Source organism: Panulirus ornatus, chromosome 4 (assembly GCF_036320965.1).
Source record: "Panulirus ornatus isolate Po-2019 chromosome 4, ASM3632096v1, whole genome shotgun sequence".
NCBI lineage: Eukaryota > Metazoa > Arthropoda > Malacostraca > Decapoda > Palinuridae > Panulirus > Panulirus ornatus.
The window spans coordinates 90,081,663-90,225,841 of record NC_092227.1 but is presented as its reverse complement, the minus strand read 5'-3'; the positions used below and the strand labels follow the sequence as shown (position 1 = coordinate 90,225,841).

Here is a 144,179-nt window from a genome sequence, read left to right as displayed (position 1 = left end):
ATCCAGCTCATACTGTCCAGCCACCTTGAATGGAAAATCACTCCCACTGAACAAAACACCAACCACTCTCAGCATCACATATGACACACATGATGTTCACCCTCCACATCAATACCATCAATACAAAAGCAACACACATACTAAATGCCCTCAGAACACTAACTGGCATTAATATGGAGAAAAAAAGAATCCCTTAACATCCTCTACAAATTATTCATCTGCTCCACTCTAACATACTAACCGTCTCTCTCTTCTTCTTGACTTAGTTACATCTACTCCAGCCTGAACCTTCAAGAAGGATTAGCACTCCTCACTTGGCTCCTTCTATTGCTACTTCTAGAAAATGAAATACAAAAGGGGTAGGGTTTCAAAACCCCTTCTCCAGCCTATCTTAGTTACCTTCTACAACATGCATGGAATACATGCAATACATGGGTTTTATCAAATATTTGTTCAATATTGAAAGATCTAAAACATTTCTGACAGAAAGAGAAAGTAACACACGAAAAAGTCTAAGATCACCAACGTACTATGGTAGCTGATGTCCATCTTGTAATTGCTTATTTGTACTGTACAAGGAGGGAGTTTACAATCATGGGGACCCATCTCTTGAACATTCTCTATCACACAATTTCTTGACCTTGTGTAAGCTGTCTGTATCAACTTAGGCCTAAGTCAATCTTTTTTTTAATTCTCCACCATTCTTATATCATAAAAGTATTCCTTTACATCTTTATTAAACTACTACTACTTCAATTTCATATCACATCCTCTGGTTCCTCTATCTCTACATCTCTCAAAGAACTTTTTACTGTCAACAATATCAATCTCTTTTAAAAACTTACACAAGGTTTCAGGTCACACCTTATATCTTCTCTTCTTAGGTGGGTAAATCTAAAGCCTCCAGCCATTCTCTGTAGTAGAGCTCTCTTAATTCTGGTACCATCTCTGTTGCCCTCCTCAAGATGTTCTCTGTGAACTCTGTGGTTCTTTGTGTGTTGTGACTAAGCCGAAAAGTATATTCCAGTTCTGGCCTTTTGTAGGATATGAATAGCTTGCTAAATATCTCCTTAATGTATACTTAAAAGTGATTCATACATTTTCAGCAGACAGTTAACTCTAACTATTCTCCTAATGTGATACCCTGAGGTTCATTTCCTGTTAGCTAATAATCATACTGGGGCCATCTTTCACTTTGCCTCATCCTTACTACTTCACATTTGCCTGGACTGAATGTCATCAATCACATAGATCAACTTTGGAGTGTTTAGGTCCTTGTAAGATGATGAAATCCTCCTGGCTTTTCACTTTCTTCATGACCTTTGCATAACCTACAAACAGGAAGGATTCTATACCTGACAAGTCATTAATATAGATCAAGAAGAGCAATGGTTCCAGGACAGAACCCTGTGGCATCCACTGGCAGCCTCAACCCAACTGGAAAAGGCTCCTCTAACTTGCATCTTTTGTTCCCTTCCACTAAGATAATCTATCCAACAATGGAGGTTCCCTTATTCCTTCCAGGTGATCCAGCTTTATAATCAGCCTCCCATACAGTACAGAGTCAAATACTTTTTTGGCAGTCCAAATACTGACAGTCCACTCAGCCTTCTCTTTTGTTCACAACTGACCTCACTCTCTCAATGAACTCTAAGAGGTCAGTGACACATGACCTCCTTTCTGTAAAACAATGCTGTCTCTCACTCAGGAAATTTCTCCTCCATAGAAAGTCATCCACTAGCTATCTAATAATATTTTCCAGAACCTTACATACCACACACACTAGAAACACCAGTTTGTAGTTCAAAGCCTGTTCCCATTCTCCTTTTTTACATATTGGTAAGAAATTTGCCCTTTTCCATTCCCTTGGCACTTTGCCTCTCTCCAGTGACATCTTGATCTGTAATTCATGTGGCTTATTTAGCATATCTGCACATATCTTTAGGACATAAGGTGAATTTCATCAGGACCATGACCCTTGTATGGGTCAAGACCTTTTAGTGCTCTGTTAACATTTTTTCTAGATTTTTTTTTTTTTTTTTTTTTTTTGCTGTCTCCCGCGTTTGCAAGGTAGCGCAAGGAAACAGACGAAAGAAATGGCCCAACCCACCCCCATACACATGTATATACATACGTCCACACACGCAAATATACATACCTACACAGCTTTCCATGGTTTACCCAAGACGCTTCACATGTCTTGATTCAATCCACTGACAGTACGTCAACCCCGGTATACCACATCGCTCCAATTCACTCTATTCCTTGCCTTCCTTTCACCCTCCTGCATGTTCAGGCCCCGATCACACAAAATCTTTTTCACTCCATCTTTCCACCTCCAATTTGGTCTCCCTCTTCTCCTCGTTCCCTCCACCTCCGACACATATATTCTCTTGGTCAATCTTTCCTCACTCATTCTCTCCATGTGCCCGAACCATTTCAAAACACCCTCTTCTGCTCTCTCAACCACGCTCTTTTTATTTCCACACATCTCTCTTACCCTTACGTTACTTACTCGATCAAACCACCTCACACCACATATTGTCCTCAAACATCTCATTTCCAGCACATCCATCCTCCTGCGCACAACTCTATCCATAGCCCACGTCTCGCAACCATACAACATTGTTGGAACCACTATTCCTTCAAACATACCCATTTTTGCTTTCCGAGATAATGTTCTCGACTTCCACACATTCTTCAAGGCTCCCAGAATTTTCGCCCCCTCCCCCACCCTATGATCCACTTCCGCTTCCATGGTTCCATCCGCTGCCAGATCCACTCCCAGATATCTAAAACACTTCACTTCCTCCAGTTTTTCTCCATTCAAACTCACCTCCCAGTTGACTTGACCCTCAACCCTACTGTACCTAATAACCTTGCTCTTATTCACATTTACTCTTAAGTTTCTTCTTTCACACACTTTACCAAACTCAGTCACCAGCTTCAGCAGTTTCTCACATGAATCAGCCACCAGCGCTGTATCATCAGCGAACAACAACAGACTCACTTCCCAAGCTCTCTCATCCCCAACAGACTTCATACTTGCCCCTCTTTCCAAAACTCTTGCATTCACCTCCCTAACAACCCCATCCATAAACAAATTAAACAACCATGGAGACATCACACACCCCTGCCGCAAACCTACATTCACTGAGAACCAATCACTTTCCTCTCTTCCTACACGTACACATGCCTTACATCCTCGATAAAAACTTTTCACTGCTTCTAGCAACTTGCCTCCCACACCATATATTCTTAATACCTTCCACAAAGCATCTCTATCAACTCTATCATATGCCTTCTCTAGATCCATAAATGCTACATACAAATCCATTTGCTTTTCTAAGTATTTCTCACATACATTCTTCAAAGCAAACACCTGATCCACACATCCTCAACCACTTCTGAAACCACACTGCTCTTCCCCAATCTGATGCTCTGTACATGCCTTCACCCTCTCAATCAATATCCTCCCATATAATTTACCAGGAATACTCAACAAACTTATACCTCTGTAATTTGAGCACTCACTCTCATCCCCTTTGCCTTTGTACAATGGCACTATGCACGCATCCCGCCAATCCTCAGGCACCTCACCATGAGTCATACATACATTAAATAACCTTACCAACCAGTCAACAATACAGTCACCCCCTTTTTTAATAAATTCCACTGCAATACCATCCAAACCTGCTGCCTTGCCGGCTTTCATCTTCCGCAAAGCTTTTACTACCTCTTCTCTGTTTACCAAATCATCTTCCCTAACCCTCTCACTTTGCACACCACCTCGACCAAAACACCCTATATCTGCCACTCTATCATCAAACACATTCAACAAACCTTCAAAATACTCACTCCATCTCCTTCTCACATCACCACTACTTGTTATCACCTCCCCATTTGCGCCCTTCACAGAAGTTCCCATTTGCTCCCTTGTCTTACGCACTTTATTTACCTCCTTCCAGAACATCTTTTTATTCTCCCTAAAATTTAATGATACTCTCTCACCCCACTATGAATGCACTCTTCAACTTGCTATTCAGTTTTACATATATCCTTACAGCATCCTCTAGATTTTTACCCTCAGAATCCCTTAACCTTAATAGTGGCTCCTTAACTGGCAACTAACTCCTAATAAATATATGGGATAGCTTTGGATTTTCAGCTGCCTTGTCCACATTATTCTTTGCTAAGTTTCCTTCTTCCTCCTTTCTTATCCTTGTATACTCATTCTATGCTCTATCATACCTTGCAAATGCTGGCTGGGTGGAGTATCATCTGTCTTCATTAAAGCACACCTCAAAACTCCTTTGCCTTTTGACATTTTTCAGTAAACCATTCCTTCTTATTTCTTACCATTCCCTCTGTATCTGAGGCTTAAGGTACCCATGCCTCTACTCTTTCATTGTAAATTTCACAGAACCTCTAACATCAAAGCCCCGACTTCTGGCTACTGAATTCCATTTTCCGACCTACAACATCATAGAAATTATTGCAATTAGTTTATTTTCCACAATCATATTTCTACTTTCTTTCCTGTCTCACCTTTCTTCATCTTTATACATCCTCTTTTATCACACATTCAAACTTGAGTACTACAGGATCACTTCTTCCAACTCATACCAGTGCAATACTTCTAAAGATACAGAAAGTACATAAAAAATTATGAAAACCTCTTGGGATATTCACAAATAAAAGACAGCAATATCCATCTGTTTCCTTTAAAGGCACTGCAGGTTGGTGTCATGCAAAAGTCAGCAAGTCCACACAATGCCAGCAAGCAAATGCTTCCACCTACTGAATGAGAAAGGACAGTAGCTTGCCACCACCTCACCTAAGGACCTGGGTGAGCAATTCCTAAGAACATGTATCTGTTAGGCTCTAAAGTTTACAATTGTCATAGATGGGTGAATCTTCATGGATAAATCTCATTTACAAGGGTGAAAAATATTTAAATATTCTAAAATCTCTCTCTCTCTCTCCCCTCTCTCTCTCTCTCTCTCTCTCTCTCTCTCTCTCTCTCTCTCTCTCTCTCTATATATATATATATATATATATATATATATTTTATTTTATTTTTACTTTATTATACTTTGTCGCTGTCTCCCGCGTTTGCGAGGTAGCGCAAGGAAACAGACGAAAGAAATGGCCCAACCCCCCCCATACACATGTATATACATACGTCCACACACGCAAATATACATACCTACACAGCTTTCCATGGTTTACCCCAGACGCTTCACATGCCTTGATTCAATCCACTGACAGCACGTCAACCCCGGTATACCACATCGCTCCAATTCACTCTATTCCTTGCCCTCCTTTCACCCTCCTGCATGCTCAGGCCCCGATCACACAAAATCTTTTTCACTCCATCTTTCCACCTCCAATTTGGTCTCCCTCTTCTCCTTGTTCCCTCCACCTCCGACACATATATCCTCTTGGTCAATCTTTCCTCACTCATCCTCTCCATGTGCCCAAACCACTTCAAAACACCCTCTTCTGCTCTCTCAACCACGCTCTTTTTATTTCCACACATCTCTCTTACCCTTACGTTACTCACTCGATCAAACCACCTCACACCACACATTGTCCTCAAACATCTCATTTCCAGCACATCCATCCTCCTGCACACAACTCTATCCATAGCCCACGCCTCGCAACCATACAACATTGTTGGAACCACTATTCCTTCAAACATACCCATTTTTGCTTTCCGAGATAATGTTCTCGACTTCCACACATTCTTCAAGGCCCCCAGGATTTTCGCCCCCTCCCCCACCCTATGATCCACTTCCGCTTCCATGGTTCCATCCGCTGCCAGATCCACTCCCAGATATCTAAAACACTTCACTTCCTCCAGTTTTTCTCCATTCAAACTCACCTCCCAATTGACTTGACCCTCAACCCTACTGTACCTAATAACCTTGCTCTTATTCACATTTACTCTTAACTTTCTTCTTCCACACACTTTTCCAAACTCAGTCACCAGCTTCTGCAGTTTCTCACATGAATCAGCCACCAGCGCTGTATCATCAGCGAACAACAACATATATACATATATATATACATATATTTATATTGGGAGCGGGGGGCTGGAAATCCTCCCCTCTCGTTTTTCTTTTTTTTTTTTTTTAATTTTCCAAAAGAAGGAACAGAGAATTGGGCCGGGTGAGGGTATTCCCTCAAGGCCCAGTCCTCTGTTCTTAACGCTACCTCGCTAATGCGGGAAATGGCGAATAGTTTGAAAGAAAAAGAAAAAGATATATATATTATATGGGGATAAGAGTGAGTGCTCAAATTACAGAGGTATAAGTTTGTTGAGTATTCCTGGTAAATTATATGGGAGGGTATTGATTGAGAGGGTGAAGGCATGTACAGAGCATCAGATTGGGGAAGAGCAGTGTGGTTTCAGAAGTGGTAGAGGATGTGTGGATCAGGTGTTTGCTTTGAAGAATGTATGTGAAAAATACTTAGAAAGCAAATGGATTTGTATGTAGCATTTGTGGATCTGGAGAAGGCATATGATAGAGTTGATAGAGATGCTCTGTGGAAGGTATTAAGAATATATGGTGTGGGAGGCAAGGTGTTAGAAGCAGTGAAAAGTTTTTATTGAGGATGTAAGGCATGTGTACGTGTAGGAAGAGAGGAAAGTGATTGGTTCTCAGTGAATGTAGGTTTGCGGCAGGTGTGTGTGGTGTCTCCATGGTTGTTTAATTTGTTTATGGATGGGGTTGTTAGGGAGGTGAATGCAAGAGTTTTGGAAAGAGGGACAAGTATGAAGTCTGTTGGGGATGAGAGAGCTTGGGAAGTGAGTCAGTTGTTGTTCGCTGATGATACAGCGCTGGTGGCTGATTCATGTGAGAAACTGCAGAAGCTGGTGACTGAGTTTGGTAAAGTGTGTGAAAGAAGAAAGTTAAGAGTAAATGTGAATAAGAGCAAGGTTATTAGGTACAGTAGGGTTGAGGGTCAAGTCAATTGGGAGGTGAGTTTGAATGGAGAAAAACTGGAGGAAGTGAAGTGTTTTAGATATCTGGGAGTGGATCTGGCAGTGGATGGAACCATGGAAGCGGAAGTGGATCATAGGATGGGGGAGGGGGCGAAAATTCTGGGAGCCTTGAAGAATGTGTGGAAGTCGAGAACATTATCTCGGAAAGCAAAAATGGGTGTGTTTGAAGGAATAGTGGTTCCAACCATGTTGTATGGTTGCGAGGCGTGGGCTATGGATAGAGTTGTGCGCAGGAGGATGGATGTGCTGGAAATGACATGTTTGAGGACAATGTGTGGTGTGAGGTGGTTTGATCGAGTAAGTAACGTAAGGGTAAGAGAGATGTGTGGAAATAAAAAGAGCGTGGTTGAGAGAGCAGAAGAGGGTGTTTTGAAATGGTTTGGGCACATGGAGAGAATGAGTGAGGAAAGATTGACCAAGAGGATATATGTGTCGGAGGTGGAGGGAACGAGGAGAAGAGGGAGACCAAATTGGAGGTGGAAAGATGGAGTGAAAAAGATTTTGTGTGATCGGGGCCTGAACATGCAGGAGGGTGAAAGGAGGGCAAGGAATAGAGTGAATTGGAGCGATGTGATATACCTGGGTTGACGTCCTGTCAGTGGATTGAATCAAGGCATGTGAAGCGTCTTGGGTAAACCATGGAAAGCTGTGTAGGTATGTATATTTGCGTGTGTGGACGTATGTATATACATGTGTATGGGGGTGGGTTGGGCCATTTCTTTCATCTGTTTCCTTGCGCTACCTCGCAAACGCGGGAGACAGCGACAAAGCAAAAAAAAAAAAAAAAAAAAATTATATGGGAGGGTATTGATTGAGAGGGTGAAGGCATGTACAGAGCATTAGATTGGGAAAGAGCAGTGTGGTTTCAGAAGTGGTAGAGGATGTGTGGATCAGGTGTTTGCTTTGATGAATGTATGTGAGAAATACTTAGAAAAGCAAATGGATTTGTATGTATCATTTATGGATCTGGAGAAGGCATATGATAAGAGTTGATAGAGATGCTCTGTGGAACGTATTAAGAATATATGGTGTGGGAGGCAAGTTCTTAGAAGCAGTGAAAAGTTTTTATCGAGGATGTAAGGCATGTGTACGTGTAGGAAGAGAGGAAAGTGATTGGTTCTCAGTGAATGTAGGTTTGCGGCAGGGGTGTGTGATGTCTCCATAGTTGTTTAATTTGTTTATGGATGGGGTTGTTAGGGAGGTGAATGCAAGAGTTTTGGAAAGAGGGGCAAGTATGAAGTCTGTTGCGGATGAGAGAGCTTGGGAAGTGAGTCAGTTGTTGTTCGCTGATGATACAGCGCTGGTGGCTGATTCATGAGAGAAACTGCAGAAGCTGGTGACTGAGTTTGGTAAAGTGTGTGAAAGAAGAAAGTTAAGAGTAAATGTGAAAAAGAGCAAGGTTATTAGGTACAGTAGGGTTGAGGGTCAAGTCAATTGGGAGGTAAGTTTGAATGGAGAAAAACTGGAGGAAGTAAAGTGTTTTAGATATCTGGGAGTGGATCTGGCAGCGGATGGAACCATGGAAGCGGAAGTGAATCATAGGGTGGGGGAGGGGGCGAAAATCCTACGAGCATTGAAGAATGTGTGGAAGTCGAGAACATTATCTCGGAAAGCAAAAATGGGTATGTTTGAAGGAATAGTGGTTCCAACAATGTTGTATGGTTGCGAGGCGTGGGCTATGGATAGAGTTGTGCGCAGGAGGGTGGATGTGCTGGAAATGAGATGTTTGAGGGCAATATGTTTGTGAGGTGGTTTGATCAAGTAAGTAATGTAAGGGTAAGACAGATGTGTGGAAATAAAAAGAGCGTGGTTGAGAGAGCAGAAGAGGGTGTTTTGAAATGGTTTGGGCACATGGAGAGAATGAGTGAGGAAAGATTGACCAAGAGGATATATGTGTCGGAGGTGGAGGGAACGAGGAGAAGTGGGAGACCAAATTGGAGGTGGAAAGATGGAGTGAAAAAGATTTTGAGTGATCGGGGTCTGAACATGAAGGACGGTGAAAGGCGGGCAAGGAATAGAGTGAATTGGATCGATGTGGTATACCGGGGTTGACGTGCTGTCAGTGGATTGAATCAGGGCATGTGAAGCGTCTGGGGTAAACCAGGGAAAGCTGTGTGGGGCCTGGATGTGGAAAGGGAGCTGTGGTTTCGGGCATTATTGCATGACAGCTGGAGACTGAGTGTGAACGAATGGGGCCTTTGTTATCTTTTCCTACCGCTACCTCGCACACATGAGGGGGGAGGGGGATGGTATTCCATGTGTGGCGAGGTGGCGATGGGAATGAATAAAGGCAGACAGTGTGAATTGTGTGCATGGGTATATATGTATGTGTCTGTGTGTGTATATATATGTGTACATTGAGATGTATAGGTATGTATATTTGCGTGTGTGGATGTGTGTGTATATACATGTGCATGGGGGTGGGTTGGGCCATTTCTTTCGTCTGTTTCCTTGCGCTACCTCGCAAACGCAGGAGACAGCGACAAAGCAAAATAATAATAATAATAATAATATATATGTTTATATGTATATGTTTGAGGACATGTGGTGTGAGGTGGTTTGATCGTGTAAGTAATGTAAGGGTAAGAGAGATGTGTGGAAATAAAAAGAGTGTGGTTGAGAGAGCAGAAGAGGGTGTTTTGAAATGGTTTGGGCACATGGAGAGAATGAGTGAGGAAAGATTGACCAAGAGGATATATGTGTCAGAGGTGGAGGGAACGAAGAGAAGTGGGAGACCAAATTGGAGGTGGAAAGATGGAGTGAAAAAGATTTTGAGTGATCAGGGCCTGAACATGCAGGAGGATGAAAGGCGGGCAAGGAATAGAGTGAATTGGATCGATGTGGTATACCAGGGTTGACGTGCTGTCAATGGATTGAATCAGGGCATGTGAAGCGTCTGGGGTAAACCATGGAAAGTTGTGTGGGGGCCTGGATGTGGAAAGGGAGATGTGGTTTCGGGCATTATTGCACGACAGCTAGAGACTGAGTGTGAACGAATGGGGCCTTTGTTGTGTTTTCCTAGCGCTACCTCGCACACATGAGGGGGGAGGGGGATGGTATTCCATGTGTGGCGAGGTGGCGATGGGAATGAATAAAGGCAGACAGTGTGAATTGTGTGCATGGGTATATATGTATGTGTCTGTGTGCGTATATATATGTGTACATTGAGATGTATAGGTATGTATATTTGCGTGTGTGGACGTGTATGTATATACATGTGTATGGGGGTGGGTTGGGCCATTTCTTTTGTCTGTTTCCTTGCGCTACCTCACAAACGCGGGAGACAGCGACAAAGCAAAATAATAAAAATAAATAAAAATATATATATATATATATATATATATATATATATATATATATATATATCTTTCTTTCTTTCTTTCAAACTATTCGCCATTTCCCACATTAGCGAGGTAGCGTTAAGAACAGAGGACTGGGCCTTTGAGGGAATACCCTCACCTGGCACAATTCTCTGTTCCTTCTTTTGGAAAAAAAAAAAAAAAAAAAAAAAAAAAAAAAAACGAGAGGGGAGGATTTCCAGCCCCCCGCTCCCATATATATATATATATATATATATATATATATATATATATATATTTTTTTTTTTCTTTTTTTTCGTACTATTCGCCATTTCCCACGTCAGCGAGGTAGCGTTAAGAACACAGGAATGGGCCTTTGAGGGAACATCCTCACCTGGCCCCCTTCTCTGTTCCTTCTTTTGGAAAATTGAAAAAAACGAGAGGGGAGGATTTCCAGCCACCCGCTCCCTCCCCTTTTAGTCGCCTTCTACGACACGCAGGGAATACGTGGGAAGTATTCTTTCTCCCCTATCCCCAGGGATGGTTGCTTATTCAATGTGAAAAATTATGGAATGATTAGAGATCTGCTGAGAAATACCTGCACCAAATCATATTACTCACAACTCAGCTGTCGTGTCACTTGGATAACCATCCCAGGTTGTAGGTCTTGGAAGCTATCAGCTATCTCTACTCTTGTAAAGAAGCTGCATACAACAGTTGTGATAAACACTAACCAATTATATATTTCGTCATCAACTGGTTTTGTATGTGAATATATTGTATAGCTCACATTGAGACAAAGAAGCCCATTTAATGCCCAGTATCAATCACTATGCTGACATAGCTGTAAAAGCCTCATGTGTATACTGGAATTCAAAGGCTGTTATCACAGAATAAAGACCAAGTTGTGGATGGCAAGGGCAGAAGCTAGTTTTGGTGTGGCTCCACTGGTATGTGAAAGCCTGCCAGAAACTACAAAAATGTTATCCACAAGGAAGATACTGAAGAGAAACTAACTTGTTTTCAAAGATGTCCTTAATCGGCTATACATATATACATATATATAAAAGGGGCTTTTTACAGAGATTTGAAAAATATTGTACTTTTTCATATGACACATATTCAGTCATCTCATAATATCTTAAAATTAATACTATACTGTTTCCTTGCGCTACCTCGCAAACGCGGGAGACAGCGACGAGGTATAAAAAAAAAAAAAAAAAAAATTGTACACAAATTTTTACTCTACATTGCACAAGTTTTTAATAAGGTTACTGTATCATATACATCTGTTAATACTTACCTCAACTTTTAAACTCCCATCTTTCAAATACCTTAGAAATGCAAATTCAACAGCCACAACCTATACTGCAAAACACTGTATATCACTTCATTTACTACATATTTCAGTACATGATCCACAATGCTTTGTTATACAGAAATACTCGACTTTATTCTACTCACAGCACAAACACTAAATGTTTTGTATTTCCCACTGGCCTCCTGGTCTTGCACTGTAGCTACAACAGTGCAAACTCCACAGCCTCCTTCCCGGCACTGCACCTTGGTACCAGGAATTTTTACAGTCTCTCTCAGGAAATCAACCAGTGTTGTCCATGGTGGTACTTCTGGTGGCACTTGTGAAGGATGCAAGGAAAGATATAAAGAAAGCTTGTCATGAAAAAAATACTTGAGAATAAGCAACAGACTTCTTTATATAAGTGAAATTCTAGATAAATGTTCTATAAACTTGAGTCACAAATCTATTATCATTATCATAGTTCTGTTATGAGACTAAATATATGAATGTCTTTAGGAAGGCAATATTTTAATAGTGGCGAGGACAAAAACATGTTTGCAAAAAACTTATCAACCCCTATATATTCTCAGAGGTGATGTCATTCATACATTTTAGTACTTTCTCATCTCTCATTTGGTCTTGACTACCATCTGCAGATGTCTAAGGTATGGACTGGCAAGGTTCCTGAAGTATTCTAGGCATAGATGAAGTGTTGCAAGAAGCAAGCTTGACTTATCTCATTCCAAAAATGCTAAGTTGGGTTAAACTCTACGGAATTCCCACACCACTCCAGCAGTTGAATATTTTTCTCTGATAACCAATTTATCACCTTTCTAGCCTTATGGTAGGAGGCACTAAAATTCATAAAGTGATCACACACACAAACCTATTCAAAAAGAAGATGGTCCTCTATCACCTTAATGTACTGCTCCTCATTTGTTGTAGTGTCTTTAGGTACGAAGTTCAATCCTCCCCTACTTAATGCACAACCAAAACAACTCCAGATCATAACACTATCTGGACTATTTGGATGTTTCACTGTCTTCACACTGAAATGAGTGTCTTACTGGCTGGCATCCTCTCACATCCTCACCCTCCCCTGCCTTACTCCACTGTTGCTCACTCCAGCTCTTGTACTTGTACATACAAGTCATTAGCATTTCATTTCTTTCATAAGCAGAGGTTTGGTAGCTGGATTGTGAGAGGGAATGTGAAGCTCCTGTTGCAGATGATGATGAGTGGTTCTTTGAGACATTTCTTAAAAGTTTTGGATGCTTTTTCTTGAGCTTGGCAGCTGATGTGCATGGTTGCAGTAATACTTCTTGTCTTAGGAGGTTATCTGTAGATCCAGTAGTCTTCCTTATGTGACCAAAGATATGTTTTGGTGGCGGGTTGATGTCAGGGAGCCCACAAACACTGACAATTAGCCACTTGATCATGCATTCTGAGCACCCAATGACCTAGAAATCTCACCTATAACCACATTTTCTTGCTTCTAAGTGAGAATGCAGGCTTTCTTCTCCTTAAAAAGGTAAAAGCCAACTATCTTCAAGTACAAGTGGAAGCAATACAGCATCCAGAAGTGAAGTTCCTAAAATGAAGCAACAACCAGGATGAGTAAAGAAAGAACATCCTTCCCTAAGGATAGCCTGAGGCACAATGAGGTGGGTTGCTGGTACTCACACTGTTTGAAATACTAGTCTCAGTGACCAGATGAATGATGATTCCACCCTGAGAGCATCATATGCTTGTGCCCTCAATAAACCTTAGCCATGTACCGACTTTACAAATATATGGATAGCAGACAAGGGTTTTTGCAGATACTGTGCAAGACAGACACAAATGCCACTGATTTTTAATTAATCATTTATCATCATTTCAATGAGTCAATTATGTTATATATATATATATATATATGTGTCAGCATGTATCAGATAGTTGGATCACATAGAAAGTCTCCATGGGCTCACTCTGTAGATTTCCACTCTGGATGTTTAATCACTTGGAGCCGACCTCAGCAAAACCAAGGCTGGGCGCTGGTGGGGGCTGGCTAGCTGGCAATCAGCTCAGCTAAGCAACACAATTCACTTGTGTGTGTGTGTGTGTGTCTTAGGACCTGAACTCGGTGTGAACTAAATGTAAATATCTACTTTTCTTGTAAAATTGTAAAAGCCACTGGATCTTCATTAAGAAACCATAGATACAAATAAGGACTGTTCCAGCCTTAAACTGTGGCAATGTCATTAAGGATGTACTTGCTGATAACATAGTTACGAGTGGAAGAGATTGCCTCCCAGCCTTGTCCCACGAACTTGACTGTTTGTGATATCTGTTCTACTGACAATCTTCACACCTTATAATTCTTCAAGGAGTTGGATATTATTATGCCCGGCATTTCTGGCACTTCTGAAAGCCTATCTGACACATCGGCAGTTCTGGCACATTCATTCTGGGGACATTATGTACAGAATCAATTACCAGCTGTAAGAGCCACCTACCTCATCTCAGTGCATTGATGATACATTTTCTTGCATTGCCTTGTCAAGCCCTACTGTCCCTGGGTTGCTGTGACAGGATATCAAGACAGCACCACAAATGGACAATGCTCTCATAACTACAGGCAGTCCTGCAGACATCAGAGATATCTCTCATGGCAACCCTTAACCCCTTGATGACATCACCGTAGAGATGTTGTCATCACCCATCACCATCCATGATGTCACCTCAGATATCACCACAACCAGCCCTTCCCTTCTGACATCACCAAGGCACTCGCGGGCACACTCCTCTTCAATGCATAGCCATACTCTGCTCACAGACTCCACCCGCCAGCATACCCAGTCATTGGTCTACTGGCCAGCATGCTCTCCACACCTCCTCCAGCTCAGACCTCCTGCAATGCTCTGAAAGACTCTTCAATCTAGATAACAATTCTCACTAGTTTATCAAGATAGCTTACCCAATGCGGTAAACTCTTATAAAGGCACCTATGTGTTGGTGCACTACATTCAAGACTACATACTCTGTATATACATATATAGTAAGTACTGTATGTATCTTCACCTTCTCTTACAGTCCTTCTTATGATGACTATTCATTAAAGTTTGATGATATTCGATTTTAGTTTTCATGTATATTTACCAATTATTGCATGAATCTACATCTTATTCAATACATTACCTCATCTCTTTATGTACTTATAATGCTCATGTAATGACTCATTTCATATATAGAGTTATATATTAATATGTCAGTGTTTAGTATACCTCAGGTAACATCATTTATCGTCTTCATTTCTAATTTCAACATTCTTATGACCAGTTCATTACAAAATTTTCAGAAAGGATCATCACATATATGTTGGTTAGGTGAATGGTGTTAAGTATATCATAACTTTTGGTTATCATGTGCTTCTCTTAACTTTGATTTCAGTACATGTCTAACAAGGACTCATGTCATAGACGTAAAGGTCCCTACATAGGAATCTACCTAGTCTCTTAATGTATGTGGAAGAAGGCATCTATGCCTACTTCACACAACATTGCTTTGACAGATTCTGGTGATGATGTATGTCATACAGACAATCTACAGGCACCAACTAACACGATGTTTCACTCAAAATCACCTGTTCCCCCACCATCCTTCCACATCACGGGAAATCACGACAAACGATTCCTTCACAAAAAACAGTTTTGACAGTAAAACACACAAGGGAATCACAGGAGTTATTTGATAGTCAGCTTATGAACTTTGGCTGGTGGATTAGAAATGTGGAAAACATTGTAAAACAAAATGGGGAATCGGGAAAATGTCTGCTGCTAAATATATCATAGCTTTCAACAAGCCTATTTATGCTAAGGTAGTTTATGACTCAGATGACATTAAGAACTGTACATCTTGGAAAAGTTCAAAACATTGTTTAGATTAGGTTGCAAGGAATCATTTTCAGATAATTCACTACACATCCTTTTATGTGACCTTAATACATTTTTTTTTTTTTTTTTTTTTTTGCTTTGTCGCTGTCTCCCGCGTTTGCGAGTAGCGCAAGGAAACAGACTAAAGAAATGGCCCCACCCCCCCCCACATACACAAGTATATAACAAACGATCCACGACAAAGCAGGACCACCATTCAAACACCAAATATACATACCTACCCAGCTTTCCATGGTTTACCCAAGACGCTTCAAAAGTTTTGGGATTCAATCCCCCTGACAGCACGCCCAACCCCGGTATACCAAAATCGCCCCAATTTCCCACTCTATTCCTTGCCCCCTTTCACCCTCCTGCATGCTCGGGCCCCCCGATCACACAAAATCTTTTTCACCCCCATCTTTCCCACCCCCAAATTTTGGGGTTTTCCCTCTTCTCCTTTTTCCCCTCCACCTCCGCCCACATATATCCTTTTGGGTCAATCTTTCCCCCACTCTTTCTCCCATTTTCCCAAACCACTTCAAAACACCCTCTTCGCTCTCTCAACCACGCCTTTTTTAATTTCCACACATCTCTCTTACCCTTACGTTCCCCTAAAACTTCGATAAAAAAAAACCTCAACCACACATTGTCCCAAACATCTCTTTTCCCCACACATCCATCCCCCCTGCCACAACCCCACCCCATACCCCAAAACCGGGCCCGCAACCATCCCAACATTTTTGGGAACCACTTTTCCCTTAAACATACCCTTTTTTGGGCTTTCCGAGAAAATTTTTTCTCAAACTTCCACACATTTTTCAAGGCCCCCAGGTTTTGGGCCCCCTCCCCCACCCTATGATCCACTTCCGTTTTCCATGGTTCCATCCGCTGCCAGATCCACCCCAGATATCTAAAACACTTCACTTCCTCCATTTTTCTCCATTCAAACTCACCTCCCCAAATTTAAATTGACCCCAACCCTACTGTACCTAATAACTAATTAACCTTGCTCTTATTCACATTTACTCTTAACTTTCTTCTTCCACACACTTTTCCAAACTCCCGTCCCCCACTTCTGCAGTTTCTCACATGAATCCGCCACCCAGCCCCTGTATCAAACACGAACAACAACATAATACATATATATATACATTATATTTATATTGGGAAGCTGGGGGGCTGAAACCTCCCCTCTCGTTTTTTTTTTTTTTTTTTTTATTTTCCAAAAGAAGGAACAAGAATTGGGCCGGGGGGAGGGTATTCCCTCAAGGCCCAGTCCCTGTTCTTAACGCGTACCATCGCTAATGCGGGAAAAAGGCGAATAGTTTTGAAAGAAAAAGAAAAAAGGGTATATATATTTTAAGGGGATAAGAGTGAGTGCCAAATTACAGAGGTAAAAGTATTTGAGTATTCCTGGTAAATTATATGGAGGGTATTGATTGAGAGGGTGAAGGCCCTTACAGAGGGAAACAGATTGGGGAAGAGTAGTGTGGGGGTTTTAGAAGTGGTTAGAGGATGTTGGAACAGGTGTTTGCTTTGAAGAATGTATGTGAAAAAAACTTAAAAAGCCAAAAGGATTTTTTATGTAGCATTTGTGGATCTGGAGAAAGGCCCTATGTAAGAGTTTTAAAAGAGATGCTCTGTGGAAGGTATTAAGAAAATTTTGGTGTGGGAGGCAAGTTTTAGAAGCATGAAAAAATTTTTATTGAGGATTAAAAGGGATGTGTACGTGTAGGAAGAGAGGAAAATGATTGGTTCTCAGTGAATGTAGGTTTGCGGCAGGGGGTGTGAGGTTTTCCATGGTTGTTTAATTTGTTTTTTTGGATGGGGTTGTTAGGGAGGGGAATGCAAGAGTTTTTGGGAAAAGGGGGGAAATATGAAGTCCCGTTGGGGATGAGAGAGCTTGGAAGTGAGTCAGTTGTTGTTCGCTGATGATACAGCGCTGGGGGCTGATTCATGTGAGAAAACTGCAGAAGCTGGGACTGAGTTTGGTAAAAGGGGTGAAAGAAAAAAGTTAAGAGTAAATGTGAAAAAGAGCAAGGTTTTTTAGGTACAGTAAAGGGGTTTAGGGTCAAGTCAATTTGGGGGGTTAAATTTGAATGGAGAAAAACGGAGGAAGTGAAGTGTTTTAGATATCTGGGAGGGACTGGCAGGGATGGAACCAAAGGAAGCGGGAAATGGATCATAGGGTGGGGGAGGGGGCGAAAATTCTGGAGCCTGATGAATGTGTGGAAGTCGAGAACATTATCTCGGAAAGCAAAAATGGGTGTGTTTGAAGGAAAAGTGGTTCCCAACAAAGTTTTTATGGGGTTTCGAGGCTTGGGGTATGGATAGATTGTGCGCAGGAGGATGGGTGTGCTGGAAATGAAAAGTTTAGGACAATGTGTGGTGTGAGGTGGGTTTTATCAGTAAGTTTAAAGTAAGGGTAAGAGAGATGTGTGGAAATAAAAAAAAGCGTGGGTTTAGAGAGCAAAGAGGTGTTTTTTTAAATTTTGGGGGGGGGGGGGGGGGGGGCAGGGCGAATGGAGAGAATGAGTGAGGAAAGATTGGGCCAAGAGGGTATATGTGTCGGAGGTGGGGGGAACGGGAGAAGAGGGAGACCAAATTGGAGGTGGAAAGATGGGGTGAAAAAGATTTTGTGGATCGGGGGGCCCGAACATGCAGGAGGGTGAAAGGAGGGCAAGGAATAGAGTGAATTGGAGCGATGTATATACCTGGGGGGAAGGGCCTGTCATGGATTGAATCAAGGCATGTGAACGTCTTGGGTAAACCATGGAAAGCTGTGTAGGAAAGTAAATTTGCGTGTGTGGGCGTATGTATAAACATGTGTATGGGGTGGGTTTTTGGGGCCCTTTCCCCTTTTTCTGTTTTCCCTTTCGCTACCTTTGCAAACGCGGGAGACAGCGACAAAGCAAAAAAAAAAAAAAAAAAAATTATAGGGAGGGGATTGATTGAGAGGGTTTAAGGCATGTACAGAGCATTAGTTTTGGGGGAAAAAGCAGTGTGGTTTCAGAAGTGGTAAAAGGGTGGTGGGTCAGGTGTTTTTCTTTGAAGAATGAAAGTGAAAAATACTTAGAAAAGCAAATGGATTTGTAAAGATCTTTATGGATCTGGAGAAGGCATATTATAAAGTTGATAGAGAAGCTCCCGTGGGAAAAGTATTAAGAATATATGGTGTGGGAGGCAAGTTCTTAGAAGCATGAAAAGTTTTTATTGAGGGTGTAAAAGGGATGTTTACGTGTAGGAAAGAGGAAAGTTTATTGGTTTTCAATGAATGTAGGGTTTTCGGCAGGGGTGTGTGATGTCCCATTTGTTTAAATTTTTTTTATGGATGGGGTTGTTAGGGGGGTGAATGCAAGAGTTTTGGGAAAAAGGGGCAAGTATAAGTCTGTTGGGGTTTAGGAGCTTGGGAAGTGAGTCAGTTTGTTTTTTCGCTGAAAGATACAAACGCTGGTGGCTGAATTTATGGAGAAAAATGCAGAAGCTGGTGACTGAGTTTGGTAAAGTGTGTGAAAGAAAAAGTTAAGAGTAAATTTGAAAAAGAGCAAGGTTATTAGGTACAGTAGGGTTGAGGGTCAAGTCAAAATTTGGGGGGTAATTTGGGAAAGGAGAAAAACTGGAGGAATTTAAAATGTTTTTTTGATATCTGGGAGTGGATCTGGCAGCGGATGGAACCTTTGGGAAACGGAAGTGAATCATAGGGGGGGGGAGGGGGCGAAAATCCCCACAGCATTGAAGGGAAAGTGTGGAAGTCGGGAAAAATTATCTCGGAAAGCAAAAAAGGGTTTTTTTGAAGGAATAGTGGGTTTCCCAAAAATGTTGGGATGGGCGAGGCGTGGGCTAAAGGGGTAGAGTTTTGCGCAGGAGGGGGGATGTCTGGGAAAAGAGATGTTTGAGGCAATATGTTTGTGAGGTGGTTTTGATCAAATAAGTAATTTAAAAGGGGGGGAAAAGAGTGTGGAAAAAAAAAAAACGTGGTTGAGAGAGCAGAAGAGGTGTTTTGAAATGGTTTGGGCACATGGAGAGAATGAGTGAGGAAAGATTGACCCAAAAGGATAAATGTGTCGGAGGTTGGAGGGAACGAGGAGAAGGGGAGACCAAATTGGAGGGGGAAAGATGGAGTAAAAAAAATTTTGAGTGATTGGGGCCCGAACATGAAAAGGGGGGTGAAAAAAGGGGGCCAAAAGGGAAAAGAGTGAAATTGGGGGCGATGGGTATACCGGGGGTTGACGTCCCGTCAGTGGATTGAATCAGGGCATGTGAAGCGTCTGGGTAAACCCGGGAAAGCTTTTGTGGGCCTGGATGTGGGAAAAGGGGGCTGTGGTTTTGGGCATTATTGCATGACAGCTTGGGGACTGAGTGTGAACGGAAAAGGGGGCCCTTTTTTATCTTTTCCCACCGCTACCCTTTGCACACATGAGGGGGGAGGGGGATGGTATTCCATGGGGTGGCGAGGTGGCGATGGGGGAAAGAATAAAGGCAGAAAAGTGGAATTGTGTGCATGGGTATAATTTTGTATGTTCTGTGTGTGTATATATATGTGTTTCATTGAGATGTAAAAGGTATGTATATTTTCCCTGTGTGGATGTGTGTGTTATACATGTGGGATGGGGGTTTGGGGTTTGGGCCCTTTCTTTCGTCTGTTTCCTTGCGCTACCTCGCAAACGCAGGAGACAGCGACAAAGCAAAAAAAATAATAATAATAATAATATAAAATGTTTAAAAAGGGATATTTTTTGAGGACATGTGGGTTTAGGTGGTTTGATCGTGTAAGTAATGTAAGGGTAAGAGAGATGTGTGGAAATAAAAAGAGTGTGGTTGAGAGAGCAGAAGAGGGGTGTTTTGAAATGGTTTTTGGGGACAAGGAGGAAAGAGTGAGGAAAGATTGACCAAGAGGGTTTTGTGTCAGAGGTGGAGGGAACGAAGAGAAGTGGGAGACCAAAATTTGGAAATGGGAAAAATGGAGTGAAAAAGATTTTGAGGATCAGGGCCTGAACATCCCAGGGGGGTTAAAGGGGGCCCAAGGAATAAGTAAATTTGGATCGATGTGGAAATACCGGGGTTGACGTGCTGTCAATGGATTGAATCAGGGAAATGTGAAGCGTCGGGGGAAAACCCAAAGGAAAGTTGTGGGGGGGCCTGGATGGGAAAAGGGGAAATTGTGGTTTGGGGCAAAATTGCACGACAGCTAGAGACTGAGTGTGAACGAATGGGGCCTTTGTTGTTTTTTCCCCTAGCGTTTACCCCGCCCCAAAAAGAGGGGGGGGGGGGAATGGTATTCCATTTGTGGCGGGGTGGCGAGGGGAAAATGAAAAAGGCAGACAGGGGTGAATTGTGTGCATGGGTATATATGTATGTGTCTGTTGTGCGTATTAAAAGTTACATTGAGATTTATGGGGTATGTAAAATTTGCGTGTGTGGAGTGTTTTTATATACATGTGAGGGGGGTGGGTTCCCCCCTTTCCCTTTTGTCTTTTTTCCTTGCGCTACCTCACAAACGCGGGAGACAGCGACAAAGAAAAATAAAAAAAATAAATAAAAATATTATATATATATATAAATATAATATATATATATATATGATAGGCAAATATATAGAGTTGATAGATGATGCACTGTGGTAAGTGAAATAAGAATATATGTGCGGGAGGTGGCAATTGTTTAGAAGCAGTGAAAATTTTTTAAACGAGGATGAAAAGGCCCATGTGTACGGTAGGAAGAGGGGAAAAAAAAAAGTAAATTGGGTTTCCCTCAGTGAATGTGGGTTTTGCGGCAGGGGTGGTAAATTCTCCATGGTTGTTTAATTTGTTTATGGAGGGGGTTTTGTTAGGGAGGTAAATGAAAAGAGTTTTGGAAAGGGGGGAAAGTATAAGTCTGTTTGGGGGTGAAAGTTTGGGAAGTGGGGTCAGTTTTTGTTCGCTAAAGAAAACAGCCCTGGTGGCGGATTCAGTGAAAAACGAAAGAAGCTGGTGACGGGAGTTTGGTAAAGTGTGTAAAAGAAGAAATTTTAAGAGTAAATGTAAAAAGAGAAAGGGTTTTATTAGGTACAGTGGGGTTTGGGGTCAAGCCCAATTTGGGGAGGTAAGTTTGAAGGGGAAAAAACTGGAGGAAGTGAAGTGTTTTAGATATCTGGGATGGATCGGGCACGGATGGAACCATGGAAGCGGAAGTGGATCATAGGATGGGGGGGGGGGCGAAAATTTTTGGGGGCCTTGAAAAATGTGGGGGAAGTCGAGAAAAATTATCCCGGAAAGCAAAAAAGGGTTGTTTTAAGGGAAAAGTGGTTCCAACAATGTTGTAAAGGTTTTCGAGGGGTGGGGTATGGATAGAGTTGTGCGCAGGAGGATGGATGTGCTGGAAATAGATGTTTGAGGAAAATGTGTGGTGTGGGGGTGGTTTTTATCGAGTAAGTAAAAGTAAGGGTAAAAAGGGGGAAATTTTGGAAATAAAAAGAGCGTGGTTTTAGAGAGCAGAAGAGGGTGTTTTGGGAAAAAGGGTTTTGGGGACATGGAGAGAATTAGTGAGGAAAAAAATTTACCAAGAGGATATATGTGTCGGAGGGGAGGGAAAAGAGGAAAGAGGGAGACCAAATTGGAGGTGGAAAGATGGATTTAAAAAGGGTTTTGAGTGAACCGGGCCCGAACATGCAGGAGGGTGAAAGGAGGGCAAGGAAAAAGAGTGAAAATTTGGGGCGATGGGTAAAAACCGGGGTTTTACGGCTGTCAGTGGATTGAATCAGGGGAAAGTGAAGCGGGCTGGGGAAACCATGGAAACTGTGTAGGTAAAGTAAAATTTTCGTGTGTGGAGTGTGGTTTTTACAATGTAAAAGGGGGGGGGGGTTTGGGGCCTTTCTTTCGTCTTTGTTTCCTTGCGCTACCCTCGCAAAAAGCGGGAGACAGCGACAAAGTATAAAAAAAAAAAAAAAAAAAAAATCAATCACAATGCTGACATACGTAAAAGCCTCATGTGTAAAACTGGAATTCCCAAAAGGGGTTTATCACAGAATAAAGACCAAGTTTTGGGTGGCAAGGGCAAAGCTAGTTTTTTGGGGGTGGCTCCACTGGGATTAAAGCCTGCCAAAACTACAAAAATGTTATCCACAAGGAAGATACTGAAGAGAACTAACTAGTATTTTCAAAGTATGTCTAATTGGCAATATACCTATATCAATATATAAAAGGGTGCTTTTTACAGAGATTTTTTAAAAAAATTGTATTTTCATATGACACATATTTCTTTTATCTCAAATATCTTAAAATTAAAACTATACTTGTACACAAAATTTTTTCTTTTACATTGCACAAGTTTTTAATAAGGTTACTGTATCATATACAACCCTGTTAATACATACCGTCAAACTTTTTAAACTCCCATCTTTCAAATAACCCTTAGAAATGAGCAAAATCCACCAGCCACAACCTATACTGCAAAACACTTATATCACTTCATTTTACTACATTTTTTTCAGTAAAAGATCCACAATCCCTTTTTTTATACAGAAATACTCGACTTTATTCTACTCACACACAAACACTAAATGTTTTGTATTTTCCCACTGGCCTCCTGGTCTTGCCCTTTTACTACAACAGGGGCAAACTCCACAGCCTCCTTCCCGGCACTGCACCTTGGTACCGGGAAATTTTTTACAGTCCTTCAGGAAATAAACCCAGTTTTGTCCATGGTGGTACTTCTGGTGGCACTTGTTAAGGATGCAAGGAAGAAATAAGAGAAAGCTTGTCATAAAAAAAATACTTGAAAATAAGCAACAGACTTTTTTATATAAGTAAAATTTCTAGAAAAATTTCTAAAAACCCTTGAGTCACAAATCTATTATCATTATCATAGTTCTGTTATGAGACTAAATAAATAAAAGCCCTTTAGGAAGGCAAAAATTTTAATATGGCGAGGACAAAAACATTTTTGAAAAAAAATTTATCAACCCCTATATAATTCCTCAGAGTGATGTCATTCATACATATTTAGGTACTTTCACATCACTCATTTGGTCCATGCTAACCATCTGCAATGTCTAAGTATGGGACTGGCAAGGTTCCTGAAGTTTTCTAGGCATAGATGAATTTTTTGCAAAAACAAGCTTGACTTATCTCTTTCCCAAAAAAAATTGGCTAATTTTGGGTTAAACTCTCCCGGAATTCCCACACCACTACCAGCAGTTGAATTTTTTTCTCTGATAACCAATTTATCACCTTTCAAAGCCTTAATGGTAGGATGGCACCTAAAATTCATAAAGAGTCACACACAAAAAACCTATTCAAAATGAAGATGTCCTCTATCCCCTTTAAATGTATTTGCTCCTCATTTGTTGTATTTGTTTTTTAAAGGACGAAGTTAAAACCCTCCCCTATTTAAATTTCAAAAAAACCAAAACAACTCCAGATCATAACACGATCTGGACCTATATGGATGTTTCACTGTTTTCACACTGAAATGAGTGCTTACGGCTAAGGCATCCACTCCCAGACCGATCCTCAACCCTCTCCCCAGCCTTACTACTCCACTGTTTGCAACATCCAGCCCTTAGTAACTTGTACAGACAAGTCATTTAGCATTTCTTTTCTTTCAATAAGCAAGAGGTTTGGTAGCGGGGAAATTGTGAGAGGGAATGTGAAAGCTCCTGGTTTGCAGATGAAGATGAGTGTGTTCCTTTCAGAACTATTTCTTAAAAGTTTTGGATGCTTTTTCTTGAGCTTGGCAGCTGATGTGCATGGTTGCAGTAATACTTCTTGTCTTAGGAGGTTATCTGTAGATCCAGTAGTCCCATCCTTATGTGACCAAAGAATATGTTTTGGGTGGCGGGTTATGTCAGGGAGCCCACAAACACTGACAAAAGCCCCCTTATCATGCTTTCGGCACCCAATGACCAAAAAAATCTCACCTAAAAACCACATTTTCTTGTTTCCAAAAGGAGAATGCAGGTTTTCTTCTCCTTAAAAAGTAAAGCCAACTATCTTCAGAAGGAACAATAGTGGAAGCAATACAAAACCAGAAGTAAATTCCTAAAAAAGCAACAACCAGGATAGAAAAAGAAAGAACACCCTTTCCCCAAAAGGAAACCCCCTGAGGCACAATGAGGGGGGTTGTTTGGTACTCACACGGGTTTGAAAAACTAGCCCCTCATTTACCAATGAAAGATTCCACCCGAGGCATCAAATGCTTGTGCCCTCAATAAACCTTAGCAATGTACCCGCGACTTTACAAATATATGGATAGCATACAAGTTTTTTTGCCAGATACCTGTGCAAGACAGAACACAAAAATGCCACTGATTTTTAAAATTTTTCAAATTTTTCATCATTTCAATGGTCAATTATAGTTTAATATATAAAATATATGTTTTCATCATGTATCAGATAGATGGATCACAAATAGAAAGTACCTCCATGGGCTCACTACTCTGTAGATTTCCACTCTGGATGTTTAATCCATGGAGCCCGACCAACAGCAAAACCAGGCTGGGCGCTGGTGGGGGCTGAGAGCTAGCTGGCAATCAGGCTCAGATAAGCAACACAAAAAAATTTATTCACTTGTGTGTTGGTGTGAGTGTGTCTTTTGGACCTTAATCTCGAGTGAACTAAAAGTAAAAATCTACTTTTCCTTGTAAAATTGTAAAAGCCACTGGATCTTCATTAAAAACCAAAGATAAAAAATAAGGACTGTTCCAAACCTTAAACGTGGCAATGTCTTTTAAAGGGTGTATTGCTGATAACATAGTTACGAGTGGAAGAGATTGCCTCCCAGCCTTTTCCCACGAACTTGACTGTTTGTGATATCTTGGTTTTAAATGACAATTTTTCCAAAAAACCTTATAATTTTTCAAGGAGTTGGATATTATTAATGCCCTGCATTTCTGCCCTTCTGAAAGCCTTATCTGACACATCGGCAGTTCTAGGCACATTCATTCGTGGGACATTATGGTACAGAATCAATTACCCCGCTGTAAAGCCACCTACCCAACTCATTGCATTGAGAAGAGATACATTTTTCTTGCATTGCCTTGTCAAGCCCTACTGTCCCTGGGTTGCTGTGACAGATATCAAGACAGCACCACAAATGGACAAACTCTCACTACCTAACAGCAGTCCCTGCAGACATCAGAGATATCTCTCCTGGCAACCCTTAACCCCTTGATGACATCACCGTAGAGATGTTGTCATCATCCACCCCATCAACCATCCATGATGTCACCTCAGATATCAAAACCCCAACCAGCCCCCTTTCCCCTTTTGACATCAAACCCAAAGGGAAATCGCGGGCACACTCCTCTTCAATGCATAGCCAAACTCTGCTCACAGACTCCACCCGCCAGCATAACAAACCCAGTCATTGGTCTTCTGGCCCAGCCTGCTCCCACACCTCCCCCCCACTCAGACCCCTGCAATGCTCTTTTAAAGACTCTTCAATCTAGATAACAATTTCACTAGTTTTTTCAAGATTAGCTTTCCCAATGCGGTAAACTCTTATAAATCACACTATTGCTGTTGGTGCACTAACATATCAAGACGACATACCTGTATAATACATATATAGTAAGTACTGTATGTATTTCACCTACACTAACAGTCCTTCTTATGATGACTATATCATTAAAGCTGATGATATTCGTTTTTTATTTTTTCAGGGAAATATTTCCCAAATTATTGCATGAATCTACATCTTATTCAATACATTACCTCACCCTCTTTTGTATTTTAAAATTGCTCATGAAAATCCCTCATTTCATATATAGAGTTATATATTAAATGTCAGTTTTTTAGTATACCTTCAGGAACATCATTTATCGTTTTCATTTCTAATTTCAACTTTTAAAAAGACCATTTCCCCTTACAAAATTTTCAAAAGGGGTCATCACATAAAAGTTGGTTATGTGAATGTTTTAAAGTATATCATAACTTTTGGTTATCATGTGTTTTCTTTTAAAACTTTGTTTTCAGTACATGTCTAACAAGTGACTCTAAGCTCATAGACAATAAAGGTCCCTACAAAGTAATCTAACCTAGTCTCTTAAGGTATGGAGTGGAAGAAGGCATCTATGCCTACTTCACACAACTTTGCTTGACAGTTTCGGTTGATAAATGAAATGTCATACAGAAAATCTACAGGAAACCAAACTAACACATGTTTCATCAAAATCACCTGTTCCCCCACCACCCTTCCACATCACGGGAAATCAGGACAAACGATTCCTTCACAAAAAACATTTTTGACAGAGTAAAACACACAGGGGAATCACAGGAGTTATTTATAGTCAGTTTATGAATTTTGGGCGGTGGTTTTAAAAATTTGGAAAACTTTGTAAAAAAAAAAGGGGAAAATCGGGAAAATGCTGTTTGCTAAATATATCATAGCTTCAAACAAGCCTTTTTTATGCTAAGGTAAGTTTTATGACGCAGATGACTTTTAAGAACTGAACATCTTGGGACAAAGTTCCAAAACCTTGTTTTTAGATAGGTTTGCAAGTCATCATTTTCAGATAATTCACTACAAAAACCTTTTTAAAATGTGCCCTTTAAATTTACATTTTTTTTTTTTTTTTTTTTTTTTTTTTTTTTGCTTTGTCGCTGTCTCCCGCGTTTGCGATACGAAAGGGATACAGACGAAAAAAATTTGGCCCAACCCACCCCCATACAAAAGCCTTGATTCAATCCACTGACAGCACGTCAACCCCGGTATACCACATCGATCCAATTCACTCTTTTCCTTTCCCCTCCTTTAAACCCTCCTGCATGTTCAGGGCCCCGACCCAAAACAAAATTTTTTTCACTCCTTTTTTCCACCCCCAAATTTTTGGGTCTCCCTCTTCTCTACTTTTCCCTCCACCTCCGACACTTATATCCTTTTGGGCCCAATCTTTCCTCACTCATTCTCTCCATGTGCCAAACCATTTCAAAACACCCTCTTCTCTCTCTCAACCACGCTTTTTTTTTTTTCCCCCAAAAACATCTCTCTTACCCTTACTTTACTTACTCATAAAAACCACCTCAAAAACCACACATTGTCTTCAAAAAACTCATTTCCAGCACCCTCCATCCTCCTGCGCACAACTTTTATCCATAGTCCACGCGCTCGCAACCATACCCAAAATTGTTGGAAACCCCTATTCCTTCAAACATACCCATTTTTGCTTTCCAAAATAATGTTCTCAAATTCCACACATTTTTTCAAAGGGTCCCAGAATTTTCGCCCCCTTTCCCCCCCCCTAGATCCACTTCCGCTTCCATGGGTTCCATCCCTGCCAATCCACCCCCCAGATATCTAAAACACTCCACTTCCCCCATTTTTCTCCATTTAAACTTTTACCTCCCAATTGAATGACCCGTAGGGGGGGGGGGGGGGGGGGGGGGGGGGGGGGGGGGGGGGGGGGGGGGGGGGGGGGGGGGGGGGGGGGGGGGGGGGGGGGGGGGGGGGGGGGGGGGGGTGGGCCGGGTGGGGGCCACCCACACACCAAGGGGGGTCCCCCCCCCCCCCAAACAACAAAACCACACACAACACAAAAAACACAAAAACCCCAAACACACAATAAAAACAATAAATGTATACTAATAACCTTAGCTCTTATTCTAAATTTCTCCTTAACTTTCTTCTTTCAAACACTTTACCAAACTCAAATCACCAGCTTCTGCAGTTTTTTTCAAAATGAATTTACCACCAGCCCCTGTACCCTCACGAACAACAACGACTCACTTCCCAACTCTCTCATCCCCCAAAAGACCTTTATACTTGCCCCTCTTTCCAAAACTCTTGCATTCACCCCCTAACAACAAAATCCATAAACAAATTAAAAAAACCATGGAGCATCCCCACACCCCTGGGCCCCAAACCCACATTCCCCTGAGAACCCAAACACTTTCTCTCTTCCATCATCCTACACGTACACATGCCTTACATCCTCGATTTAAAAAATTTTTACTGCTTCTAACAACATGCCACCCACATCATCATTTCTTAATACCATTCCACAGAGCATCTCTATCAACTCTATCATATGTCTTCTCCAGATCCCTAAATGCTACATACAAATCCCTTTGCTTTTTCTAAGTATTTCTCACATACATTCTTCCCAAAACAAAACCCCCCTGATCCCCCACATCCTCTACCCCTTTTGAAAACCAAAACTGGGTCTTTTTTCCCCAATCTGATTGGGTCTGTACATGCCTTTACCCTCTCAATCAATACCCCCCCATAAAAATTTCCCGGGAAAAACTCAACAAAAACTTTAATACCTCGTAATTTGCACTATCACCATTCCCCCAATCCTCAAGGGACCTCACCATGAGTCCATACATACATTAAATAACCTTACCAACCAGTCAACAATACAGTCACCCCCTTTTTTAATAAATTCCCCTGCAATACCCCTCCAAAACCCGCTGCCTTGCCGGCTTTCATCTTCCCAAAGCTTTTACTACCTCTTTTCGTTTACCAACTCATTTTCCCTAACCTCGCACTTTGCACACCACCTCGACCAAAAAACCCAAAAATATCTGCCCCCTCTATCATAAAACAAAATTCAACAAACCTTCAAAATACTCACCCCAAATCCCCTTTTCTCACATCACCACTACTTGTTATCACCTCCCCTTTTGCGCCCTTCACTGAAGTTCCCATTTGCCCCTTGTCTTACCATTTTAAAATTTACCTCCTTCCAAACATCTTTTTATTCTCCCTAAAATTAATGATACCCCTCTCACCCAACTCTCATTATGCCCTTTTTTTCACCTCTTGCACCTTTCTCTTGACCTCCTGTCTCTTTCTTTTATACGTCTCCCACTAAATTGCATTTTTTCCCTGCAAAAATCGTCCAAATGCCTCTCTCTTCCTTTTCACTAATAATTCTCTTCCCTCCCACCCCCCACTACCCCTTTTTAATCAACCCCCCCTCCCCCCTCTTTTCATGCCCCAAGCATCTTTTGGGAAACCATCACTGATTCCCCCAAATAAACCAAATTTTTTCCCCCCCCCACTTTCCCTTACTTCCCTTGTTCTCACCTTTTTCCATTCTGTACTCAGTCTCTCCTGGTACTTCCCACACAAATTCCTTCCCAAGCTCACTTACTCTCACCACCCTCTTCACCCCAACATTCACTCTTCTTTTCTGAAAACCCAACAAATCTTCCCCCTTTCCTCCCCAAAAATTAAAGATCAGACATCCCTCCATTGCACCTCCACACATTAACATCCAAAAGTCTCTCTTTTGCGCACACCGTCCCAATTTTCAAAATTTCCCAAAAAACCCTCTGGCCATCCTCCACTTACTAAGTTTTTACTTATGTAAATCTCGCTTTTTTAAAACCCGGGATTCCCAATCATCAGTCCTTTTTCCCGCACATAAATTTTAAAAAAGCTCTTCACCATTTCCATTTACAACACTGAACACCCCAAAGTATACCAATTATTCCCTCAAAAAACCACATTACCACCTTTGCATTTAAATCACCCCAAAACTATAACCCGGGTGAAACTTTCAATTTCCCGATTAAACGGAAACACCTTTAAAAGGTAGAATGAAATTAATCAGACAGGGAAGTGAAAACTAACTGGAAATCAGCAAAGCATGACCCAGAAATACACACACAAACTCTCATAGATTTTTTGCACATCAAGTTCAACCCTTTAAAGGGGCTTCCTCCCAAAAAGTGAAGTGAAAGTTTTCTTAATTAGAAAAATCGACCCACATGGTCAGTAAAAAAAAGTATTAAATCATACTCAAAAGAAAAGCAGTTTATTCCAAAACCAAAAAATTGAGGACAGCATCGACTTCCCAAAAATGTGGTGAAATATTTTCTCACTGGTACATATTTCTAAAGAGAAAACCCACGAGTGCTCCTGACCCCACGTCTTGACTTGACCCTCAACCCTACTGTACCTAATAACCTTGCTCTTATTCACATTTACTCTTAACTTTCTTCTTCCACACACTTTTCCAAACTCAGTCACAGCTTCTGCAGTTTCTCACATGAATCAGCCACCAGCGCTGTATCATCAGCGAACAACAACATATATACATATATATATACATTATTTATTATTGGGAGCGGGGGGCTGGAAATCCTCCCTCTCGTTTTTTTTTTTTTTTTTTTTAATTTTCCAAAAGAAGGAACAGAGAATTGGGCCGGGTGAGGGTATTCCCTCAAGGCCCAGTCCCCTGTTCTTAACGCTACCTCGCTAATGCGGGAAATGGCGAATAGTTTGAAAGAAAAAGAAAAAGAGTATATATATATTATATGGGGATAAGAGTGAGTGCTCAAATTACAGAGGTATAAGTTTTGTTGAGTATTCCTGGTAAATTATATGGGAGGGTATTGATTGAGAGGGTGAAGGCATGTACAGAGCATCAGATTGGGGAAGAGTAGTGTGGTTTCAGAAGTGGTAGAGGATGTGTGGATCAGGTGTTTGCTTTGAAGAATGTATGTGAAAAATACTTAGAAAAGCAAATGGATTTGTATGTAGCATTTGTGGATCTGGAGAAGGCATATGATAGAGTTGATAGAGATGCTCTGTGGAAGGTATTAAGAATATATGGTGTGGGAGGCAAGTTGTTAGAAGCAGTGAAAAGTTTTTATTGAGGATGTAAGGCATGTGTACGTGTAGGAAGAGAGGAAAGTGATTGGTTCTCAGTGAATGTAGGTTTGCGGCAGGTGTGTGTGGTGTCTCCATGGTTGTTTAATTTGTTTATGGATGGGGTTGTTAGGGAGGTGAATGCAAGAGTTTTGGAAAGAGGGACAAGTATGAAGTCTGTTGGGGATGAGAGAGCTTGGGAAGTGAGTCAGTTGTTGTTCGCTGATGATACAGCGCTGGTGGCTGATTCATGTGAGAAACTGCAGAAGCTGGTGACTGAGTTTGGTAAAGTGTGTGAAAGAAGAAAGTTAAGAGTAAATGTGAATAAGAGCAAGGTTATTAGGTACAGTAGGGTTGAGGGTCAAGTCAATTGGGAGGTGAGTTTGAATGGAGAAAAACTGGAGGAAGTGAAGTGTTTTAGATATCTGGGAGTGGATCTGGCAGTGGATGGAACCATGGAAGCGGAAGTGGATCATAGGATGGGGGAGGGGGCGAAAATTCTGGGAGCCTTGAAGAATGTGTGGAAGTCGAGAACATTATCTCGGAAAGCAAAAATGGGTGTGTTTGAAGGAATAGTGGTTCCAACCATGTTGTATGGTTGCGAGGCGTGGGCTATGGATAGAGTTGTGCGCAGGAGGATGGATGTGCTGGAAATGACATGTTTGAGGACAATGTGTGGTGTGAGGTGGTTTGATCGAGTAAGTAACGTAAGGGTAAGAGAGATGTGTGGAAATAAAAAGAGCGTGGTTGAGAGAGCAGAAGAGGGTGTTTTGAAATGGTTTGGGCACATGGAGAGAATGAGTGAGGAAAGATTGACCAAGAGGATATATGTGTCGGAGGTGGAGGGAACGAGGAGAAGAGGGAGACCAAATTGGAGGTGGAAAGATGGAGTGAAAAAGATTTTGTGTGATCGGGGCCTGAACATGCAGGAGGGTGAAAGGAGGGCAAGGAATAGAGTGAATTGGAGCGATGTGATATACCTGGGTTGACGTCCTGTCAGTGGATTGAATCAAGGCATGTGAAGCGTCTTGGGTAAACCATGGAAAGCTGTGTAGGTATGTATATTTGCGTGTGTGGACGTATGTATATACATGTGTATGGGGGTGGGTTGGGCCATTTCTTTCATCTGTTTCCTTGCGCTACCTCGCAAACGCGGGAGACAGCGACAAAGCAAAAAAAAAAAAAAAAAAAAAATTATATGGGAGGGTATTGATTGAGAGGGTGAAGGCATGTACAGAGCATTAGATTGGGAAAGAGCAGTGTGGTTTCAGAAGTGGTAGAGGATGTGTGGATCAGGTGTTTGCTTTGATGAATGTATGTGAGAAATACTTAGAAAAGCAAATGGATTTGTATGTATCATTTATGGATCTGGAGAAGGCATATGATAAGAGTTGATAGAGATGCTCTGTGGAACGTATTAAGAATATATGGTGTGGGAGGCAAGTTCTTAGAAGCAGTGAAAAGTTTTTATCGAGGATGTAAGGCATGTGTACGTGTAGGAAGAGAGGAAAGTGATTGGTTCTCAGTGAATGTAGGTTTGCGGCAGGGGTGTGTGATGTCTCCATAATTGTTTAATTTGTTTATGGATGGGGTTGTTAGGGAGGTGAATGCAAGAGTTTTGGAAAGAGGGGCAAGTATGAAGTCTGTTGCGGATGAGAGAGCTTGGGAAGTGAGTCAGTTGTTGTTCGCTGATGATACAGCGCTGGTGGCTGATTCATGAGAGAAACTGCAGAAGCTGGTGACTGAGTTTGGTAAAGTGTGTGAAAGAAGAAAGTTAAGAGTAAATGTGAAAAAGAGCAAGGTTATTAGGTACAGTAGGGTTGAGGGTCAAGTCAATTGGGAGGTAAGTTTGAATGGAGAAAAACTGGAGGAAGTAAAGTGTTTTAGATATCTGGGAGTGGATCTGGCAGCGGATGGAACCATGGAAGCGGAAGTGAATCATAGGGTGGGGGAGGGGGCGAAAATCCTACGAGCATTGAAGAATGTGTGGAAGTCGAGAACATTATCTCGGAAAGCAAAAATGGGTATGTTTGAAGGAATAGTGGTTCCAACAATGTTGTATGGTTGCGAGGCGTGGGCTATGGATAGAGTTGTGCGCAGGAGGGTGGATGTGCTGGAAATGAGATGTTTGAGGGCAATATGTTTGTGAGGTGGTTTGATCAAGTAAGTAATGTAAGGGTAAGACAGATGTGTGGAAATAAAAAGAGCGTGGTTGAGAGAGCAGAAGAGGGTGTTTTGAAATGGTTTGGGCACATGGAGAGAATGAGTGAGGACAGATTGACCAAGAGGATATATGTGTCGGAGGTGGAGGGAACGAGGAGAAGTGGGAGACCAAATTGGAGGTGGAAAGATGGAGTGAAAAAGATTTTGAGTGATTGGGGTCTGAACATGAAGGACGGTGAAAGGCGGGCAAGGAATAGAGTGAATTGGATCGATGTGGTATACCGGGGTTGACGTGCTGTCAGTGGATTGAATCAGGGCATGTGAAGCGTCTGGGGTAAACCAGGGAAAGCTGTGTGGGGCCTGGATGTGGAAAGGGAGCTGTGGTTTCGGGCATTATTGCATGACAGCTGGAGACTGAGTGTGAACGAATGGGGCCTTTGTTATCTTTTCCTACCGCTACCTCGCACACATGAGGGGGGAGGGGGATGGTATTCCATGTGTGGCGAGGTGGCGATGGGAATGAATAAAGGCAGACAGTGTGAATTGTGTGCATGGGTATATATGTATGTGTCTGTGTGTGTATATATATGTGTACATTGAGATGTATAGGTATGTATATTTGCGTGTGTGGATGTGTGTGTATATACATGTGCATGGGGGTGGGTTGGGCCATTTCTTTCGTCTGTTTCCTTGCGCTACCTCGCAAACGCAGGAGACAGCGACAAAGCAAAATAATAATAATAATAATAATATATATGTTTATATGTATATGTTTGAGGACATGTGGTGTGAGGTGGTTTGATCGTGTAAGTAATGTAAGGGTAAGAGAGATGTGTGGAAATAAAAAGAGTGTGGTTGAGAGAGCAGAAGAGGGTGTTTTGAAATGGTTTGGGCACATGGAGAGAATGAGTGAGGAAAGATTGACCAAGAGGATATATGTGTCAGAGGTGGAGGGAACGAAGAGAAGTGGGAGACCAAATTGGAGGTGGAAAGATGGAGTGAAAAAGATTTTGAGTGATCAGGGCCTGAACATGCAGGAGGATGAAAGGCGGGCAAGGAATAGAGTGAATTGGATCGATGTGGTATACCAGGGTTGACGTGCTGTCAATGGATTGAATCAGGGCATGTGAAGCGTCTGGGGTAAACCATGGAAAGTTGTGTGGGGGCCTGGATGTGGAAAGGGAGATGTGGTTTCGGGCATTATTGCACGACAGCTAGAGACTGAGTGTGAACGAATGGGGCCTTTGTTGTGTTTTCCTAGCGCTACCTCGCACACATGAGGGGGGAGGGGGATGGTATTCCATGTGTGGCGAGGTGGCGATGGGAATGAATAAAGGCAGACAGTGTGAATTGTGTGCATGGGTATATATGTATGTGTCTGTGTGCGTATATATATGTGTACATTGAGATGTATAGGTATGTATATTTGCGTGTGTGGACGTGTATGTATATACATGTGTATGGGGGTGGGTTGGGCCATTTCTTTTGTCTGTTTCCTTGCGCTACCTCACAAACGCGGGAGACAGCGACAAAGCAAAATAATAAAAATAAATAAAAATATATATATATATATATATATATATATATATATATATATATATGATAGGCATATGATAGAGTTGATAGAGATGCTCTGTGGAAGGTATTAAGAATATATGGTGCGGGAGGCAAGTTGTTAGAAGCAGTGAAAAGTTTTTATCGAGGATGTAAGGCATGTGTACGTGTAGGAAGAGAGGAAAGTGATTGGTTCTCAGTGAATGTAGGTTTGCGGCAGGGGTGTGTGATGTCTCCATGGTTGTTTAATTTGTTTATGGATGGGGTTGTTAGGGAGGTAAATGCAAGAGTTTTGGAAAGAGGGGCAAGTATGAAGTCTGTTGGGGATGAGAGAGCTTGGGAAGTGAGTCAGTTGTTGTTCGCTGATGATACAGCGCTGGTGGCGGATTCATGTGAGAAACTGCAGAAGCTGGTGACGGAGTTTGGTAAAGTGTGTGGAAGAAGAAAGTTAAGAGTAAATGTCAATAAGAGCAAGGTTATTAGGTACAGTAGGGTTGAGGGTCAAGTCAATTGGGAGGTGAGTTTGAATGGTGAGAGGCTGGAGGAAGTGAAGTGTTTTAGATATCTGGGAGTGGATCTGTCAGCGGATGGAACCATGGAAGCGGAAGTGGATCATAGGATGGGGGAGGGGGCGAAAATTTTGGGAGCCTTGAAAAATGTGTGGAAGTCGAGAACATTATCCCGGAAAGCAAAAATGGGTATGTTTGAAGGAATAGTGGTTCCAACAATGTTGTATGGTTGCGAGGCGTGGGCTATGGATAGAGTTGTGCGCAGGAGGATGGATGTGCTGGAAATGAGATGTTTGAGGACAATGTGTGGTGTGAGGTGGTTTGATCGAGTAAGTAACGTAAGGGTAAGAGGGATGTGTGGAAATAAAAAGAGCGTGGTTGAGAGAGCAGAAGAGGGTGTTTTGAAGTGGTTTGGGCACATGGAGAGAATGAGTGAGGAAAGATTGACCAAGAGGATATATGTGTCGGAGGTGGAGGGAACGAGGAGAAGAGGGAGACCAAATTGGAGGTGGAAAGATGGAGTGAAAAGGATTTTGTGTGATCGGGGCCTGAACATGCAGGAGGGTGAAAGGAGGGCAAGGAATAGAGTGAATTGGAGCGATGTGGTATACAGGGGTTGACGTGCTGTCAGTGGATTGAATCAAGGCATGTGAAGCGTCTGGGGTACACCATGGAAAGCTGTGTAGGTATGTATATTGCGTGTGTGGACGTGTGTATGTACATGTGTATGGGGGGGGTTGGGCCATTTCTTTCGTCTGTTTCCTTGCGCTACCTCGCAAACGCGGGAGACAGCGACAAAGTATAAAAAAAAAAAAAAAAAAAAATCAATCACTATGCTGACATAGCTGTAAAAGCCTCATGTGTATACTGGAATTCAAAGGCTGTTATCACAGAATAAAGACCAAGTTGTGGATGGCAAGGGCAGAAGCTAGTTTTGGTGTGGCTCCACTGGTATGTGAAAGCCTGCCAGAAACTACAAAAATGTTATCCACAAGGAAGATACTGAAGAGAAACTAACTTGTTTTCAAAGATGTCCTTAATTGGCTATACATATATACATATATATAAAAGGGGCTTTTTACAGAGATTTGAAAAATATTGTACTTTTTCATATGACACATATTCAGTCATCTCATAATATCTTAAAATTAATACTATACTGTTTCCTTGCGCTACCTCGCAAACGCGGGAGACAGCGACGAGGTATAAAAAAAAAAAAAAAAAAAAATTGTACACAAATTTTTACTCTACATTGCACAAGTTTTTAATAAGGTTACTGTATCATATACATCTGTTAATACTTACCTCAACTTTTAAACTCCCATCTTTCAAATACCTTAGAAATGCAAATTCAACAGCCACAACCTATACTGCAAAACACTGTATATCACTTCATTTACTACATATTTCAGTACATGATCCACAATGCTTTGTTATACAGAAATACTCGACTTTATTCTACTCACAGCACAAACACTAAATGTTTTGTATTTCCCACTGGCCTCCTGGTCTTGCACTGTAGCTACAACAGTGCAAACTCCACAGCCTCCTTCCCGGCACTGCACCTTGGTACCAGGAATTTTTACAGTCTCTCTCAGGAAATCAACCAGTGTTGTCCATGGTGGTACTTCTGGTGGCACTTGTGAAGGATGCAAGGAAAGATATAAAGAAAGCTTGTCATGAAAAAAATACTTGAGAATAAGCAACAGACTTCTTTATATAAGTGAAATTCTAGATAAATGTTCTATAAACTTGAGTCACAAATCTATTATCATTATCATAGTTCTGTTATGAGACTAAATATATGAATGTCCTTAGGAAGGCAATATTTTAATAGTGGCGAGGACAAAAACATGTTTGCAAAAAACTTATCAACCCCTATATATTCTCAGAGGTGATGTCATTCATACATTTTAGTACTTTCTCATCTCTCATTTGGTCTTGACTACCATCTGCAGATGTCTAAGGTATGGACTGGCAAGGTTCCTGAAGTATTCTAGGCATAGATGAAGTGTTGCAAGAAGCAAGCTTGACTTATCTCATTCCAAAAATGCTAAGTTGGGTTAAACTCTACGGAATTCCCACACCACTCCAGCAGTTGAATATTTTTCTCTGATAACCAATTTATCACCTTTCTAGCCTTATGGTAGGAGGCACTAAAATTCATAAAGTGATCACACACACAAACCTATTCAAAAAGAAGATGGTCCTCTATCACCTTAATGTACTGCTCCTCATTTGTTGTAGTGTCTTTAGGTACGAAGTTCAATCCTCCCCTACTTAATGCACAACCAAAACAACTCCAGATCATAACACTATCTGGACTATTTGGATGTTTCACTGTCTTCACACTGAAATGAGTGTCTTACTGGCTGGCATCCTCTCACATCCTCACCCTCCCCTGCCTTACTCCACTGTTGCTCACTCCAGCTCTTGTACTTGTACATACAAGTCATTAGCATTTCATTTCTTTCATAAGCAGAGGTTTGGTAGCTGGATTGTGAGAGGGAATGTGAAGCTCCTGTTGCAGATGATGATGAGTGGTTCTTTGAGACATTTCTTAAAAGTTTTGGATGCTTTTTCTTGAGCTTGGCAGCTGATGTGCATGGTTGCAGTAATACTTCTTGTCTTAGGAGGTTATCTGTAGATCCAGTAGTCTTCCTTATGTGACCAAAGATATGTTTTGGTGGCGGGTTGATGTCAGGGAGCCCACAAACACTGACAATTAGCCACCTGATCATGCATTCTGAGCACCCAATGACCTAGAAATCTCACCTATAACCACATTTTCTTGCTTCTAAGTGAGAATGCAGGCTTTCTTCTCCTTAAAAAGGTAAAAGCCAACTATCTTCAAGTACAAGTGGAAGCAATACAGCATCCAGAAGTGAAGTTCCTAAAATGAAGCAACAACCAGGATGAGTAAAGAAAGAACATCCTTCCCTAAGGATAGCCTGAGGCACAATGAGGTGGGTTGCTGGTACTCACACTGTTTGAAATACTAGTCTCAGTGACCAGATGAATGATTCCACCCTGAGAGCATCATATGCTTGTGCCCTCAATAAACCTTAGCAATGTACCGACTTTACAAATATATGGATAGCAGACAAGGGTTTTTGCAGATACTGTGCAAGACAGACACAAATGCCACTGATTTTTAATTAATCATTTATCATCATTTCAATGAGTCAATTATGTTATATATATATATATATGTGTCAGCATGTATCAGATAGTTGGATCACATAGAAAGTCTCCATGGGCTCACTCTGTAGATTTCCACTCTGGATGTTTAATCACTTGGAGCCGACCTCAGCAAAACCAGGGCTGGGCGCTGGTGGGGGCTGGCTAGCTGGCAATCAGCTCAGCTAAGCAACACAATTCACTTGTGTGTGTGTGTGTGTGTCTTAGGACCTGAACTCGGTGTGAACTAAATGTAAATATCTACTTTTCTTGTAAAATTGTAAAAGCCACTGGATCTTCATTAAGAAACCATAGATACAAATAAGGACTGTTCCAGCCTTAAACTGTGGCAATGTCATTAAGGATGTACTTGCTGATAACATAGTTACGAGTGGAAGAGATTGCCTCCCAGCCTTGTCCCACGAACTTGACTGTTTGTGATATCTGTTCTACTGACAATCTTCACACCTTATAATTCTTCAAGGAGTTGGATATTATTATGCCCGGCATTTCTGGCACTTCTGAAAGCCTATCTGACACATCGGCAGTTCTGGCACATTCATTCTGGGGACATTATGTACAGAATCAATTACCAGCTGTAAGAGCCACCTACCTCATCTCAGTGCATTGATGATACATTTTCTTGCATTGCCTTGTCAAGCCCTACTGTCCCTGGGTTGCTGTGACAGGATATCAAGACAGCACCACAAATGGACAATGCTCTCATAACTACAGGCAGTCCTGCAGACATCAGAGATATCTCTCATGGCAACCCTTAACCCCTTGATGACATCACCGTAGAGATGTTGTCATCACCCATCACCATCCATGATGTCACCTCAGATATCACCACAACCAGCCCTTCCCTTCTGACATCACCAAGGCACTCGCGGGCACACTCCTCTTCAATGCATAGCCATACTCTGCTCACAGACTCCACCCGCCAGCATACCCAGTCATTGGTCTACTGGCCAGCATGCTCTCCACACCTCCTCCAGCTCAGACCTCCTGCAATGCTCTGAAAGACTCTTCAATCTAGATAACAATTCTCACTAGTTTATCAAGATAGCTTACCCAATGCGGTAAACTCTTATAAAGGCACCTATGTGTTGGTGCACTACATTCAAGACTACATACTCTGTATATACATATATAGTAAGTACTGTATGTATCTTCACCTTCTCTTACAGTCCTTCTTATGATGACTATTCATTAAAGTTTGATGATATTCGATTTTAGTTTTCATGTATATTTACCAATTATTGCATGAATCTACATCTTATTCAATACATTACCTCATCTCTTTGTGTACTTATAATGCTCATGTAATGACTCATTTCATATATAGAGTTATATATTAATATGTCAGTGTTTAGTATACCTCAGGTAACATCATTTATCGTCTTCATTTCTAATTTCAACATTCTTATGACCAGTTCATTACAAAATTTTCAGAAAGGATCATCACATATATGTTGGTTAGGTGAATGGTGTTAAGTATATCATAACTTTTGGTTATCATGTGCTTCTCTTAACTTTGATTTCAGTACATGTCTAACAAGGACTCATGTCATAGACGTAAAGGTCCCTACATAGGAATCTACCTAGTCTCTTAATGTATGTGGAAGAAGGCATCTATGCCTACTTCACACAACATTGCTTTGACAGATTCTGGTGATGATGTATGTCATACAGACAATCTACAGGCACCAACTAACACGATGTTTCACTCAAAATCACCTGTTCCCCCACCATCCTTCCACATCACGGGAAATCACGACAAACGATTCCTTCACAAAAAACAGTTTTGACAGTAAAACACACAAGGGAATCACAGGAGTTATTTGATAGTCAGCTTATGAACTTTGGCTGGTGGATTAGAAATGTGGAAAACATTGTAAAACAAAATGGGGAATCGGGAAAATGTCTGCTGCTAAATATATCATAGCTTTCAACAAGCCTATTTATGCTAAGGTAGTTTATGACTCAGATGACATTAAGAACTGTACATCTTGGGAAAAGTTCAAAACATTGTTTAGATTAGGTTGCAAGGAATCATTTTCAGATAATTCACTACACATCCTTTTATGTGACCTTAATACATTTTTTTTTTTTTTTTTTTTTTTTTTTTGCTTTGTCGCTGTCTCCCGCGTTTGCGAGGTAGCGCAAGGATACAGACGAAAGAAATGGCCCAACCCACCCCCATACACATGCCTTGATTCAATCCACTGACAGCACGTCAACCCCGGTATACCACATCGATCCAATTCACTCTATTCTTTGCCCTCCTTTCACCCTCCTGCATGTTCAGGCCCCGATCACACAAAATCTTTTTCACTCCATCTTTCCACCTCCAATTTGGTCTCCCTCTTCTCCTCGTTCCCTCCACCTCCGACACATATATCCTCTTGGTCAATCTTTCCTCACTCATTCTCTCCATGTGACCAAACCATTTCAAAACACCCTCTTCTGCTCTCTCAACCACGCTCTTTTTATTTCCACACATCTCTCTTACCCTTACGTTACTTACTCGATCAAACCACCTCACACCACACATTGTCTTCAAACATCTCATTTCCAGCACATCCATCCTCCTGCGCACAACTCTATCCATAGTCCACGCCTCGCAACCATACAACATTGTTGGAACCACTATTCCTTCAAACATACCCATTTTTGCTTTCCGAGATAATGTTCTCAACTTCCACACATTCTTCAAGGCTCCCAGAATTTTCGCCCCCTCCCCCACCCTATGATCCACTTCCACTTCCATGGTTCCATCCACTGCCAGATCCACTCCCAGATATCTAAAACACTCCACTTCCTCCAGTTTTTCTCCATTCAAACTCACCTCCCAATTGAATTGACCCTCAACCCTACTGTACCTAATAACCTTGCTCTTATTCACATTTACTCTTAACTTTCTTCTTTCACACACTTTACCAAACTCAGTCACCAGCTTCTGCAGTTTCTCACATGAATCAGCCACCAGCGCTGTATCATCAGCGAACAACAACTGACTCACTTCCCAAGCTCTCTCATCCCCAACAGACTTCATACTTGCCCCTCTTTCCAAAACTCTTGCATTCACCTCCCTAACAACAACATCCATAAACAAATTAAACAACCATGGAGACATCACACACCCCTGCCGCAAACCTACATTCACTGAGAACCAATCACTTTCCTCTCTTCCTACACGTACACATGCCTTACATCCTCGATAAAAACTTTTCACTGCTTCTAACAACTTGCCTCCCACATCATATATTCTTAATACCTTCCACAGAGCATCTCTATCAACTCTATCATATGTCTTCTCCAGATCCATAAATGCTACATACAAATCCATTTGCTTTTCTAAGTATTTCTCACATACATTCTTCAAAGCAAACACCTGATCCACACATCCTCTACCACTTCTGAAACCACACTGCTCTTCCCCAATCTGATGCTCTGTACATGCCTTCACCCTCTCAATCAATACCCTCCCATATAATTTGCCAGGAATACTCAACAAACTTATACCTCTGTAATTTGAGCACTCACTCTTATCCCCTTTGCCTTTGTACAATGGCACTATGCACGCATTCCGCCAATCTTCAGGCACCTCACCATGAGTCATACATACATTAAATAACCTTACCAACCAGTCAACAATACAGTCACCCCCTTTTTTAATAAATTCCACTGCAATACCATCCAAACCTGCTGCCTTGCCGGCTTTCATCTTCCGCAAAGCTTTTACTACCTCTTCTCTGTTTACCAACTCATTTTCCCTAACCCTCGCACTTTGCACACCACCTCGACCAAAACACCCTATATCTGCCACTCTATCATCAAACACATTCAACAAACCTTCAAAATACTCACTCCATCTCCTTCTCACATCACCACTACTTGTTATCACCTCCCCATTTGCGCCCTTCACTGAAGTTACCATTTGCTCCCTTGTCTTACGCACTTTATTTACCTCCTTCCAGAACATCTTTTTATTCTCCCTAAAATTTAATGATACTCTCTCACCCCAACTCTCATTTGCCCTTTTTTTCACCTCTTGCACCTTTCTCTTGACCTCCTGTCTCTTTCTTTTATACGTCTCCCACTCAATTGCATTTTTTCCCTGCAAAAATCGTCCAAATGCCTCTCTCTTCTCTTTCACTAATACTCTTACTTCTTCATCCCACCACTCACTACCCTTTCTAATCAACCCACCTCCCACTCTTCTCATGCCACAAGCATCTTTTGCGCAATCCATCACTGATTCCCTAAATACATCCCATTCCTCCCCCACTACCCTTACTTCCATTGTTCTCACCTTTTTCCATTCTGTACTCAGTCTCTCCTGGTACTTCCTCACACAAGTCTCCTTCCCAAGCTCACTTACTCTCACCACCCTCTTCACCCCAACATTCACTCTTCTTTTCTGAAAACCCATACAAATCTTCACCTTAGCCTCCACAAGATAATGATCAGACATCCCTCCAGTTGCACCTCTCAGCACATTAACATCCAAAAGTCTCTCTTTCGCGCACCTGTCAATTAACACGTAATCCAATAACGCTCTCTGGCCATCTCTCCTACTTACATAAGTATACTTATGTATATCTCGCTTTTTAAACCAGGTATTCCCAATCATCAGTCCTTTTTCAGCACATAAATCTACAAGCTCTTCACCATTTCCATTTACAACACTGAACACCCCATGTATACCAATTATTCCCTCAACTGCCACATTACTCACCTTTGCATTCAAATCACCCAACACTATAACCCGGATGATACTTTCATTCCTGATTATCGGAGCACCTTAAATGGTAGAATGAAATTAATCAGACAGGTAAGTGAAAACTAGACTGGAAATCAGCAATGCATGACCCAGAAATACACACACAAACTCTCATGAGATTGTTGCACATCAAGTTCATCCTTAAGGAGCTTCCTCCAAATGTGAAGTGAAAGTTACTTAATGAGAACATCGACCCATCATGGTCAGTAACAAAAGTATTAAATCATACTCAAAAGAAAAGCAGTTATTCCAAAACCAAAACATTGAGGACAGCATCGACTTCCCAAAGTGTGGTGAAATATTCTCTCAGCTGGTACACTATTTCTAAAGAGAAACCTACGAGTGCTCCTGACCCCACGTCTTGTGGTCAAAGAAAGCAAATCAGTGATGACAAACACTCAGATACAGTCACATGCTTCCTTTGTCACCAATCAGGACATAAGGAGAATGTATGTCCTTACATGATGGACATATTCTCACACCTTGGCCATCACAGATGTAGTCACCCACCCATAGCGGCATGACCTCAGTTTCCACAATTCAGCCAATCGAACCATAATTTCCATCAGTCAGACAACAGGCTGCCCTTCACCCATTTGCACCCAACACTTCACTATTGGGACAACAGAGACCATAAATGTATTCATATCATAGGAACGCCGAACACACTTCAGCAGGATATTGAGCCTTACCAAACGGATATCATCCAGCACAGGTTCATCATCGTATCATCGAAAATGACAATCTTCCTTTCATAAAGAACTTTTAAGACATATTTGTTCTTTGGCATCTTCTCATATTAAAGGTTTTGATTTAATGGATTTTTTCATAACAAGCCCATCACTATATTTCTAGACGGTGGCATGGAAGCAGATATCATTCACTATGATTTCATTCAACAACTAATATATACTCTACATGTTCAATGCTTGGACTTTTCCCCATCTCTTAAGAGTATCTTGGATAGAACTCTTAATGTAAGAGGCACTATCAAAATGAGCCTTCTCATAAGCAACTCAGTGGTTGCCATCCCCTTTACGTTGTTTGTCGTGTAATTTTCCTGCCAAGTTGCTACTAGGACGCCGCTCCATGGCACAATATAGGACCTATCCTATTTACCATGAAAATGTAGTCTATATTGATAATATGTTCCTCCCACTGCTGGAGTTGTCACTCAGTCAGAATCAATAATGCATCCACTCCCACACCATGCTTGACAGTCGATAATATGCATCCTTTCTACTTTTCCACTAATTGCCCAGCAAAATTGAAAACAATCATGGCTTTGCATGGAGACAAGTTAATGAAGGATCCTCTCACTTTCTCAAACATGAGTGCATGACATGATTTCAGGCATAGTCAGGGTAATTTCATACTTACAGTGGTTGTTAAGACTTCCTCACTAATTGTAAGAGGACTAACAATGGATGCCTCTATTCATGAGACCTCAGATGTAGAGGTCGCAATATTCACTGCCAATATGCGATCCACTCCTGTCCGTCTCTGCGGAGGTACTAAGCTTGTGGAATTCTCAGTTTTGAAGTCCGGAATTCAAGACAAGGGGTTGCACATGAGTTTAACATCCATCGAGTCTCAGATTCAACTAACCTTCTACCACCTACTCCTCTTACCTCAGGCTCAACAGTGCATGGTTTGAGTCAGCTCCCAAACATCACCCTTGACATGATTTCTAAGGTAGAATTAACCAAGGATGCTGACCAGTAAGCAGACTTACATAACCAGTAAAAATCTACAACTGCCTTATCAGGAGAACCACTTATTTGGATATTCACATTATCAATTTAAGAAGGGCACACTTCCCATTTATGTCCCAGCCTATTGTGTGCCACATGCACACAGACAAATAGCAAACAAGCTTGTTCAGGATATGTTGAAAGACAGTATCATTGAAGAATCACTGTCACCATGAAATTCACCACTTTTGCTCATTCTGAAGAAGGACGGAAATCTTTAGACCAGTCATAGATCTTAGGATACTCAACAAGGTCACACTGAAGGATCATTTACCATTACCAGTGGTACTGGAGCTTCTTCATAGCTTAGGAAAGAATAAGGTATTTTCTACTTTGGATTCATTAAGCAGGTTTTGGCAGATACCATTGTCAAAGGAACGCCACCATCTGACTGCATTCAGTGTGCCAGATGGACATCAGCAATTCATATGCAAGCTTTTCAGTCTTCATTCCTCACCGATCACCTTCTTGTGCTTAATGACTAACATTTTTCATCACATGCTAGGCAAAGAAGTGTTGGTTTATCTTGATGACGTAACTGTCATGTTTCCAGACATTCTTCTCATTTCAAGAGTCTTGAAAGAGTGTTTCTACAACTCAAAGATGCAAACTTGAAACTCACAGTCCAAATGCTCCTTTCTGTAAACAAAGATTGATTATTTTAGGGCACAAAGTTGATGAAAACAATATTCAACCCAATGCAGCTGAGGCAAAAACATTGTAGAATGGCCAATTCCTTCCACCACAGACCAAGTCAAATCCTTCCTTAGTTTAGCAGGATATTATCAAAGATCTATTGCTAATTTCGCGAAGATTGCACACTCACTCGCTTCACTTTTGAAATGAAGTTACATTCCAGTGGACTTGCAAGCAAAGCAATGTGTTCAATTTGCTCTAGCAACACTTGATCGAGGTGCACATCCTTCACTTCTCCAACTTTGAGAAACACTTCATTTTGCACAGATGCTTGTAAACAGGGTCTTGGTGCTGTACTTATGCAGAAGTCAAATAAGGGTAGACTCTTTCCCATAGCTGATGCAAGTCATCCATGTTCAAAGGAACCAAAATACTCAATAACTGAGTTAGAAGGCCTTGCAGCAATTTGGGCACTCAAACATTTTAAAGAATATATGTACAATATATGTATAGTTACCCTAACACAGATTAAAGACCATAGAGCATTGTTAAGCATTTTCAATGAAAAGATCCAACATGAAAGTTTCAAAGATGGTTCCTAACTATACAAGCCTTTGACCCAGATTTTTGTTTCGTTTCAGGCTCATCAAAAGTAGCTGCAGACACACTTTCCTGCAGACTGTAGAAGATAGCCCCTGTAGATTTTGATATGGAGAGAGGTCAAAGCAGTAGCAATGAGATGACCCAGTTTGGGGTACTGTCATAAAATTTCTAAAAGTAAGTCAGCCTTCCTTGGATGTTAAGACAGCTGTTCCAGTTAAAGAAGTGTACTCAGCAAAGGAAGTTTTATGTAGACCCTTGAGATTTGGAGAACCCACCTATGTAGTCAAACAAACAGCCATTCCACAGTATTAGTACAGTGGCTCAGGCTGCACACCAGGGCACAGATAGACGCTAAAAGCAGACTCACTTAAGGCGTTTTTGTACAAGAATGCAGAAAAACATGACTTCATATACTGAGGTGCCAAATATGTAATACACACAAGGGAAGTCCCACTACTTCTCAAACTGTGTTGAAATATCTTGTACCTTCATACCCCAGGGAAAGGGTTCATATGGACATATTAGGAGGTTTTCCTAGGTCCATGGCAGGTTACAGACATGATTTAGTAATTATTGATGCTTTCACAAAGTACTGTGAATTAGTTCCAGTTCAAGATAAAGAAGTAACCAGTGTCGCTAAGGTGTTCAAGAAACATGTTCTAGACAGACATAAAACACCAAAGGTTTTAGTCACATATAATGGAGGAAAACTCAATAACTCACTACTAGAAGATCTTTGTAAGTTGTATAACATAACCAAATGTAATATAATAGCACATCACCTGACCTCAAATGGTCTTGCAGAAAGGTTAAACTGTAAAATCCTACCATCTCTTTGCAATGACATTAATTTCGACCAAGATGAATTGGATGAATGTCTAGCAGATATCCATTGCTCATTAAACTCAGTATATCATAAGTCAATTGGAGAAGCACCCTTCCACACCTTGCACAGTTCTGATAAAAAGTTGCCATATGACATAATAGTGTTCCTTCCTTCATGTCTAGCAGTTTAGAATTCAGTTGTAGCAGAAAAATATAGTACAACTCAATTGATTCCTTAACAGATCAAGCAAAATCTACATAAAGCCACTACAACTTTCAAGCTTATGAGTTCACAAAACCATGAACGGTAGCTCCCGGACTCTTGGTAATTGTGCAAGATTTTAACTCCCTGAGTGAGGTTCCAAAGTCAGACCAAAAATTTTCTGGTCCTTATGGATAAGGTTTTAGCTCATTTAAAAGGACATAGGTTTAGGGTTTGACATCTAAATATGGGAGACATTCATGAGGAATATGAGGACCACTTGATTTTACAGCATTCTGAACACCTTTCTGATCCTACACCAGACAACACTCCTCAGCCCTCATCATCACACAGTGTCACCCAACAACCTTCTAACACCATTCAGTCTGTCCCCACACCTAATCTGACTACCCTCACATCACTACCACAGACACATCAGTTCTCATTAAGGCCTCGCCTTTAAGAAGTTGTTTGGTTTTATTATTTTACAGGTTCTTCCTTCTTATGTCTTCATGGTGTCTACAAAGTACTGATGACAAGACCGTATCAGGCATCCTTCTTACTGCTCCCCACAAGGTGCATCTTGTGCGAGACACAGTCTCAGTTAAGTTGGGCCTGGAAGGTTTACTCTACACGTATAATTTGGTGAAACTAATGGAGGCCGTACCTCGCTTACCGTCTACCCTACTCGATTCTTACAACAGTATAATGGTCAGAAACTCTCATGCTCCTCCTCCTTCAGCTTTGTTAAGACAGTGGACCTGGAAACTGAATAGTACCTGTGTGATTTTATGACATAACACAAGACGTTGAATCTCCAGTGAGTACAAATGCCAGGAAGAACAAGAAACAGCAGAAGAGAAGTACAAGAGGTGTGCATAATTTTGTAGAGCCCCTCCATTCATATTAGTTCAGTACTACTGCTCAGGAAGAACTTAATTTATTTAGGAATCAGGTTCAATCTTTGCAATTTCGACTTCTTAACAGGTATGTAAAGGCTGAGGCTAAGGTGTTAAAACAATATTCCCAGAATTTAAATGACATCATGTTAACAGTTAATAACTTGATACAGCAGGTTTCCCAGTATTTGAATGACATCAAGTTAACAGTTGACAACTTGATACAGCAGGTAGAGCTATTGTCACAATCTGTTAATACCTTATTTGTAACACTGACTTTTCACACATAAGTTGATAATTTATATGCTCAAATTACTTATGCTGGCTTATTAGAAGAAGATAATAACTGGTAAACCAAGTTGTCATGCCATCATTTTTTCCTTTTTTACAGAATCCACATATTATTCACCAATTGACGACAATTTGGTTGCACCCAAGCTCTCCCTCTCCAGCATGTTGCCAGTTACAACTCGCTACTAATGGTTGATGTGGTTCTCCAAGCAGGCTTTCTCTATGGACCATTCACTGACCTGGATATGTACAGCCTTGTAAACGTAACAACATTCCCTTTTGCCAAGAACTATCATTATTACTAATGACATGAATATTCTCTTTTTTTTTTTTTTTGCTTTGTCGCTGTCTCCCGCGTTTGTGAGGTAGCGCAAGGAAACAGACGAAAGAAATGGCCCAACCCACCCCCATACACATGTATATACATACGTCCACACACGCAAATATACATACCTACACAGCTTTCCATGGTTTACCCCAGACGCTTCACATGCCCTGATTCAATCCACTGACAGCACGTCAACCCCGGTATACCACATCGCTCCAATTCACTCTATTCCTTGCCCTCCTTTCACCCTCCTGCATGTTCAGGCCCCAATCACACAAAATCTTTTTCACTCCATCTTTCCACCTCCAATTTGGTCTCCCTCTTCTCCTCGTTCCCTCCACCTCCGACACATATATTCTCTTGGTCAATCTTTCCTCACTCATTCTCTCCATGTGCCCAAACCACTTCAAAACACCCTCTTCTGCTCTCTCAACCACGCTCTTTTTATTTCCACACATCTCTCTTACCCTTACGTTACTTACTCGATCAAACCACCTCACACCACACATTGTCCTCAAACATCTCATTTCCAGCACATCCATCCTCCTGCGCACCACTCTATCCATAGCCCACGCCTCGCAACCATACAACATTGTTGGAACCACTATTCCTTCAAACATACCCATTTTTGCTTTCTGAGATAATGTTCTTGACTTCCACACATTCTTCAAGGCTCCCAGAATTTTTGCCCCCTCCCCCACCCTATGATCCACTTCCGCTTCCATGGTTCCATCCGCTGCCAGATCCACTCCCAGATATCTAAAACACTTCACTTCCTCCAGTTTTTCTCCATTCAAACTCACCTCCCAATTGACTTGACCCTCAACCCTACTGTACCTAATAACCTTGCTCTTATTCACATTTACTCTTAACTTTCTTCTTTCACACACTTTACCAAACTCAGTCACCAGCTCCTGCAGTTTCTCACATGAATCAGCCACCAGCGCTGTATCATCAGCGAACAACAACTGACTCACTTCCCAATGCTCTGTCATCCCCAACAGACTTCATACTTGCCCCTCTTTCCAAAACTCTTGCATTCACCTCCCTAACAACCCCATCCATAAACAAATTAAACAACCATGGAGACATCACACACCCCTGCCGCAAACCTACATATATATATATATATACATATATATATACATATATATATATATATATATATATATATATATATATATATATATATATATATATATATATATATATATATATTATATTTATATTTATTATACTTTGTCGCTGTCTCCCGCGTTTGCGAGGTAGCGCAAGGAAACAGACGAAAGAAATGGCCCAACCCCCCCCATACACATGTATATACATACGTCCACACACGCAAATATACATACCTACACAGCTTTCCATGGTTTACCCCAGACGCTTCACATGCCCTGCTTCAATCCACTGACAGCACGTCAACCCCGGTATACCACATCGCTCCAATTCACTCTATTCCTTGCCCTCCTTTCACCCTCCTGCATGTTCAGGCCCCGATCACACAAAATCTTTTTCACTCCATCATTCCACCTCCAATTTGGTCTCCCTCTTCTCCTTGTTCCCTCCACCTCCGACACATATATCCTCTTGGTCAATCTTTCCTCACTCATCCTCTCCATGTGCCCAAACCACTTCAAAACACCCTCTTCTGCTCTCTCAACCACGCTCTTTTTATTTCCACACATCTCTCTTACCCTTACGTTACTCACTCGATCAAACCACCTCACACCACACATTGTCCTCAAACATCTCATTTCCAGCACATCCATCCTCCTGCGCACAACTCTATCCATAGCCCACGCCTCGCAACCATACAACATTGTTGGAACCACTATTCCTTCAAACATACCCATTTTTGCTTTCCGAGATAATGTTCTCGACTTCCACACATTCTTCAAGGCCCCCAGGATTTTCGCCCCCTCCCCCACCCTATGATCCACTTCCGCTTCCATGGTTCCATCCGCTGCCAGATCCACTCCCAGATATCTAAAACACTTCACTTCCTCCAGTTTTTCTCCATTCAAACTCACCTCCCAATTGAATTGACCCTCAACCCTACTGTACCTAATAACCTTGCTCTTATTCACATTTACTCTTAACTTTCTTCTTCCACACACTTTTCCAAACTCAGTCACCAGCTTCTGCAGTTTCTCACATGAATCAGCCACCAGCGCTGTATCATCAGCGAACAACAACTGACTCACTTCCCAAGCTCTCTCATCCCCAACAGACTTCATACTTGCCCCTCTTTCCAAAACTCTTGCATTTACCTCCCTAACAACCCCATCCATAAACAAATTAAACAACCATGGAGACATCACACACCCCTGCCGCAAACCTACATTCACTGAGAACCAATCACTTTCCTCTCTTCCTACACGTACACATGCCTTACATCCTCGATAAAAACTTTTCACTGCTTCTAACAACTTTCCTCCCACACCATATATTCTTAATACCTTCCACAGAGCATCTCTATCAACTCTATCATATGCCTTCTCCAGATCCATAAATGCTACATACAAATCCATTTGCTTTTCTAAGTATTTCTCACATACATTCTTCAAAGCAAACACCTGATCCACACATCCTCTACCACTTCTGAAACCACACTGCTCTTCCCCAATCTGATGCTCTGTACATACCTTCACCCTCTCAATCAATACCCTCCCATATAATTTACCAGGAATACTCAACAAACTTATACCTCTGTAATTTGAGCACTCACTCTTATCCCCTTTGCCTTTGTACAATGGCACTATGCACGCATTCCGCCAATCCTCAGGCACCTCACCATGAGTCATACATACATTAAATAACCTTACCAACCAGTCAACAATACAGTCACCCCCTTTTTTAATAAATTCCACTGCAATACCATCCAAACCCGCTGCCTTGCCGGCTTTCATCTTCCGCAAAGCTTTCACTACCTCTTCTCTGTTTACCAAATCATTTTCCCTAACCCTCTCACTTTGCACACCACCTCGACCAAAACACCCTATATCTGCCACTCTATCATCAGACACATTCAACAAACCTTCAAAATACTCACTCCATCTCCTTCTCACATCACCACTACTTGTTATCACCTCCCCACTTGCGCCCTTCACTGAAGTTCCCATTTGCTCCCTTGTCTTACGCACCTTATTTACCTCCTTCCAGAACATCTTTTTATTCTCCCTAAAATTTAATGATACTCTCTCACCCCAACTCTCATTTGCCCTTTTTTTCACCTCTTGCACCTTTCTCTTGACCTCCTGTCTCTTTCTTTTATACTTCTCCCACTCAATTGCATTTTTTCCCTGCAAAAATCGTCCAAATGCCTCTCTCTTCTCTTTCACTAATACTCTTACTTCTTCATCCCACCACTCACTACCCTTTCTAAACAGCCCACCTCCCACTCTTCTCATGCCACAAGCATCTTTTGCGCAATCCATCACTGGATTATGGATCTGGAGAAGGCATATGATAGAGTTGATAGAGATGCTCTGTGGAAGGTATTAAGAATATATGGTGTGGGAGGCAAGTTGTTAGAAGCAGTGAAAAGTTTTTATCGAGGATGTAAGGCATGTGTACATGTAGGAAGAGAGGAAAGTGATTTGTTCTCAGTGAATGTAGGTTTGCGGCAGGGGTGTGTGATGTCTCCATGGTTGTTTAATTTGTTTATGGATGGGGTTGTTAGGGAGGTAAATGCAAGAGTTTTGGAAAGAGGGGCAAGTATGAAGTCTGTTGGGGATGAGAGAGCTTGGGAAGTGAGTCAGTTGTTGTTCGCTGATGATACAGCGCTGGTGGCGGATTCATGTGAGAAACTGCAGAAGCTGGTGACTGAGTTTGGTAAAGTGTGTGGAAGAAGAAAGTTAAGAGTAAATGTGAATAAGAGCAAGGTTATTAGGTACAGTAGGGTTGAGGGTCAAGTCAATTGGGAGGTGAGTTTGAATGGAGAAAAACTGGAGGAAGTGAAGTGTTTTAGATATCTGGGAGTGGATCTGTCAGCGGATGGAACCATGGAAGCGGAAGTGGATCATAGGGTGGGGGAGGGGGCGAAAATTTTGGGAGCCTTGAAAAATGTGTGGAAGTCGAGAACATTATCCCGGAAAGCAAAAATGGGTATGTTTGAAGGAATAGTGGTTCCAACAATGTTGTATGGTTGCGAGGCGTGGGCTATGGATAGAGTTGTGAGCAGGAGGATGGATGTGCTGGAAATGAGATGCTTGAGGACAATGTGTGGTGTGAGGTGGTTTGATCGAGTAAGTAACGTAAGGGTAAGAGAGATGTGTGGAAATAAAAAGAGCGTGGTTGAGAGAGCAGAAGAGGGTGTTTTGAAATGGTTTGGGCACATGGAGAGAATGAGTGAGGAAAGATTGACCAAGAGGATATATGTGTCGGAGGTGGAGGGAACGAGGAGAAGAGGGAGACCAAATTGGAGGTGGAAAGATGGAGTGAAAAGGATTTTGTGTGATCGGGGCCTGAACATGCAGGAGGGTGAAAGGAGGGCAAGAAATAGAGCGAATTGGAGTGATATGGTACACAGGGGTTGACGTGCTGTCAGTGGATTGAACCAAGGCATGTGAAGCGTCCGGGGTAAACCATGGAAAGCTGTGTAGGTATGTATATTTGCGTGTGTGGACGTGTGTATGTACATGTGTATGGGGGGGGGTTGGGCCATTTCTTTCGTCTGTTTCCTTGCGCTACCTCGCAAACGCGGGAGACAGCGACAAAGTATAAAAAAAGAAAAAAAAAAAAAAAAATATATATATATATATATATATATATATATATATATATATATATATATATAATGGAAAAATATATATATATATATATATATATATATATATATATATATATATATATATATATATATATATATATATATTTTTTTTTTTTTTTTGCTTTGTCGCTGTCTCCCACGTTTGCGAGGTAGCGCAAGGAAACAGACGAAAGAAATGGCCCAACCCACCCCCATACACATGTATATACATACGTCCACACACGCAAATATACATACCTACACAGCTTTTCATGGTTTGCCCCAGACGCTTCACATGCCTTGATTCAATCCACTGACAGCACGTCAACCCCGGTATACCACATCGCTCCAATTCACTCTATTCCTTGCCCTCCTTTCACCCTCCTGCATGTTCAGGCCCCAATCACACAAAATCTTTTTCACTCCATCTTTCCACCTCCAATTTGGTCTCCCTCTTCTCCTCGTTCCCTCCACCTCCGACACATATATCCTCTTGGTCATTCTTTCCTCACTCATTCTCTCCATGTGCCCAAACCATTTCAAAACACCCTCTTCTGCTCTCTCAACCACACTCTTTTTATTTCCACACATCTCTCTTACCCTTACGTTACTTACTCGATCAAACCACCTCACACCACACATTGTCCTCAAACATCTCATTTCCAGCACATCCATCCTCCTGCGCACCACTCTATCCATAGCCCACGCCTCGCAACCATACAACATTGTTGGAACCACTATTCCTTCAAACATACCCATTTTTGCTTTTCGAGATAATGTTCTCGACTGCCTAAATGTGTGTGGATGTAACCAAGATGTGAAAAAAGGAGAGATAGGTAGTATGTTTGAGGAAAGGAACCTGGATGTTTTGGCTCTGAGTGAAACGAAGCTCAAGGGTAAAGGGGAAGAGTGGTTTGGGAATGTCTTGGGAGTAAAGTCAGGTGTTAGTGAGGGGACAAGAGCAAGGGAAGGAGTAGCAGTACTCCTGAAACAGGAGTTGTGGAAGTATGTGATAGAACGTAAGAAAGTAAATTCTCGATTAATATGGGTAAAACTGAAAGTTGATGGAGAGAGATGGGTGATTATTGGTGCATATGCACCTGGGCATGAGAAGAAAGATCATGAGAGGCAAGTGTTTTGGGAGCAGCTGAATGAGTGTGTTAGTGGTTTTGATGCACGAGACCGGGTTATAGTGTTGGGTGATTTGAATGCAAAGGTGAGTAATGTGGCAGTTGAGGGAATAATTGGTATACATGGGGTGTTCAGTGTTGTAAATGGAAATGGTGAAGAGCTTGTAGATTTATGTGCTAAAAAAGGACTGATGATTGGGAATACCTGGTTTAAAAAGCGAGATATACATAAGTATACATACGAGAGTTGGGGTGAGAGACTATCAGTAAATTTTAGAGAGAATAAAAAGATGTTCTGGAAGGAGGTAAATAGGGTGCGTAAGACAAGGGAGCAAATGGGAACTTCAGTGAAGGGCGTAAATGGGGAGGTGATAACAAGTAGCGGTGATGTGAGAAGGAGATGGAATGAGTATTTTGAAGGTTTGTTGAATGTGTCTGATGACAGAGTGGCAGATATAGGGTGTTTTGGTCGAGGTGGTGTGCAAAGTGAGAGGGTTAGGGAAAATGATTTGGTAAACAGAGAAGAGGTAGTAAAAGCTTTGCGGAAGATGAAAGCCGGCAAGGCAGCAGGTTTGGATGGTATTGCAGTGGAATTTATTAAAAAAGGGGGTGACTGTATTGTTGACTGGTTGGTAAGGTTATTTAATGTATGTATGACTCATGGTGAGGTGCCTGAGGATTGGCGGAATGAGTGCATAGTGCCATTGTACAAAGGCAAAGGGGATAAGAGTGAGTGCTCAAATTACAGAGGTATAAGTTTGTTGAGTATTCCTGGTAAATTATATGGGAGGGTATTGATTGAGAGGGTGAAGGCATGTACAGAGCATCAGATTGGGGAAGAGCAGTGCGGTTTCAGAAGTGGTAGAGGATGTGTGGATCAGGTGTTTGCTTTGAAGAATGTATGTGAGAAATACTTAGAAAAGCAAATAGATTTGTATGTAGCATTTATGGATCTGGAGAAGGCATATGATAGAGTTGATAGAGATGCTCTGTGGAAGGTATTAAGAATATATGGTGTGGGAGGCAAGTTGTTAGAAGCAGTGAAAAGTTTTTATCGAGGATGTAAGGCATGTGTACGTGTAGGAAGAGAGGAAAGTGATTGGTTCTCAGTGAATGTAGGTTTGCGGCAGGGGTGTGTGATGTCTCCATGGTTGTTTAATTTGTTTATGGATGGGGTTGTAAGGGAGGTAAATGCAAGAGTCCTGGAAAGAGGGGCAAGTATGAAGTCTGTTGGGGATGAGAGAGCTTGGGAAGTGAGTCAGTTGTTGTTCGCCACCTCACCTCACCACCTCACACCACACATTGTCCTCAAACATCTCATTTCCAACACATCCATCCTCCTGCGCACAACTCTATATATATATATATATATATATATATATATATATATATATATATATATATATATATATATATATATATATTTATTTATTTTTTTTTATTATACTTTGTCGCTGTCTCCCGCGTTTGCGAGGTAGCGCAAGGAAACAGACGAAAGAAATGGCCCAACCCCCCCCATACACATGTATATACATACGTCCACACACGCAAATATACATACCTACACAGCTTTCCATGGTTTACCCCAGACGCTTCACATGCCTTGATTTAATCCACTGACAGCACGTCAACCCCAGTATACCACATCGCTCCAATTCACTCTATTCCTTGCCCTCCTTTCACCCTCCTGCATATTCAGGCCCCAATCACACAAAATCTTTTTCACTCCCTCTTTCCACCTCCTATTTGGTCTCCCTCTTCTCCTCGTTCCCTCCACCTCCGACACATATATCCTCTTGGTCAATCTTTCCTCACTCATTCTCTCCATGTGCCCAAACCATTTCAAAACACCCTCTTCTGCTCTCTCAACCATGCTCTTTTTATTTCCACACATCTCTCTTACCCTTACGTTACTTACTCGATCAAACCACCCTCCTGCGCACAGCTATATCCATAGCCCACGCCTCGCAACCATACAAAGTTGTTGGAACCACTATTCCTTCAAACATACCCATTTTTGCTTTCCGAGATAATGTTCTCGACTTCCACACATTCTTCAAGGCTCCCAGGATTTTTGCTCCCTCCCCCACCCTATGATCCACTTCCGCTTTCATGGTTCCATCCACTGCCAGATCCACTCCCAGATATCTAGAACACTTTACTTCCTCCAGTTTTTCTCCATTCAAACTTACCTCCCAATTGACTTGACCCTCAACCCTACTGTACCTAATAACCTTGCTCTTATTCACATTTACTCTTAACTTTCTTTTTTCACACACTTAACCAAACTCAGTCACCAGCTTCTGCAGTTTCTCACATGAATCAGCCACCAGCGCTATATCATCAGCGAACAACAACTGACTCGTTTCCCAAGCTCTCTCATCCCCAACAGACTTCATACTTGCCCCTCTTTCCAAAACTCTTGCATTCACCTCCCTAACAACCCCATCCATAAACAAATTAAACAACCATGGAGACATCACACACCCCTACCGCAAACCTACATTCACTGAGAACCAATCACTTTCCTCTCTTCCTACACGTACACATGCCTTACATCCTCGATAAAAGCTTTTCACTGCTTCTAACAACTTGCCTCCCACACCATATATTCTTAATACCTTCCACAGAGCATCTCTATCAACTCTATCATATGCCTTCTCCAGATCCATAAATGCTACATACAAATCCATTTGCTTTTCTAAGTATTTCTCACATACATTCTTCAAAGCAAACACCTGATCCACACATCCTCTACCACTTCTGAAACCACACTGCTCTTCCCCAATCTGATGCTCTGTACATGCCTTCACCTTCTCAATCAATACCCTCCCATATAATTTGCCAGGAATACTCAAACTTATACCTCTGTAATTTGAGCACTCACTCTTATCCCCTTTGCCTTTGTACAATGGCACTATGCACGCATTCCGCCAATCCTCAGGCACCTCACCATGAGTCATACATACATTAAATAACCTTACCAACCAGTCAACAATACAGTCACCCCCTTTTTTAATAAATTCCACTGCAATACCATCTAAACCTGCTGCCTTGCCGGCTTCATCTTCCGCAAAGCTTTTACTACCTCTTCTCTGTTTACCAAATCATTTTCCCTAACCCTCGCACTTTGCACACCACCTCGACCAAAACACCCTATATCTGCCACTCTATCATCAAACACATTCAACAAACCTTCAAAATACTCACTCCATCTCCTTCTCACATCACCACTACTTGTTATCACCTCCCCATTTGCACCCTTCACTGAAGTTCCCATTTGCTCCCTTGTCTTACGCACTTTATTTACCTCCTTCCAGAACATCTTTTTATTCTCCCTAAAATTTAATGATACTCTCTCACCCCAACTCTCATTTGCCCTTTTTTTCACCTCTTGCACCTTTCTCTTGACCTCCTGTCTCTTTCTTTTATACGTCTCCCACTCAATTGCATTTTTTCCCTGCAAAAATCGTCCAAATGCCTCTCTCTTCTTTTTCACTAATACTCTTACTTCTTCATCCCACCACTCACTACCCTTTCTAATCAACCCACCTCCCACTCTTCTCATAACACAAGCATCTTTTGCGCAATTCATCACTGATTCCCTAAATACATCCCATTCCTCCCCCACTCCCCTTACTTCCATTTGTTCTCACCTTTTTCCATTCTGTACTCAGTCTCTCCTGGTACTTCCTCACACAAGTCTCCTTCCCAAGCTCACTTACTCTCACCACCTTCTTCACCCCAACATTCACTCTTCTTTTCTGAAAACCCATACAAATCTTCACCTTAGCCTCCACAAGATAATGATCAGACATCCCTCCAGTTGCACCTCTCAGCACATTAACATCCAAAAGTCTCTCTTTTGCGCGCCTGTCAATTAACACGTAATCCAATAACGCTCTCTGGCCATCTCTCCTACTTACATATGTTTTTTTTTTTTTTTATACTTTGTCGCTGTCTCCCGCGTTTGCGAGGTAGCGCAAGGAAACAGACGAAAGAAATGGCCCAACCCCCCCCCCCATACACATGTACATACACACGTCCACACACGCAAATATACATACCTACACAGCTTTCCATGGTTTACCCCAGACGCTTCACATGCCTTGCTTCAATCCACTGACAGCACGTCAACCCCTGTATACCACATGACTCCAATTCACTCTATTTCTTGCCCTCCTTTCACCCTCCTGCATGTTCAGGCCCCGATCACACAAAATCTTTTTCACACCATCTTTCCACCTCCAATTTGGTCTCCCTCTTCTCCTCGTTCCCTCCACCTCCGACACATATATCCTCTTGGTCAATCTTTCCTCACTCATTCTCTCCATGTGCCCAAACCATTTCAAAACACCCCTCTTCTGCTCTCTCAACCACGCTCTTTTTATTTCCACACATCTCTCTTACCCTTACGTTACTTACTCGATCAAACCACCTCACACCACACATTGTCCTCAAACATCTCATTTCCAGCACATCCATCCTCCTGCGCACAACTCTATCCATAGCCCACGCCTCGCAACCATACAACATTGTTGGAACCACTATTCCTTCAAACATACCCATTTTTGCTTTCCGAGATAATGTTCTCGACTTCCACACATTCCTCTAGGCTCCCAGAATTTTCGCCCCCTCCCCCACCCTGTGATCCACTTCCGCTTCCATGGTTCCATCCGCTGACAGATCCACTCCCAGATATCTAAAACACTTCACTTCCTCCAGTTTTTCTCCATTCAAACTCACCTCCCAATTGACTTGACCCTCAACCCTTCTGTACCTAATAACCTTGCTCTTATTCACATTTACTCTTAACTTTCTTCTTCCACACACTTTACCAAACTCCGTCACCAGCTTCTGCAGTTTCTCACATGAATCAGCCACCAGCGCTGTATCATCAGCGAACAACAACTGACTCACTTCCCAAGCTCTCTCATCCCCAACAGACTTCATACTTGCCCCTCTTTCCAAAACTCTTGCATTTACCTCCCTAACAACCCCATCCATAAACAAATTAAACAACCATGGAGACATCACACACCCCTGCCGCAAACCTACATTCACTGAGAACCAATCACTTTCCTCTCTTCCTACATGTACACATGCCTTACATCCTCGATAAAAACTTTTCACTGCTTCTAACAACTTTCCTCCCACACCATATATTCTTAATACCTTCCACAGAGCATCTCTATCAACTCTATCATATGCCTTCTCCAGATCCATAAATGCTACATACAAATCCATTTGCTTTTCTAAGTATTTCTCACATACATTCTTCAAAGCAAACACCTGATCCACACATCCTCTACCACTTCTGAAACCACACTGCTCTTCCCCAATCTGATGCTCTGTACATGCCTTCACCCTCTCAATCAATACCCTCCCATATAATTTACCAGGAATACTCAACAAACTTATACCTCTGTAATTTGAGCACTCACTCTTATCCCCTTTGCCTTTGATATATATTATCAATTAAATTTTTTCCCTGCAAAAATCGTCCAAATGCCTCTCTCTTCTCTTTCACTAATACTCTTACTTCTTCATCCCACCACTCACTACCCTTTCTAATCAACCCATCTCCCACTCTTCTCATGCCACAAGCATCTTTTGCGCAATCCATCACTGATTCCCTAAATACATCCCATTCCTCCCCCACTCCCCTTACTTCCATTGTTCTTACCTTTTTCCATTCTGTACTCAGTCTCTCCTGGTACTTCCTCACACAAGTCTCCTTCCCAAGCTCACTTACTCTCACCACCCTCTTCACCCCAACATTCACTCTTCTTTTTTGAAAAACTATACAAATCTTCACCTTTGCCTCCACAAGATAATGATCAGACATCCCTCCAGTTGCACCTCTCAGCACATTAACATCCAAAAGTCTCTCTTTCGCGCGCCTGTCAATTAACACGCAATCCAATAACGCTCTCTGGCCATCTCTCCTACTTACATACGTATACTTATGTATATCTCGCTTTTTAAACCAGGTATTCCCAATCACCAGTCCTTTTTCAGCACATAAATCTAAAAGCTCTTCACCATTCCCATTTACAACACTGAACACTACATGTATACCAATTATTCCCTCAACTGCCACATTACTCACCTTTGCATTCAAATCACCCATCACTATAACCCGGTCTCGTGCATCAAAACGACTAACACACTCATTCAGCTGCTCCTAAAACACTTGCCTCTCATGATCCTTCTTCTCATACCCAGGTGCATATGCACCAATAATCACCCATCTCTCTCCATCAACTTTCAGTTTTACCCATATTAATCGAGAATTTACTTTCTTACATTCTATCACATACTCCCACAACTCCTGTTTCAGGAGTACTTCTACTCCTTCCCTTGCTCTTGTCCTCTCACTAACCCCTGCAATTGAGTGGGAGATGTATAAAAGAAAGAGACAGGAGGTCAAGAGAAAGGTGCAAGAAGTGAAAAAAAGGGCAAATGAGAGTTGGGGTGAGAGAGTATCATTAAGTTTTAGGGAGAATAAAAAGATGTTCTGGAAGGAGGTAAATAAGTGAATAAGACAAGGGAGCAAATGGGAACTTCAGTGAAGGGCGCAAATGGGGAGGTGATAACAAGTAGTGGTGATGTGAGAAGGAGATGGAGTGAGTATTTTGAAGGTTTGTTGAATGTGTTTGATGACAGAGTGGCAGATATAGGGTGTTTTGGTCGAGGTGGTGTGCAAAGTGAGAGGGTTAAGGAAAATGATTTGGTAAACAGAGAAGAGGTAGTAAAAGCTTTGCGGAAGATGAAAGCCACCAAGGCAGCAGGTTTGGATGGTATTGCAGTGGAATTTATTAAAAAAGGGGGTGACTGTATTATTGACTGGTTGGTAAGGTTATTTAATGTATGTATGACTCATGGTGAGGTGCCTGAGGATTGGCGGAATGCATGCATAGTGCCATTGTACAAAGGCAAAGGGGATAAGAGTGAGTGCTCAAATTACAGAGGTATAAGTTTGTTGAGTATTCCTGGGAAATTATACGGGAGGGTATTGATTGAGAGGGTGAAGGCATGTACAGAGCATCAGATTGGGGAAGAGCAGTGTGGTTTCAGAAGTGGTAGAGGATGTGTGGATCAGGTGTTTGCTTTGAAGAATGTATGTGAGAAATACTTAGAAAAGCAAATGGATTTGTATGTAGCATTTATGGATCTAGAGAAGGCATATGATAGAGTTGATAGAGATGCTCTGTGGAAGGTATTAAGAATATATGGTGTGGGAGGCAAGTTGTTAGAAGCAGTGAAAAGTTTTTATCGAGGATGTAAGGCATGTGTACATGTAGGAAGAGAGGAAAGTGATTGGTTCTCAGTGAATGTAGGTTTGCGGCAGGGGTGTGTGATGTCTTCATGGTTGTTTAATTTGTTTATGGATGGTGTTGTTAGGGAGGTAAATGCAAGAGTTTTGGAAAGAGGGGCAAGCATGAAGTCTGTTGGGGATGAGAGAGCTTGGGAAGTGAGTCAGTTGTTGTTCGCTGATGATACAGCGCTGGTGGCTGATTCATGTGAGAAACTGCAGAAGCTGGTGACTGAGTTTGGTAAAGTGTGTGAAAGAAAAAAGTTAAGAGTAAATGTGAATAAGAGCAAGGTTATTAGGTACAGTAGGGTTGAGGGTCAAGTCATTTGGGAGGTAAGTTTGAATGGAGAAAAACTGGAGGAAGTAAAGTGTCTTAGATATCTGGGAGTGGATCTGGCAGCGGATGGAACCATGGAAGTGGAAGTGGATCATAGGGTGGGGGAGGGGGCGAAAATCCTGGGAGCCTTGAAGAATGTGTGGAAGTCGAGAACATTATCTCGGAAAGCAAAAATGGGTATGTTTGAAGGAATAGTGGTTCCAACAATGTTGTATGGTTGCAAGGCGTGGGCTATGGATAGAGTTGTGCGCAGGAGGGTGGATGTGCTAGAAATGAGATGTTTGAAGACAATGTGTGGTGTGAGGTGGTTTGATCGAGTAAGTAACGTAAGGGTAAGAGAGATGTGTGGAAATAAAAAGAGCGTAGTTGAGAGAGCAGAAGAGGGGTGTTTTGAAATGGTTTGGGCACATGGAGAGAATGAGTGAGGAAAGATTGACCAAGAGGATATATGTGTCGGAGGTGGAGGGAACGAGGAGAAGTGGGAGACCAAATTGGATGTGGAAAGATGGAGTGAAAAAGATTTTGTGTGATCGGGGCCTGAACATGCAGGAGGGTGAAAGGAGGGCAAGGAATAGAGTGAATTGGATCGATGTGCTATACCGAGGTTGGCGTGCTGTCAGTGGATTGAATCAGGGCATTTGAAGCGTCTGGGGTAAACCATGGAAAGCTGTGTAGGTATGTATATTTGCGTGTGTAGACGTGTATGTATAAACATGTGTATGGGGGTGGGTTGGGCCATTTCTTTCGTCTGTTTCCTTGCGCTACCTCGCAAACGCGGGAGACAGCAGAAAAAAAAAAAAAAAAAAAAAATATATATATATATATATATATATATATATATATATATATATATATATATATATATATATATTTTATCCCCCTGGGGATAGGGGAGAAAGAATACTTCCCACATATTCCCTGTGTGTCGTAGAAGGTGACTAAAAGGGAAGGGAGCGGGGGCTGGAAATCCTCCCCTCTCATTTCTTTTTTTTTTTTCCAAAAGAAGGAACAGAGAAGAAGGCCAGGTGAGGATATTCCCTCAAAGGCCCAGTCCTCTGTTCTTAACGCTACCTCGCTAATGCGGGAAATGGCGAATAGTATGAAAGAAAGAAAGCATTATCCCTGGGGATAGGGGAGAAAGAATACTTCCCACATTCCTCACGTGTTGTACAAGGCGACTAGAGGGGACGGGAGCGGGGGGGCCAGAAATCCTCCCCTCCTTGTATTTTAACTTTCTAAAAGGGGAAACAGAAGAAGCAGTCATGCGGGGAGTGCTCATCTGCCTCGTAGGCTCAGATTGGGGTGTCTAAATGTATGTGGATGTAACCAAGATGTGAAAAAATGAGAGGTAGGTAGTATGTTTGAGGAAAGGAACCTGGATGTTTTGGCTCTGAATGAAACGAAGCTCAAGGGTAAAGGGGAAGAGTGGTTTGGGAATGTCTTGGAAGTAAAGTCAGGGGTTAGTGAGAGGACAAGAGCAAGGGAAGGAGTAGCACTACTCCTGAAACAGGAGTTGTGGGAGTATATTATAGAATGTAAGAAAGTAAATTCTAGATTATTATATTATTATTATTATACTTTGTCGCTGTCTCCCGCGTTTGCAAGGTAGCGCAAGGAAACAGATGAAAGAAATGGCCCAACCCACCCCCCCCATACACATGTATATACATACGTCCACACACGCAAATATACATACCTACACAGCTTTCCATGGTTTACCCCAGACGCTTCACATGCCTTGATTCAATCCACTGACAGCACGTCAACCCCGGTATACCACATCGCTCCAATTCACTCTATTCCTTGCCCTCCTTTCACCCTCCTGCATGTTCAGGCCCCGATCACACAAAATCTTTTTCACTCCATCTTTCCACCTCCAATTTGGTCTCCCTCTTCTACTCGTTCCCTCCACCTCCGACACATATATCCTGTTGGTCAAGCTTTCCTCACTCATTCTCTCCATGTGCCCAAACCACTTCAAAACACCCTCTTCCGCTCTCTCAACCATGCTCTTTTTATTTCCACATATCTCTCTTACCCTTACGTTACTAACTCGATCAAACCACCTCACACCACACATTGTCCTCAAACATCTCATTTCCAGCACATCCATCCTCCTGCGCACAACTCTATCCATAGCCCACGCCTCGCAACCATACAACATTGTTGGAACCACTATTCCTTCAAACATACCCATTTTTGCTTTCCGAGATAATGTTCTCGACTTCCACACATTCTTCAAGGCCCCCAGAATTTTCGCCCCCTCCCCCACCCTATGATCCACTTCCGCTTTCATGGTTCCATCCGCTGCCAGATCCACTACCAGATATCTAAAACACTTCACTTCCTCCAGTTTTTCTCCATTCAAACTCACCTCCCAATTGACTTGACCCTCAACCCTACTGTACCTAATAACCTTGCTCTTATTCACATTTACTCTTAACTTTCTTCTTCCACACACTTTACCAAACTCAGTCACCAGCTTCTGGGTAAAACTGAAAGTTGATGGAGAGAGATGGGTGATTATTGGTGCATATGCACCTGGGTATAAGAAAGATCATGAGAGGCAAGTATTTTGGGAGCAGCTGAATGAGTGTGTCAGTGGTTTTGATGCACAAGACCGGGTTATAGTGATGGGTGATTTGAATGCAAAGGTGAGTAATGTGGCAGTTGAGGGAATAATTGGTATACATGGGGTGTCCATTGCAGTAAATGGAAATGGAGAAGATCTTGTAGATTAATGTGCTGAAAAAAGACTGGTGATTGGGAATACCTGGTTTAAAAAGCGAGATATACATAAGTATACGTATGTAAGTAGGAGAGATGGCCAGAGAGCGTTATTGGATTACGTGTTATTTGACAGGCACGCGAAAGAGAGACTTTTGGATGTTAATGTGCTGAGAGGTGCAACTGGAGGGATGTCTGAGCATTAACTTGCGGAGGCGAAGGTGAAGATTTGTAGGGGTTTTCAGAAAAGAAGAGAGAATGTTGGGGTGAAAAGAGTAATGAGACTAAGTGAGCTTGGGAAGGAGACTTGTGTGAGGAAGTACCAGGAGAGACTGAGTACAGAATGGAAAAAGGTGAGAACAAAGGAGGTAAGGGGAGTGGGGGAGGAATGGGATGTATTTAGGGAAGCAGTGATGGCTTACGCAAAAGATGCTTGTGGCATGAGAAGCATAGGAGGTGGGTTGATTAGAAAGGGTAGTGAGTGGTGGGATGAAGAAGTAAGATTATTAGTGAAAGAGAAGAGAGAGGCATTTGGACGATTTTTGCAGGGAAAAAATGCAAATGAGTGGGAGATGTATAAAAGAAAGAGACAGGAGGTCAAGAGAAAGGTGCAAGAGGTGAAAAAGAGGGCAAATGAGAGTTGGGGTGAGAGAGTATCATTAAATTTTAGGGAGAATAAAAAGATGTTCTGGAAGGAGGTAAATAAAGTGTGTAAGAGAAGGGAACAAATGGGAGCATCAGTGAAGGGGGCTAATGGGGAGGTGATAACAAGTAGTGGTGATGTGAGAAGGAGATGGAGTGAGTATTTTGAAGGTTTGTTGAATGTGTTTGATGATAGAGTGGCAGATATAGGGTGTTTTGGTCGAGGTGGTGTGCAAAGTGAGAGGGTTAGGGAAAATGATTTGGTAAACAGAGAAGAGGTAGCAAAAGCTTTGCGGAAGATGAAAGCCGGCAAGGCAGCAGGTTTGGATGGTATTGCAGTGGAATTTATCAAAAAAGGGGTGACTGTATTGTTGACTGATTGGTAAGGTTATTTAATGTATGTATGATTCATGGTGAGGTGCCTGAGGATTGGCGAAATGCGTGCATAGTGCCATTGTACAAAGCCAAAGGGGATAAGAATGAGTGCTCCAATTACAGAGGTATAAGTTTGTTGAGTATTCCTGGTAAATTATATGGGAGGGTATTGATTGAGAGGGTGAAGGCATGTATAGAGCATCAGATTGGGGAAGAGCAGTGTGGTTTCAAATGTGGTAGAGGATGTGTGGATCAGGTGTTTGCTTTGAAGAATGTATGTGAGAAATACTTAGAGAAGCAAATGGATTTGTATGTAGCATTTATGGATCTGGAGAAGGCATATGATAGAGTTGATAGAGATGCTCTGTGGAAGATACTAAGAATATATGGTGTGGGAGGGAAGTTGTTAGAAGCAGGATGTAAGGCATGTGTACGTGTAGGAAGAGAGGAAAGTGATTGGTTCTCAGTGAATGTTAGTTTGCGGCAGGGGTGTGTGATTTCTCCATGGTTGTTTAATTTGTTTATGGATGGGGTTGTTAGGGAGGTGAATGCAAGAGTTTTGGAAAGAGGGGCAAGTATGCATTCTGTTGGGGATGAGAGAGCTTGGGAAGTGAGTCAATTGCTCTTCGCTGATGATAAAGCGCTAGTGGCTGATTCATGTGAGAAACTGCAGAAGCTGGTGACTGAGTTTGGTAAAGTGTGTGAAAGAAGAAATTTAAGAGTAAATGTGAATAAGAGCAAGGTTATTAGGTACAGTAGGGTTGAGGGGTCAAGTCATTTGGGAGGTAAGTTTGAATAGAGAAAAACTGTAGGAAGTAAAGTGTTTTAGATATCTGGGAGTGGATCTGGCAGCGGATGGAACCATGGAAGCGGTAGTCAATCATAGGGTGGGGGAGGGGGCGAAAATCCTGGGAGCGTTGAAGAATGTGTGGAAGTCGAGAACATTATCTCCGAAAGCAAAAATGGGTATGTTTGAAGGAATAGTGGTTCCAACAATGATGTATGGTTGTAAGGCGTGGGCTATGGATAGAGTTGTGCGCAGGAGGGTGGATGTGCTGGAAATGAGATGTTTGAGGACAATAAGTGGTGTGAGGTGGTTTGATCGAGTAAGTAATGTAAGGGTAAGAGAGATGTGTGGAAATAAAAAGAGCGTTGTTGAGAGAGCAGAAGAGGGTGTTTTGAAGTGGTTTGGGCACATGGAGAGAATGAGTGAGGAAAGATTGACCAAGAGGATATATGTGTCGGTGGTGGAGGGAACAACAAGTGGGAGACCAAATTGGAGGTGGAAAGATGGAGTGAAAAAGATTTTGTGTGATCGGGGCCTGAACATACAGGAGGGTGAAAGGCGGGCAAGGAATAGAGTGAATTGGATCGATGTGGTATACCAGGGTCGACGTGCTGTCAATGGATTGAATCAGGGCATGTGAAGCGTCTAGGGTAAACCATGGAAAGTTCTGTGGGGCCTGGAAGTGGATAGGGAGCTGTGGTTTTGGGCATTATTGCATGACAGCTAGAGACTGCGTGTGAACAAATGGGGTCTTTGTTGTCTTTTCCTAGCGCTACCTCGCACACATGGGGGGGAGGGGGATGTTATTCCATGTGTGGCGGGGTGGCGATGGGAATGAATAAAGGCAGACAGTGTGAATTGTGTGCATGTGTATATATGTATGTGTCTGTGTGTGTATATATATGTATACATTGAGATATATGGGTATGTACATTTGCGTGTGTGGACGTGTATGTATATACATGTGTGAGGGGGTGGGTTGGGCCATTTCTTTCGTCTGTTTCCTTGCACTAACTCGCAAACGCGGGAGACAGCGACAAAGCAAAATAAAAAAAAATAACTTTCTAAAAGGGGAAACAGAAGGAGTCTAACGGGGAGTGTTCATCCTCCTCGAAGACTCAGACTGGGATGTCTAAATGTGTGTGGATGTAACCAAGATGAGAGAAAAAGGAGAGATAGGTAGAATGTTTGAGGAAAGGAACCTGGATGTTTTGGCTCTGAGTGAAACGAAGCTCAAGGGTAAAGGGGAAGAGTGGTTTGGGAATGTCTTGGGAGAAAAGTCAGGGGTTAGTGAGAGGACAAGAGCAAGGGAAGGAGTAGCACTACTCCTGAAACAGGAGTGGTGGGGGTATGTAATAGAGTGTATGAAAGTAAACTCTAGATTGATATTGGTAAAACTGAAAGTGGATGTAGAGAGATGGGTGATTATTGGTGCATATACACCTGGGCATAAAAAGAAATATCATGAGAGGCTAGTGTTTTGGAAGCAGCTGAGTGAGTGTGTTAGTAGTTTTGATGCACGAGACCAGGTTAAAGTGATGGGTGATTTGAATGCAAAGGTGAGTAATGTGGCAGTTGAGGGAATAATTGGTGTACATGGGGTGTTCAGTGTTGTAAATGGAAATGGTGAAGAACTTGTAGATTTATGTGCTGAAAAAGGACTGGTGATTGGAAATAACTGGTTTAAAAAGAAAGATATACATAAGTATACGTATGTAAGTAGGAGAGATGGCCAGAGAGCATTACTGAATTACGTGTTAATTGACAGGCACATGAAAGAGAGCCTTTTGGATGTTAATGTGCTGAGAGGTGCAACTGGAGGGATGTCTGATCATTATCTTGTTGGGGAAAGGTGAAGATTTGTAGAGGTTTTCAGAAAAGAAGAGAGAATGTTGGGGTGAAAAGAGTGGTGAGACTTAGTGAGCTTGGGAAGGAGACTTGTGTGAGGAAGTACCAGGAGAGACTGAGTACAGAATGGATAAAAGTGGGAACAAAGGACGTAAGGGTAGTGGGGGAGGAATGGGGTGTATTTTGGGAAGCATTGATGGCTTGCGCAAAAGATGCTTGTGGCATGAGAAGCGTGGGAGGTGGGCAGATAAGAAAGGGTAGTGAGTGGTGGGATGAAGAAGTAAGATTATTAGTGAAAGAGAAGAGAGTTGCATTTGGACCATTTTTGCAAAGAAATAATGCAAATGATGGGGAGATATATAAAAGAAATAGGTAGGAAGTCAAGAGAAAGGTGCAAGAGGTGAAAAAGAGGGCAAATAAGAGTTGGGGTGAGAGAGTATCATTAAATTTTAGGGAAAATAAAAAGAGCAAGGAGAAGAGGGAGACCAAATTGGAGGTGGAAAGATGGAGTGAAAAAGATTTTGTGTGATCGGGGCCTGAACATGCAGGAGGGTGAAAGGAGGGCAAGGAATAGAGTGAATTGGAGCGATGTGGTATACCGGGGTATACCGGGGTTGACGTGCTGTCAGTGGATTGAATCAAGGCATGTGAAGCGTCTGGGGTAAACCATGGAAAGCTGTGTAGGTATGTATATTTGCGTGTGTGGACGTATGTATATACATGTGTATGGGGGGGGTTGGGCCATTTCTTTCGTGAATGTTGGAGTGAATGTTGGGGTGAAGAAGGTGGTGAGAGTAAGTGAGCTTGGGAAGGAGACCTGTGTGGGGAAGTACCAGGAGAGACTGTGTACAGAATGGAAAAAGGTGAGAACAATGGAAGTAAGGGGAGTGGGGGAGGAATGGGATGCATTTAGGGAATCAGTGATGGATTGCGCAAAAGATGCTTGTGGCATGAGAAGAGTGGGAGGTGGGCTGTTTAGAAAGGGTAGTGAGTGGTGGGATGAAGAAGTAAGAGTATTAGTGAAAGAGAAGAGAGAGGCATTTGGACGATTTTTGCAGGGAAAAAATGCAATTGAGTGGGAGAAGTATAAAAGAAAGAGACAGGAGGTCAAGAGAAAGGTGCAAGAGGTGAAAAAAAGGGCAAATGAGAGTTGGGGTGAGAGACTATCTGTAAATTTTAGGGAGAATAAAAAGATGTTCTGGAAGGAGGTAAATAGGGTGCGTAAGACAAGGGAGCAAATGGGAACTTCAGTGAAGGGCGTAAATGGGGAGGTGATAACAAGTAGCGGTGATGTGAGAAGGAGATGGAATGAGTATTTTGAAGGTTTGTTGAATGTGTCTGATGACAGAGTGGCAGATATAGGGTGTTTGGGTCGAGGTGGTGTGCAAAGTGAGAGGGTTAGGGAAAATGATTTGGTAAACAGAGAAGAGGTAGTAAAAGCTTTGCGGAAGATGAAAGCCGGCAAGGCAGCAGGTTTGGATGGTATTGCAGTGGAATTTATTAAAAAAGGGGGTGACTGTATTGTTGACTGGTTGGTAAGGTTATTTAATGTATGTATGACTCATGGTGAGGTGCCTGAGGATTGGCGGAATGCGTGCATAGTGCCATTGTACAAAGGCAAAGGGGATAAGAGTGAGTGCTCAAATTACAGAGGTATAAGTTTGTTGAGTATTCCTGGTAAATTATATGGGAGGGTATTGATTGAGAGGGTGAAGGCATGTACAGAGCATCAGATTGGGGAAGAGCAGTGCGGTTTCAGAAGTGGTAGAGGATGTGTGGATCAGGTGTTTGCTTTGAAGAATGTATGTGAGAAATACTTAGAAAAGCAAATGGATTTGTATGTAGCATTTATGGATCTGGAGAAGGCATATGATAGAGTTGATAGAGATGCTCTGTGGAAGGTATTAAGAATATATGGTGTTGGAGGCAAGTTGTTAGAAGCAGTGAAAAGTTTTTATCGAGGATGTAAGGCATGTGTACGTGTAGGAAGAGAGGAAAGTGATTGGTTCTCAGTGAATGTAGGTTTGCGGCAGGGGTGTGTGATGTCTCCATGGTTGTTTAATTTGTTTATGGATGGGGTTGTAAGGGAGGTAAATGCAAGAGTCCTGGAAAGAGGGGCAAGTATGAAGTCTGTTGGGGATGAGAGAGCTTTGAAGAATGTATGTGAGAAATACTTGGAAAAGCATTTATGGATATGAAGAAGGTATATGATAGAGTTGTTAGAGATGCTCTGCGGATGGTATTAAGAATATATGGTGTGGGAGGCAAGTTGTTAGAAGCAGTGAAAAGTTTTTATCGAGGACGTAAGGCATGTGTACATGTAGGAAGAGAGGAAAGTGATTGGTTCTCAGTGAATGTAGGTTTGTGGCAGGGGTGTGTGATGTCTCTATGTTTGTTTAATTTGTTTTTGGATGGGGTTGTTAGGGAGGTGAATGCAAGAGTTTTGGAAAGAGGGGCAAGTATGCAGTCTGTTAGAGATGAGAGAGCTTGGGAAGTGAGTCAGCTGTTGTTCACTGATGATACAGCGCTGGTGGCTGATTCTTGTAAGAAACTGCAGAAGCTGGTGACTGAGTTTGGTAAAGTGTGTGAAAGAGAGCTGAGAGTAAATATGAATAAGAGGAAGGTTATTAGGTACAGTAGGGTTGAGGGACAAGTCAATTGGGAGGTAAGTCTGAATGGAGAAAAACTGGTGGAAGTGAAGTGTTTTTGATCTCTGGGAGTGGATTTGGCAGCAGATGGAACCATGGAAGCGGAAGTGAATCACAGGGTGGGGGAGGGGGCGAAAGTTCTGGGAGCGTTGAAGAATGTGTGGAAGTCGAGAACATTATCTCGGAAAGCAAAAATGGGTATGTTTGAAGGAATAATGGCTCCATCAATGTTATATTGTTGTGAGGCGTGGGCTATGGATAGAGTTGTGTGGAGAAGGGTGGATGTGCTGGAAATGAGATGTTTGAGGACAATATGTGGTGTGAGATGGTTTGATTAAGTAATAATAGGGTAAGAGAGATGTGTGGTAATAAAAAGAGTGTGATTTAGAGAGCAGAAGAGGGTGTTTTGAAATGGTTTGGTCACATGGAGAGAATGAGTGAGGAAAGACTGACCAAGAGGATATATATGTCTGTGGTGGAGGGAACGAGGAGAACTGGGAGACCAAACTGGAGGTGGAAAGATGGAGTGAAAAAGATTCTGAGTGATCAGGGCCTGAACATGCAGGAGGGTGAAAGCCGTGCAAGGAATAGAGTGAATTCGAACGATGTGGTATACCAGGGTTGACGTGCTGTCAATGGATTGAACCAGGGTATGTGAAGCGTCTGGGGTAAACAATGGAAAGTTCTGTGGGGCCTGGATGTGGAAAGGGAGCTGTGGTTTTGGTGCATTATTACATGACAGCTAGAGACTGAGTGTGAACGAATGGGGCCTTTGTTGTCTTGTCCTAGCGCTACCTCGTGCACATTAGGAGGGAGGGGGTTATTTCATGTGTGGTGGGGTGGCGATGGGAATGAATAAAGGCAGACAGTATGAATTATGTACGTGTGTATATATGTATACGTCTGTGAGTGTGTGTATATGGATACGTTGAGATGTATAGGTATGTATATTTGCGTGTGTGGACGTGTATGTATATACATGTGTATGTGTGTGGGTTGGGCCATTCTCTTGTCTCTTTCCTTGCGCTACCTCACTAATGTGGGAGACAGCGACAAAGCAAAATAAATAAATAAATAAATAAACAAAATATATTTGTGTGTGTGTTAGCATGTATGAGATAGTTGAATCACATGGAAAGTCCCCATGGGCTCACTGTGTTGTCTTCCACTCTGAATGTTTGAACATGTGAAGCTGACCTCAGCAAAACCAGGGCCGGGAGCTGGTGGGTGCCAGTAGCTGGCAGTCAGCTCTGTCACTCGACAAAATTCACTTGTGTGTCTGTGGGTGTCTCAGGACCTGAACTCAGTGTGCACTAAATGTAAATATCTATTTTTCTAATAAAACTGTAAAGGCCACTATATCTTCAATAAGTAACCATGGATACAAAGGACTGTTCCTACCTTACAACTCTATTCCTTTCATTCTAAACAAAATTTCACACTACACTATTCGCCATTTCCCGCGATAGCGAGGTAGCGTTAAGAACAGAGGACTGGGCCTTTGAGGGAATATCCTCACCTGGCCCTCTTTTCTGTTCCTTCTTTTGGAAAATTAAAAAAAAAAAAAACGAGAGGGGAGGATTTCCAGCCCCCCCCGCTCCCTTCCCTTTTAGTCGCCTTCTACAACACGCAGGGAATACGTGGGAAGTATTCTTTCTCCCCTATCCCCAGGGAAACAAAATTACTACCATGAAAAAAATTCACAAGTGAGGCATAATTGTATAAATGAAGATTTTCTTAAAATTTTCAACATTATCATCAGTTTTTATTTCATCTCATATAAAAAGCATAACTCCAGACGGTACTCTTTCATAACATCTTAAAATATACCTTTGTGAATTCAGTGGAATTTCTTAGCCAGTTATGGTGTAATAAGCAATAATTTCATGAACATTTCTCTACTTATCAGAACTTAGAAAAGACAGTGAGACAGAGAAATGATACTTACCATTGTACATTGTACCATTGACTTTGATTTGAGTAAGCAGAGGTAAATCATCCTTAACACTGGGTGCCTTGGTTTTGAGCAGCGACATTTCAAAGTTTCTTACTCTGTCTGGCTGGTTACTCACTGTTTTAGTTACTTATCCACTTTGTCATTCTGTAAAAAGTTTGAAAAATTTTACATAATCCTCGACTAAGTTTTGGAAAAATAATGACAAACAATATACATACTAAAAATGGAGGTTTTGAAGGATTAAAAAAATATTATAGGTAGAGCTCTTTGAGTGTCAGAGAGCAACATCTCAATGGGGAGTTAAAACAGCATTTTATCACCAAAAAGGAGGTGATATCTATAAGCATGCAAAGCCACCAGATACTCATTCACAGAACTCACTGACAAGCTGAGGTGGCCTAGACCAGCCCTCTATTCAGATTCATTCACCTACCAATGGTAAACAGGTTTCAGGCCAGTTACTTTCTAAATTTAAGAAATGGTATCTAGCAAAGGAAAAAGAGGAAGGAAGGTATGGAAAGACAATTGGATGCTTAAAAGGTTCTAAATTTTTTTTTTTTTTATTCTGCATCCACAAACAGAGCCCTATGAGCATCTGAGAGTAGCCACATAGGAGGAGGGACTTACGGCAATCCATCTACCTATATCTCTGATGCCTGTTCCCTCTGGAAACTCCCATTAAGGGGGAAGCCACGGAAAAAGAGTCCACTTATCTCTGTCCTTACATGCCTTCCTTGCATATGCCATTCCATACATTCTTCCTCAATTTTTCTCACTCCACTAATCTTCCACTATTTCCCCACATCAAAAGTAGTGTTCCTCTCACACCATCCACTTTATCTGTACTATCATACACTCTCTTTGTAAACTCCCAGTCTAGCATTCTCCCTTCACATTATTACATTTCACCCCACTCTGCCAACCCACAATTCATTCCCTGCCATACCACCTCTCTCATACACCTTTTCATCTCTCTTTTATTCGGTCTAGTCAACCACATGATCCTAACAAATAGCTCATTTCCACAGCCTGAATTCTTGACCTCTGTAACTCATTCCATGTCCATGTTTTGGCTGCACAGGTTGGGGCTGCGAGGACTATGCTGTCCATCAATTCTCTCTTCACTTCCATACGTACACCTCTACCCTTCATTATTCTATTAAGGGACCCAATGTCTCTTCTACCTTGCGCTGCTGTTTCCCTTATCTCTCCTTGTACATCACCAAACTTACCAAAAACAGCTCCTAAATACTTAAATTCTCTCACCTCTTGCTGTCTTTCTCCCCCATATCCAAAACACTGTTTAATACACTTTCTTCTTTCACTATAAATTATTCTACAAAATCTATACTTTCACTCTGTTTCCTTTCAGACACCATTACTTTACTTTTACTTACATTTACCTTCAATTGCCTACACTTAAACACATCATAAAGCATACTTACAAACCTTATGCAACTCCACTATCACCCATAAACAGGCTTGCTACTAGCCACCATATCTCACAATCACATTCCATCTCTGCACCTCTTTTCCCTAGCTTTGCTTTCATCTCTCTTATCACCCAACCATATATAAATCAAAAAGCCATGGTGACATCACAAAGCCCTGCCTCACACCTACATGTATACCAAAACTTTTGCTCAACTCTTCATCCACTCTTACACATGCATTCGCTTTTCTATAGCAGGCTTTCACATCATGCAACAGTTGTCCCCTTACTCCATATATCCCCAATACATCCCTTAAAATATTCCACTCAACTCTGTCACACACTTTCTCCAAATCCTTTCAAGATGCAAACATCTTACATATTGCTAAAGACTTTTCTGCAGTTATCTTTACCACAAAAATTTGATCTACACATCCCCTACTTTTCCGAAGACCCCCTTGCTCCTCACTTATTCTGCATTCAGTCATTTCCATCACCCTATCAATCAATATTCTTGCATACACTTTTCCTGGCATACTTAGCTTCTCTCTTATTCCCCTATAATTGCATTCACCTTCAATTGCCTACACTTACACACATCATAAAGCACACTTACAAACATTCTGCAACTCCACTCTCAGCAAACAATACAGTTTCACTCATAAACAGGCTTGCTACAAGCCACCATATCTCACAGCCACATTCCATCTTTGCACCTCCTTTCCCTAGCTTTGCTTTCATCTCTCTTATCACTCAACCATAAATAAATCAAAAAGCCATGGTGACATCACAAAGCCTTGCCTCACACCTACATGTATACCAAAAATTTCGCTCAACTCCCCATCCACTCTTACACATGTGTTTGCTCCTCTACAGAAGGCTTTCACATCATCCAACAGTTGTCCCCCTATCCAATATATCCCCAACAAATCCCTTAAAATATTCCACTCAACTCTGTCATACACTTTCTCCAAGTCCTTTCAAGCTGTAAACATCTTACCTTTTGCTAAATACTTTTCTGCAGTTATCTTTACCACAAAAATTTAATCTACACATCCCTTACCTCTCCTAAAACCCCTTGCTCCTCATTTATTCCACATTCAGTCACTTCCATCGCCCATCAATCAATATTCTTGCATACACTTTTCCTGGCATACTTAACAGACTTTTTTTTTTTATACTTTGTCGCTGTCTCCCGCGTTTGCGAGGTAGCGCAAGGAAACAGACGAAAGAAATGGCCCAACCCCCCCCCATACACATGTATATACATACGTCCACACACGCAAATATACATACCTACACAGCTTTCCATGGTTTACCCCAGACGCTTCACATGCCTTGATTCAATCCACTGACAGCACGTCAACCCCGGTATACCACATTGCTCCAATTCACTCTATTCCTTGCCCTCCTTTCACCCTCCTGCATGTTCAGGCCCCGATCACACAAAATCTTTTTCACTCCATCTTTCCACCTCCAATTTGGTCTCCCTCTTCTCCTTGCTCCCTCCACCTCCGACACATATATCCTCTTGGTCAATCTTTCCTCACTCATCCTCTCCATGTGCCCAAACCACTTCAAAACACCCTCTTCTGCTCTCTCAACCACGCTCTTTTTATTTCCACACATCTCTCTTACCCTTACGTTACTCACTCGATTAAACCACCTCACACCACACATTGTCCTCAAACATCTCATTTCCAGCACATCCATCCTCCTGCGCACAACTCTATCCATAGCCCACGCCTCGCAATCATACAACATTGTTGGAACCACTATTCCTTCAAACATACCCATTTTTGCTTTCCGAGATAATGTTCTCGACTTCCACACATTCTTCAAGGCCCCCAGAATTTTCGCCCCCTCCCCCACCCTATGATCCACTTCCGCTTCCATGGTTCCATCCGCTGCCAGATCCACTCCCAGATATCTAAAACACTTCACTTCCTCCAGTTTTTCTCCATTCAAACTCACCTCCCAATTGACTTGACCCTCAACCCTACTGTACCTAATAACCTTGCTCTTATTCACATTTACTCTTAACTTTCTTCTTCCACACACTTTACCAAACTCAGTCACCAGCTTCTGCAGTTTCTCACATGAATCAGCCACCAGACTTATTGCCATATAATTCCTAAATATACCCTTAGCATCTTTTCCTCTGCATAAAGGAACAATAATAGCTTTCACCCAATCATATGAAAACATATGAAATCTTCCATGAGACCAAAAAATCACTGTTTAACATTTTCCAATATTCTATCAAATAGATTCATTCCCATAACTAACATCCTCATTTTTAGCTAGAAACTTTGGGTTCACTATAAAGGATGATCAACAACCTTTAAAGAGACTAGAATTCCTCAATACTGAATGAATATCATTAATTTCTTTGATCCCAATGCTAAAAAAAAAGAACTTATTAGAAAACCATTCACAGCTGTATTACCCATAATGCTAACACACAGTACACTATTAGGAACTCCAACCACTCCCATTTAGGATGATTGAGGATGTTCCAGCTTATCTTAGCAATCTGAACAATCTTACCCTCTCTGGTCTTGAAGCAATGTCAAGTACGGTCAAAGGCTTTTATGAAGCATTCTTTTATGAAGCACCCATGTTACTAGCCTCATTCCTGTCAAGAAAAAGCCCAGAGAAAAAAAAAATCTAATCACATTGATTCAATTATATCAGATTTTTCAGAACCATTCAGAAAGTTTTGAAAATATTACCAAGGCATCTGTTATTACATTAAGGGAGGAATGACAGAAAGCTTGTAAAAGAATGACTGATGATCAGCCGTAAAAACTTCTAAACGTGTTCAAACAGGAAGAATTCGAGAACCTAAAATTTGATGCTTGGTCCCAGTTCAAGTGTGGACACAAAGGATGTATAAGGAATCTCACGAAGGAACTGGAACATGTGCAGTGTTGCAATCTGTTGCAACATGGTTGTTTTATCCACTCTGGCTACAAGATGTGTGGGTCTTTTTAGTAACCAGATTCAATAGCAAATTAATAAACTGAGTATCAAAACAGAGGAGGAATGTGTGACTGGCAAGACCACTTCAGTACTCCAAACATGCAACAGACATATACCAGCGAGAAGAAAGCATAAAAAGTTCAGGTTAACACAAGAAAGAACACTTTACAGGATGCAAAAAAGAATTTCAGATCTTCTAAAGAAGCCACAGCTCACCCAGCAAAGGAAAAATCTATCAAGTAAATTGTCAGACATAGACCCCAAACTAAAAATGTCATGTGTGTAATGATAATTATTTCAGTTTATATGGAAATCATTATTATTTTTTTTTATTATACTTTGTCGCTGTCTCCCGCGTTTGCGAGGTAGCGCAAGGAAACAGACGAAAGAAATGGCCCAACCCCATACACATGTATATACATACATCCACACACGCAAATATACATACCTACACAGCTTTCCATGGTTTACCCCAGACGCTTCACATGCCTTGCTTCAATCCACTGACAGCACGTCAACCCCGGTATACCACATCGCTCCAATTCACTCTATTCCTTGCCCTCCTTTCACCCTCCTGCATGTTCAGGCCCCGATCACACAAAATCTTTTTCACTCCATCTTTTCACCTCCAATTTGGTCTCCCTCTTCTCCTTGTTCCCTCCACCTCCGACACATATATCCTCTTGGTCAATCTTTCCTCACTCATCCTCTCCATGTGCCCAAACCACTTCAAAACACCCTCTTCTGCTCTCTCAACCACGCTCTTTTTATTTCCACACATCTCTCTTACCCTTACGTTACTCACTCGATCAAACCACCTCACACCACACATTGTCCTCAAACATCTCATTTCCAGCACATCCATCCTCCTGCGCACAACTCTATCCATAGCCCACGCCTCGCAACCATACAACATTGTTGGAACCACTATTCCTTCAAACATACCCATTTTTGCTTTCCGAGATAATGTTCTCGACTTCCACACATTCTTCAAGGCCCCCAGGATTTTCGCCCCCTCCCCCACCCTATGATCCACTTCCGCTTCCACGGTTCCATCCGCTGCCAGATCCACTCCCAGATATCTAAAACACTTCACTTCCTCCAGTTTTTCTCCATTCAAACTCACCTCCCAATTGACTTGACCCTCAACCCTACTGTACCTAATAACCTTGCTCTTATTCACATTTACTCTTAACTTTCTTCTTCCACACACTTTTCCAAACTCAGTCACCAGCTTCTGCAGTTTCTCACATGAATCAGCCACCAGCGCTGTATCATCAGCGAACAACAACTGACTCACTTCCCATCATATTTTCATTATATAACATATTTGTATTTTCTATTGCTTTTGTACCAGGCAATTATATCCTATTTCTCTTAAAAAGACTTGTCATGATGCACAGGATTAAGATGCGATTCTGTATCGTTGGAACTATAACGATGGCTTGGCGCCACTTATGGAAACACTGTTTCTCTCATCCCTCTGCCTTCTTCACCTTAAAGCCACCCTGACATAGCACATATTACATGGTGTCAAGTGTGCTGACATCTCACATGCTTCTGGCTGTAGAGGGAAGAAGGTTGGTGGCAAGAACTGAGGTGCTATGAGGTGGCAGTCTCCCTGTGCCATTGTTGGGGTTGCCTAAAACATTCAGGATGAGTGTCAAAGGTTGACATCTTAATCCCCTGAATTTATCAGATAATACAACAGAAAAGTGGAGAAGATTCTGCCAGAATTTGAGATATACCTACTGAGTTTTGAGAAAGATGAGAGGAAGGATGAGGTGAAGATTGCCTTACTGCTAAACTGTGGTGGAAGAAAGTTGCTAGATATTTACAATACTACCTGAAGAGGAAGCTGATAAAAAGAAATACAAGACTCTTATAGAGAAATCAAAAGAATATTTTCAGCCAAAGAAGAATGTCACTTATGAAAAGCACATCTTTGATGGTAGAGTGCAACAGGCTGATGAAACTATTGATAGTTGTGTTACTGACTTAAGAAAGGCTATAATCTGTGAGTTTGGTGCCTTGAAAGATGAAATGATCAGAGACAGAATTATATAATGCTTTAGTGATGACAAGCTATGCGGTTGGCTGTTGAGGAAAGGTGACACGACCCTTAATGAAGTCATACTACTGTGTAGAACTCATAAGGCAAGTGAAGAACAGATGAAGGAGTTTGGTGCAGCTGTAAGCAGTTTGAATGTCCACAGTGTGAAGTCAAAGAAGAGAAGCAAGTATCAATCCTCAATTCCAGGCAAAACATCACAAAGGACCTGTAAGTTCTTTGGCTTCAAGCATGTCTTTGGAAGGATGCACTGCTCAGCTGCTTTGGAAGGATGCACTGCTCAGCTAGCAACAAACAGTGTATGAAGTGTGGCAGGACTGGACATTTCAAGAGTAGGTGTGACAACTTCAAGTGTTCAAGAAAAGGCAAAGTGTCTGTCAGGCTGGCAAAGAAAATTCGTCATCCATCTCCGAAAGGTGTTATGAGAAGCCAGTTGGAGGTTTACATGTCCTGAAGAAGTCAGCAAAAGCAGTGTCCAAGGTAACCTCCAACCAGTTAAGAGGACCAGATAAAGAGGACTGGTTTACTCATCTTCACGATCAACCAGCGTCTTTCCAAATGGATACAGGGGCTGAGATCAGTGTATTGCCTAAAAGAATCTATGACAAGCTAAAAGGAACACCAGAGTTGAAACACACAAAGACTGTATTGGTTGCTTTCACTGGAAGTAAAATCATACCCCTTGGTAAAAGTCAAATATGTTTACATAACTCTGGAAAATATCAGCTCACTTTCTTCATTGCTGATGTTAATTGTACGATTGAAATGTGAAGCAGAGGACATGGAAAAGAAAGGTGTAATCATCAGAGAAAGTAATCCCACAGATTGGGTTAACTATGGTTACAGTGGATTAGGGAAGTAAATTAAGAATATGCCTAAATCCAAGAGATTTAGATAAGGCCTTGAAGAGGCAATACTATCCATCACCTACAATTGAGGAAATATCAACCAGGTTAACAGATGTTAAGGTGTTTTCTGTGTTAGATGCCACCACAGGGTTTTGGCAAATTGAACTACATGAAGAGTCTTCCAAACTGCCTGTATCTAATGCTTGTTTTGGTAGATACAACAACTTATGTCTCTCTCCTTTGGGATAAGTCTGGCTCCAGAAATCTACCAGAGGTACATGCAAGAATTGTATGAAGATCTTGATAGAGTGGAAATTATATTGGATGTCATATTAGTTTATGGCAGTCCTGTGCCAAACTTAAGCTTAAAACTGAGAAGGTAGAATAATTGGTGGAAGGGTTAAGACCAGACCCTAAGAAGGTGGACATTATAACTAATTTTCCAACTCCTACAGATGAGCAAGAGCTACTTAGATTCCTCAGAATGATCAACTACTTGGGAAGGTTGTTCCCAATATGTCTGAAATAAATGAACCGTCTGAGAAAGTTTCTGGAGAAGGACACTGAATTTAAATGGGATGAACCACAGGAGAAATGTTTTCTGAAACTCAAGCAAATGGTTTGTGAAGCACCAGTTTTGAGGTATTATGATGTATCTAAGCCTGTAACTCTGACAGGTGATTCCCCAGGGTCCTAAGGGTATGCTGCAGGGGCTTGTATTCTTCAGTAAGATCACTCTGTTGCCTATGCCAACAAGTCCCACACTAAAATCAAGAGAAACTGCTCAAATTGAAAAGTTGTTGGACATTGTTTTTGCTGCTGAGAAATTTCATTCTTATCTGTATGGGAGAAGTAGTTCTAGAGACTGATCATAAACCCTTAGAGAGTATTTTTAAGAAGTCCTTATCATCTGCTCCTCCTAGGTTACAGAGAATGCTTCTCAGACTCCAGAAATATTCCTTAAATATACTTTATAAGAAAGGGAAGGACATGCATATAGCTGAAGCTCTGAGTAGAGTCAGCTGGGCTGAAGACGTGCAAAATGATGATCTAGAGATTCAAGTAAATCTAATAACTCATAAACAGCTGGACACTGCAGGTATAAGCTTGAAGGTTCTTAAAGATAGGACTAAGGAAGAAAGGGTATTGCAGACTCTTAAAGAATTCACATTGGAAGGATCGCCTGATTGTAAGAGAGAGACTCCAGTAGAAATTAACGCCCTTTGAAATTACAGACGAGATAAGTTATGTAGACGGAATGCTGAATAAAATAAAGAAAATTATAGTACCTAAGAAACTAAATAGTCAGGTCCTCAAGCACATGTATATATAAATCTCATCAAGGTAAAGTCTCTAAGGACAGCAAGGGGTCTTGTGTACTGGCCTGGAATGGGAGCTGAACTTAAGGACATGATTAGTGCTTGGGACACCTGTAATGCTCATAGTAACCACCAAGCAAGGGAACCACTGATGCCTCATGAAGTCACTAAACTCCCTTGGCAAAAACTTGGAGCCAATCTATTTGAGATGAAAGGGAAAAGGCTCCTGTTACTTGTTGATTATTACAGCAAATATTTTAAGTTTGACTCATTAGAAAATACTCATTCCAGTACTATTGTGAAATACTATAAGTATCATTGAGCTAGGCATGGACTACCTCACACTATTTACAGTGACAATGGCCCACAGTTCACAGTTGTAGTATCTAAAGAATTCTGCAAGTCATATGGAATAGACCACACAACTTTGTCCCCCTATCATCCAAAAAGTAATGGCCTGGCAGAAAAAGTGCACAGACAGTAAAGAAGCTGATGAAGAAGGCAGCCAAAGAGGGCAAGGATTTATATCTAAGTATGCTGGATTATAGAAATACTCCTGTTGTGGGGACTGCAAGCCTCAGTCAGTTACTGCTTGGTAGAACACTCCCCACTCCAGAAACCTTGTCACAACCAGAGACCCACTGACTATCAGACACCTACATCAAGACTCACAAGATAAACAGAAATTTTATTATGACTGAAGCTCTAAGCTATTGCCTAAACTGGAAGAGGGAAATGCAGTTAAAATCAATGACAGCACAAGTAACGAGTTAAAAGAGGGTATAGTGGTTGCTCCTACAACATATTTGGTTAAGAATAGTGATGGTCAGATTTACAGGAGAATTAAGCAGCAACTGCACAAGACAGAAGAAAGCCTAAATTCTCTAAAACAAGCCAGTGGTTATGATGACGAATCAACTGATGTATGTCATGAAGAAGGCGGCTCTGGGACATCAGGAATCAACATAGACAAGCTGAACTAGAAGTAACAAGTGCTATGGACACAAATGGGGAAGGTACACCAAAAAGGAGTAAACACGATTCCAGTGAGGTTAAAACATCTAGAGGAAGACTAGTATAACCTCTAAGAGGTTAGATCTATACATGTATGATGTAAAAGTAATCTTTGTACTTTGCATATCTTATGAGTAATGTTGTGTAGTTTATTGGTGCTATTTCATTCTATTCTATTTCATTCAATTTTTCTTGTTTTGTTTTGGGGAGAGATCTAACAATAATTGTTTCAGTTTATATGGAAATTATGTTTTCATTATATGACATTATATTTGTATTATCTGTTGCTTTTGCAGCAGGCAATTATACCATATTTCTTTCAAAAAGATTTGTCATGATGCATGGGATTAAGGAGTAATTCTATACTGTTGGAACAATAAAAATAGCTTGGTGCCACTTACGGAAATGCTGTTTCTCTCAATTTCTCTGCCTTCTTCACCTTAAAGTCACCTTAACATGGCACAAATTACAATATGAAACAGAAAAAAAGAAAAAAGAACTATTTATTTATCTATATTCATTATACTTTGTCGCTGTCTCCCGCGTTAGCGAGGCAGCACAAGGAAACAGATGAAAGAATGGCCCAACCCACCCACATGCACATCCACACACGCACACATACGTACCTAGACATCTCAACGTATACATATATATATATATATATATATATATACATACACAGATATATACATATATACTATTATTATTATCATTATACTTTGTCGCAGTCTCCCGCGTTTGCGAGGTAGCGCAAGGAAACAGACGAAAGAAATGGCCCAACCCCCCCCCCATACACATGTATATACATACGTCCACACACGCAAATATACATACCTACACAGCTTTCCCTGGTTTACCCCAGACGCTTCACATGCCTTGATTCAATCCACTGACAGCACGTCAACCCCGGTATACCACATCGCTCCAATTCACTCTATTCCTTGCCCTCCTTTCACCCTCCTGCATGTTCAGGCCCCGATCACACAAAATCTTTTTCACTCCATCTTTCCAACTCCAATTTGGTCTCCCTCTTCTCCTCGTTCCCTCCACCTCTGACACATATATCCTCTTGGTCAATCTTTCCTCACTCATTCTCTCCATGTGCCCAAACCACTTCAAAACACCCTCTTCTGCTCTCTCAACCACGCTCTTTTTATTTCCACACATCTCTCTTACCCTTACGTTACTCACTCGATCAAACCACCTCACACCACACACTGTCCTCAAACATCTCATTTCCAGCACATCCATCCTCCTGCGCACAACTCTATCCATAGCCCACGCCTCGCAACCATACAACATTGTTGGAACCACTATTCCTTCAAACATACCCATTTTTGCTTTCCGAGATAATGTTCTCGACTTCCAGACATTCTTCAAGGCCCCCAGAATTTTCGCCCCCTCCCCCACCCTATGATCCACTTCCGCTTCCATGGTTCCATCCGCTGCCAGATCCACTCCCAGATATCTAAAACACTTCACTTCCTCCAGTTTTTCTCCATTCAAACTCACCTCCCAATTGACTTGACCCTCAACCCTACTGTACCTAATAACCTTGCTCTTATTCACATTTACTCTTAACTTTCTTCTTCCACACACTTTACCAAACTCAGTCACCAGCTTCTGCAGTTTCTCACATGAACCAGCCACCAGCGCTGTATCATCAGCGAACAACAACTGACTCACTTCCCAAGCTCTCTCATCCCCAACAGACTTCATACTTGCCCCTCTTTCCAAAACTCTTGCATTTACCTCCCTAACAACCCCATCCATAAACAAATTAAACAACCATGGAGACATCACACACCCCTGCCGCAAACCTACATTCACTGAGAACCAATCACTTTCCTCTCTTCCTACACGTACATATGCCTTACATCCTCGATAAAAACTTTTCACTGCTTCTAACAACTTTCCTCCCACACCATATATTCTTAATACCTTCCACAGAGCATCTCTATCAACTCTATCATATGCCTTCTCTAGATCCATAAATGCTACATACAAATCCATTTGCTTTTCTAAGTATTTCTCACATACATTCTTCAAAGCAAACACCTGATCCACACATCCTCTACCACTTCTGAAACCACACTGCTCTTCCCCAATCTGATGCTCTGTACATGCCTTCACCCTCTCAATCAATACCCTCCCATATAATTTACCAGGAATACTCAACAAACTTATACCTCTGTAATTTGAGCACTCACTCTTATCCCCTTTGCCTTTACACAATGGCACTATACATAATTCATTCTTGCTGCCTTTATTCATTCCCATCGCCACCCCACCACTCATGAAATGACAACCCCCTCCCCCAGCATGCGCGCAAGGTAGCGCTTGGAAAAGACAACAAAGGCCACATTTATTCACACTCAGTCTCTAGCTGTCACGTATAATGCACTGAAACCACAGCTCCTTTTCCACATCCAGGCCCCACAAAACTTTCCATGGTTTACCCCAGATGCTTCACATGCCATGGTTCAATCCATTGACAGCACATCTACCCCGGTATACCACATCATTCCAATTAACTCTATTCCTTGCACGCCTTTCACCCTCCTGCATGTTCAGGCCTCGATCACTCAAAATCTTTTTCACTCCATCTTTCCACCTCCAATTTGGTCTCCCACTTCTAGTTCCCTCCACCTCTGACACATATATCCTCTTTGTCAACCTTTCCTTACTCGTTCTCTCCATGTGACCAAACCATTTCAAAACACCCTCTTCTGCTCTCTTAAACACACTCTATTTATTACCAAACATCTCTCTTACCCTTTCATTACTTACTCGATCAAACCACCTCAACGCCACATATTGTCCTCAAACATCTCATCTCTAACACATACACCCTCCTCCACACAATTCCAAAATATTTTCACTTCTATCCAAAATGCAAAACCAGAAACAAAAACCCTATTAGCCCACTTAAAATGAAAAAAAAGGTAATTTTACATATGATTGCCAAGAGATGAGTGAGATTCGAAGAAGTAAATATGAATTGGTACTCAGCCAGTCAAAAAACATTAAAAATAAATAATCCAACAGCCTTCTTCCTAAACAGTAATCCCCCACATAAACACAGTAGGTATCACCTTGTCAACACAAGATTTCAAGAGGGTCATTGAGAGAATCCCCATACACTCAGCCACAGGCCCAGACCCATGGAACTGCCTTTATAAAGAAATGTTAGACATCTCTAGCATGAGCACTAAATATCTCTGGAAGAATGTGTGTAGATTCTGGAATCATTCCCAAGAGTCTGAAACTGTCCTATATTGCTCCACTCCACAAAGGTGCAAGCAAAGCACTCCTAAATAACTATTATCTAACAGCATTACCATCGTCCATCATTAAAATCTTTAAAAAAGTTCCAAGAGGCAAGCTGACTGAATTCATGGGAGTGAACAATCTACATAACCCAGGACAACATGTTTTAAGGGAAGGAAGACATTACCACTCTCAGTTAGTTGACCACTATCATGATAGGATTGTTGAAGCTCTTGAAAATGGTGAAATGATTTACACAAACTTTGCAAAGCTTTTGACAAATGTGACCATGCTGTCATAGCACATAAGATGTGAAAGACGGGAATAACCAGAAAAATTGAGAGATGGTTATCCAATCTTTTGACTGGTAGATCAAAACATGTTGTAAACCATGCCATCTCCAGTGCCTCCATTATAAAAAAAAACACAGGCCCCAAGGAACTGTACTTGCACCCCTACTGTTCCTCTTCATATCATCTTTTGCTGATGACAAGAATAGGTATGAAAATCACATCTAAAGATGATGCTGAAAGGCAACAAAGAAACATTAAAAAGGTCTAACTGGGCAACTGAGAACATGCTCTTCAGAAGATAATTTCAACTCCTGCATGATGGGAAAATTAAAGAAACCAAAAACAGAATACCAGGCATTCACATATGCTTTCATAAACCAGATGAATATGCGAAAGACCTTACAGTAACAACGTCTAATGACCTAACCTTCAGCAAACACAACAAAACCATGGTTGCCTCATGCAGAAGGATGGCAGGCTGTATCCTGAGGACCACCAAGACAAGGGAAGAAAAACCAATGATATTATTCAAGGCAATAATTCTTTCACAATTTGAATATTGCTGTATTCTAAAATCATCCAACAAGGTGGATAAATTGTGGAATTAGAAAGTGTTCTGAGATCTTTCACAACCCATACCAATGTGGCAAAGGAACTAAATTAGTGGAATTGACTGAAATCACTGAGGCTGTATTCCCTGAAGTGTAGAAGGGAGAGGTATATCATAATCTGTACCTGGAAAATCCTAGAAGATATGGTTCCCACTTACATTCAAACAGCTTCCCAGTGGCACGACAGGCATGGAAGACTGTAAAATACTACCTCTGAAATGCAAAGGTGCAATATGCATGAAAGGAAAGAACACCTTAAACATCCATAGCCCAAGAGTACAATCAGAAACAGCATGGTATACACAGTAGAAATGTTCAAGACAAGTGCTGGATAAGTACCGACAAAGTGTACCAGATCAAACAGGCCGTGGGGGATACTTGGGCCTGAGGACTCTGGCTTCCAACATCTAGGTCAACAAACAACCTAATCCAGCAGCTTGAGACAAACCCAGGCTGTGGGGCTGAACATCCCCGAAAACTCCACAAGATATCCATGAGGTAAGAGTCTAAATCTAGAAATTCAGATATTTCAAGACCCATGTTTTGAGAATCCTTATTGAAGCAAAGGTTAATTTAAGTTCAACTACTGAAGTCTAAGGTCATAGTAATGATCCCCACAGTCTCAAGTAAAAAAACAGGTTTTATATAAGTCAGAAAGATAGCATGCCTATACAACAAACAGGTCCACCTTATGATTAACTTCTAATGACAGAATCCACTTGAGTGCAACTGATCACTGTGTCACCTCAAATGAAATAGCTTTTGACCTCAATAGGGAATCTATGCTAAATACTGCAAACTCCACAAAGAAAAAGCACTTGATGATGTTTTTTTAATGCTGCCAAAATATGATGTCATCTCCATAAGAAGATGAGAACCACAAATCTTATTATCATTTGGGTCCTGTTCCCCCTCTGATCCCTCTTGCATTTTCCCCCACCACAAGTCAAAATCAAGTACTTCAACAGAAGCATCATAATTTACATTCTGTTTCCATGATATGTACAAAGATATAGTTGGGCAGAGATGGTGTACCTTCCCCTTTCCCTTGTTCTCTTATGCTTAATGACATGCTGATACAGGAGGTTCTCCAATAAACCTCGAAGGGATTAGTGTCTGACTCACGATCACCATGAAAAACAGTTTTCCCAGTGTATTTCATATTTTTCAAGACCCCATTATCAATACTTTACCATCTTCAATGAGGGAAGGTCTTGCCACATCCTTCACAATCCTAACGGTTCCTTCATTGTTCACAACACACATCTGCTCTGGGTATCACACTAAGATCCATCTATTGATAAATTCCTGGAATTCAATGCCATTCCTTATCAAGAGAGCTATTTCCAATTCCCCCATCACCTCATTCTTTAATCTTCTCTGATTACAGTTTGTGTGTTACAGGGAGAGTCTTACACTTATGTTGTACCATGTCTTAACCTTCAATATACGAATCACCTTTATTCCCATGTATTCCCACATGCATGCACAAACACACATACACACATCCACCGTTGCATTTTACCCAAGAATGCGAGAAGATAGGACAGGTTAGGGACAGGTTTCCACCATGGCATGCACACACAATACACAATAGTAGTCCGAGGTCCGCCGACTCAACAAAATGACGCAGCCGACCCGGAGGATAACCACCTCTCTCCAAGGCCGACCGTCTAATAAATGGACATATCCATGCACCGTGAGACCAGCCCAAGTAGGAGTAGCACATCAAGCCGACCCCGCCACAGAGGAGAATCCGCGAACCACCTTACATCATCTGGATTATGTTTCTCTGAGGAAGACCATCAATTTGTCAATAGTACTCGGGTTATCCCCGAGTACAATAATGATGTTAAAGAAAATGTTTTTGCTGGTGCTAATTTAAAAATTTCCTTCTATATTGTTCATATCTCCTGCATTTTAGCAGTAGATGTTCTATTGTTGATGTCTGTTTGCACTGTTGGCATAAGGGTGGAAAGCTTTTGGTTGTGTATGGCTGCAGGTGGGTGGTGTACATACAGTTCATTCTGAGGCGGGCCAGCACGACCTATTCTCTTCTGGTCTTGCGGTACGTGGTCGGCCAGTCCGCCACTTCTTGCTTGTATTTCTTGTTGATGGTCAGGTTGGTCCACTGACTCTGCCACAGCAGATGGATTGATCTCTTTCCCAAGGAAAGGCAGGACCCCAGCTCCCGAGGGATCGGAACCACCTCCTCGAGTTCTGAGGTCGACTTAGCCAAGCTGTCTGCCTGCTCATTGCCGTATATATTGCAGAGACCCGCCAGGCACCCACATCAAGATATCTTTTTCATATGAATATAGTTTATTAATAATATTGTCCTGTAATTCACATGACTCTGTATATTAAGAGCCTATTGCTTTAAGAGCAGAAAGAGAATCAGAAAAAATTGTGGCTTTACTGTGATTTGAATTATTTATATAGTCTATGGCTCGATCAATGGCAAACAATTCAGCGCAAAATACAGATGTATGTTTCGGCCAGCGGTATCTGAGTGCACACTCCATCGACCATACACTTGCACCCACACATTCATCCGTCTTGGAGCCATCACTGTAGAAGTGAACGTATATACGTTGTGATCAATGATGACCTGATGAAAACGCTGGTGTACCTCGCTCTGCGATGTATGTGCTTTTTTGGCTGGTAGCCAGCTCGTCTTGATGTTAATCTCTGAACCCTCCCAGGGGGTAAGGAATTCTTAACCAGCGAGACCACTTCACTTCAATACCGGAGTTCTCCCTGAGGAAGTGTATTCTGACGGCCTGGGGCTTGACGCCTCTGTTGACGAGCTGTGAATGTTCCAGAATGAGGCGACAGGCAGTTGTATTGTTCCTTCTGGCCATCAGAATACCACTTTGCCACGACAGGATCTCACGTCTTAGTCGGAGAAGAGGTACATGGGCCTCATGGGCTATAAGTTTCACAGCAAAAGTTCTATCGTTAAAAAAAAATTCTTATAAATATGGGTAAATAACCTTAGTTTACAAAAGCATAAAGTTTGCTTAAAATTCCGCTTCGCCAAGTCATGTCGAAGGCTTTTTCTAAATCTAGAAATACAGCAACCAACAAACGCACTTTACGGAATGGCTCTAGGATAGAATGTTCTAGGTGAATTAAATGATTCAATGTGCCTCTGTTACGACGGAAAGCACACGGTTGATCATTTAATAAACCCTTCGATTCGAACAAAAAAAGTATTCTTCTGTTAACCATTCTCTCCATGACCTTACAAATACAGCTCGTGAGCGGAATAGGTCGAAACGAATTTATATTCGTAGGCGTCCGGAGCCTTTTGGGATGGGGATAACGTGGGCAAAGTGCCATGAGTTTGGTAACGTTCGAGACGTCCAAATCTGATTGTACAATGCTAACAACTTCGTCAGGTTAGCCTGACTAAGGTGCTGGATCACCCCATAAGTGATCCCGCTCGGTCCCGGACTCGAACCTTTACAGGATTTCAGGGCAAGAAGCAATTCTTTCATTGTAAATATTTTGTTGTAATCAAAGGTATCTTCTGTGGCAAAGTCTGGTAACTGCAGCCCGGCCTGGCGCTTGTGGTGTAGGAAGTGTGGGTCGTAACTGGCCGAGCTGCTCGTTTCTGAGAATCTCCTGGTTAGTGTGTTGGCCATGTCTAAGGGATCGTCGATGATTTGACCTTGGTGAAGGATTTGCGGAGGAAATGGCGGCTTGTATTTTCTTTTGATGTTATTGATTTTGGACCAGACCTGACTTACTGGTCTGTCCTTGTTCACAGTAGACAAAGCGGCGCCAGGAGTCTCGTTTGGCTTGTTTGATAGTTCTTCTTGCCTGTATGCAATAAAGTTATTATCTGAAGGCTCGTTGTCGACCATCCTGTAACTCCTATTGCGCTCACGCAGTGCATTTCGGCAGTCTGTTGTCCACCAAGGAACTCTATGCTTTGTGGAAATTGTAGAAACCTTAGGTATAGAGTTGTCAGCAGCCCTCAGTATGGTGGAGGTAACCTTGAGCACTTTGCATCAATGTTACCACCGGATATATCAAGGACGGCTTGCCTTGTGAATGACACCCAGTCTGCTTTCTTATAGTTAAATTTGGGCAGAGACGGGTTGGTAATAATGTCGCATGAATAAGAAAGACAGATCGGGAAATGGTCACGTCCCAGGGTGGGAGTCGTCATAAATACCCGAAGTGATGTTAAATATATCGGGCGATGACAAGGATAAATCAATTGCCAAGATATTGCCAGTCCGATCATCTACACGAGTTCCACTACCATCGTTTAGAAGATCGAGGATGGCGTTTATCATAAAATCAACCATTTGTTCTCCCCTGGCGTCTGCCCGGATACTTCCCCACTGATAATGATGAGCAATGAAGTCTCCTACAACTGCTTTACGGTGAGGCTATTGATTAACAAGCAGATTTAACTTATCATTATCAAGTGCATTGGAACCAGAACAACATATTGAACAGATGGCCAGGTATGTGTTATTATTCACTCAACATGCGACAGCGTCTAGAGTAGAATTTAAGTCACTCCTGTGTGAGGTAAATTTTGGTGTACATAGATAGCTACCCCACGATTCTCGTCTCTTCTATACGAGTGATAGCTACCTAAAACGGAACAGTCTTCGACTGAGCCGTTTAGAAGGCTCTCCTGTAAGCATATCACGGCTGGCCTATACAGTGCAAGCAACAGTTGTAGTTGTGCTTGCTTATGCCTAAGGCCTTTACAATTCCACTGGATGATGTTGAACGTGTTAGTTTAAGAGTTATTTAACCGACCAGTTTCCTTAGCCCGTTTATGTCGGGACTTGGGCGAGTCCCCAGGAGAACATGATCGGTCCCTGGAAGTGGATGTTCTGGCTTCCATCACTTCTATGTCCTCCAACGAAGTGGACCTGTGAATCACAGACCTCTTTGGTGGAGGTACTGGTACGATGACGTGCGACGTAGTTTTTTTCGAGTTTAGTCAAGTTTAAGGATACGTTAATTTTGTTCTCTTTCTTATCTTTATGGTGGGAAGAGGATGTGGTATTGGCATAGGATTTTTTGTGGGCTTTGATTGGAGAATTAGGTATAGGGTTAGGTGGAGCTGGGTTCTTGGTAGTGGCGGTCGGCGTGTCACAAGGAGTCTGCGTCGAGATTGTTCGCATAACCGGCTTACATTTCAGAGCCGACGCGTAGGATTCATTAGGCTTAACCCTCCTCCTAGCCTCGCCATATGAGATGTTGTGTCAGTAGTGCACACTTCTTTCTCAAACTGGAACCGGGGACAGGCCCGGTCCGAGCTTGGGTGGTTGCCATTACAGTTAACACACAGTTAACACGCAGTATGACCCTCCTCAGCACACTTCCCGCATCTTGCAGAAAGAGTGTTAAGACTTTAAAGGGTGACCAAATTGCTAGCATTTAAAACAACGTAGGGGATTCGGAATATATGGATGAACTTGACAACACATGTAACCAATCGAGATATTATCCGGTAGACGAGATTTTCCGAATGTTAGATTTATCAGGGGAATTCTATGTCGTTCGCCATTGATAAATTTAGTGATGACCCTGGTAGCGATAATGTTTGCCAGTTCCTTCACAATGTCGTCTTCTGACATATCCATGACATCAGTGCAGTAGATGACTCCCCTGCATGAATTCATGGAAACGGGTATAGAGACCACAACATCATGAGAATGGAACTTGGTCAACTTTAGCAGTTCCGCCACCTTTGATAGAAGGTCCGTCACCACTTCCCCCTAGGGGGGCAGTGGATGGCTTACCTGGGTCCATCTTATATGGGCCTAACCCCAAAGTCTGGGGTGGCAAACCACCCCAGACAGTGGAAAAAAAAAATAGCTACTCCCAAAAGAGATCAGGCAATTGTTTTATGCAGAAAAAAATTTCAGGGCAGAGCCGGTCGCACAAAGGCCAGGCGGAGTTCTCCTGCGGACACCCGTCAGTGAAATATCAATTTTGCATAAAACAACCTTATAAAAGATATTGATGGACAATAACTTAAAACAAAAAACTTCAAAACAAAGCAAAGGTAGCGACAACGTAGGGGGAAATAGCTACAACCTAGCTCTGAAAGACGACAGCAGCTCCGTACACGTCGGTAGCCGGTGCTTTGCTTGACAGTGCCTCAATCCAGTTAGTCGAGAAACCTACTCGTGACGAGAATAGATTACATTAGTTCTTACTACAAATGAAGTACAGGTGATCACCGACAAATAACTTTTGATGTTGCTTTCAACAGTACATGTAATGCTGGTCAAAACGACTTTCGCGAAAAAAATTTAAACATGCAAATCTTAATTATCGCATCGCTCTTGACAGGTTTGGGTGATGTAGTAAATGAAAACTGACATGAACATAAGGTGGAAAAGCTTCACAAAAACCTTCAAAGCAGTAGAGGGAACATCGTCTCAATACGTAATTGTCTTTTTCTAAAACGAAGCCAAGTGGTGGTGGAATGGTGAAATAAGATAGAAGCATTACCCAGGCAATAGCTCCATTAATTACGCAAAACAGTGATTTGGTTCAAGACAATGAAGACATGGCAAAAATAATGAATGACTATTTACGATCGATGACAACCCATGTCCCGAATCGTTTCATTGACAAGAGAACAGAAATCTTCAACAAATCGACACAAAACTAAAAACATACTTTCAGCAATAAACAAAATGAAAATACATAATACAGCAGGCCCTGATAAGTTTTATCCGAGAACAATGAAAGAAGCGAAAAATAAGACAGTTACGCCCTTGACTGCTCTTTTCAATGTCACTTGCTACAGGAAAAGTTCAAGATGAATGGAAGTTTGCCAAAGTAAAACACACATTAAAAAAGGTAATATAACTGACCGAAAATCATCGTCCTCTTAGCTTAATGTCTGCAACTGGAGAACTTTTGGAAACCATCATTCGAGATAGGATTGTGAACCATTTAGAGGACCACCATTTACTAAGAGATTCTAAGCATGGTTTTCGACGAAATTGCTGATGTCAGATTAATCTTCTCACCTTTTTTAAAGATGTTATCGATATGAATGATGAAAGTAAGGAAGTTAATGTCATCTATCTAGATTTTCAAAATGTTTCCCATTGGTTTACGCATCAAAGGATACTTGCAAAAGTTGTCACATGGGATTGATAGGGTTGGAGTTCCGCCAGGATTAGTCTAATGACCAGTTCTCTCACATATGATAATGGTCTACATTGCAATATATCAAAATTCACTGACGCTACAAACCTGGGAAATAAATCTACAGATGAAATCAAACGTCTACAGCTTCACTATGACATGAACAGATGAACTGGGCTCATGAATGGCAATTGAATTTCACCATCGATAAGTGCAAATTTTTACATATCGCTGGCAAAAAAAAAAAAGAAAAAAAACAGACGCAAGCTAAAGTATGAATTCTGTTAAACTGCAAAAGGTAAATGAAGAAAAAGACTTGGATGTAATAATCTGTGGTGACCTAACACCAAACAAGCAGTGCACAGAAGCAGTGAAAAGAGCGGACAAAATTCTTGGATTCACAGGTAGAGCCTTCGAATTTAAGCCCAAGGAAATCATCTTTATACAGTCTACTGGTTAGTTCGCATCATGAATATTTGGTCACCCTACCTGAAAAGAAAAAGACAAGCAGAATGGAGTACAGACAGCGCTGAGCTACGAAAATGATTCCCAGACTGAGAAACAAATCCTACGTGACGAGATTAATGACTTGAATCTACTTACTTTTTCTATAACAGGATTAATTGCATGTGGAACGATTTATCATCAATTATAGTAAATTAAAGCAGTAGACACGTTTAAAGTATCTGATTAACATTTCACTTAGTGTCCATGACTTATTTGCGCCTCTTTAGTCATAATAGCAATCTGCAAGTTATCTTTAAATCATCTGTATACCTTCTAACTTGTACCACAGTAATATGCGAGCTTCTGGTATGTATGTACGTACCTTCCACACTCACAACAGCCTTGAAAGAGCGCGATGGTCTGTTCCTGTTTGAATTCCTTTGTATTAATGATTCATGTAACTTTCTGACCAAAACTGTCGAAGCGTTACCCGACTTACAGAATCGTGGCTTTGAATTACTTAAGGAAGTTCCTTGATTAACCCAGCTGGGAGGCATCAACCCACCCACACGACAGATGGAGGGAGGAGCACGGACCGGGCTGCATGGTTGCCACTTGTTTGACTGGAAGGAAATTGTTACAAATTCGAAGTGTGACAGGAGCAATCAGTAACCATATTGACTGGATAATTCGGGCACATCCTCTTGATATAATCATTAATATTATCAACTTGCTTCCATCAAAATCAGATTGTTTCTTAGGTTACAGATTTACTGAAGATTATAAAGAGTGGTTCGTTTTGAAATAAATAATAAAGCCAGAAGAAATACTATTGAGGTAATGAGGAATTGTTAGTGGACACTTGAAAAATTACACCCACGAATAATAACGTGAGAGGTGGACGTCTAAGACCACCTTGAGGACTCCCACTGGGGGGATCCTCCACAACATCCTGCTTTTTCTTTTTAATCCACAATTTTTATTTTCTTTAAATCATAGCGATCTTTCCAGTCATTTTGGATACTGTTGCTTGAATTTTCTGTAGACAAACGTGCGTCGACATGTTCGGCATATAATGATCAAATACCATAATCAGTCAGTCAAATTTGACCACATTCTTAATGTTACGTGATTTGTTCATACAGAATTGAGGGGAAGGATGTTACGTGATTTGTTCATATAGAAGTTCAATGCGCATGTGCGTGGTCTTCTGTTTTGTAGTTGGAACAACATGGCGGCATAAACAGGACTCTTCTCTCCATGTATCTTTACCACCTAATCATTCCCAATGCCTGATATGCTCGATACAAAACACTTAGGATTGTGAATGAAACTCCCTCCTCCAAATTACATAACTAGTTCAATATAGTAATTTATCCGATTCATAAATTTTAACCTATTGAACAAAAGTGAAAATTTTCAGTTGTCGATGTTAGTTTAGTATCAATAAACTATTAAATAAAACTTGCGCAAACACAACAACTGAACAGTCAGGTTCGTTGCATCACAAAGCAGTTTTGTGGAACGTGACTAATTTTGGAGAAAGTACGTTGACATAGCGGGTAGGCAGAGCGGACGAGGCTGGAGAGGTCTGATAACAGATCATAAGAAATGCACACAAGGAAGAGTGGCCCTGGCCCTCTCTAAACACTCTGGCACCTTCGGAGGAACCAAAAATTACACCAGGTCACATCCATGATAATGTTCATCCTAACCCATACCAACGGTTCTCGTCTCCAAATCACGCATGCTGAAGCTACAGAGGATACAAAATACGGTTACATGATTCGTCACAAATATGAAAATCCTCTACAATGGAAAGGTGGAGAACATCTCTATAATGGTAAAATCAAACAGCACAAACTGTGGTACAGACTTATACACAACCATGATACAACACTACAGACACATCCCATATCTGGACGACAGTACAAGCCTGGAACACCCTTGGTTCCCTGGAAGCCTGAAAGTAATCAAGAAGGCTCCAGTCATCCATCGATGCACACAATGAACGCTAAGCAGCTTGGCTCAGCCAATCTCCTAAGAAATCCACAAGATACATACAAAATAAACATAAACACACCCCGTCTGCTGCAGGTGTAGGAATATGGCAACAACCAAGTCTCCAGAAAATCCCCCACGCATCAAAAAACACCATAAATCTGTACACACATCAATCTCCTCTTCCAATTCAAACAAGAGCTTCTCCTCTCCCCTCCCACCTCTCTCGTAACCACTTACTCAAAATGGAAAAAATAGCCACGGGCCTCCTGTGGGTGGCCACTGTTGCACTAAGCAGAAGAGTTGGCACGGTCTTGTATGTGGCACATAAAGGTGTATGTGGCACATAAAGGTGTATGTGGCACATTAGGGTGTGTGTGGCACATAAAGGTGTTCGTGGCACATAAGGGTGTATGTGGCACATAAAGGTGTATGTGGCACATAAGGGTGTATGTGGCACATTAGGGTGTGTGTGGCACATAAGGGTGTATGTGGCACATAAGGGTGTATGTGGCATATATAGGTGTATGTGGCACATAAAGGTGTATGTGGCACATTAGGGTGTATGTGGCATATAAGGGTGTATGTGGCACATAAAGGTGTATGTGGCACATAAAGGTGTATGTGGCACATAAAGGTGTATGTGGCATATAAAGGTGTATGTGGCACATAAAGGTGTATGTGGCACATTAGGGTGTGTGTGGCACATAAAGGTGTATGTGGCACATAAAGGTGTATGTGGCACATAAAGGTGTATGTGGCACATAAGGGTGTACGTGGCACATTAGGGTGTGTGTGGCACATAAAGGTGTATGTGGCACATAAGGGTGTATGTGGCACATAAAGGTGTATGTGGCACATAAGGGTGTATGTGGCACATTAGGGTCTGTGTGGCACATATGGGTGTATGTGGCACATAAGGGTGTATGTGGCATATACAGGTGTATGTGGCACATAAAGGTGTATGTGGCACATAAGGGTGTATGTGGTACATAAAGGTGTATGTGGCACATATAGGTGTATGTGGCACATATAGGTGTATGTGACACATAAGGGTGTATGTGGCACATAAGGGTGTATGTGGCATATAAGGGTGTATGTGTCACATATAGGTGAATGTGGCACATATAGGTGTATGTGGCATATAAGGGTGGATGTGGCACATAAAGGTGTATGTGGCACATAAAGGTGTATGTGGCACATTAGGGTGTGTATGGCACATAAAGGTGTATGTGGTACATTAGGGTGTGTGTGGCACATAAACGAGTATGTGGCACATTAGGGTGTGTGTGGCACATAAGGGTGTATGTGGCACATAAGGGTGTATGTGGCATATAAGGGTGTATGTGGCACATAAAGGTGTATGTGGCACATGAGGGTATGTGTGGCACATAAAGGTGTATGTGGCACATAAGGGTGTATGTGGCACATATAGGTGTATGTGGCATATAAGGGTGTATGTGGCACATAAGGGTGTATGTGACACATTAGGGTGTATGTGGCACATAAAGATGTATGTGGCACATAAAGGTGTATGTGGGACATAAAGGTGTATGAGGCACACAAGGGTGCATGTGGCACATAAAGGTGTATGTGGCACATAAAGGTTTATGTGACACATAAGGGTGCATGTGGCACATAAGGGTGTACGTGGCACATAAGGGTGTATGTGGCACATAAAGGTGTATGTGGAACATAAGGGTGTATGTGGCACATAAATGTGTATGTGGCACATAAGGGTGTATGTGGCACATAAAAGTATGTAGCGCATAAAGGTGTATGTGGCACATAAGGGTGTATGTGGCACATAAGGGTGTATGTGGCACATAAAGGTGTTCGTGGCACATAAAGGTGTATGTGGCACATAAATATGTATGTGGCACATAGGGGTGTATGTGGCACATAAGGGTGTATGTGGCACATAAGGGTGTATGTGGCACATAAGGGTGTATGTGGCACATAAGGGTGTATGTGGCACATAAGGGTGTATGTGATCTTACAATCATCTTTCAAACCTGAAGGTGTTACAGACGCCCGGGCCTAACATGAGGTTGACGGTCTCATAACCCTGGCAGCTGGCGGGCGGGCCTTCAGCCCTGAGTGCCAGCCAACCAACCAGAGCTTAGCTCGACCTAGCATCTGGGAAGCTACCATCTACCTGGTCTCTAGACCGCTTTGTTCTACCTGGTCTCTGGTACACCTTCTTCTACTTGGTCTGTGGGCCGCTTTGTTCTACCTGGTCTCTGGCCGGCTTTGCTATAGCTGGCCTCAAGACCGCCCTGCTCTACCTGGTCAGTGGCCGCTATGCACCAGCTGGCCTGTGCTCTACAGACCAGCGATTGGCTGCTTCCGCCCGGAGCTGCCCACGAACAGGTCTGACTCATGTGAGGTTAGGTTAGTGTGAACCTAATCTGACCTCACGCACGACACTTGAGGTAGCCCAGCCTACAGACCATTCTGGTCCAGGCCAAGGCCTGTAGACCACAGTGGTCTTCGTAACCAATGGACCAGGAGAAGATCTGAAAACCATAGCGGTTTTGACGGCCTATGGAAAAGCCTATACACCGGTCCCGGCGGCCTATGGTCCACATAGAGGCATGTCCACCACAGCAGTCAACATAAGAACATAGAACATACTGGACTCCACAAAAGGCTTACTGGCCCATACTAGGCGGGGTCTTCCCTACAACCATCCCACCCACGGAGCTCACATACCTATCCAACCTATTCTTAAAACATTTCAAGGTTCCAGCCCCAACCACTGCATCTGTCAAGCTACTCCAGAGATCAAGCACCTCATTGCTAAACCAATGCTTCCCTACATCCAATCTGCTCCTAAATGTTTCTACCTTGAAGCCATTATTGCGAGTTCAAACCTGGTTGGCTGTCCTTAGAGCATTGCCAATTTCCCCTTTATTTAGACCTGTCATTCATTTTGTACACCTCTATCCTATCTCCACCAGCCCTCCTCCTTTTCAGTGAATATAAATTCAGTCTAGCAAGTCCTTCTTCATAATTAAGATTCCTAATTCCTGGTATCATTCCAGTCAAACTTCTCTGCACCCTCTCCAGTCTATCAACATCTACCTGATGGTTTTTTTTTTTTTTTTTTTTATACTTTGTCGCTGTCTCCCGCGTTTGCGAGGTAGCGCAAGGAAACAGACGAAAGAAATGGCCCAACCCCCCCCATACACATGTACATACACACGTCCACACACGCAATATACATACCTACACAGCTTTCCATGGTTTACCCCAGACGCTTCACATGCCTTGATTCAATCCACTGACAGCACGTCAACCCCTGTATACCACATCGCTCCAATTCACTCTATTCCTTGCCCTCCTTTCACCCTCCTGCATGTTCAGGCCCCGATCACACAAAATCCTTTTCACTCCATCTTTCCACCTCCAATTTGGTCTCCCTCTTCTCCTCGTTCCCTCCACCTCCGACACATATATCCTCTTGGTCAATCTTTCCTCACTCATTCTCTCCATGTGCCCAAACCACTTCAAAACACCCTCTTCTGCTCTCTCAACCACGCTCTTTTTATTTCCACACATCCCTCTTACCCTTACGTTACTTACTCGATCAAACCACCTCACACCACACATTGTCCTCAAACATCTCATTTCCAGCACATCCATCCTCCTGCGCACAACTCTATCCATAGCCCACGCCTCGCAACCATACAACATTGTTGGAACCACTATTCCTTCAAACATACCCATTTTTGCTTTCCGGGATAATGTTCTCGACTTCCACACATTTTTCAAGGCTCCCAAAATTTTCGCCCCCTCCCCCACCCTATGATCCACTTCCGCTTCCATGGTTCCATCCGCTGACAGATCCACTCCCAGATATCTAAAACACTTCACTTCCTCCAGCCTCTCACCATTCAAACTCACCTCCCAATTGACTTGACCCTCAACCCTACTGTACCTAATAACCTTGCTCTTATTGACATTTACTCTTAACTTTCTTCTTCCACACACTTTACCAAACTCCGTCACCAGCTTCTGCAGTTTCTCACATGAATCCGCCACCAGCGCTGTATCATCAGCGAACAACAACTGACTCACTTCCCAAGCTCTCTCATCCCCAACAGACTTCATACTTGCCCCTCTTTCCAAAACTCTTGCATTTACCTCCCTAACAACCCCATCCATAAACAAATTAAACAACCATGGAGACATCACACACCCCTGCCGCAAACCTACATTCACTGAGAACCAATCGCTTTCCTCTCTTCCTACACGTACACATGCCTTACATCCTCGATAAAAACTTTTCACTGCTTCTAACAACTTGCCTCCCACACCATATATTCTTAATACCTTCCACAGAGCATCTCTATCAACTCTATCATATGCCTTCTCCAGATCCATAAATGCTACATACAAATCCATTTGCTTTTCTAAGTATTTCTCACATACATTCTTCAAAGCAAACACCTGATCCACACATCCTCTACCACTTCTGAAACCACACTGCTCTTCCCCAATCTGATGCTCTGTACATGCCTTCACCCTCTCAATCAATACCCTCCCATATAATTTACCAGGAATACTCAACAAACTTATACCTCTGTAATTTGAGCACTCACTCTTATCCCCTTTGCCTTTGTACAATGGCACTATGCAAGCATTCCGCCAATCCTCAGGCACCTCACCATGAGTCATACATACATTAAATAACCTTACCAACCAGTCAACAATACAGTCACCCCCTTTTTTAATAAATTCCACTGCAATACCATCCAAACCTGCTGCCTTGCCGGCTTTCATCTTCCGCAAAGCTTTTACTACCTCTTCTCTGTTTACCAAATCATTTTCCCTAACCCTCTCACTTTGCACACCACCTCGACCCAAACACCCTATATCTGCCACTCTGTCATCAGACACATTCAACAAACCTTCAAAATACTCATTCCATCTCCTTCTCACATCACCACTACTTGTTATCACCTCCCCATTTACGCCCTTTACTGAAGTTCCCATTTGCTCCCTTGTCTTACGCACCCTATTTACCTCCTTCCAGAACATCTTTTTATTCTCCCTAAAATTTACTGATAGTCTCTCACCCCAACTCTCATTTGCCCTTTTTTTCACCTCTTGCACCTTTCTCTTGACCTCCTGTCTCTTTCTTTTATACTTCTCCCACTCAATTGCATTTTTTCCCTGCAAAAATCGTCCAAATGCCTCTCTCTTCTCTTTCACTAATACTCTTACTTCTTCATCCCACCACTCACTACCCTTTCTAAACAGCCCACCTCCCACTCTTCTCATGCCACAAGCATCTTTTGCGCAATCCATCACTGATTCCCTAAATACATCCCATTCCTCCCCCACTCCCCTTACTTCCATTGTTCTCACCTTTTTCCATTCTGTACACAGTCTCTCCTGATACTTCTTCACATAGGTCTCCTTCCCAAGCTCACTTACTCTCACCACCTTCTTCACCCCAACATTCACTCTTCTTTTCTGAAAACCCATACTAATCTTCACCTTAGCCTCCACAAGATAATGATCAGACATCCCTCCAGTTGCACCTCTCAGCACATTGACATCCAAAAGTCTCTCTTTCGCACGCCTGTCCATTAACACGTAATCCAATAACGCTCTCTGGCCATCTCTCCTACTTACATAAGTATACTTATGTATATCTCGCTTTTTAAACCAGGTATTCCCAATCATCAGTCCTTTTTCAGCACATAAATCTACAAGCTCTTCACCATTTCCATTTACAACACTGAACACCCCATGCATACCAATTATTCCCTCAACTGCCACATTACTCACCTTTGCATTCAAATCACCCATCACTATAACCCGGTCTCGTGCATCAAAACCGCTAACACACTCATTTAGCTGCTCCCAAAACACTTGCCTCTCATGATCTTTCTTCTCATGCCCAGGTGCATATGCACCAATAATCACCCACCTCTCTCCATCAACTTTCAATTTTACCCATATTAATCGAGAATTTACTTTCTTACATTCTATGACATACTCCCACAACTCCTGTTTCAGGAGTATTGCTACTCCTTCCCTTGCTCTTGTCCTCTCACTAACCCCTGACTTCACTCCCCAGACATTTCCAAACCACTCTTCCCCTTTACCCTTGAGCTTCGTTTCACTCAGAGCCAAAACATCCAGGTTCCTTTCCTCAAACATACTACCTATCTCTCCTTTTTTCACATCTTGGTTACATCCACACACATTTAGGCACCCCACTCTGAGCCTTCGAGGAGGATGAGCACTCCCCGCGTGACTCCTTCTTCTGTTTCCCATTTTAGAAAGTTAATACAAGGAGGGGAGGATTTCCGGCCCCCCGCTCCCGTCCCCTCTAGTCGCTTTCTACGACACGCGAGGAATACGTGGGAAGTATTCTTTCACCCCTATCCCCAGGGATAATATACATATATAAACACACACACACACACACACACACACACACGCACACACACACACACACACACACCCACACATACATATATATACATATGAAAAATGTAAGAAACAATTTAGAAAACAAACTTTTAGCTTGAAATGAATGAAAAAATGAACGTCACATAATGGTTCAACCTCTGGTTATGGAAAAGGAAATGTACAATTTATTCACACAAACGTCAATAGCAGTTCTCATCAATTTCACCACTGAATCAATAAGCTTCAATGTCTAAGCTACATTTTTCTCCAACTTCACTATTTTCTTGTCAAAACACCATGCATGAAAACTATCACTCCAGTAACACAACTGTAAACATTTACTTCCCCTTACCTGATGGTAAGGCGACTAAAACTGCACGACATAATCCAAATAGGTCAAGTAGTGCAAGATAAAGTTTAATATTACTTTAGGGTTTTTTTTTTTTACTAACACTTCGAATAAACTAATAGATTCCAACATTCTATTTGCCTTGTTTTTTCACTTTGATACACTATTGCCTTGTTTTTAAGTCTTTACTTACTAATACTCCCAAATCCCTCTCTGTCTGATTTCCCTACGAGTATATCATATAAATAATAGTTTGTGTTACCCCACTTCCCTACACTCAATGTCTTACATTCATTTACGCTGAAATCCATTTGCCAATTCCTCATCCAAGTCCTCTGGTAACTTCCAGGTGGTCCATGGAATCCATGCAATCCGTAAACCAGGCGGGCCGCAGACCATGCTCAACTCAGTATGCTACAGCAGTCCATGCAGCCTGTGGACCACTAGGAGGCCTGTGAGCCATAGCGGTCCAGGCGGACCATGAGCCAGGCATCGGCCTGTAGACCAAAGCGATGGACCAGCCGGAAATCTGATAACAATATAATCCAGCCGGTCTGTAGTCAAGAGCCATCCAAGCGGCCCGTGGACCAGACGGCGGAAAGCAGACCATAGTGGTCCACGCAGTCAGTGGACCAGGCAGATTCCTGTACACAAAAGCGGTCCAAGTGGCCCGTGGACCAGGAATAAGTCTTTGGCCAAAGAAGCCCGTGCTGCCCCTGGACTTGGAGGCCAGTAGACCACTGGGGTCCAGGTGGCTCGTGGACCAGGAAGAGGCCAGTAGACCACTGGGGTCCAGGTGGCTCGTGGACCAGGAAGAGGCCAGTAGACCACTGGGGTCCACGAGGCTCATGGAAGAAATAATTGAAAGTAATTACGAATTCTGGAATAAGTGAAAAACAGTCTTTACAGATGTGGCAAGTTATAGTTTGTGGGGCAGACGAGCATGAGTGGACAGAGTTCCAAAGCTACTATTTGTAGGGAGAGAAACATCAGTATCATAGATACGTTTAAGAACAGAGTTGATAAATATAATGTTCATGAAATGCATCATTTGTGCCCTCATAATTAACTCGTACACATTACAACTGTTACCATCACAAACAACCTCGACGGCAGCCAGTCTTCTCTTGCTGTTTGACTTCCACTGTATTACTTAACAACATCGTGAGATCGCTTCCCCATATGACCATAACATCGTGAGATCTCTTCCTCATATGACCATAACATCGTGAGATCTCTTCCTCATATGACCATAACATCGTGAGATCGCTTCCCCATATGACCATAACATCGTGAGATCTCTTCCTCATATGACCATAACATCGTGAGATCTCTTCCCCATATGACCATAAAATCGTGAGATCTCTTCCTCATATGACCATAACATCGTGAGATCTCTTCCCCATATGACCATAACATCGTGAGATCTCTTCCTCATATGACCATAACATCGCGAGATCTCTTCCCCATATGACCATAACATCGTGAGATTCTTCCTCATATGACCATAACATCGTGAGATCTCTTCCCCATATGACCATAACATCGTGAGATCTCTTCCTCATATGACCATAACATCGTGAGATCGCTTCCCCATATGACCATAACATCGTGAGATCTCTTCCTCATATGACCATAACATCGTGAGATCTCTTCCCCATATGACCATAAAATCGTGAGATCTCTTCCCCATATGACTATAACATCGTGAGATCTCTTCCTCATATGACCATAACATCGTGAGATCGCTTCCTCATATAACCATAACATCGTGAGATTGCTTCCTCATATGACCATAACATCGTGAGATCGCTTCCCCATATGACCATAACATCGTGAGATCTCTTCCCCATATGACCATAACATCGCGAGATCTCTTCCTCATATGACCATAACATCGTGAGATCTCTTCCTCATATGACCATAACATCGTGAGATTCTTCTTCATATGACCATAACATCGTGAGATCTCTTCCCCATATGACCATAGCATCGTGAGATCTCTTCCCCATATGACCATAACATCGTGAGATCTCTTCCCCATATGACCATAACATCGTGAGATCTCTTCCCCATATGACCATAACATCGTGAGATTCTTCTTCATATGACCATAACATCGTGAGATCTCTTCCCCATATGACCATAACATCGTGAGATCTCTTCCCCATATGACCATAACATCGTGAGATCTCTTCCTCATATGACCATAACATCGTGAGATCTCTTCCCCATATGACCATAACATCGTGAGATCTCTTCCTCATATGACCATAACATCGTGAGATCTCTTCCCCATATGAACATAACATCGTGAGATCTCTTCCTCATATGACCATAACATCGTGAGATCTCTTCCCCATATGACCATAACATCGTGAGATCTCTTCCCCATATGAACATAACATCGTGAGATCTCTTCTTCATATGACCATAACATCGTGAGATCTCTTCCTCATATGACCATAACATCGTGAGATTCTTCCTCATATGACCATAACATCGTGAGATCTCTTCCCCATATGACCATAACATCGTGAGATCTCTTCCCCATATGACCATAACATCGCGAGATCTCTTCCCCATATGACCATAACATCGTGAGATCTCTTCCTCATATGACCATAACATCGTGAGATCTCTTCCCCATATGACCATAACATCGTGAGATTCTTCTTCATATGACCATAACATCGTGAGATCTCTTCCCCATATGACCATAACATCGCGAGATCTCTTCCCCATATGACCATAACATCGTGAGATCTCTTCCTCATATGACCATAACATCGTGAGATCTCTTCCCCATATGACCATAACATCGTGAGATTCTTCTTCATATGACCATAACATCGTGAGATTCTTCTTCATATGACCATAACATCGCGAGATCTCTTCCTCATATGACCATAACATCGTGAGATCTCTTCCTCATATGACCATAACATCGTGAGATTCTTCTTCATATGACCATAACATCGTGAGATCTCTTCCTCATATGACCATAACATCGTGAGATTCTTCTTCATATGACCATAACATCGTGAGATCTCTTCCCCATATGACCATAACATCGTGAGATCTCTTCCCCATATGACCATAACATCGTGAGATCTCTTCCTCATATGACCATAACATCGTGAGATCTCTTCCCCATATGACCATAACATCGTGAGATCTCTTCCTCATATGACCATAACATCGTGAGATCTCTTCCCCATATGACCATAACATCGTGAGATTCTTCCTCATATGACCATAACATCGTGAGATCTCTTCCTCATATGACCATAACATCGTGAGATCGCTTCCTCATATGACCATAACATCGTGAGATCTCTTCCCCATATGACCATAACATCGTGAGATTCTTCCTCATATGACCATAACATCGTGAGATCTCTTCCTCATATGACCACATCAGCGTGGAAGTTTCCGTAGAAAGGTTCCAGGTAACAATGAATAAGGGACAAGAACCTCTGTAATTTGAACACTCACCTTTATCCCCTTTGCCTTTGTACAATGGCACTATGCATGCATTCCGCCAATCCTCAGGCGCTTCACCATGAGTCATACATACATTGAATATCCTTACCAACCAGTCAACAACACAGTCATCCCCTTTTTTAATATATTCCACAGCAATACCATCCAAACACGCCGCCTTACCGGCTTTCATCTTCCGCAAAGCTTTCACTGACTCTTCTCCGTTTACCAAATCATTCTCCCTGACCCACTCACTTCGCACACCATCTCAACCAAAACACCCTACATCTGCCACTCTATCATCAAACACAGTCAACAAACCTTCACAATACTCACTCCATCTCCCTCTCACTTCACCACTACTTGTTATTACCTCCACATTTGCCCCCTTCACCGATGTTCCCATTTGTTCTCTTGTCTTACACACTTTACTTACCTCCTTCCAAAACATCTTTTTATTCTCCCCCAAATTTAATGATACCCTCTCATCCCAATCCTCATTTGCCCTCTTTTTCACCGCTTACACCTATCTCTTGACCTCCTGCCTCTTTCTTTCACACATCTCCCAGTCATTTGCTCTATTTCCTACACCTTTCGCTTCACCTCCTGCCTCATTCTTTTATGCATCTCCCACTCATTTGCACTATCTCCCTGCAAAAATCGTCTAAATGCCTCTCTCTTCTCTTTCACTAACAATCTTACTTCTTCACCCCACCACTCATTACCCTTTCTAATCTCCCCATCTCCCACCTTTCTCATGCCACAGGCATATTTTACGCAAGCCATCACTGCTTCCCCAAATAAATCCCATTCCTCCCCCATGCCCCTAAGTCATTTGCTCTCACCTTTTGCCATTATGCGCTCAATCTTTCCTGGTACTTATTCACACAAGTCTCCTTTCCAAGCTCACTCACTCTCACCACTCTCTTCACCCCAACATTCTCTCTACTCTTCTGAAAACCTCTACATATCTTCACCTTCGCCTCCACAAGATAATGATCAGACATCCCTCCAGTTGCACCTCTCAGCACATTAACATCCAAAAGTCTCTCTTTCACGCGCCTATCAATGCTCTCTGGCCATCTCTCCTACTTACATACGTATACTTATGCACATCTCTCTTTTTAAACCTGGTATTCCTAATCACCAGTCCTTTTTCAGCACACAAATCTACAAGCTCTTCACCATTTCTATTTACAACACTGAACACCCCATGTACACCAAATATACCCTCAACTGCCTCATTACTCACCTTTGCATTCAAATCACCCATTACTATAACCCGATCTCGTGCATCAAAGCTGCTAACACACTCACTCAGCTGCTCCCAAAACACTTGCTTCTCATAACCTTTCTTCTCATGTCCAGGTGCATATGCACCAATAATCACTCATCTCTCTCCATCCACTTTCAGTTTTACCCATATCGATCCAGAGTTTACTTTCTTGCACTCTATCACATACTCCCACAACTCCTGTTTCAGGAGTAGTGCTACTCCTTCCTTTGCTCTTGTTCTCTCTCTAATTCCTGACTTTACTCCCAAGACATTCCCAAACCACTCTTTCCCTTTATCCTTGAGCTTCGTTTCACTCAGAGCCAAAATATCCAGGTTCCTTCCCTCAAACATAGTACCTATCTCTCCTTTTTTCTCATCTTGGTTATATCCACACACATTTAGACACCCCAATCTGAGCTTTCGAGGAGGATGAGCACTCCCCGCGTGACTCCTTGTTTGGCCTTTAAGAAAGTTAAAATAGAAGGATGAGAGGTTTCTTGCCATTCCCCCCCCCCCCTTTAGTCTCCTTCTATGACACGCGGGCAATGCGTGGGAACTAGGATAAGTCGGAGACCAAATTGGAGGTGAAAGGATGGAGTGAAAAAGATTTTGAGCGATCGGGCATTGAACATACAGGAGGGTGAAAGGCGTACAAGGAATAGAGTGAATTGGAACGATGTGGTATACCGGGGTCGATGTGCTGTCAATGATTGAATCAGCGCATGTGAAGCGTCTGGGGTAAACCATGGAAAGTTTTGTGGGACCTGGGTGTACAAAGGGAGCTATGGTTTCGGCGCATTACACATGACAGTTGGTGATTGAGTTTGGTAAAGTGTGTGAAAGAAGAAAGTTGAGAGTAAATGTGAATAAGAGCAAGGTTATTAGGTACAGTAGGGTTGGAGGGCAAGTCAATTGGGAGGTAAGTTCGACTGGAGAAAAACTGAAGAAAGTGAAGTGTTTTAGCTATCTGGGAGTGGATTTGGCAGCGGATGGAACCATGGAAGCGGAAGTGAGTCACAGGGTGGGGGGGAGGCGAAAGTTCTGGGAGCGTTGAAGAATGTGAGGAAGGCGAGAACCTTATCTAGGAAAGTAAAAATGGTTACGTTTGAAGGAATAGTGGTTCCAACAATGTTATGTGGTTGCGAAGCATGGGTTATAGATAGGGTTGTGCGGAGGAGGGTGGATGTGTTGGAAATGAGATGTTTGGGGACAGTATTTGGTGTGAGGTGGTTTGATCGAGTAAGTAATAAATGGATAAGAGAGATGTGTGATAATAAAAAGAGTGTGGTTGAGAGAGCAGAAGAAGGTGTATTGAAATGGTTTGGTCACATGGAGGGAATGAGTAATGAAAGAATGCTAAAGAGGATATAAGTTTCAGAGGTGGAGGGAAAGAGGAGAAAAGGGAGACCAGATTGGAGGTGGAAGGATGGAGTGATAAAGATTTTAAGCGATCGGGAACTGAACACACAGGAGGGTGAAAGGCGTGCAAGGAATAGTGAAATGGAACGATGTGGTATACCGGGGTCCACGTGGTATCAATGGATTGAACCAGGGTATGTGAAGCGTCTGGGGTAAACCATGGAAAGTTTTGTGGGGCCTGGATGTGGAAAGGGAGCTGCGGTTTCGTGCATTACACATGACAGCTAGAGACAGTGTGAATGAATGTGGCCTTTGTTGTCGTTTCCTGGCGCTACCTCGCGCGCATGCTGGAGGAGGGCGGTATCATTCATGTGTGACGGGGTGGTGGCAGAAATGGATGAAGGCAGCATGTATGAATATGTACACGTGTATGTATGTATATGTCTGTGTATGTACATGTATGTATACGTTGAAATGTATAGGCATGTAAATGTGCGTGTGTGGGCGTTTATGTATATACACGTGTTCGTGGGTGGGATGGGCCATTCTGTCGTCTTGTTTCCTTGCTCTACCTGGCTAACGCGGGAGACAGCGTCAAAGTAAAAAATAAATATAAATAAATGATATATATATATATATATATATATATATATATATATATATATATATATATATATATATATATATATATATATTCATTTATTTATTTTGCTTTGTCGCTGTCTCCCGCGTTAGCGAGGAAGCGCAAGGAAACAAGACGACAGAATGGCCCAACCCACCCACATACACATGTATATACATACACGTCCACACACGCAAATGTACTTACCTATACATCTCAACGTATACATATATATATACACACACAGACATATACATATATACACATGTACATGATTCATACTATCTGCCTTTATTCATTCCCATCGCCATCTCGCCACACATGGAATAACAACCCCCTCCCCCCTCATGTGCGTGAGGTAGCGCTAGGAAAAGACAACAAAGGCCACATTCGTTCACACAGTCTCTAGCTGTCATGTAATAATGCACCAAAACCACAGCACCCTTTCCACATCCAGGCCCCACACAACTTTCCATGGTTTACCCCAGACGCTTCACATGCCCTGATTCAACCCACTGACAGCACGTCGACTCCGCTATACCACATGGTTCCAATTCACTCTATTCCTTGCACACCTTTCACCCTCCCGCATGTTTAGGCCCCGATCACTCAACATCTTTTTCACTCCATCTTTCCACCTCCAATTTGGTCTCCCACTTCTCGTTCCTATGACGCATATATTCTCACTTTCCTCACTCATTCTCTCCATGTGACCAAACCATTTCAAAACACCCTCTTCTGCTCTCTCAACCACACTCTTTTTATTACCACACATCTCTCTTACCCTTACATTACTTATTCGATCAAACCACCTCACACCACATATTGTCCTCAAACATCTCATTTCCAGCACATCCACCCTCCTCCGCACTACTCTATCCATTGCCCACGCCTCGCAACCATATAACATTGTGGGAACCACTATTCCTTCAAACATAACCATTTTTGCTTTCCGAGATAATGTTCTCGACTTCCATACATTCTTCAACGCTCCCAGAACCTTCGCCCCCTTCCCCACCCTATGATTCACTTCCGCTTCCATGGTTCCATCCGCTGCCAGATCCACTCCCAGATATCTAAAACACTTTACTTCCTCCAGTTTTTCTCCATTCAGACTTACCTCCCAGCTGACTTGTCCATCAACCCTACTGTACCTAATAACCTTGCTCATAATCACATTTGGGGAAGTGGGGAAGGAATGGGATGTATTTAGGGAATCAGTGATGGATTGCGCAAAAGATGCTTGTGGCATGAGAAGAGTGGGAGGTGGGCTGTTTAGAAAGGGTAGTGAGTGGTGGGATGAAGAAGTAAGAGTATTAGTGAAAGAGAAGAGAGAGGCATTTGGACGATTTTTGCAGGGAAAAAATGCAACTGAGTGGGAGAAGTATAAAAGAAAGAGACAGGAGGTCAAGAGAAAGGTGCAAGAGGTGAAAAAAAAGGGCAAATGAGAGTTGGGGTGAGAGACTATCAGTAAATTTTAGGGAGAATAAAAAGATGTTCTGGAAGGAGGTAAATAGGGTGCGTAAGACAAGGGAGCAAATGGGAACTTCAGTGAAGGGCGCAAATGGGGAGGTGATAACAAGTAGTGGTGATGTGAGAAGGAGATGGAATGAGTATTTTGAAGGTTTGTTGAATGTGTCTGATGACAGAGTGGCAGATATAGGGTGTTTGGGTCGAGGTGGTGTGCAAAGTGAGAGGGTTAGGGAAAATGATTTGGTAAACAGAGAAGAGGTAGTAAAAGCTTTGCGGAAGATGAAAGCCGGCAAGGCAGCAGGTTTGGATGGTATTGCAGTGGAATTTATTAAAAAAGGGGGTGACTGTATTGTTGACTGGTTGGTAAGGTTATTTAATGTATGTATGACTCATGGTGAGGTGCCTGAGGATTGGCGGAATGCGTGCATAGTGCCATTGTACAAAGGCAAAGGGGATAAGAGTGAGTGCTCAAATTACAGAGGTATAAGTTTGTTGAGTATTCCTGGTAAATTATATGGGAGAGTATTGATTGAGAGGGTGAAGGCATGTACAGAGCATCAGACTGGGGAAGAGCAGTGTGGTTTCAGAAGTGGTAGAGGATGTGTGGATCAGGTGTTTGCTTTGAAGAATGTATGTGAGAAATACTTAGAAAAGCAAATGGATTTGTATGTAGCATTTATGGATCTGGAGAAGGCATATGATAGAGTTGATAGAGATGCTCTGTGGAAGGTATTAAGAATATATGGTGTGGGAGGCAAGTTGTTAGAAGCAGTGAAAAGTTTTTATCGAGGATGCAAGGCATGTGTACGTGTAGGAAGAGAGGAAAGTGATTGGTTCTCAGTGAATGTAGGTTTGCGGCAGGGGTGTGTGATGTCTCCATGGTTGTTTAATTTGTTATGGATGGGGTTGTTAGGGAGGTAAATGCAAGAGTCTTGGAAAGAGGGGCAAGTATGAAGTCTGTTGGGGATGAGAGAGCTTGGGAAGTGAGTCAGTTGTTGTTTGCTGATGATACAGCGCTGGTGGCTGATTCATGTGAGAAACTGCAGAAGCTGGTGACGGAGTTTGGTAAAGTGTGTGGAAGAAGAAAGTTAGAGTAAATGTGAATAAGAGCAAGGTTATTAGGTACAGTAGGGTTGAGGGTCAAGTCAATTGGGAGGTGAGTTTGAATGGAGAAAAACTGGAGGAAGTGAAGTGTTTTAGATATCTGGGAGTGGATCTGTCAGCGGATGGAACCATGGAAGCGGAAGTGGATCATAGGGTGGGGGAGGGGGCGAAAATTTTGGGAGCCTTGAAAAATGTGTGGAAGTCGAGAACATTATCCCGGAAAGCAAAAATGGGTATGTTTGAAGGAATAGTAGTTCCAACAATGTTGTATGGTTGCGAGGCGTGGGATATGGATAGAGTTGTGCGCAGGAGGATGGATGTGCTGGAAATGAGATGTTTGAGGACAATGTGTGGTGTGAGGTGGTTTGATCGAGTAAGTAACGTAAGGGTAAGAGAGATGTGTGGAAATAAAAAGAGCGTGGTTGAGAGAGCAGAAGAGGGTGTTTTGAAATGGTTTGGGCACATGGAGAGAATGAGTGAGGAAAGATTGACCAAGAGGATATATGTGTCGGAGGTGGAGGGAACGAGGAGAAGAGGGAGACCAAATTGGAGGTGGAAAGATGGAGTGAAAAGGATTTTGTGTGATCGGGGCCTGAACATGCAGGAGGGTGAAAGGAGGGCAAGGAATAGAGTGAATTGGAGCGATGTGGTATACAGGGGTTGACGTGCTGTCAGTGGATTGAATCAAGGCATGTGAAGCGTCCGGGGTAAACCATGGAAAGCTGTGTAGGTATGTATATTGCGTGTGTGGACGTGTGTATGTACATGTGTATGGGGGGGGTTGGGCCATTTCTTTCGTCTGTTTCCTTGCGCTACCTCGCAAACGCGGGAGACAGCGACAAAGTATAAAAAAAAAAAAAAAATAATCACATTTATTCTCAGCTTTCTTCTTTCACACACTTTACCAAACTCAGTCACCAACTTCTGCAGTTTCTCACATGAATCAGCCACCAGCGCTGTATCAACAGCGAACAACAACTGACTCACTTCCCAAGCTCTCTCATCCACAACAGACTGCATACTTGCCCCTCTTTCCAAAACTCTTCCATTCACCTCCCTAACAACCCCATCCATTAGCAAACTGAACAACCATGGAGACATCACACACCCTTGCCGCAAACCTACATTCACTGAGAACCAATCACTTTCCTCTCTTCTTTACATCCTCGATAAAAACTTTTCACTGCTTCTGACAACTTGCCTCCCACACCATATATTCTTAATACCTTCCACAGAGCATCTCTATCAACTCAATCATATGCCTTCTCCAGATCCATAAACGCTACGTACAAATCCATTTGCTTTCCTAAGTATCTCTCACATACATTCTTCAAAGCAAACACCTGATCCACACATCCTCTACCACTTCTGAAACCACACTGCTCTTCCCTAATCTGATGCTCTGTACATGCCTTCACCCTCTCAATCAATACCCTCCCATATACTTTACCAGGAATACTCAACAAACTTATACCTCTGTAATTGGAGCACTCACTTTTATCCCCTTTGCCTTTGTACAATGGTACTATGCAAACATTCCGCTAATCCTCAGGCACCTCACCATGAGTCATACATACATTAAATAACCTTACCAACCAGTCAACAATAAAGTCACCCCCTTTTTCAATCAATTCCACTGCAATACCATCCAAACCCGCCGCCTTGCTGGCTTTCATCTTCCGCAAAGCTTTTACTACCTCTTTTCTGTTTACCAGATCATTTTCCCTAACCCTCTCACTTTGCACACTACCTCGACCAAAACACCATATATCTGCCACTCTATCATCAAACACATTCAACAAACCTTCAAAATACTTACTCCATCTCCTTCTCATATCACCACTACTTGTTATCACCTCCCCATTAACCCCCTCCACTGAAGTTACCATTTGTTCCCTTGTCTTACGCACTTTATTTACCTCTTTCCAAAACATCTTTTTATTCTCCCTAAAATTTAATGATACTCTCTCACCCCAACTCTCATTTGTCCTCTTTATATATATATATATATATATATATATATATATATATATATATATATATATATATATATATATGGTTTGGGAATGTCTTGGGAGTAAAGTCAGGGGTTAGTGAGAGGACAAGAGCAAGGGAAGTAGCAGTACTCCTGAAACAGGAGTTGTGGGAGTATGTGATAGAATGTAAGAAAGGAAATTCTCGATTAATATGGGTAAAACTGAAAGTTGATGGAGAGAGATGGGTGATTATTGGTGCATATGCACCTGGGCATGAGAAGAAAGATCATGAGAGGCAAGTGTTTTGGGAGCAGCTGAATGAATGTGTTAGTGGTTTTGATGCACGCGACCGGGTTATAGTGATGGGTGATTTGAATGCAAAGGTGAGTAATGTGGCAGTTGAGGGAATAATGGGTATAGATGGGGTGTTCAGTGTTGTAAATGGAAATGGTGAAGAGCTTGTAGATTTATGTGCTGAAAAAGGACTGGTGATGGGGAATACCTGGTTTAAAAAGCGAGATATACATAAGTATACGTATGTAAGTAGGAGAGATAGCCAGAGAGCGTTATTGGATTACGTGTTAATTGACAGGCGCGCGAAAGAGCGACTTTTGGATGTAAATGTGCTGAGAGGTGCAACTGGAGGGATGTCTGATCATTATCTTGTGGAGGCTAAGGTGAAGATTTGTATGGGTTTTCAGAAAGAAGAGTGAAGTTGGGGTGAAGAGGGTGGTGAGAGTAAGTGAGCTTGTGAAGGAGACTTGTGTGAGGAAGTACCAGGAGAGACTGAGTACAGAATGGAAAAAGGTGAGAACAATGGAAGTAAGGGGAGTAGGGGAGGAATGGGATGTATTTAGGGAATCAGTGATAGAGTGCGCAAAAGATGCTTGTGGCATGAGAAGAGTGGGAGGTGGGTTGATTAGAAAGGGTAGTGAGTGGTGGGATGAAGAAGTAAGATTATTAGTGAAACAGAAGAGAAAGGCATTTGGACGATTTTTGCAAGGAAAAAATGCAATTGAGTGGGATATGTATAAAAGAAAGAGACAGGAGGTCAAGAGAAAGGTGCAAGAGGTGAAAAAGAGGGCAAATGAGAGTTTGGGTGAGAGAGTATCATTAAATTTTAGGGAGAATAAAAAGATGTTCTGGAAGGAGGTAAATAAAGTGCGTAAGACAAGGGAGCAAATGGGAACTTCAGTGAAGGGGGCTAATGGGGAGGTGATAACAAGTAGTGGTGATGTGAGAAGGAGATGGAGTGAGTATTTTGAAGGTTTGTTGAATGTGTTTGATGATAGAGTGGCAGATATAGGGTGTTTTGGTCGAGGTGGTGTGTAAAGTGAGAGGGTTGAGGAAAATGATTTGGTAAACAGAGAAGAGGTAGTAAAAGCTTTGCGGAAGATGAAAGCCGGCAAGGCAGCAGGTTTGGATGGTATTGCAGTGGAATTTATTAAAAAAGGGGGTGACTGTATTGTTGAATGTATGTATGACTCATGGTGAGGTGCCTGAGGATTGGCGGAATGCGTGCATAGTGCCATTGTACAAAGGCAAAGGGGATAAGAGTGAGTGCTCATGTTACAGAGGTATAAGTTTGTTGAGTATTCCTGGTAAATTATATGGGAGGGTATTGATTGAGAGGGTGAAGGCATGTACAGAGCATCAGATTGGGGAAGAGCAGTGTGGTTTCAGAAGTGGTAGAGGATGTGTGGATCAGGTGTTTGCTTTGAAGAATGCAAGTGAGAAATACTTAGAAGAGCAAATGGATTTGTATGTAGCATTTATGGATCTGGAGAAGGCATATGATAGAGTTGATAGAGATGCTCTGTGGAAGGTATTAAGAATATATGGTGTGGGTGGCAAGTTCTTAGAAGCAGTGAAAAGTTTTTATCGAGGATGTAAGGCATGTGTACGTGTAGGAAGAGAGGAAAGTGATTGGTTCTCAGTAAATGTAGGTTTGCGGCAGGGGTGTGTGATGTCTCCATGGTTGTTTAATTTGTTTATGGATGGGGTTGTTAGGGAGGTAAATGCAAGAGTTTTGGAAAGAGGGGCAAGAATGAAGTCTGTTGTGGATGAGAGAGCTTGGGAAGTGAGTCAGTTGTTGTTCGCTGATGATACAGCGCTGGTGGCTGATTCATGTGAGAAACTGCAGAAGCTGGTGACTGAGTTTGGTAAAGTGTGTGAAAGAAGAAAGGTAAGAGTAAATGTGAATAAGAGCAAGGTTATTAGGTACAGTAGAATTGAGGGTCAAGTCAATTGGGAGGTAAGTTTGAATGAAGAAAAACTGGAGGAAGTAAAGTGTTTTAGATATCTGGGAGTGGATCTGGCAGCGGATGGAACCATGGAAGCGGAAGTGAATCATAGGGTGGGGGAGGGGGCGAAAATCCTGGGAGCCTTGAAGAATGTGTGGAAGTCGAGAACATTATCTCGGAAAGCAAAAATGGGTATGTTTGAAGGAATAGTGGTTCCAACAATGTTGTATGGTTGCGAGGCGTGGGCTATGGATAGAGTTGTGCGGAGGAGGGTGGATGTGCTGGAGATGTTTGAGGACAATGTGTGGTGTGAGGTGGTTTGATCGAGTAAGTAATGATAGGGTAAGAGAGATGTGTGGAAATAAAAAGAGCGTGGTTGAGAGAGCAGAAGAGGGTGTTTTGAAATGGTTTGGGCACATGGAGAGAATGAGTGAAGAAAGATTGACCAAGAGGATATATCTGTCGGAGGTGGAGGGAACGAGAAGTGGGAGACCAAATTGGAGGTGGAAAGATGGAATGAAAAAGATTTTGAGTGATCGGGGCCTGAACATGCAGGAGGGTGAAAGGCGGGCAAGGAATAGAGTGAACTGGATCGATGTGGTATACCGGGGTTGACGTGCTGCCAGTGGATTGAATCAGGGCATGTGAAGCGTGTGGGGTAAACAAGGGAAAGCTGTGTAGGGCCTGGATGTGGAAAGGGAGCTGTGGTTTCGGGCATTATTGCATGACAGCTAGAGACTGAGTGTGAACGAATGAGGCCTTTGTTGTCTTTTCCTAGCGCTACCCCGCACACATGAGGGGGGAGGGGGATGGTATTCCATGTGTGGCGAGGTGGCGATGGGAATGAATAAAGGCAGACACTGTGAACTGTGTGCATGGGTATATATGTATGTGTCTGTGTGTGTACATATATATATATACATATATATATATATATATATATATATATATATATATATATATATATATATATATATTTTTTATTTTTTTTTTTTTATACTTTGTCGCTGTCTCCCGCGTTTGCGAGGTAGCGCAAGGAGACAGACGAAAGAAATGGCCCAACCCCCCCCCATACACATGTACATACACACGTCCACACACGCAAATATACATACCTACACCGCTTTCCATGGTTTACCCCAGACGCTTCACATGCCTTGGTTCAATCCACTGACAGCACGTCAACCCCTGTATACCACATCGCTCCAATTCACTCTATTCCTTGCCCTCCTTTCACCCTCCTGCATGTTCAGGCCCCGATCACACAAAATCTTTTTCACTCCATCTTTCCACCTCCAATTTGGTCTCCCTCTTCTCCTCGTTCCCTCCACCTCCGACACATATATCCTCTTGGTCAATCTTTCCTCACTCATTCTCTCCATGTGCCCAAACCATTTCAAAACACCCTCTTCTGCTCTCTCAACCACGCTCTTTTTATTTCCACACATCTCTCTTACCCTTACGTTACTTACTCGATCAAACCACCTCACACCACACATTGTCCTCAAACATCTCATTTCCAGCACATCCATCCTCCTGCGCACAACTCTATCCATAGCCCACGCCTCGCAACCATACAGCATTGTTGGAACCACTATTCCTTCAAACATACCCATTTTTGCTTTCCGAGATAATGTTCTCGACTTCCACACATTTTTCAAGGCTCCCAAAATTTTCGCCCCCTCCCCCACCCTATGATCCACTTCCGCTTCCATGGTTCCATCCGCTGACAGATCCACTCCCAGATATCTAAAACACTTCACTTCCTCCAGTTTTTCTCCATTCAAACTCACCTCCCAATTGACTTGACCCTCAACCCTACTGTACCTAATAACCTTGCTCTTATTCACATTTACTCTTAACTTTCTTCTTCCACACACTTTACCAAACTCAGTCACCAGCTTCTGCAGTTTCTCACATGAATCAGCCACCAGCGCTGTATCATCAGCGAACAACAACTGACTCACTTCCCAAGCTCTCTCATCCCCCACAGACTTCATACTTGCCCCTCTTTCTAGGACTCTTGCATTTACCTCCCTAACAACCCCATCCATAAACAAATTAAACAACCATGGAGACATCACACACCCCTGCCGCAAACCTACATTCACTGAGAACCAATCACTTTCCTCTCTTCCTACACGTACACATGCCTTACATCCTCGATAAAAACTTTTCACTGCTTCTAACAACTTGCCTCCCACACCATATATTCTTAATACCTTCCACAGAGCATCTCTATCAACTCTATCATATGCCTTCTCCAGATCCATAAATGCTACATACAAATCCATTTGCTTTTCTAAGTATTTCTCACATACATTCTTCAAAGCAAACACCTGATCCACACATCCTCTACCACTTCTGAAACCGCACTGCTCTTCCCCAATCTGATGCTCTGTACATGCCTTCACCCTCTCAATCAATACCCTCCCATATAATTTACCAGGAATACTCAACAAACTTATACCTCTGTAATTTGAGCACTCACTCTTATCCCCTTTGCCTTTGTACAATGGCACTATGCACGCATTCCGCCAATCCTCAGGCACCTCACCATGAGTCATACATACATTAAATAACCTTACCAACCAGTCAACAATACAGTCACCCCCTTTTTTAATAAATTCCACTGCAATACCATCCAATCCTGCTGCCTTGCCGGCTTTCATCTTCCGCAAAGCTTTTACTACCTCTTCTCTGTTTACCAAATCATTTTCCCTAACCCTCTCACTTTGCACACCACCTCGACCAAAACACCCTATATCTGCCACTCTGTCATCAGACACATTCAACAAACCTTCAAAATACTCATTCCATCTCCTTCTCACATCACCACTACTTGTTATCACCTCCCCATTTACGCCCTTCACTGAAGTTCCCATTTGCTCCCTTGTTTTACGCACCCTATTTACCTCCTTCCAGAACATCTTTTTATTCTCCCTAAAATTTACTGATAGTCTCTCACCCCAACTCTCATTTGCCCTTTTTTTCACCTCTTGCACCTTTCTCTTGACCTCCTGTCTCTTTCTTTTATACTTCTCCCACTCAATTGCATTTTTTCCCTGCACAAATCGTCCAAATGCCTCTCTCTTCTCTTTCACTAATACTCTTACTTCTTCATCCCACCACTCACTACCCTTTCTAAACAGCCCACCTCCCACTCTTCTCATGCCACAAGCATCTTTTGCGCAATCCATCACTGATTCCCTAAATACATCCCATTCCTCCCCCACTCCTCTTACTTCCATTGTTCTCACCTTTTTCCATTCTGTACACAGTCTCTCCTGGTACTTCCCCACACACGTCTCCTTCTCAAGCTCACTTACTCTCACCACCTTCTTCACCCCAACATTCACTCCTCTTTTCTGAAAACCCTATACTAATCTTCACCTTAGCCTCCACAAGATAATGATCAGACATCCCTCCAGTTGCACCTCTCAGCACATTAACATCCAAAAGTCTCTCTTTCGCACGCCTGTCAATTAACACGTAATCCAATAACGCTCTCTGGCCATCTCTCCTACTTACATAAGTATACTTATGTATACTTATGTATATCTCGCTTATATATATATATATATATATATATATATATATATATATATATATATATATATATATATATATATATATATATATAGAGCTACTTTCCTGACACAGGAAGCAGCAACCAAGCATAATAATAACAAAAATATATTATTTGTAGACAATGCCAGCAGTTCACATGAGGGGAAAAGAAAAGTACTTGGGTCAGAGGAGTGAAACTTGACAACCACTGAAGTGCTGGCTCGCTACACAGCCATCACTAAACTCCCGATACCCAGGCGGGCAGTACTGGTAATATACCTCCCTTGTCGGTGGCTGCCTATTACATACTATGCTTTTTCCAGCTCCTTAAAGGCAATGTACAAATCCTTCTCAAACCATTTCTCAAAAATTCTTGAAATCAAACACATGATCCAAACATCCTTTACAACACCTGACACCACACTCTTCTTCCCTAACCTTATAATCTTTGCATGACACCACCTTCTCCATCAATAATTTCCCACATAACTTACCTGGTACATTCATATATATATATATATATATATATATATATATATATATATATATATATATATATATATATATATATATATATATATATTTATTTATTTATTTTGCTTTGTCGCTGTCTCCCGCGCCTGCGAGGTAGCGCAAGGAAACAGACGAGAGAAATGGCCCAACCCACCCCCATACACATGTATATACATAAACGTCCACACACGCAAATATACATACCTATACATCTCAATGTACACATACATATACACACACAGACATATACATTGTTACGAACTCAATACTTATTAAGGTCGCCAGTAACATATGTTACAAATACTATATTGGTCCTCGTCTTGCAAGGACGTTAGATTTGTCAAGTTGCACAACTCAGGATAACACAATAATAAAGTTATGGGATTGAATTAAAGACCAGCATTACATTAAATCTACTTATAATGAAAGAATTCAAGTGTACAAAGATAGGCACATAAATCAAGCATGAATCATTACGTTAACACTGAAAGTGAGTTCAACATTGAACATGAGATAACATTCCAGATAAGATTTCAAGCCAGGAGATCTCTCTCTCGTGACACTTAGTTACGCTTGACGTGACACAATGAACTTCATCGTTACACTTATCTAAACCTGATGTAACACAGTAAACACTTAGCTAAATCTGATGTAACACAGTAAACACTTATAGCACAACACTCGGGTAACGGGCTTATAGCAGTTACGGCTTTATAGCACAGCACTCGGGTAACGGGCTTACAGGCTTACAGGCTTACAGGTTTACAGGCTTACAGGTTTACAAGTTTACAGCAGGGGACACCATCCACCTCGCTGGGCTTCAGAGAGAGGAATCAGATCTCAGCGGGTGTAGTGGGTACAAGAAGACAAGCGTTCACCCTTGCTGCTATAAACCTTACATTTCGATTGGCTATAGAAATATAGGAGCAATTCTTATTGGTTGGAGGGTCCCAGAGTCTCGGCGTAGTTACACTCTCGTAAAATGCTGGGTGCACAGAAACTTCGAGCCAGCCTCAAGCTTCACTCCTCGCCCTGATAAGAAATAGATAACAACACACACGTGTTCGTAACAACATATATACACATGTACATAATTCATACCGTCTGCCTTTATTCCCATCGCCACCTCGCCACACATGGAATAACATTCCCCTCCCCCCTCATGTGTGCGAGGTAGCGCTAGGAAAAGACAACAAAGGCCAAATTCGTTCACACTCAGTCTCTAGCTGTCATGTAATAATGCCCGAAACCACAGCTCCCTTTCCACATCCAGGCCCCACACAACTTTCCATGGTTTACCAGAGACGCTTCACATGCATTGATTCAGTCCATTGACAGCACGTCGACCCCGGTATACCACATCGATCCAATTCACTCTATTCCTTGCCCGCCTTTCACCCTCCTGCATGTTCAGACCCCGATCACTCAAAATCTTTTTCACTCCATCTTTCCACCTCCAATTTGGTCTCCCACTTCTCCTCGTTCCCTCCACCTCTGACACATATATCCTCTTGGTCAATCTTTCCTCACTCATTCTCTCCATGTGCCCAAGCCATTTCAAAACACCCTCTTCTGCTCTCTCAACCACGCTCTTTTTATTTCCACACATCTCTCTTACCCTTACATTACTTACTCGATCAAACCACCTCACACCACATATTGTCCTCAAACATCTCATTTCCAGCACATCCACCCTCCTGCGCACTACTCTATCCATAGCCCACGCCTCGCAACCATACAACATTGTTGGAACCACTATTCCTTCAAACATACCCATTTTTGCTTTCCGACTTCCACACGATCTTCAAGGTTCCCAGGATTTTCGTCCCCTCCCCCACCCCATGATTCACTTCCGCTTCCATGGTTCCATCCGCTGCCAGATCCACTCCCAGATATCTAAAACACTTTACTTCCTCCAGTTTTTCTCCATTCAGACGTACCTCCCAATTGACTTGACCCTCAACTCTACTGTACCTAATAACCTTGCTCTTATTCACATTTACTCTTAACTTTCTTCTTTCACACACTTTGCCAAACTCAGTCACCAGCTTCTGCAGTTTCTCACGTGAATCAGCCACCAGCGCTGTATCATCAGCGAACAACAACTGACTCACTTCCCAAGCTCTCTCATCCCCAACAGACTTCATACTTGCCCCTCTTTCCAAAACTCTTGCATTCACCTCCCTAACAAGCCCATCCATAAACAAATTAAACAACCATGGAGACATCACACACCCCTGCCGCAAACCTACATTCACTGAGAACCAATCACTTTCCTCTCTTCCTACACGTACACATGCCTTACATCCTCGATAAATAAATAAATATATAAATGGATTTGTATGTAGCATTTATGGATCTGGAGAAGGCATATGATAGAGTTGATAGAGATGCTCTGTGGAAGGTATTAAGAATATATGGTGTGGGAGGCAAGTTGTTAGAAGCAGTGAAAAGTTTTTATCGAGGATGTAAGGCATGTGTACGTGTAGGAAGAGAGGAAAGTGATTGGTTCTCAGTGAATGTAGGTTTGCGGCAGGGGTGTGTGATGTCTCCATGGTTGTTTAATTTGTTTATGAATGGGGTTGTTAGGGAGGTGAATGCAAGAGTTTTGGAAAGAGGGGCAAGTATGAAGTCTGTTGGGGATGAGAGAGCTTGGGAAGTGAGTCAGTTGTTGTTCGCTGATGATACAGCGCTGGTGGCTGATTCATGTGAGAAACTGCAGAAGCTGGTGACTGAGTTTGGTAAAGTGTGTGAAAGAAGAAAGTTAAGAGTAAATGTGAATAAGAGCAAGGTTATTAGGTACAGTAGGGTTGAAGGTCAATTCAATTGGGAGGTGAGTTTGAATGGAGAAAAACTGGAGGAAGTGAAGTGTTTTAGATATCTGGGAGTGGATCTGGCAGCGGATGGAACCATGGAAGCGGAAGTGGATCATAGGGTGGGGGAGGGGGCGAAAATTCTGGGAGCCTTGAAGAATGTGTGGAAGTCGAGAACATTATCTCGGAAAGCAAAAATGGGTATGTTTGAAGGAATAGTGGTTCCAACAATGTTGTATGGTTGCGAGGCGTGGACTATGGATAGAGTTGTGCGCAGGAGGATGGATGTGCTGGAAATGAGATGTTTGAGGACAATGTGTGGTGTGAGGTGGTTTGATCGAGTAAGTAACGTAAGGGTAAGAGAGATGGGTGGAAATAAAAAGAGCGTGGTTGAGAGAGCAGAAGAGGGTGTTTTGAAATGGTTTGGTCACATGGAGAGAATGAGTGAGGAAAGATTGACCAAGAGGATATATGTGTCGGAGGTGGAGGGAACGAGGAGAAGAGGGAGACCAAATTGGAGGTGGAAAGATGGAGTGAAAAAGATTTTGTGTGATCGGGGCCTGAACATGCAGGAGGGTGAAAGGAGGGCAAGGAATAGAGTGAATTGGAGCGATGTGGTATACCGGGGTTGACGTGCTGTCAGTGGATTGAATCAAGGCATGTGAAGCGTCTGGGGTAAACCATGGAAAGCTGTGTAGGTATGTATATTTGCGTGTGTGGACGTATGTATATACATGTGTATGGGGGTGGGTTGGGCTATTTCTTTCGTCTGTTTCCTTGCGCTACCTCGCAAACGCGGGAGACAGCGACAAAGCAAAAAAAAAAAAAAAATATATATATATATATATATATATATATTTTTTTTTTTTTTTTGCTTTGTCGCTGTCTCCCGCGTTTGCGAGGTAGCGCAAGGAAACAGACGAAAGAAATAGCCCAACCCACCCCCATACACATGTATATACATACGTCCACACACGCAAATATACATACCTACACAGCTTTCCATGGTTTACCCCAGACGCTTCACATGCCTTGATTCAATCCACTGACAGCACGTCAACCCCGGTATACCACATCGCTCCAATTCACTCTATTCCTTGCCCTCCTTTCACCCTCCTGCATGTTCAGGCCCCGATCACACAAAATCTTTTTCACTCCATCTTTCCACCTCCAATTTGGTCTCCCTCTTCTCCTCGTTCCCTCCACCTCCGACACATATATCCTCTTGGTCAATCTTTCCTCACTCATTCTCTCCATGTGACCAAACCATTTCAAAACACCCTCTTCTGCTCTCTCAACCACGCTCTTTTTATTTCCACCCATCTCTCTTACCCTTACGTTACTTACTCGATCAAACCACCTCACACCACACATTGTCCTCAAACATCTCATTTCCAGCACATCCATCCTCCTGCGCACAACTCTATCCATAGTCCACGCCTCGCAACCATACAACATTGTTGGAACCACTATTCCTTCAAACATACCCATTTTTGCTTTCCGAGATAATGTTCTCGACTTCCACACATTCTTCAAGGCTCCCAGAATTTTCGCCCCCTCCCCCACCCTATGATCCACTTCCGCTTCCATGGTTCCATCCGCTGCCAGATCCACTCCCAGATATCTAAAACACTTCACTTCCTCCAGTTTTTCTCCATTCAAACTCACCTCCCAATTGACTTGACCCTCAACCCTACTGTACCTAATAACCTTGCTCTTATTCACATTTACTCTTAACTTTCTTCTTCCACACACTTTACCAAACTCAGTCACCAGCTTCTGCAGTTTCTCACATGAATCAGCCACCAGCGCTGTACCATCAGCGAACAACAACTGACTCACTTCCCAAGCTCTCTCATCCCCCACAGACTTCATACTTGCCCCTCTTTCCAGGACCCTTGCATTTACCTCCCTAACAACCCCATCCATAAACAAATTAAACAACCATGGAGACATCACACACCCCTGCCGCAAACCTACATTCACTGAGAACCAATCACTTTCCTCTCTTCCTACACGTACACATGCCTTACATCCTCGATAAAAACTTTTCACTGCTTCTAACAACTTGCCTCCCACACCATATATTCTTAATACCTTCCACAGAGCATCTCTATCAACTCTATCATATGCCTTCTCCAGATCCATAAATGCTACATACAAATCCATATATATATATATATATATATATATATATATATATATATATATATATATATATATATATATATATATATATATATATATATATCTGAGTACAGAATGGAAAAAGGTGATAACAATGGAAGTAAGGGGAGTGGGGGAGGAATGGGATGTATTCAGGGAATCAGTGATGGATTGCGCAAAAGATGCTTGTGGCATGAGAAGGGTGGGAGGTGGGTTGATTAGAAAGGGTAGTGAGTGGTGGGATGAAGAAGTAAGATTATTAGTGAAAGAGAAGAGAGAGGCATTTGGACGATTTTTGCAGGGAAAAAATGCAATTGAGTGGGATATGTATAAAAGAAAGAGACAGGAGGTCAAGAGAAAGGTGCAAGAGGTGAAAAAAAGGGAGCTAATGGGAACTTCAGTGAAGGGCGCAAATGGGGAGGTGATAACAAGTAGTGGTGATGTGAGAAGGAGATGGAGTGAGTATTTCGAAGGTTTGTTGAATGTGTTTGATGATAGAGTGGCAGATATAGGGTGTTTTGGTCGAGGTGGTGTGCAAAGTGAGAGGGTTAGGGAAAATGATTTGATAAACAGAGAAGAGGTAGTAAAAACTTTGCGGAAGATGAAAGCCGGCAAGGCAGCAGGTTTGGATGATATTGCAGTGGAATTTATTAAAAAAGGGGGTGACTGTATTACTGACTGGTTGGTAAGGTTATTTAATGTATGTATGACTCATGGTGAGGTGCCTGAGGATTGGCGGAATGCGTGCATAGTGCCATTGTACAAAGGCAAAGGGGATAAGAGTCAGTGCTCAAATTACAGAGGTATAAGTTTGTTGAGTATTCCTGGTAAATTATATGGGAGGGCATTGATTGAGAGGGTGAAGGCATGTACAGAGCATCAGATTGGGGAAGAGCAGTGTGGTTTCAGAAGCGGTAGAGGATGTGTGGATCAGGTGTTTGCTTTGAAGAATGTATGTGAGAAATACTTAGAAAAGCAAATGGATTTGTATGTAGCATTTATGGATCTGGAGAAGGCATATGATAGAGTTGATAGAGATGCTCTGTGGAAGGTATTAAGAATATATGGTGTGGGAGGAAAGTTGTTAGAAGCAGTGAAAAGTTTTTATCGAGGATGTAAGGCATGTGTACGTGTAGGAAGAGAGGAAAGTGATTGGTTCTCAGTGAATGTAGGTTTGCGGCAGGGGTGTGTGATGTCTCCATGGTTGTTTAATTTGTTTATGGATGGGGTTGTTAGGGAGGTAAATGCAAGAGTTTTGGAAAGAGGGGCAAGTATGAAGTCTGTTGTGGATGAGAGAGCTTGGGAAGTGAGTCAGTTGTTGTTCGCTGATGATACAGCGCTGTTGGCTGATTCATGTGAGAAACTGCAGAAGCTGGTGACGGAGTTTGGTAAAGTGTGTGGAAGAAGAAAGTTAAGAGTAAATGTGAATTAGAGCAAGGTTATTAGGTACAGTAGGGTTGAGGGTCAAGTCAATTGGGAGGTGAGTTTGAATGGAGAAAAACTGGAGGAAGTGAAGAGTTTTAGATATCTGGGAGTGGATCTGGCAGCGGATGGAACCATGGAAGCGGAAGTGGATCATAGGGTGGGGGAGGGGGCGAAAATTCTGGGGGCCTTGAAGAATGTGTGGAAGTCGAGAACATTATCTCGGAAAGCAAAAATGGGTATGTTTGAAGGAATAGTGGTTCCAACAATGTTGTATGGTTGCGAGGCGTGGGCTATGGATAGAGTTGTGCGCAGGAGGATGGATGTGCTGGAAATGAGATGTTCGAGGACAATGTGTGGTGTGAGGTGGTTTGATCGAGTGAGTAACGTAAGGGTAAGAGAGATGTGTGGAAATAAAAAGAGCGTGGTTGAGAGAGCAGAAGAGGGTGTTTTGAAGTGGTTTGGGCACATGGAGAGGATGAGTGAGGAAAGATTGACCAAGAGGATATATGTGTCGGAGGTGGAGGAAGCAAGGAGAAGAGGGAGACCAAATTGGAGGTGGAAAGATGGAGTGAAAAAGATTTTGTGTGATCGGGGCCTGAACATGCAGGAGGGTGAAAGGAGGGCAAGGAATAGAGTGAATTGGAGCGATGTGGTATACCGGGGTTGACGTGCTGTCAGTGGATTGAATCAGGGCATGTGAAGCGTCTGGGGTAAACCATGGAAAGCTGTGTAGGTATGTATATTTGCGTGTGTGGACGTATGTATATACATGTGTATGGGGGTGGGTTGGGCCATTTCTTTCGTCTGTTTCCTTGCGCTACCTCGCAAACCCGGGAGACAGCGACAAAGTATAAAAAAATATATATATATATATATATATATATATATATATATATATATATATATATATATATGTTTCGTCTGTTTCCTTGCGCTACCTCGCAAACGCGGGAGACAGCGACAAAGCAAAATAAATAAATAAAAAAAAAAAAAAATATATATATATATATATATATATATATATATATATATATATATATATATATATATATATATATATATATATATAACGATTTGGATATGGGAATAACCAGCCACTTAAGTAAATTTGCTGATGATGCAAATATAGGGGCCGTAATTGACTCACGAAAATTAAGTGAATTTGCAGAAGAACTTAAATATAGATTATCGGAGTGATCGGGTGATGGAAAATGGGAATTCAACACAACACTTAGTGTGGATAAAGACAGGAACACTGATTACGACCTGGACAATATTATTATTGGTAAAACAACAATGTATTAAACTGTGTAATAAACCTAATAGGATGTTAGGGTTCATTAATAGGACTGTTAACAATAAGAAATCTTAAGAGTACTATTGCAACTTTACCTTGAGTTGGTGAGATCACTTTTGAATTGTGCGGGACAATTTCTGCTACATACTATGCAGTTGATATAGATTGTTTAGAAAGAGTTCAAAGACGATGAGAAAAATGATCCCTGGAATTATAAACCTCACTTATGAAGGAAGGTTGAAAAGACTGAATTTACGCTCACTTAAGATGAGGGCTAGAGCGGATACGTCTGAAGTTTTTAAATGGGTGAAGGCCATTAATAAAGGTAAAATGAATAAAATTCTTAGAATGACGCAACTGGTTAGGACAAGGAATAATGAACTTAAATTAGAAAAAATGAATTCAGGTCGGATGTGGGTAAATAGTGTTGCGGGAATAGGGTATCAGATTTATGGAACAAGTTGCCAAGTACAGTAGTGGAAGCTACGTGGGTTAGCTTTAGGTAGCTTTAAACGAATGTTGGATGTGTTTATGGGCTCAGGCAGTTGGTTGTACAGGTGGACAGACTCAGGACTAGCATGGGCCAACAGGCCTCTTGCAGTGTCCTCATCTTATGATATTATAACACGAATTATCATAACTTCTAAAGACATCATGCAAAATGAGAGATAATGGCTGAAAACAAGCAATTACCTCATTTGTATATCTTTTTTATTTTTTCTTTATGTGAACTCCAAACAGCCATCTCTGCATGGAACAAGTAAACATATTTTAATCGTCAACATTTCATTATGATAATATATATACTTACAAATCAGATGTTCCTGGGTATATGACGCGTTAGCAGAATATGTGACGTGCGAATCTTTCTTCAACTGTTTCTGCTGGTAATGGTGAGTGTGTGAACTGAGACCAACAGTGGTTTGCCTCAACTCTTCTTGGACATGGCTGCAGGTGCCAGACACACCAGGGTAAACAATTATGTATTTTTTTCCTTTTCATGATTTTGTTTGTCCTTGTTATCTTTATATGATAGTGTGAAGAAAACGAAACTAAATCAATTTCATAAATCATTGTTTCCAATATTTAAGTTATCTTGCAGAGATAATCCATAGTTTTATGTGATTTAGTAACAAATAAATTACTGCCACATTGGTAATGAAAAAACAGAAGCTACGTAACATATTTTGTACACATATAACCACTAACACTAAATAGCATCAAAGTAAACTATAAGGTACTGGGAATATAAACTCATTCTAATCTTACAGCATCATACATAGTGAGAATTCTCATATCTTTAGATTATATAGTCATGTTTGTAATGAGACAAACTGGTACCTCACAATCACTGGCTTACTGTAACATTTGGGAATCTGTTACTAATACCGTATCTACGTGATTACTTGACTGTGTAGTCGCTATCTGTAAGACATCACTGTCAATCTAAAACTCTGAAGTTACCACACAAAACTTTGTAATCAAGAAAATGGATGATACACTGTGATCTAGTCTGCATAAAAGCAAGTTGACTTATCAGTTGCCAGTTCGTCTTTATACGCGTGTGATATATATATATATATATATATATATATATATATATAATATATATATATATATATATATATATATATATATATATATATATATATATATATATATACCTATCTCTCTTTATATCTATATATCTATCTATCTATCTATCTATCTATCTATCTATATATATATATATATATATATATATATATATATATATATATTATTTATTTTTATTATTATACTTTGTCGCTGTCTCCCGCGTTTGCGAGGTAGCGCAAGGAAACAGACGAAAGAAATGGCCCAACCCCCCCCATACACATGTATATACATACGTCCACACACGCAAATATACATACCTACACAGCTTTCCATGGCTTACCCCAGACGCTTCACATGCCTTGATTCAATCCACTGACAGCACGTCAACCCCGGTATACCACATCGCTCCAATTCACTCTATTCCTTGCCCTCCTTTCACCCTCCTGCATGTTCAGGCCCCGATCACACAAAATCTTTTTCACTCCATCTTTCCACCTCCAATTTGGTCTCCCTCTTCTCCTTGTTCCCTCCACCTCCGACACATATATCCTCTTGGTCAATCTTTCCTCACTCATCCTCTCCATGTGCCCAAACCACTTCAAAACACCCTCTTCTGCTCTCTCAACCACGCTCTTTTTATTTCCACACATCTCTCTTACCCTTACGTTACTCACTCGATCAAACCACCTCACACCACACATTGTCCTCAAACATCTCATTTCCAGCACATCCATCCTCCTGCGCACAACTCTATCCATAGCCCACGCCTCGCAACCATACAACATTGTTGGAACCACTATTCCTTCAAACATACCCATTTTTGCTTTCCGAGATAATGTTCTCGACTTCCACACATTCTTCAAGACCCCCAGAATTTTCGCCCCCTCCCCCACCCTATGATCCACTTCCGCTTCCATGGTTCCATCCGCTGCCAGATCCACTCCCAGATATCTAAAACACTTCACTTCCTCCAGTTTTTCTCCATTCAAACTCACCTCCCAATATATATATATATATATATATATATATATATATATATATATATATATATATATATATTTATGCAATTCACCAAATCATATAGAGTCAGCATGCCATGCATTACTTCACTAACAATGCATATTAGTAAGGATATGTAAGTATAAGTAGTGTTATTTTGTGGTAAAGAGACTGGAGTTGGTTTTATTATGAAATATGAAGAATCATAAATGCCAACGTGGACGAGTAATCATGACCCACCAAGCTGCACTAGTCATTATCTTGGTGTCGTTATAAGAACGATGAAGCCAATTCTAAAAAGACTATAAATGCGATTAATTGATTACCAGATATCAGTATTTACCAGTAACATGTAATGCTGTCAGTAACAATTTGTTTTGTTTGATTCATTCCCCGCGCCATCCTTATCATTCAAGTGACATGAAATAATCGTTATAATACTACGTTCAAAATAATTATATACATTATGGATTACTGAACACGACTGGCCGTGGCCGTCCTGCCTCACACACACACACACACACACTCAGCAGTGTTCTTCAAGGACCACGGATGATAGTTCTGTCACAACCGAGAGTCAGACTGACCCTGAAATGAACGGGGACTTGAGGAGGGCGAGCTCGTGGATTACACCCGAATTGAACCTGTTAAAAAAATTTTGAATAAGTTCATTTCGTTCAAAATTAATTACGTGCAATATTTGTATCGTTTTCCTCGTTATTTTCATAGGTTTCGATTAAACTTCCCTAAATCACATAAGTTTTTAGAATTAATGTTTGAATTTCCTCATACATTGAAAAACCACTAAATTTTGCGCTAAACAAAAAAAGAAAAAAAGTACGCCGTAAAACGCGCTTAGGCGCAAAAACTTAGGCACTAGTAAAAAAAAGAAAAAAAGAACAAAAAGCGCTAGGTCTAGCGCCAAAAGCGCTAAGTTGGCAACTCCGCGGGCAGGGGCCGGGCAGTGCCTCTGATTCACTGGCTCCCTGTGAATCTTCGAATGAACCAGCCATTCGTTCACTCCACATGACCGAAGCTTAAACGGGAGGGTTTAGGCATATGACAACCGGAAAATAGATATATTACATTCTCTTTCTTATCAGCCTTCAAAGCTTCCCAGTTTAAAAACTTACGAAAATAAAACTCCAGCTCCAACGATTTAGATTTCCAAAGCGTTTTAACTTTTAGGTCGCGAGCATTACAGCTGGAAGAATGCTGGCTGGAGCTATGCATATAAATCAGGTTAGTTTAGCCAAGATAAAGATAAGCATCTGCTCTGAACATATATAGTCTGCTGCCACACACGCTTAAGTCATCGATATGATGTAACATTCATTGTTGATCTACCAGCTCGCACAGCTAATTCTAACCCATAGTTATTTTACTTAGTATTTCAGTTTGCCATCACAAAAAATGCAGGTCATCCACAGCATGCAGGGTGAGGGTGTAGTAGACAAGCACGCTGAGGGTGGGGTAGACATGCAGGGTGAGTATGGGGTAGACATGCAGGGTGAGGGTGGAGTAGAGATGCACGGTGAGGGTGGGGTAGAATGCAGGGTAAGGGTGGAGTAGACATGCACGGTGAGGTTGGGGTCGACATGCACGGTGAGGTAGACATGCGCGGTGAGGGCGGGGTTGACATACACGGTGAGGGTGGGGTAGACATGCAGGGTGAGGTTGGGGTAGACACGCACGGTGAGGGTGGGGTAGAAATGCACGGTGAGGTTGGGTTAGACATGCACGGTGAGGATGAGGTAGACATGCAGGGTGTGGGTGGGGTAGACATGCAGGGTGAGGTTGGAGTAGACATGCACGGTGAGGTTGGGGTAGACATGCACGGTGAGGGTAGAGTGGCATGCACGGTGAGGGTGGGGTAGATATGCACGTTGAGGGTGGGGTAGACATGCAGGGTGATGGTGGGGTAGATATGCAGGGTGAAGGTGGGGCAGACATGCAGGTGAGGGTGGGGTAGACATGCAGGGTGAGGGTGGGGTAGACATGCACGGTGAGGGTGGGAAGACATGCAAGGTGAGGGTGGGGTAGACATGCACTGTAAGGGTGGGAAGACATGCAAGGTGAGGGTGGGGTGGACATGCACGGTGAGTGTGGAGTAGATATACACGGTGAGGGTGGAGTAGACATGCACGAAGAGGGTGGGGTAGACATGCACGGTGAGGGTAGGATAGACATGCAGTGTGAGGGCAGGGTAGACATGCACGGTGAGTGTGGGGTAGACATGCAGTTTGAGGGTGAGGTAGACATGCAGGGTGAGGGTGGGGTAGACATGCAGGGAGAGGGTAGAGCACCCATGCAGGGTTAGGGTGGGGTAGACATTCACGGTGAGGGTGTGGTAGACAAGCACGGTGAGGGTGGGGTAGACATGTAGGGTGAGGGTGGGGTAGACATGCAGGGTGAGGGTGGGATAGACATGCACGATGAGGGTGGGGTGGACATACAGGGTGAGGGTGGGGTAGACATGCACGGTGAGGTTGGGGTAGACATGCAGGGTGAAGGTGGGGCAGACATGCAGGTTGAGGGTGGGGTAGACATGCACGGCGAGGGTGGGGTAGACATGCACGGTGAGGATGGGGAAGACATGCACGGCAAGGGTGGGGTAGACATGCAGGGTGAGGGTGGGGTAGACATGGAGGATGAGGTTGGGGTAAACATGCAGGGTAAGGGTGGGGTAAACATGCACGGTGAGGGTAGGGTAGTAATGCACGGTGGGGTAGACATGCAGGGTGAGAGTGGGGTAGACATGCAGGTTGAGGATAGGGTAGACATGCACGGTAATTGTAGGGTAGACATGCACGGTGAGGGTGGGGTAAACATGCAGGGAGAGGGTTTCGTAGCCATGCAGGGTGAGGGTAGGGTAGATATGCACGGTGAGGGTGGGGTAGACATGCACGGTGAGGGTGGGGTAGACATGCACGGTGAGGGTAGGATAGACATGCAGGGTGAGGGCGGGGTAGACATGAACTTAGAAGGTGGGGTAGACATGCAGGGTGAGGGTGAGGTAGACATGCAGGGTGAGGTTAAGGTAGACATCCAGGGCGAGGGTAGGTTAGACATGCAGTGTGAGGGTGGGGTAGACATGCAGGGTGAGGGTGGGGTAGACATGAAGGGTGAGGTTGGGTTAGGCATGCACCATGATTGTGGGATAGACATGCACGGTGAGGGTGGGGTAGACATGAGAGGTGAAGGTGGGGTAGACATGAAGAGTGAGGGTGGGGTAAACATGCAGGGTGAGGGTGGGGTGGAGATGAAGGGTGAGGGTGGGGTAGAGATGAAGGGTGAGGGTGGGGTAGACATGCGCGGTGAGGGTGGGGTAGACATGGAGGGTGAGGATGGGGTAGACGTGCAGGGTAAGGTGGGGTAGCCGTGCTGAGTGAAGGTGGGGTGGACATGAAGGGTGAGGGTGTGGTAGACATGCGCGGTAGGAGTGGGGTAGACGAAGGGTAAGGGTAGGGTCGACATGAAGGGTTAGGGTGGGGTAGACATGCAGACTACAGTATCGAGGCCAAGACCAACTCATCTACCAAGTAACCACATAGAAATACAGACAGCACCGAACCATTAGATCAGGTAGTATCTGTCATTGTGCGGGGCATCACAAAGACAGACATTCCTCTCCTAACACTAAAAGAACGTACATATGATGATTTAAAGACATATAAATGTAAATCTTACATATGATTCGGTGCATTATTACATGACAGCTAGACACTGAGTGTGAACGAATGTGGCCTTTGTTGTCTTTTCCTAGCGCTACCTCACGCACATGAGGGGAGAAGGGGTTGTTATTTCATGTGTGGCGAGGTGGCGATGGGAATAGATAAAGGCAGACAGTATGAATTATGTACATGTATATATATGTATGTGTCTGTATGTGTATATATATGTATACGTTGAGATGTATAGGTATGTATATTTGTGCGTGTGGACGTGTGTGTATATACATGTGTATGGGGGTGGGTTGGGCCATTTCTTTCGTCTGTTTCCTTGCGCTACCTCGCAAAACGCGGGAGACAGCGACAAAGCAAAATAATAATAAAAATAATAATAATAATAATATATATATATATATATATATATATATATATATATATATATATATATATATATATATATATATATTTCATTTTTTTATTTATTTTGCTTTGTCGTTGTCTCCCGCGTTAGCGAGGTAGCGCAAGGAAACAGAAAAAAGAATGGCCCCACCCACCCACATACACATGTATATACATACACGTCCACACACGCAAATATACATACCTATACATCTCAATGTACACATATATATACACACACAGACATATACATATATACACATGTACATAATTCAAACTGTCTGCCTTTATTCATTCCCATCACCACCCCGCCAGTCCTCTGTTCTCAACGCTACCTCGCTAATGCGGGAAATGGCGAATAGTATGAAAGAAAGAAAGATATATTTATCCCTGGGGATAGGGGAGAAAGAATATTTCCCATGTATTCCCTGCGTGTTGTAGAAGGCGACTAAAAGGGGAGGGAGCGGGAGGCTGGAAATCCTCCCCTCTTTTTTTTTTTTTTAATCTTCCAAAACAGGAACTGAGGAGGGGGCCAAGTGAGGATATTCCCTCAAAGGCTCAGTCCTCTGTTCTTCATGCTACCTCGCTAATGCGGGAAATGGCGAATAGTATGAAAAAAAAATATATATATAAATATGGATGGAGTGTGGCATAACATGTGGTGGCTAATGGCAAGCCTGTTTGCAGATGATATTATGTTGTTTGCTGCGAGTGAAGAGGAGTTGCAGAAGGTTTGAAGTGTGTTTTATGATGTGTGTAAGTGTAGGCAATTGAAGGTAAATGCAAGTGAAAGTAAAGTAATGGTGTTTGAAAGAAACACAGTGAAAGTATAGATTTTGTAAAACCATATATAGTGATAGAAGAAAGTGTACTAAATAGTGCTGTGGATATGGGAGGAAAAAGACTGGAAGAAGAGATTAGGGAGAGAGCAGTACAGGTAAGAAGAGTTTTTGGGTCCCTTAATAGACTAATGAAGGGTTAAGATATACGTATGAAAGTGAAGAGAGGATTAAGGTATAGCATAGTCCTCCCAACCCTGTGCAATAAAGCCAAAACATGGGCATGAAATGAGTCACAGAGGTCAAATTCCAAGCTGTGGAAATGAGCTATTTGAGAAGAGCATGTAGTATGACTCAATGGAATGAAGAAAGACATGAAAGGGTGTTTGAGAGATGTGGTATGGCAGGGAAAGCAAAGAGAGTGAACAGTAGAGAGGTAGAATGGGTGAAATAAAATACTTTGCGGTGGTTTGGGCATGTGAGAATGATACAAGACTGGGAATTAATAAGGAGAACGTATGATAGTACAATTAATGGGGTTGGCATGAGCGGAAGACCACCTGTGATGGACAAATAGGGTAGAGGAATGCTGGTGAGATAGAAATAGTGGAAGAATGCATGGAATGGTGTATGCAAGGGAGGTATGTAAGGGCAGGGACAAGTGGAGATTCTTTTGCTGTGGCCACTCCTTGATGTTCACGGAGGGAATGGTCATCAGATATATATATCATATTATTTTATCTTATTCTATTAAACTTGATTGCCGTTTCCTGCATCACCAAGGTAGTGCCAGGAAACAGACGAAGAATGGCCCATCCACTCAGACACACACACACATACACATACATACATATATATATATATATATATATATATATATATATATATATATATATATATATATATATATATATATATATATATATATATATATATATATATATATATATATGAATTATAAATTATATGGGAGGGTATTGATTGAGAGGGTGAAGGCATGTACAGAGCATCAGATTGGGGAAGAGCAGTGTGGTTTCAGAAGTGGTAGAGGATATGTGGATCAGGTGTTTGCTTTGAAGAATGTATGCGAGAAATACTTAGAAAAACAAATGGATTTGTATGTAGCATTTATGGATCTGGAGAAGGCATATGATAGAGTTGATAGAGATGCTCTGTGGAAGGTATTAAGAATATATGGTGTGGGAGGCAAGTTGTTAGAAGCAGTGAAAAGTTTTTATCGAGGATGTAAGGCATGTGTACGTGTAGGAAGAGAGGAAAGTGATTGGTTCTCAGTGAATGTAGGCTTCCGGCAGGGGTGTGTGATGTCTCCATGGTTGTTTAATCTGTTTATGGATGGGGTTGTTAGGGAGGTGAATACAAGAGTTTTGGGAAAAGGGGCAAGAATGCAGTCTGTTGTGGATGAGACAGCTTGGGAAGTGAGTCAGTTGTTGTTCGCTGATGATACAGCGCTGGTGGCTGATTCATGTAAGAAACTTCAGAAGCTGGTGACTGAGTTTGGTAAAGTGTGTGAAAGAAGAAAGTTAACAGTAAACGTGAATAAGAGCAAGGTTATTAGGTACAGTAGGGTTGAGGGTCAAGTCAATTGGGAGGTAAGTTTGAATGGAGAAAAGCTGGAGGAAGTAAAGTGTTTTAGATATCTGGGAGTGGATCTGCCAGCGGATGGAACCATGGAAGCGGAAGTGAATCATAGGGTGGGGGAGGGGGCGAAAATTCTGGGAGCCTTGAAGAATGTTTGGAAGTCGAGAACATTATCTCGGAAAGCAAAAATGGGTATGTTTGAAGGAATAGTGGTTCCAACAATGTTGTATGGTTGCGAGGCGTGGGCTATGGATAGAGTTGTGCGCAGGAGGATGGATGTGCTGGAAATGAGATGTTTGAGGACAATATGTGGTGTGAGGAGGTTTGATCGAGTAAGTAATGTAAGGGTGAGAGAGATGTGTGGAAATAAAAAGAGTATGGTTGAGAGAGCAGAAGAGGGTGTTTTGAAATGGTTTGGTCACATGGAGAGAATGAGTGGGGAAAGATTGACCAAGAGGATATATGTGTCAGAGGTGGAGGGAACGAGGAGGAGTGGGAGACCAAATTGGAAGTGGAAAGATGGAATGAAAAAGATTTTGAGTGATCGGGGCCTGAACATGCAGGAGGGTGAAAGGCGTGCAAGGAATAGAGTGAATTGGAACGATGTGGTATACCGGGGTTGACGTGCTGTCAGTGGATTGAACCAGGGCATGAGAAGCGTCTGGGGTAAACCATGCAAAGTGTGTGGGGCCTGGATGTGGAAAGGGAGCTGTGGTTTCGGTGCATTATTACATGACAGCTAGAGACTGAGTGTGAACGAATGGGGCCTTTGGTGTTTTCCCTAGCGCTACCTCGCACACATGAGGGGGGAGGGGGTTGTTATTCCATGTGTGGCGAGGTGGCGATGGGAATAAATAAAGGCAGACAGTGTGAATTATGTACATGTATCTGTCTGTGTGTGTATATATATGTGTACATTGAGATGTATAGGTATGTATATTGTGCGTGTGTGGACATGTATGTATATACATGTGTATGTGGGCGGGTTGGGCCATTCTTTCGTCTGTTTCCTTGCGCTACCTCGCTAACGCGGGAGACAGCGATAAAGCAAAATAATAATAATAAAAATATATATATATATATATATATATATATATATATATATATATATATATATATATATATATATATATATATATATATACATATATATATATATATATATATATATATATATATATATATATATATATATATATATATATATATATATATATATGTATATATATATATATATATATATATATATATATATATTTTTTTTTTTTTTTTTTTTTTCAAACTATTCGCCATTTCCCGCGTTAGCGAGGTAGCGTTAAGAACTGAGGACTGGGCCATTGAGGGAATATCCTCACCTGGCCCCCTTCTCTGTTCCTTCTTTTGGAAAATTAAAAAAAAATTGAGAGGGGAGGATTTCCAGCCCCCCGCTCCCTCCCCTTTTAGTCGCCTTCTACGACACGCAGGGAATACGTGGGAAGTATTCTTTCTCCCCTATCCCCAGGGATAATATATATATATATATATATATATATATATATATATATATATATATATTCCATTGTTCTCACCTTTTCCCATTCTGTACTCAGTCTCTCCTGGTACTTCCTCACACAAGTCTCCTTCCCAAGCTCACTTACTCTCACCACCCCCTTCACCCCAACATTCACGCTTCTTTTCTGAAAACCCATACAAATCTTCACCTTAGCCTCCACAAGATAATGAACAGACATCCCTCCAGTTGCACCACATCCAAAAGTCTCTCTTTCGCGCGCCTGTCAATTAACACGTAATCCAATAACGCTCTCTGACCATCTCTCCTACTAACATACGTATACTTATGTATATCTCGCTTTTTAAACCAGGTATTCCCAATCACCAGTCCTTTTTCAGCACATAAATCTACAAGCTCTTCACCATTTCCATTTACAACACTGAACACCCCATGTATAACAATTATTCCCTCAACTGCCACATTACTCACCTTTGCATTCAAATCACCCATCACTATAACCCAGTCTCGTGCATCAAAACCACTAACACACTCATTCAGGTGCTCCCAAAACACTTGCCTCTCATGATCTTTCTTTTCATTCCACACATCTCTCTTACCCTTACGTTACTTACTCGATCAAACCACCTCACACCACACATTGTCCTCAAACATCTCATTTCCAGCACATCCATCCTCCTGCGCACAACTCTATTCATAGTCCACGCCTCGCAACCATACATATATATATATATATATATATATATATATGTGCGTATGTATGTGTATGTGTGTGTAGGTGTATATGTATATATATGTGTATATTATCCCTGGGGATAGGGGTGAAAGAATACTTCCCACGTATTCCTCGCGTGTCGTAGAAAGCGACTAGAGGGGACGGGAGCGGGGGGCTAGAAATCCTCCCCTCCTTGTATTAACTTTCTAAAATGGGAAACAGAAGAAGGAGTCACGCGGGGAGTGCTCATCCTCCTCGAAGGCTCAGAGTGGGGTGCCTAAATGTGTGTGGATGTAACCAAGATGTGAAAAAAGGAGAGATAGGTAGTATGTTTGAGGAAAGGAACCTGGATGTTTTGGCTCTGAGTGAAACGAAGCTCAAGGGTAAAGGGGAAGAGTGGTTTGGGAATGTCTGGGGAGTAAAGTCAGGGGTTAGTGAGAGGACAAGAGCAAGGGAAGGAGTAGCAATACTCCTGAAACAGGAGTTGTGGGAGTATGTGATAGAATGTAAGAAAGTAAATTCTCGATTAATATGGGTAAAACTGAAAGTTGATGGAGAGAGGTGGGTGATTATTGGTGCATATGCACCTGGGCATGAGAAGAAAGATCATGAGAGGCAAGTGATTTGGGAGCAGCTGAATGAGTGTGTTAGTGGTTTTGATGCACGAGACTGGGTTATAGTGATGGGTGATTTGAATGCAAAGGTGAGTAATGTGGCAGTTGAGGGAATAATTGGTATACATGGGGTGTTCAGTGTTGTAAATGGAAATGGCGAAGAGCTTGTAGATTTATGTGCTGAAAAAGGACTGATGATTGGGAATACCTGGTTTAAAAAGCGAGATATACATAAGTATACTTATGTAAGTAGGAGAGATGGCCAGAGAGCGTTATTGGATTACGTGTTAATTGACAGGCGTGCGAAAGAGCGACTTTTGGATGTTAATGTGCTGAGAGGTGCAACTGGAGGGATGTCTGATCATTATCTTGTGGAGGCTAAGGTGAAGATTTGTATGGGTTTTCAGAAAAGAAGAGTGAATGTTGGGGTGAAGAGGGTGGTGAGAGTAAGTGAGCTTGGGAAGGAGACCTGTGTGAGGAAGTACCAGGAGAGACTGAGTACAGAATGGAAAAAGGTGAGAACAATGGAAGTAAGGGGAGTGGGGGAGGAATGGGATGTATTTAGGGAATCAGTGATGGATTGCGCAAAAGATGCTTGTGGCATGAGAAGAGTGGGAGGTGGGTTGATTAGAAAAGGTAGTGAGTGGTGGGATGAAGAAGTAAGAGTATTAGTGAAAGAGAAGAGAGAGGCTTTTGGACGATTTTTGCAGGGAAAAAATGCAATTGAGTGGGAGATGTATAAAAGAAAGAGACAGGAGGTCAAGAGAAAGGTGCAAGAGGTGAAAAAAAGGGCAAATGAGAGTTGGGGTGAGAGACTATCAGTAAATTTTAGGGAGAATAAAAAGATGTTCTGGAAGGAGGTAAATAAAGTGCGTAAGACAAGGGAGCAAATGGGAACTTCCGTGAAGGGCGCAAATGGGGAGGTGATGACAAGTAGTGGTGATGTGAGAAGGAGATGGAGTGAGTATTTTGAAGGTTTGTTGAATGTGTTTGATGATAGAGTGGCAGATATAGGGTGTTTTGGTCGAGGTGGTGTGCAAAGTGAGAGGGTTAGGGAAAATGATTTGGTAAACAGAGAAGAGGTAGTGAAAGCTTTGCGGAAGATGAAAGCCGGCAAGGCAGCAGGTTTGGATGGTATTGCAGTGGAATTTATTAAAAAAGGGGGTGACTGTATTGTTGACTGGTTGGTAAGGTTATTTAATGTATGTATGACTCATGGTGAGGTGCCTGAGGATTGGCGGAATGCGTGCATAGTGCCATTGTACAAAGGCAAAGGGGATAAGAGTGAGTGCTCAAATTACAGAGGTATAAGTTTGTTGAGTATTCCTGGTAAATTATATGGGAGGGTATTGATTGAGAGGGTGAAGGCATGTACAGAGCATCAGATTGGGGAAGAGCAGTGTGGTTTCAGAAGTGGTAGAGGATGTGTGGATCAGGTGTTTGCTTTGAAGAATGTATGTGAGAAATACTTAGAAAAGCAAATGGATTTGTATGTAGCATTTATGGATCTGGAGAAGGCATATGATAGAGTTGATAGAGATGCTCTGTGGAAGGTATTAAGAGTATATGGTGTGGGAGGAAAGTTGTTAGAAGCAGTGAAAAGTTTTTATCGAGGATGTAAGGCATGTGTACGTGTAGGAAGAGAGGAAAGTGATTGGTTCTCAGTGAATGTAGGTTTGCGGCAGGGGTGTGTGATGTCTCCATGGTTGTTTAATTTGTTTATGGATGGGGTTGTTAGGGAGGTAAATGCAAGAGTTTTGGAAAGAGGGGCAAGTATGAAGTCTGTTGGGGATGAGAGAGCTTGGGAAGTGAATCAGTTGTTGTTCGCTGATGATACAGCGCTGGTGGCTGATTCATGTGAGAAACTGCAGAAGCTGGTGACTGAGTTTGGTAAAGTGTGTGGAAGAAGAAAGTTAAGAGTAAATGTGAATAAGAGCAAGGTTATTAGGTACAGTAGGGTTGAGGGTCAAGTCAACTGGGAGGTGAGTTTGAATGGAGAAAAACTGGAGGAAGTGAAGTGTTTTAGATATCTGGGAGTGGATCTGGCAGCGGATGGAACCATGGAAGCGGAAGTGGATCATAGGGTGGGGGAGGGGGCGAAAATTCTGGGGGCCTTGAAGAATGTGTGGAAGTCGAGAACATTATCTCGGAAAGCAAAAATGGGTATATTTGAAGGAATAGTGGTTCCAACAATGTTGTATGGTTGCGAGGCGTGGGCTATGGATAGAGTTGTGCGCAGGAGGATGGATGTGCTGGAAATGAGATGTTTGAGGACAATGTGTGGTGTGAGGTGGTTTGATCGAGTGAGTAACGTAAGGGTAAGAGAGATGAGTGGAAATAAAAAGAGCGTGGTTGAGAGAGCAGAAGAGGGTGTTTTGAAGTGGTTTGGGCACATGGAGAGAATGAGTGAGGAAAGATTGACCAAGAGGATATATGTGTCGGAGGTGGAGGGAACGAGGAGAAGAGGGAGACAAATTGGAGGTGGAAAGATGGAGTGAAAAAGATTTTGTGTGATCGGGGCCTGAACATGCAGGAGGGTGAAAGGAGGGCAAGGAATAGAGTGAATTGGAGCGATGTGGTGTACCGGGGTTGACGTGCTGTCAGTGGATTGAATCAAGGCATGTGAAGCGTCTGGGGTAAACCATGGAAAGCTGTGTAGGTATGTATATTTGCGTGTGTGGACGTATGTATATACATGTGTATGGGGGGGGGGGCCATTTCTTTCGTCTGTTTCCTTGCGCTACCTCGCAAACGCGGGAGACAGCGACAAAGTAAAAAAAAAAAAAAAAAAAAGAAATATATATATATATATATATATATATATATATATATATATATATATATATATATAAGGACTGATGATTGGGAATACCTGGTTTAAAAAGCGAGATATACATAAGTATACTTATGTAAGTAGGAGAGATGGCCAGAGAGCGTTATTGGATTACGTGTTAATTGACAGGCGTGCGAAAGAGCGACTTTTGGATGTTAATGTGCTGAGAGGTGCAACTGGAGGGATGTCTGATCATTATCTTGTGGAGGCTAAGGTGAAGATTTGTATGGGTTTTCAGAAAAGAAGAGTGAATGTTGGGGTGAAGAGGGTGGTGAGAGTAAGTGAGCTTGAGAAGGAGACCTGTGTGAGGAAGTACCAGGAGAGACTGAGTACAGAATGGAAAAAGGTGAGAACAATGGAAGTAAGGGGAGTGGGGGAGGAATGGGATGTATTTAGGGAATCAGTGATGGATTGCGCAAAAGATGCTTGTGGCATGAGAAGAGTGGGAGGTGGGTTGATTAGAAAGGGTAGTGAGTGGTGGGATGAAGAAGTAAGAGTATTAGTGAAAGAGAAGAGAGAGGCATTTGGACGATTTTTGCAGGGAAAAAATGCAATTGAGTGGGAGATGTATAAACGAAAGAGACAGGA

At 42.2% G+C, this 144,179-nt stretch overlaps 1 protein-coding gene and 1 long non-coding RNA gene across 2 annotated transcripts in view; both read right to left on the bottom strand.

The window, feature by feature from the left end:
• The window catches only part of LOC139764912 (uncharacterized), a 567,165-nt gene extending 555,220 nt beyond the window's left edge, over nucleotides 1-11,945 (bottom strand). Inside the window, exon 1 of the mRNA XM_071691991.1 lies at nucleotides 11,776-11,945. The gene's annotated coding sequence lies outside the window, so the exon portion shown is untranslated. The remainder of the gene's footprint in view (nucleotides 1-11,775) is intronic.
• A 24,817-nt stretch (nucleotides 11,946-36,762) lies between these two features.
• Nucleotides 36,763-129,848, bottom strand: LOC139746285 (uncharacterized). Its single transcript, XR_011712130.1, has 3 exons — nucleotides 129,706-129,848; nucleotides 73,345-73,497; nucleotides 36,763-36,966 (listed from the first exon to the last, which is right to left on the bottom strand). It is a non-coding gene; the product is annotated as an uncharacterized lncRNA (long non-coding RNA).
• Nucleotides 129,849-144,179: the final 14,331 nt, after the last annotated feature.